General features: G+C 40.3%; 1 protein-coding gene across 1 annotated transcript; it reads left to right on the top strand.

Moving 5' to 3' along the window:
- The first annotated feature begins 8,946 nt into the window (after nucleotides 1-8,946).
- On the top strand, nucleotides 8,947-69,312 carry SLC38A1 (solute carrier family 38 member 1). Its single transcript, XM_057701578.1, has 17 exons — nucleotides 8,947-10,387; nucleotides 21,267-21,376; nucleotides 24,905-25,122; nucleotides 33,336-33,411; nucleotides 33,695-33,810; nucleotides 53,928-54,001; nucleotides 55,463-55,555; nucleotides 56,395-56,476; nucleotides 57,460-57,542; nucleotides 58,932-58,990; nucleotides 59,112-59,243; nucleotides 60,493-60,572; nucleotides 63,996-64,096; nucleotides 66,245-66,363; nucleotides 66,912-67,053; nucleotides 67,154-67,251; nucleotides 69,067-69,312. The coding sequence occupies exons 3-17, from the start codon at nucleotides 25,001-25,003 to the stop codon at nucleotides 69,166-69,168; spliced, it is 1,479 nt and encodes a 492-aa protein (XP_057557561.1). The 5' UTR covers nucleotides 8,947-10,387; nucleotides 21,267-21,376; nucleotides 24,905-25,000; the 3' UTR covers nucleotides 69,169-69,312.
- Nucleotides 69,313-144,179: the final 74,867 nt, after the last annotated feature.

A 144,179-nucleotide genomic window follows, 5' to 3' on the forward strand; every position in this document is an offset into this window, starting at 1 on the left:
GACATAAAAATGTCAATGAACTTAACATTAAAAAAATAAAAGGCAGACAAAAATGGAAAATATGTAGCTACAATTATGACTTTTAAAATATAAAAAGCTTACACAAATGGATTTAAAAACACTAAAATATTAGGAGAAAATGAGTGAAGCACATGATATGCAATTCAGAGAAGAAATAAAAGATCTAATAAGCACATTTTAAAAGTTCAATAAGATTGGTAACAAAAGAAATGCAAATTAAACCCAGAAATTCTTTTTCACCTACTAAATTAATAAAAATGAGTAAAATTATAATACCCAAGAATGCTGAAACTGCAATGCCATGAGCACCCTCACATATTATTAATGTTTTAATGCATACTTTCTTTCTGGAAAGTAATTTTAAATTTGTAGCAAGTATTTTAAAACATTGCTACATTTTAACCCTGAAATTCCCTTCTAGAAATTTATCTATAATTTATTTATTATAATTTATTTGTAAATTATCTATATTTTATCTATAATTTATTTATCTAAATAAAAAGAGATGGGAGAGTATTATACACATATAAAAAAGTAAAAATCTGAAATCAATGAGAATGATTGTGAAACTGTATGATGGACTACTTTGTACTCTTAAAATTTTATGTTTTTGAAGAATTTTTAATAATCTGGTAAAATGATCAAAATTTAATGTCACAAAAATACAAAACTGGACATGATTCTGATTATAACAATGGTTTGCACATATACAAAATGAACTAAATGTCAACAGTGGCTAGCTAGAGTCTATACACTTACGAATGATTTTGGTTTTTTTCTTTACATTTGACTGCGTTTTCCAACTTTTCCACAGTGAGAATAAGTTTTACAATTGTGTGTGTGTGTGTGTGTGTGTGTGTGTGTGTATTTAAAAAGTGAATGGGAGGTACAGAATTGGAAAACCTATTGTTAACTGTTCTTTGGAGAAGCTTAGCCCTTAAATGGAAGAAAGACAAGAGCTATAGCCAGAGAGAAATGTAAAATCAAGGGAAATTTCCCCCCCTTTTTTCCCCTTCCCTGTCTGCTCCATCCTCTCTTTCTTTATTTTTATTGATGGGAGAGTATTGAATACTTTACAGTCAGTAGAGCAGAGGATGAAAATACAGTAGTAAAAAAATAAATGCAGCAAAAAGACAATTTTCTTTCATTCTATTCCTTTTTAAAATTGAAAAGGAAAGATCAGTGCATTTCTTTTTTGATCAGTTACAATATTGAATATAGAGAAAGAACTCTTGAATTCATTATTAAATTGATATTACTAAGTGCTTTGTATCTGAACTATAGGATGATGTCTAAATACTAATTATTATAAGAAGAGCAAAGAGGAACAGCAGAACAAATTAACATAACTTTTTTTTTAATTACAAAATTTAATTAGACTCCATTAACAAATGTTAATTTCATACAGCAAATGTGACTTAGAGAATGCTGGCACTTATCCAGATAAGTCTGGAAGTAGAAACCACACTTGCTATTAAGGGATGGTAATTTTTAAGTGGTTGGGGCTCTGAATTTTCCAGATATTTCCTAGAAACTAGAGCCCTGTAAAACTAAATACATACTTAATTTTTTTTAATTTCTAAAATTTTTATTTCTTACTGAAGTATACTTGATTTACAATGTTTCAGGTGTACAGCAAAGTGATTCAGATATATATATACATATCTATATATATAATCCTTTTCAGATTCTTTTCCATTATAGGTTAATACATTACTTTTTTTTAACAAGTGCTCTAATAAAACTATTTATGGAGTCTGATACTTGAATTTCATGTAATTTTCCCGTCATTCTTCTTTTGATTTTTTTTGACCATTTATTTTTATTTCCCCTCTTTTTGGATTTCCTTCTCATTTAGGTAACCACAGAGCTTTGAGTAGAGTTCTCTGTGCTATTCAGTACGTTCTCATTAGTCATCTATTTTAATACACAGTATCAATAGTAATACATTACTTTTTAAACATAGGTTGATGTTCCTTTTTTCCTTTTAAAAGTGTCATTCAACAGGCACTTACTCTTGATGTTTTAAAATGGTAATTTATTCATCACAAGATTCCAAAAATGGTATTCATTTGATTTGTGTATATAGGCTCTCAGACTCTAAAAACTTAGCTAAATGTACATTTGATAAATATTTTATATATATATTTTAATATTCCTTGTTATTTTAAGGACCTGAAATTTAAATTCAATAGAAAAGCTACTTAACTGTAAAGATATTCTACTTATTCATTCATACATTCATTAATTGAACAAATATTTATTTAGCTTCTATTATGCCCAAGGTGCTTGGAAACAGTTAAAAACATGCCATCTACCTTTATGAAGCTTGTAGACTGATGGGGAAGATAGTCTGTGAATAAATAATTTCAATGGGTTTCAGAAACTGCCAACTCAGGTCAGCGACTTCTAAACTGTTGTGAAGAGATTAGGTGGCCAAGAGTGGCTGGAGGGAGATCAGCTCTCATGGAAGGCTAAAGCGGGGTAACAAAGTGGGCTGCAGGGAGAAAATAGTGTACCTCCTATTTAGATGAATAGATTGATGGTGGCTCTCCCTCAGCCCACACATTGGATGGCCCCCTGCAGCATCCCAGGTACCTTGAGGAAGGAGCACAGATGGTGACAGTGCTGCCTTGGTTAATTTGTCCCCTTTCAGTATATTGCAATGTATTGTGTCTCTGTATGCTTGGTTCGTGAATTTACAAATTATATTTTCTGTTTTATCTAGTTTAACTTGTCCTCCAAAAATGGACAAAGTAGATTTAAAAGATTCTCTAAAGAAACTTCAGATGGAAAATAATAATAATACAAGCATAAGGAAACAAGAAAAAGTAGAGCTGACACTTTCACTCCTAGAGAGAGCTCTTTGGTCAGCCACATTGCAAGGTAAAGCAATGACCGTCTAATCAAATGTGATAAGACGTCCATTAAAACAAATTCAGAATTATCAAATAGGGTCCATGGCTCACTTCCACAACCATGAGTGATACCTTTATCTAATGTACCTTTGTAGAGTAACAATGAAAAAGTAAATCTTTGTCAATTAGTGGATAGGATTAAGAACTGAATAGCTTGATTTGATAAGTACAGCCAGCAGTACACTGCCTCCATTGGGTCCCCATGTCTCTGCGAGGTCCCTCTTCCAGCTATGACAGCCATTAAATTCAAGAGTCACAATTAATCAGATTTGGAACCTGACTTGTGAACTGCTGTAACACAGAGTGTGAAAATAAGATTTTAAAAATATAGTGAATCAAATTTATCTCACTAAACTGTTAATACTTGAATAATAATTAGAAACACATTTTAGTAATAGAAAAAAATATTAACAAATAAGTGTAAACTCCTGCTATGTAATTTTAAGCTTTGTGAATGTTTTTAATGTACATAATAAGTAGGAGAGGAATACAGATGTATTACTGACAAGTATATATGAGTACATATTATGTCACAGAAGTAAAATCAAGATGTTTTTAAGGATGAGGTACATGAGCAGTGCCTTTTGAACAGGACTTTCCCCAGAAGCGTGTTATTGGAGGCTCATACTAGCTATGGTTGTAAGGAGGAAGGAAAAGGAACAAATGATAGAAGTATTTAGGAGGTGGAGTGATAGGACTGGTAATTATTCCTTTGAAAATGCTCGCTGGATCATGTCCATCACCCCCTCCTTATTAAAACTCTCAGCATAAAGAGGATAGAACTCAAACAAAACTCATGTCTTCAGGGAAGACTCCCCCGATTCCCAGCCCAGTGCGTGTGCCTCTGGTACCCTAGAGAGTCATGCTGAGTCCTTTTCTCTCCATCTATAAATTATACATCCACTGGCGAGATCATTTGCAGAATGTTGGTCTCTCTAAGCTCCGTGAAAGACTAGCAGAATGCCTGGCACTTGGTAAATGTTAGTTCAAAGAATGCATCAGTTGGATGCGAAAGGTGAAGGAGACACTAAGATGCTCCGTTACCTCTCGCCTGAGCAGCTGTACCACAATGGTACATTTTCCCAAGATGGGGTCGATGGGGAAAAGGAGGGTTTGGGTTGGGGGAAAAATGATGAGTTCAATTTTGGACATGTTACATCTGAATCAAAAACTGTGAGTATTTTATTTGAGAAGTACATATATGTGTGCGTATAGTTAACTATAAACATATCAATAAATCTCATTAAAATTACCCCACTTGTGATTATGAAATAGCACTGGATGTCTAAAATATAACTGAATAAATAGTCCTTCAAAATCAAGCACACTGAAACTTACTGGGTATTTCCTATTTTAAGCACAATTACTTAGAACAGAAACTTATTTAATAGTAAAGCATGTTACTCTACTCAAGTAATGAACAGGGTTCTTCCCATTTTATTGCTTCCCAGAAGGAATAGAAAAAACAAAGACAAAACCAACTCTTCTTCCCCAAAGCTACCTTTACAGCAGAGAAGACAAAAACTACATTTCCGCCCAGCAAGATTTTACCATCAAGGAGTCCCCCTCCAGCTTCCTGAGATGACCTGGCCTGAATTAGCTCATGCTATGCATCTGTGGCTTGTTTCCTGCCTTTGGATCTTGTCATTCACTTTCTCATTTTCTTATCTATATAGCCTCACTTCCCTTGATGCCTTTCATCACTTCCCTGCTATCACTTTCTTTCTCTCAGTCTGGGATGAAGATCCTTTCTCTGGCTATATTGCCTTTGGACACCCAAACTAATAAGAAAATAAGAGTAATCACGCTGGATCAGGACTAAGGGACAGTCAGCCCTGTATTCTGTTTCCCAAAGTGTCTCTCAGGGTTTTTGGAGGGTTTATAGGTCTCCTCTAGCCTAGCCACCTGAGTATTTAATTTGAATCTGTCTTTTATGAATTTATGTTATCCCTGCTTTGAATGAATACTTTCAAACATGCTTTTTACCTTTACTTTCCTGATTCCAAAGCCTGTGCCCTTACCTTCTGTGCTATTTGTGAACATCTCTGTGCATTATTTTTAGGAAGCAGATTTCCAGAAGTGACACCAGTGGGATCTAAGTTCTTCCTACGTACTGCCAAATTATTTCCTGGCAATTATTATTATTATTTATTAAATTTCTAAGATATGTTGTGACTTATTTTAAGTGTTTACACATATTAGCAAACATATTTCATATAACCATATAAGGTAGGTATATTTTAAAGATGAGGAAACTGAGGCACAGAGAAGTTACGCAACTCAACGAAGATCACAGAGCTAGTGCACTGAGTACACTATGGAGCCAGAATTAGAACTCAGAAAATTTGGCTTCAGAGCCCACATTCTTAATCACTAAATTGCTACCTCACAAAAAGTTGTACCAACTTATACTGGCACCATTAATAAATGTAGATGTTATACTCGATTTCAGAACACTTCTACTTTTTAATTAGCACATTCTTATGCAGCATCTAAACTTCACTTTCTCACTTTAATGGTAAAGTTTGGAGTTAACACGGAGGACTATTTTCTAATAAATACCTTGTCTTTTTACTCCTGTATTGGGAGGAATGGGAGTAGAGGTGTGGGCTTGACAGCTGTTTCAGTGTGGAGTGAGCACTGCAGAATACTTTGTGCCTATAAACTTGGGCTTTGAAAATTCATTGCCTTGTGCTTATTTTTGCAAAGTGTGCAACATAGTAACAGATACCATTTATTGTGCACTTATTATGTGCCAAGCATTGTGGTGAATACTCTGGAGACATGGAGTCATTTGACTATGAGATGGGTCTCATTACCTCATTTGGAAACATGCTAGGGAGATCCGTGTGAGTTGACTCAACACATACACGTCATGTAAATTAGACATTTAACTTCTGGGGCTGATCACTGGCCCTGGGTCTTTAGTTGAGCTTAAATGAATGAGACTGTATTGCCATACAGTCACAATACCTAACGAACCTTCATTCCTCTTCTCTTAACAGTGACCCTATAAAGCTGACCTGGGCCAAAATCAGAAACAATAGACACTTTTTAAGAGCTCTGCTCTGGGATTTTAATTTAAATTCAGTTTAGAGTCAGTGGGAGCTGTTGACCTCCTGCCAGAGCCAATTACAAATCAGATGAGGTATAATGTGCATCGCAGTGCTGGAAGAGGTGACAGCAGGCCTGGTCACAGTGCTACCAAGGCGGGTAGGAAACCTGGCACCACATATCTGCAGGATAGCCCAGATGACTGGGGACTCTTTTAGTTGCAAATTTACTTTTTGCTGCTGTTGCTTTAATTAACTCCTATTGTCAAAATATTGTCATCTATGGATGAGATCCAAGGAACATCAAAGTTGGTAAAAAGGGTTAATCGGGCAAAGAAATGTGATTACATCAGTCAAAAGAAACATTAATAATTTTAAAGACCATCTGTTGTTGTAGGGCAGACCCTATAAATAGGAATGAAAGACTGATTTCAAAATAAATTACTTATTTTATAATGTGGTAATATTTTTTTCATAGCTGGCCGTACTACTTCTGTTAGAAACAGGAAATCTTCAGGACACTTATTCTGCAAAAGCCGTCCGTACCAATTGGCATTTCTATTTTTCATTATTGTCAAAATTCAGACTTTCCTATTAAAAAGGAAAAAACTATACATATTCAGAAGATAGTTTTGATCCTATTTCAAAATTCATACACAAGAAGTCTGCTGGTATCAGACCAGATATATCTGGACAGCTTTGAAAACCCATTGAGGAAAGCACACAGCTGTCCTATTGGGCAACCCAGACGGAGAAGAAGTGCAACCCGGGTGAGTACAGGGTGACGCTGGGATGAGAGCAGGTGCGGCTCAAGTTCAGGCTGAATCCTTTTTTGGGAAGTGACTGATCTTTCTTCACAAAGCCGCCCCTCCTTCCTGGAACCATCCGGAAAGGGCCTATGAAGCTACTAGAAAACTCCCAGGTGACCTGAGGTGATTCAATTCTCCTTTCACACTACAACTTCCTGCTTCAACCTCACTTTCAGAGACAGAATTTTTCTTTTCTCCGTTCCAAAGAGCAGTCCACAGTATAACCTATTAATGGGTCCTGACTACCTGAGTATCTTTTGAGGAAATCTACTCAATCGCGAAAGTCCACAGTAACATTAGATAGGACTGACTATGCTCTTGGGGCTTAGAAACCTATTACAGAGCAAACTGACTCCTGGCTCTCTGGAAATAGGGCAGTGGTCCTCATGTGAGGGTGGAGGGGCCTGGGACTCATCCTACCTCATGGCCCTCAAAGGAGGTTGTTTCAGCATCGGGGAACATTACAGAGCCAGGCATAGAAAACTGGTTTTGGAGTCAGCTCTGGATGTAAGATCTAGATATGCCAATTAGAACTGGGTGGACTTGGAATAAATTCCTTAAGCTCTGAATGAGGGGTTAGGATGGTCCGCGCCTCTTAGGAATGACATGAGGATTAAACGAGAGACCACCTGTAAGGTGCTTATCCTGCTGCTTGTCTCTTGGGAAGCACACAGTGAATAGCAGTCATCATCACGACACCTCTTTCCCCCATTTGAGACCACAGCAATTGGGTTTAATTGCTGAGCTACTGAAAGGACCTCTGAAAGGAAGTTTCACCTACAAGCAGTTTTGGAGGAAAGGCCACACTGAAGTGACCGGGCAGCCATCCTGAACACCACTCCCACCCGTCTTCCCCACAATCCTTCCCACAGCAGCTTCTTCACTTCAGCCTCCATGTCGATGTCTACACTTCAGTTCCAGGCTGTCAACTAAAATCCAGATGAGGGGTGAAGATCTCTTTCCACACTCAAAGCCCAAGACTGTCCAGTTGCAAATGGTTGGGGCATCACGGTTTTGCCTGAGAGTGGACTTTGAATTCAGGCCTGAACAGGAACCACTTCCCTCACGTCCTCTTTCACCACTTATTGTCTCAAGTGAATGTGGCCAACTTAGCCTCTTCAAAACTGCTTTCTTGTTTATACAAACAGGATAATACCGAATTGAGTAGTTGAAAGGATGACATGTAATAATATTTACATGTAAAGTCTTTAGCACGGTAGCTGGCAAGGAGTGAAGCCCAACGCATTACTATTGAATCCAATTTTAAAAACGCTACCTAACTGCTGTCTTTGGTACACAGAAACTAACAAATAAGTTCAAACCATAATCAAAAGATAAGCTCGTGATCAGATGTTCTTCAAACACTGGTGAATAAGGTAAACATTTCAACCCGCTTACGGACCTACGTTCACAGTCTACCTACTTTGTGCAGATTTCCTACCTTATTCACAAGAATCATCTCTGCCAGGCTCACAGTGCCCACTACTTAAAATTTCCTTCCAAATTAGCTTCCTCTAGAAAGGACGGGGGAGAAGAAGCAATTTTTTGGTGACCTGTAGAATATTATTATGATGTGGGTACTACTAACCCTCTTTTTTTTTTTTTTTTTTTTTACAAATTTGGAAACAGAACTAAGGACAAAAGTGAAGCAGGCGAGGGAAGCAGTGTCAGAGGCAGAAGGTGATCGCAGGCCTGTGTGAGGCTGCCCATCCACCATCTTCCCTCTTCTGTTTGCACTGCCTTTCAGGTTCTCAGGTTGATTCAAGAGCCGGCCTTCTGAATAGGGTTCTCTGACAGACACCGCTGAACTAACGAAGACCAATGTCTGCCATTCGACGGAATGAGGATTTTAGTCGGTGATGAGGCGTCTGGTTGTCCTCTCGCTTTCCCAGCGGTGACTAAAAAGTGAAAGCCACTCCATGACAGAGGCTCCTCGGTCTGCCGGCTTGAAATGCTCCAGGTAGATTAATTTTTGAAAGATGATTCACCTTCCCTTTCCTGTTTTGATGGAACGCGGAGACGGAACCATTCCTGTCAATAAAAGGCTCGAGTTTCCACCCCACACATTCGCGCTGTGCTGACAAGTCTAACTGGCTGACGCGCAGGTGGGATTTCCTGTCGCCATTTTCAGGAAACACTTCCCTGCAAGGAAGTACCCCGTCCGTCCAGAGGGGCCGTGCCCGGAACAAAGAGCGAGCGAAAGAAAGGGAACCGGGCCCCGCGCCCTGCGCCCTCGCTCCCCGCTGACGCCCCGATTGGGGGCGCCGCGCTCCTCGCCCCCCGCCGCTCGGAGCCGGGGGCGGAACCACGTGGGGTCTCCCCGCGGGGCCAGAGCGCGCCCCCAGCTCCGCGAAACCACCCAGTTCCCCCAAACAGAGCCCCTCCAGCACGTATCTCGGGGAGGGCTGGCGAGGTCTGCGGGCGCTGGATCCGGAAGAAAGGCGGCGCCTCCCACTGCGGGCTGCGGACAAAGGGTTTCCAGAGGTGCCCGCGCTCCGCGCTGTCCCGGCCGCTTCGGCCCCTCCCCCCGGCGACCCCCGGGGGACGCTGTCCCGGGGGAGCCGACACGCCGCTCCCTCGCGGCCCGCAGCGGCTCGCGGGGCTGCGCGCGGACCCGCCACGCAGGCGGCCGTCCTCGCGCGGCGCCCTTCCCACAATGCAACTCCCCTCGCTCGCGCGCCCCGGCCCGGACCCCAAATGCGCCCCCCGGCCCCCTGGCGCAGGCCTCCTCGCCGGCTTCCGCGCCCTCCAAGCCGCCCCCCCCCCCCCCTTCATCCCCGAGGGCTCCCAGTCTCCAGCCGCCGCCGTCGCCGCAGCTGGGCTCTTGGCTCGCTGCCGGGTCCCAGGGGGGGCGCGGGGCAGGTGTCCAGGCTGCGCACAGCCTCCGCTCCCGGTGCCACCGCGGGCGCGCCCGGCACACGCGCGCCCCGCAACCCCTCCCTCCCTCTTTCCCCGATGCTCAGGATCCGCCGGCCGCGGTCGCGGCATCCTCGGCGGGCGCGCGGCGACAAGGAGGCAGCAAGGGGCGGCCGCCGGCAGAGACACCATGTGACGGGCACCGCTCAGGGACACGCAGCTTCGCTTAAAGAGCGGGCGTGCAGGAGGGGAGGCGACGGCACGCTGGACGCGGGACGAACAGCCTGAGTTTCCCCGCTAAACCATCACGAGCCATGGATGCGCAAGGGCGATGCGGCCCCCAGTAGGAGAATGACTGCGATTCGAGACCCTCAGCAGCCGAGGGTGTGGATGTAAGTGCTAGGCTGGCGAGTACCGTGTGGGTGGGGGTTGGTGGTGGGGGGAGATTCTGATGCAATCGGCCCGGAAAGGAGGAGGAGAGCCAGGAGAGTGTGAGCTAGGGCGGCCACGCCGCTCCGCCTGAAGGTCGCCGCCCTTCACCTTCGTCGGAAATCCGCGACACCACGCTCAGCCCCACCACCCCTCCTCCAGTCCTCGCTGACGGAGGCCACCTTTCCTCCGCCGAGGCAGCCAGACCTTGACACAAAGGACATCGCACGGCCGGGGGAAAATCCCGGAAGGGCGGATACCTTGACGTCTCCTTTTGCCACTTTTCCCTTTATTGCCCGAGGTAAGGTGATTTCTCTTTCCCGGGGAGAGCTGAAGGCCGGCGGCGGGGAGGAAAGCGAGGTTTTAGATGTTGGGAGGAGGCGTTAACGCAGAAGTCGTCCATGCGGCATGCGAGGAAAGAGTGCCCGGCTGTGTCGGATGCGTTCGGGTTTTGCTTTTAGGAAAAGAAAACTCCAGATCCCCGGTTCTCCTGACCGCCCGCGGCAGTGTAAGGAGGTGCCGGAGCCCCTGATTTCACCTTTGCGTGGGCCGTGGCTTACTTTTAGGGTCTGTTTTCTTAGTGGCAGATTGTGCCACCAGATCTAGTTAAATCATGCGAGGGTTAGGGACCATGCGGGTCTGGAGAGCGCAGCCGAGGTGAGGATGCGACTGCATATTCGAGGAGTGTTTGAATGCCGGGCATTTGCCAGGAATTTACTGTGACCGCAAGACCGGGAGGAGGGCATGTGATGTCCCCGGGGCTGTGTGTGCGGCCGGCTGGGTCTCGGGGACCGGCCGCGGGGCCGGGGAGCGGAGGCGCGGAGCCCGAGTAAATAGGAGCACGCTTGCCGGCCCTTCTGGAGCTCTGCCGGGCTCTCAGTACGAACAGGAGTGGGAGGATGCGGGCAGTGTGTGTGTTTGTTGGGGGGGGGGGGGGGTGGGGGGGTGGGGAGTGATTAATAAAGGATGCTGGCAGTGACTCACTGCCCTTTGCCGCCCCAAAGAGGTTCTTTCCCAAATCAAGAAAGAGAGAAGTGCGGCTCTGAGAGCTGGAATCGGCTGGAGCTGGCGAACAAAAGGCCACCGCTTGCGCGGGGCCGGGCGCGGACGGTCCTCGCCTGCACTCGCACCTTCTCCCCCCACGCCCCGCATCTCGCTCGCGTCCCTAAATGTTGCCACAAAAGGCCTTTAACCTCGCCGCGGCCGTGCCCGGAAGAAAAGTGCTTCTTCGCCCCGGTGCTCGCGCCCGCACCGCCGTAATCCGCCTCCCGGAGCATCGGGCTCCTCGGCACCCACTGCGATCCTCAGGTTACAGGGCTGCCTGGGCGCCGCTTCCCTGCGGAATCGCCCGGCCCTCGGTTTGGACTGAACTGTAATCAGAGAAGGTACAAGCGCATATGGCGGCAAAAGGAATTTCGCGGTAACCGCGTCAGGGCGTTTCGGGTGCCTTTCACAGGCTGTCTTCGGCTTGAGAAGGTGGTGCTACAATTGAGAGTCCTTTGTGTCTCACTCTGCGGCGCGGACCGGGTTTTTATCGCGCTGGTTCTCCGATGAAAACCTGACTGCCACATACTTTCGCAGCCGAATCCCTGGTGGTGTATTTCATGAGTGAAAATGACCCGAGCGCTAGGAAACAGTATTTATTTGCATTTGGAAAGGGATCTGACATCTCTGCTGTGGACTTAAAAATTTTTAATATAAGAGGGAGGAGAGGATAAATCTGTGGTTTGCAGACTGCAGGGCCCAGCAAGACTGTAATTTGTCACCTTGATAGCAGCAACTCGTGCTTTTTCTGACGTCAGAAGGACAACGAAAATAAAACCTGAGCTAGGTGGCTGGCTGGCCTCATTGTTAAATATCTCTCTCAGGGTGGGTATTCCTGAAATCTATGCAAAACAGCTAAGTCAGGGCTCTGATCCATGGTGGGCCCCCTGAATTTCGGTTTGAGCCCCAATCTCAAAATGACTTTTCTCTTCAAAGGTACTTCAGTTCTCAGTATGCCGCCTTAGGCATCAAAAAATCACCTAGTTTGGCTTGATGTCTTAACCTTGATGAGTTTTATTCACTTTTTTCCCCCCAGCACATCCAATGAGTGTTTCCTATTGAGGCTTTATGTGGCAGTTAGCAACTAACAAGATAAAGTTCCTGCTTCTGTGAGACTTCCATTCTCCTGCGGGAAACAAACAGCAGATGAACCTATAAATGAATTTTGGAGATATGTTCCTGCAGTGAAGAAATAAAACAGGATCATGTGATGGGGGAGGGTGCTTGAGATTGATGAGCCTCTAGGAGGGCCTGTGTGAGAGGGGACATTTGTCCTGAGATGAAGAGGCCAGGCACCTGCTTATTGCTAGGCTGTCTTTTCCTCCCTCTGGGTGATACTTGAGGGCAAAAGCCAGTCTTATTCATTACTGTTTCCCTAATGCCCAGCACAGGGTAGCTGCTTAATAAATGCCTATTGGATTGAGACCTTGGCCAAAACATCTCATTCAGCACTTTATGCTGCTGTTGACCATTACTTTCTTTCCGTTTCTCATTATTTGTTCCCCTGCTAAGTTGAAACGTCAGAGTCTTTTTCTGCTCTGCTTCTCCTTCTCTCTTACCTTCCCTCCACTTCTTAGCAGTTACCAGGCGCCTGCAGATGCCCCACAAACCTGTCTTTTCATCCCCGTGCCCAATGCCCGGGTTCTTAGGTCTCTGTCACCTGACCTAGACAGGGCCATTGCAGCAGTCGGTTGGGATACAAGAACCGTGAAACAGACATGGAGGTGCCCTGAAGAAACCCGCGCTCAGGGGAGCAGACGCAGGCACAGTGCATAGTGAAGAGTGAAGCAGCCGGCAAAGGAAGTGTAATGGGCTTCTAGTTGGTGGCTTCCTTACCAAGCTCTGCTCCCCTAATTCAATTTCGACACTTCCATGTGATCTATATTTTTAGAACTCATTTTTAAATGACCTTGCTTCTGAAAACCTTCAGTGGGTTCCAGTCACCTACAATTAAAGTCTAAATTCCTTAGCTGGGCACTCAGGACCCTCCACAATCTGCTGCTCACTTCTTTCCATCTCTTTCTTCCAGTTCACCCTGTACCCTTTCTGTCACTTTTCTGCCTCAATATTGATGTTGAGTCCAAACTGGAATGCCTACTGAAATGCTATATATTTGTGAAGGCTTAGCCCAAATGCCACTTTTTTACCTCCTCAAATAAGTGTTCACTGATCACCTCTTAGCCTTTTCATAAAAATTTATCTTTCGCTTTTTGCATTATCATCAGTCCAGGTGATGGAAGGTGGGGTATAAGGACATACACTTTGAATCTATGCCAGGTCTCAACTTACCTGCCCCAGGGACCTTGGGCGAGATTTTTTTTTTAGCATTTTTGAGCTTCAGGTTTCTTTTCCCCCTATTTGTTAAACATGATGTAGTGGTATGGTGAGTTATGTTGAGGGTTTCATGAGGATAATGGATGTGCAGTGCTTGGCACAGTGTTAGTCGTCCATATATGTTGAATTAAAAGGGACTTCAGGTTTCTCATCTATCAGAGGAAGTGGGGGAAGTTGATCAGGAAAGTTCCCCTTGCCTCTAATAGTCAATGAATATTTAATCATTTGAAAATACTTTCCTGAAAATAATACCTTAATGGAAACTACCTGAATGTTTTCAGTCCCTGGGAGAATGTGCATCTGTGAAAAGTGGTGTGGCGTGGAGGAAAGCAGGTTGGTGGAAGGAAGTACATTCCAAATAGCATCATAGACTTCAGAGAAAGACAGCTTAGAACACTTACCCTGAATTGAGTCTTTTAAAAACATTGTTTCACTTATTTCTGGAAGTTGATTGAATTTTATTGGTTGGTTTTCTACATACCACCTGTGTGTTAGGGTTACTTACTGTGCTTAAAGGAATTCAGTCATAGGGAAGCACCATGGTTTGGGGAGACTTTGAAAGCACCAATGTTGCAATCAAGGAACTCTGCCTCAGGTGAAGCTACAATGTGTCTTTGACAATAACTAGCTGGGTCCACTTGGGCAACTCAGTTAACATTTTAAATGCCTCCTTATCTCATCTGTCCAATGCTAATGATAGTGTCCCAGCCGCCTAACTCTAGTTGTGAAGGTTCAATGAGAACAGAGCTAAGAGCATCCTTGAACAAGTTAAAAGAACTCTTCAAGATGATAACCATCTGGAGTTAAACATGCTGCTAAGCTGCAGTTTTAGGAGATGGATCAAGATTAATGATCCTGAACGTGGGCTTCACATTAGACGCACCTAGGGTTTTTTAAAATCTACTGATGCCCAGACTCCATTTCCAGAGATTCAGATTTAGTCAGCCTACGGTGGAGCCGAGACATGGGAATTTAAAACAAACAAACAAACAAGCAAAAAAATCACCAGGGATAATTCTCATAGGCAGTGGTTTAGATTTAAAAGCAAGCAAAACAAAAGCAGAAATTAAATGAAGACTTCCATATACTGTTTGATAAAGTCTTGGTAATGCAAAATTATGAGCTTGACTGGCTTTTCCCCTGACTTGACAAAGCCAGCCAGTTGTTGATATCATAGAGTCACAGCCCCAGGTTACAATTTATAACCTGAATTTTCCCCGGCATGGAAGCCCATCCAGTGATACAGCCAGAGCCAAATAAAGATTTAATGTGTGGGTCTCAGTTTCCATCTCTTAGGAGTGATGAAGATGATTGGAAAAGAAAGAGACAATGGAAAGGAAAAGGAAAGGGAGAGGTTATGACCCAAGGTCTGGGAGGAGGAGGCTGTGAGAGGAAGAGCAGCAGGACAGAGCACAAAAGAAAAGCTGCGCTTGATTTACTGAACGGGTTTTGTTCACGTTGCAACCTGCTGGCTGTAGAATCAAGTGCAACCTGTGGGTATATTTGGTGGGACCTCCATGTTCTCTTAAAATTGTTTGGAATTAGTTGTCCACAGTATCAGAACTTAACTTGAAACCTGGATTTCTGTTATTTCTTGAAACAAAATCAAAATATATGTCTTATTTTTACTGAAACAGATGAGACACATATTCTCCAGTTTCTTGTGCCCAATCTGCTTTGCTCATTTATCTTACCTACTTGGGCGCTGGCTGCATTTGCTGTTAACCCTTAGTATTGATATAATCTGTAGATCTTAATGTCAGCAGCACATTAGAAGCCCCCACAGAGCATTTAAAATATCCATGCTGAGATCCCATCCTAGACCAGTCGAATCAGGAACTGGTGTGTGTTAGGGGAGCGGATTATCACTGTTATTTTTCTAAAGCTCCCGAGGTGATTCCTGTGTGTAGTCAGAACTGAGTACTACTAGTCTAAGTCACCTATTCAGAACACTTGTCCACAAGCCCATCTTCTTATCTCTGAAAGTGATTCATTAAGAAAGTCTACAGAATCATAAATTCAGAGAATTTTAGAACTGGGAGAGCTCTTAACTGATTAACTGGGAGTATATTCTATCTAAGACAGAGGTCCAAAGCGAAGAAAAAACTTGTTCAAGGACTATAACGTCATTTGGTATTTAGTTATAGTGTGTTTTATTATATTTTCTCTTTTCAAATAAAGGCATATTTTTAAATGTTTATGTGTATAAATGATCTACCATTTTGTGGTGCTTTCAAATTGTCATTATTTCTGTTTTTCCTAGAGTATTTTGTTGGGAGTTAGTTGTCATAACTTAGCTAGGACTTAAAAAAAAAACTCTCATTCATTGTTTTTAGTTCAATAATAATCCTGATCAGAGATATTACTATAGCAAAAACATACATGTGCAAAGAAAAATAATTTCTCAAAGACTATACTATTCCAGGCTGTTTTTAAACTCTGTACGTAATTATTTGAATCTATGAATTTTCAGTTGATGAGAAAGATTTTTACTTTTGTGGTATTCACACTGCTCAAAGGCACTCACTGTTTTAATTAAATTAAACTTCAATTTTTTTAAATGTAATACATGGTCCGTCATCCTATATCCAGAGTTACAGGTTAACTTCATTAACTTCTAGAGTTTATTAATATTTTCTGTCTTTGAGAAAACAGAATAATTTCAAAACATCTGAATATGGATAGGTTAACTCCCCAACATAGGCTGGGCATGTTGATAACAGACGTTTAAAAGATCATCTGGGTGAATCAAAGATTTTAATGTAAAAAATAAAACTAAAATTTATAGAAAGAAATATGGGAGGGAACTTCTTGGGGGAATAAGGAGTGAAAGAGGCTTTTTTCACTGTAGACTCTTTTGTACTTTATGAATGTTGTACTATGTACATGTATTACCTAGTCAGATATTTTCCAATAAAATGAAATAGTGAAATAAAAAAATAAAAATTAAAAAAATAAAAGATCAACTGGGAACCTGAACAGAGGAGTTGTGGAGTGGTAGGAGCAGGTGTTGGGATACTGTGAACAAGATAGGATGCAGGGGGCAATCTGTCAACGGGAGTGAGCAGCTCCTCTCTGCCCCATGCAGAAATGGTCCGTCCTTATCCCTCTGTGAGCATCCTTTAATGGGGGCTTCTCACCCTCGGCACTCCCGGCATTTTGGGCCAGGTAAGGCTTTGCTTAACTCCATAAAGAGATCGTGAAAATATATAAGAACCCTTGCTATAAGCCAATGAATAATCTATACAAAAGCACTGGAAGAATTCATCACCGGTAGATAATCAATCATGAGTTGGTCATTGGTGGAAGACCTCACAGAGAAGGTTGGCTTGAAATTAAAAATAATAATAATTAAAAAAATCAAAGCACACACGCCAGCAAGCTGGGCTTGGAAAGAAATGTTGTACTTAAGTGGGCATGAGGTTGGTGGGAGAGGGGTTGGGTGGGAAGTATGTTAGGACCAAGATGGTGCGAGCAAAGCAGGAAACTGCTTATAAGTAGATCCGTCACAGCAATGGAAGTTTCTGAAGGAACATTGTGGGAGAGAAATTTAAAGAGAGAGCTAAGAGCAGCCTGGGCTTTGAATTTGAGGTTCCAGGGATTCGACTGTTAGGAACAGTTATGATTGGCAAGGGGGGAAGAGGAATGTGCAAGGCATGGATTTTCAGGAAGAATCTGCGTCTGTAGATGGAGAGGGTAGGGCTCAGTAGGCAGCATGGGGGGGAGGCGACCGGCCAGGCTGGGATTGTGGAGCTGGGAGGAATGAGAGGAAGGAAGGGATGGTGTGAAAGAATGTTGATAGGAGCTGAGGACTGATTAGATACCCAGGTTCCGTGTCTGAGCGAGGAGGGGAACGAACATTATCTCGAACAGAAATAGAAAAGCTGTTGCGTGAGGTCGGGTGATGTGTTCAGTGAGGCACCTGGAGTTGGAGGTCACGGTGAACATCCACGTGGAGAGGTCCCACAGGCAGCTGGTGTGTCCGAAAAGAATTTGTGGAAATTTTTCTGAGCTGGAGGGAACCCGAGAGACCTCTTCCCTCCAGCCTTCTCAGTTTACAGGTGAAGAAACACATGCCATGTTAAGTGCTGTGATCATTAGCAAGTAGAATTTATGAGGCGATCCTATTTCAAAATGCAGAGGAATTCCAAAATGCAGAGGAGTTTTGTAAGATGAAGAGGCCTGGGGGAACAATATCTGAAAGATGCCCTTGTGGGATGAAGCCTGACACTTCAGGCTTGAAACTTGAAAGAGTTTGAAGAGTGCGGAGGGAAGAGTGGAGGGAGAAGGGCTGCCCCCACACCGAGGGTGCGAGAAGGCCGGGAGCTAGCAAAGGAGGGGGCAGCAGCATGTCGGAGGATGCTGTGAGGAGCAAGGAGATGGAGGCCGGGAAACAGTGACCCTCCTGTGCGGGCAGGTGAAGGGATGAGGACTGAGAACAGACCACTTGCCTTCGTTAGGAAGAGGTAGCAATAATAGCAGTGACTTGCTTACCAGAATCAGGCCCAGCTTGGACCCAGTCATGAAATCTTTATAAGGACTCTGTGAAGTGGGTACTACTTTATGTCCATTTTACAGATGAGGACACTGAGGTAAAGAGAAGTTAACCTACTTGCACAGGGTCAACACAGCTCCTGAAGGGTGGAGCCCGGGTTTGCCATGGAGCCTGGATTCAGGGGAGTGATGAGGACTGGCGAGTTGTTCAGACTGTTGGCCGTAAAGACTTCAAGGTTACTTTCCAAATATGGAGCTGAGCACGATTGACAGAAGTTGGGGAAGCCAGTAGAGAGAAAGAGGGAGGCCAAGTCCTAGCAGAGCTGAGACATGAGCACTGGATAAGTCATGAGTTTTGAGTTAGAAGAGAGAAGACACCTCTTCTTCTGAGATCGCTTACTGGATCCCAGCCTTTCACTACTGAAGGCCATTCCCCACATCCCAAGGACTGCAGGTTTTCAAAGACTATCAATTTTAAGCTTTTATTTGAGTTGAAGTATAATTTACATGCAGTGCAACATCTGGATCTTAAGTGTACTGTTTAGTGAGTTTTGACTACAGCTTGAATGTATTAATCCACTTCCTGCTTTTGTTACTCAAAGATATATAACATTGCCAGTCAGAATCTAGGATTATCACGTCAAGTTAAGGCAATCTTGCCAAAAGCAAGGACTCTTGATGTTTTAGTTAACCTGTTTAGCCTGTTTGAGGCCTTTTGAAATATAGAGAAGCAGCTCATAGATCATATTATTACTGTATGAGAATCCAGTGAGCCAAGGACCTCATGTGTAAATAGACTCAGTTGGTTATGGGAAGAGATGGCAGGAAGACCAGGACCATCATTGGCCTTACACCTAATACGTTCTCAAAACCACTGTCCTAGCTGTCATAATTGATTTTCAGGAGCTGAGCTGGGAGAAGTGTGATCTTATTCTTTAGAATAAAAAAACCAATAGTGATTCATAACAATTTTGAAATTAAGTGTAAGTATATTTAGTGTCGTTAAGGAAGTCTTGTTGCATTTTAGGTGTGACTGTGATATGGTAGTATTGTTTTAAAAACAGACTTGCTTAGGACACCACAGCACATCAGATCTGAAAAAAATTAAAAGGTATTGCTATCTTCAAAAAAAAAATTGACCCGACCTTTTTAAGATATGTGCTGAAATATTTATAGATGATGAGATATCTGGGATCTTTTGTAAAATAATTCTGTGTGATGGTGGGGGTAAAACTTCAACAAGACCAACAAGACTGGCCTGAAATGATCATTGCTGAAGTTGCTACATGGGGGTTCATTATTCTGTTCTGTCCACTTTTATATATGCTTAAAATTTCTCTTAATAAAAAATTTTAGAGGGAGGAAAAAATAAAATTAAGAATACTAGTCAGGGTTTAGCTGCATATTAACAGAGATCTTTCTATGTATGTTAAGCAAAAAGGATTGAATACAGGGAATTAAGGTCTATAAAATTGCTAGGAAAGATGGGAGACCAGGCTTTAGGCTGGGTCTCTAGGAATAATCACCAGAACGCCACCACTCAGCTGGCCTAAGGGCTCTTGTGCCTGCATCAGGAAGCCGTCTCTCGTTGTTTGAACACATGCTCCAGGAGCACATCACTTAGGCCAGAGGATCAGGAGTTTATAGCCACAGCTGTTGGCTCCAGTGCTGCCTGCGGCACCTGCTAGAATTGTACAAGTAAAATGGATGCCTGGCCCCCATCACTTTGCTCTCTAATTGGTGGAATCTAAATTCTCGCTAGACCCTAGCTGCAAAGGAACGTGGGAAGTGTAGTTTTCACCTTTCTATCTTCTGCAGAACTGCACTAGAAAGAAGGGGGGAAATTGAGTGAGCCAATCCATCACAACATGTCTTAACAATTGAAATTGTATTCTTGCTTCTTTATCCCCAGAAGTACTTTTGGACAATGTTTAAGTTATAATATATTTTTTGGTTTGGTTTTCTCTCTACAATTTTTCAGTCAGCTTTTACCAAACCAGTATAACCTCTTATTACTCAAGAACACGTGCCTAGCTCCCTCTGCTCTAGCTAGATTTATCTGTGCACATTTGGCCTCTTTGTCTTTGTCTTTGCCTGTGCTGTTTCCAGTGCAAGGAATGCCTTCGCTACCGCAGTCTAAGTCCTACCTTTTTTTAGACATAGTTCAAGTCCTAACTCTTTGTAAAACCTTACCTGATTTCTCCAGGCTCCAGTTTCCTTCCTTCCTTCCTTCCTTCCTTCCTTCCTTCTCTCCCTCCCTCCCTCCTTCCTTCCTGTATGCACATAGGTATGTATGTATATCTGTGAAATCTTTCTGGACTCATTCTTTGTTCTACTGTAGAGTTTGGTCTCTATCATGCAAATGTTTATGATATACTGTCACTTTATATGGGAAGGTCTTGCTTGTTTCAGTAGGCTGTAAACAATGTAAGACCAGACAAGTTTCTCTGTATATCCTCTCATTTGATACATATCACCATGAAGTGTAGAGAAGTTTATGTATTTTACATTGGTACTGTCAGTAAAATGTACCAATAAGCATACTAAGATAATAATGCTTCTTAAGAATACCTCACAAGATTGCAATAAAGGATCAGAAATATTCTGCACTGAGTAACCTGTCATTTGTAACCTATTAAAAACATTGGGAGATAGTAATTGTGGTTGGGTTACATCAAGATCTTCACATGATGACCCCATTTGATCTTTTTTCTTCTCTTTTTCTCTTCTCTCCTCTCCTCTTCTCTCTCTTTTTTTAAGGCAAAGTTGTATCCATGTTTATTCAAACCGTCTGAAAACATCACCCCATAGTTTGCTCAATAATAAAAAGGGGAAAAGATAGCTTTACAGTGGATAGGGGCTGTTGACCACAAGCTTAAGGCCCATTTGGTCTTTTAATTAATTGTATGGTCTAATAATTGCTTCTATCTTTCAGTGAAGCTATAATCCTTTTGTTTCTTAAACTCAACCTGCACTTCCTGCCTCTGTCAGGAAGAACATGTTAGCCGTGTTCTCCTTCATTGAGAAGTCTCAGCTCAGGGCGCATCTCCACTTGTCAGTCTCCTGTCCACCAGGCGATGGGACTGTCTAGCAGTAGCAGGTTGGTTGTCAATTGATGGCACAGTCAGGCAGTTAAGGAGCATTTGCAGTAATGGTGTAGACCAGTGTTTACGGGCGTAACTCAGGATAGGAGACTGTATCTTGTTAAGTGGGAAAACAGGTCTTAAAAACTCTATGGTATGATGTCCATATTTGTAAATGTATACACATTTTAAAAAAAATTTGTACTCATGCTTTTCATTTAACAGATATTTATCGAGTGCCTACTCTGTGCCAGGCAGTATATCTATGCGCATAGGAAAACCCTCCAAGGTCATACTCCAGTATATGTACAGTGATCGTCTCCACTTGCTAACAGGTGACTTTTTTCTTATTGTTTTTTCCTTCCTTTGCAAGCTTGTATTTTCTAATTTTTCTACAACAACCTATGTTATTTATTAATAAGGAACTAATATTTTTAAAAAACACTTTTGTTCTTCAGAATGCTTAATATGTAATATTAACGTGAAAAACAATAGACTAAAAACAGTCCAAAATTCTAATGTTAAATAAAAAAGAGGAGAGAGAGCTAGAGAGGAAGAAAGAAAGGAAAAGAAAAAAGAAGAAAAGAAAGGAGGAAGCAAACCAGACTCCTTAACAGTGGCCCATTTTGAGTGGTGGGGTTTCTTGTACAGTGTTTGTTCTAAAGATTCTACAGTGGGCATGTATTAGCTCTAGAACCAGAAATTTTTTTTTTTTTCTTTTTCAAGAGCCGGTTCAAATGTGATTTTTCTGTGAAGCTGCCTCAGATCCCTGAATTTGACTTTTTCAAACTTCTAAAATCCTCTCATCACCTAGCACTCAGTAAATATATAATAAATTGAAAGGATAGTATTTTCTAAGTGTCGCCTCAACCTTAGTGACAAAAGTCACTAACTTTCTTAACTTTCCCTATTTTTCAATTTTTTATTTTCATGAATAAGTTAAATTTCAGATAAGCTATTTCACAACAACAATAAAAATTTATCCTAAATTGGAAAAGAAAAAGAAAAAAGAAGAAGAAGAGGTTACAACACAGACAACACACAGACAGACAAAAGACCACATGAAGAGAGAGCAAGAAGACAGCTATCTATAAGCCAGGGAGAGAGGCCTCAGAAGAATTACAGCTCGCCAATACCTTGATCTTGGACTTCTGGAACTGTGAAAAATAAACTTCTCTTTAAGCCAAAGGCAAAAATGTATCCTGTGTGATTAAATTAGTACTGGCTTTTGCCTAATACTGACTTAATTTTAGTGGCCAGAACTTCCTCTATTCTTTTTATTCTTTTCCTTTTTTGTCCATTGTGTGTGTGGGTGTGTGTAGTACATATTTGTATACACACACATATATTGATATGAAAGTTTACATTCAAACAGTAGACTCCAGATCTGTTGTTAGTCAACTTTTCCTCTCAGAAATTTTTTTTGTCTAGTGCCCTGTTTCCTACAAGTTTATGGAGAGAAAAGGACTCCTTAATCCAGATTGGAAACACCGTCCACTGAGTGCACTAGAATTTCTAGCAGCCCTGCTGTATCACTTCAGTAGCCTCTGAAGGAGTCATCCAGGACAGAGCCAGTGTGGCAAGACTTCTAGGGGTTACCCAGTCCAGTCCATTTGTGCAGCTTTCTTCAGAGGGGGCCAAGGGGTTTAACCTTTCGAATACACTTCAGCGTTTGCAAAGTAAAGACAGGCTGTAAGTACTGCTGCTTCGTGAAGGCACTGAAAGCAATTCGTCATGGCCCAGGCTCCAGCACTACCACCCTGGCTGGAAGAATCAGCCCCAAGCTGCCAGGTTGGCCTTAGACCCGGGGTTCAAGGAGCTTCAATCTCCTGTCCTAGCTTCCTGCTTTCCAGGAGAGGCCCTGCCCTGCGGGAAGGGTGAGGCTCCTGGAACCTGAGGTATTAGACAATATTTATCTTGTGGAAGCTGTAAAGGATCCTGGAACCAGGGAAGACTCGTTTCAGTTAGGAGACTGCGTGAATGAAAAGGAGTAAGGTGGGGCCTAGCTGTGGGGAAGAGAAGAAGGAAATTCTTGAAGTATCATTCTAGGGTACTTTCTAGGGGTCCTAAGAATATTATCAGTTAGCAAAATGCTTCTTGGGATATACTAGAATGCTTAGATGGGCACGTTGGAGTTTTGACTCTTAACTAGGTTACAGTTATCTTGTGGAATTCAGGACCAGACAAAATAGCCAGACATCATCCAAGAGGGTTTACCATTGGAGGTAAAAAAAAATCTCAGTGACATTCTGCTTCGTTCCATGATCCCCATCACCTCACCGATGTTATCTTAGTGAGGCTCCTTCCTGGACCCAGTTCCAACGTGTGTGTGTGTGTGTAGGCTTCCCCACACCAACTGTTGTCGACTCAATTCTGACACTATCCATTGGGAGATAGAATAAGATTCCACAGGTCAAGAGCTTTGTCCCAACAAGACTGCCCTTCACTTCAGATGCCAGTCACAAGCCCAGGTGGTTGCCTGTGCTCTTGAGCAACTGGCCATAAATCAGAGGTTTCCATGACCCCCCTTCTTGGGTTCCATTAATTTGCCAGAACAGCTCACGGAACTCCGGAAAACCCATTTACTCACTAGGTTACCGATTTATTACAGAAGATTTCAAAGGATACAAATCAACAGCCAGATGTAGAGATACAAAGAGCGAGGTCCTCAACAAAGGCACTTCTGTCCCGGTGGAGCTTGGGGCCCAGTACGTGGTAGAGTTCTGGGTCCCTAGTATGGATACTCTTTGAACCTCCTCCTTTTTTTGGTTTTTATGAAGGCTTCATAACACAGGCATGATTGATGAACACATTGGCCATTATTGATTGATTCAAGCTCTGGCCCCTCCCCTCTCCCCAGAAATCAGGGGGTGGGACTGAAAATTCCAACCCTCTCATCACATGTTTGACTCCACCGCTGGGCAACCAGGCCCCATCCTTAGGTGCTTTCCCAAAGTCGCCTCATTAACATAACAAAAGACATTTGTTACTCTCAACACAGGAAATTCTAAGGGTTTGAGGAACTGTGAGCCAGAAACAGGAATGAAGACCATATATGTTTTCTTTGTAATAAGTCATAACACCACACCTCCGTTGCCACCTGCTTTTTGATTTGTGATGTTGTGTGTCTGAAACTCTTCACCTGCCTTCTATATTATTGGTGACAGCTCAGAAATCTAAATCATGGTCATCCATGTGAACTCGGCAAGTCTTTCATTTCTATGAGAAAATATAGTTTCAGGTGGATTAACCTAAATCCCTGAGTATGAGTTTTTAATTCCCTAATTCCCTGACATAGAGTGATTTCATTGAAGAGATTGATTTAATCTCTTGCAGTTGATGGATAAACCGTTTGCGAAATTTCAAAACACAGATTTGTCCTTTGCTGCTTGACCTCCAGGGTGGGTGGTTATTCCTGCATGATGCCATTTATTGAGGATTTGCATTTTTATTAAACTCAGGTTGCTAAATCAAAGGTGCTTTTGTGTCTGTTCAGTCTGTACCCAGCAATACGTGTGCTCTGTGGTCTGACGCATTAAAATAACTGAATCGCCTTCCTTTTAAACACACTGCTTCATGAAAGGGCATCTCTATTGCCTACAGATGACATGGTATTCCTATAAATGTGAACATAAAGATTATGGGACATGACTCATTTTATAGTTAAAAATGGAGGGAGATTTATGAAAGACATAAAATTTACAGCCTCTGTAACTTGATGTACCAAGATGGCTTTAATGCGTTGAATAGCAAAATGTCAAAGTTATGTTATCGGTAAATTCATTATTTGTGTGTAATAGTTTATTTGTAATCAGTGGTGACGTTTGTATGTTTAATTATTTTTCCTTGTGTTGTATTTTTAGGGGTGTCAACCTTATATTTTTGCTGCTATCCATTTGTAAATACACTCAGAGAAGGAGGACTTGGACTCATTTTTTGACCACAGGTACTTTCTAAACATGATGCATTTCAAAAGTGGACTCGAATTAACGGAGTTGCAAAACATGACGGTGCCTGAAGATGATAACATTAGCAATGATTCCAATGATTTCACCGAAGTAGAAAATGGTCAGATAAATAGGTGAGTATTTTTCCACTAACAGTTTATCTCCAATGAAAGAAATGTCTCTAAAATATAATTCTGGTTTTCAGTTATTCTCTTGAATTATTCATTACTAAAGCTATGCTCCATTTGAAGATGTAATTTGAATTTCATATGTGACATCTGTTGGGCATAGTCTGCAATAGCAGATGAAGCAGATAGGAAAGTAATTTATTCATGCTTTCAAATCTTTCAATTGAGCCTAATAAAAATGTATAAATACATTGGACCCCAACCAGCCCTAACTCTTTAAAAGCTCTGTGCTTATGAATTAGACCAACTGTTGGAATTTCGCTGCATGCCATATCTCAATGTGTACTACAGTCATCTGGCCTCCCCCACATTTTAATCAAGGAATGGTCAGAGTCGCACTTGCCGATGTTCCCATGTTAAAACGGCAGATACGTCATTACAAGCATCATTTATAACATGAATTTTAAGTAATGATAACATAGAGCCAAATAGCTCTATGAGAAATAGTAGGGGAAACAGTACATGAAACAGAGAAATAGTACATGAAACAGAAAGAAAAGAAGAGATGACGGTGAGTGAGGGGAGGTAGGGGATGGGCAGGAAGAACGCTGGCCTGGCAGCTCTTGCCCTCAGCAGGTCCTTCCAACTGTTGGGTCGTGTGTTTCTTAAGTTAACACGAGTAGGACCAAATATCCTTTTTTTTTTTTTTAAATGATTTGGGGCATTCTCTGACCTTGTGATTTTATTTTTTTAATTATTTTTTAAGATCCATTTTATTGACGTATAGTTGATTTACAATGCTGTGTTAGTTTCTGGTGTACACCGAAGTGACTCCGTTATACATACATATGTTCTTTTTCATATTCTCTTGCATTATGGTTTATCACAGGATATTGAATATAGTGCCTTGTGCTATACAGTAGGACCTTGTTGTTTATCCATTCTTTTTTATTTTCTATTTGCTATTGGCATATAGCCGATTATCTATTCTATGTATAGTAGTTTGCATCTGCTCATCCCAAATTCCCAGTCCATCTCTCTCCCACCCACTTGCCACTGGCAACCACAAGTCTGTTGTCTGTCTCCGTGAATCTGTTTCTGTTTCTGTGTCGTGGTTTAGATTCCACACAGAAGCCGTATCGTGTGCTGTTTCTCTTCTCTTTCTGACTTACTTAGTATGATAATCTCTGGGTCCAGCCATGTTGCTGCAGATTCTGACCTTCTGATTTTATAGCCACTTTATACGGATCCCTTAGCGGGAAGCTCTCCAGCTTGGGAGTTAGTGGTGTGGCTCGTTCGAAGCCCTGAAGCCTTCTAAAAGGCTGGGAGGAGAGAGTAGAATACGTGGGGACGGCTTACCTAGAACACCAACCATGCTGCTCTTTGAGGGGGGGCGGGGTCAAAAGGAAATTGGGAGGGAGGAGGATGAAAACACTGTCAGCGAACCAGGCATCTTCGCAGGAATCATTTCTGATAATGTGCTCTGCGTGCTGATACAATGTGTAATTGGCTGGGCTGTCATCATTTACATACACTCAGAAGTTGCAGCCCTTGCCCCTCCTCCTCGTTCTCTTCCTTAAGTGTTCTCAGAGGTTAAGTCTCCAACCCAAATACTTCCTCATTACCATCCAAGTATCATCTACTGTGTTGTGATATTTTTTTGTTGGACTCAAGTTTGCTTCTTTCACCATCTCTGAGTGATTGTTAAGAATAACTACCATGTCTTAAGTGCCAGGGGTGGTTATATATATTACCACGTATCCTTATAACATCATGCAACGAATTCTTTTGCAAATAAAGAGAATTTAAAAATTCAGTTTACAAAAAAGAAGAGGGAGGCTCAGAGAAAAAAAATAATTGCCCAAGGGCACACACAGGTCCGTCTGAAGTCCCTGTCTTTCCACTCTATCCTGCCACCTCTGATTGAAATGCTCGGGCGTGAGTGAAAAAGATAGTCTCTACTATCCATTAAACTCTGCTAAACTCTGCCAGTGCTGTTTGCTGCTCTGGGCTCCTCGGGTGTTCCGTAGTCACTGCTGACCTCCACTTAATGGTGGGTGGATTCCAAGGAGTACATTTTTGAGTTTATAACAAAGCTTCATTCCCAAAGCAATAGAGATCTTGAGGACCTTAAAATGAGAATCTTTTATAATATTCAGCTTAGGATCTGAACTTGATCTTTAAAAGTTTTACTAACAGAAAGTATTGTTTTGGAGGTGATAACCTCTTCCAGTAGGAGTAGGCGCCGCTCCTCGCATCTTTGGGTGCCTGCCAGGGGAGCTTACTTCCCCATAAACCATGACTAAGGCGTGGGCTGTACAACCTCTTGTTTTCTGGAATTTGGTTCCACTGTTGCAAATGCAGTGTGATGCATTCACTTCTTCATATTATCTCCCCTCTTCCATTGACATGGTTTATGAATCATGCTTCATTTCTGACTCTAGAACAATCAGAATTAAAAACAATATATTACAGCATGAAGCCAAAGAGATAAATAAACATTTTTAAAAAACCACCTCCCCCCTGTGACTTCTGCAAAGCTACACCTAATACCTCTGACTCTTCTGGTAGCTTTGTCACATTGGTGGGAGGGAGGTAGGCCCAATTAAATGAATCTAAGAGAACCATCTCCCACAACGGTGAACTTCTAGGTAATAGTGCCTTTTTTTAGGAAGCTAGAGAAAATGTTGAAAACAAATGTTAACCTCTGATTACCTGGCATCTAGCTGATGGCTTTGCCTGGAAACTCCCTACTAGGGTACTGTTGTATAAGAATCATTTTGTTAAGTTTAATTAAAAATAGAGTAGAGCCATTTGGGCATTAGGACACCTGCCCTTATTCCAGTTCAGTTGTTTTCTTTCATGCCCTAATTTTTGGGTTGTAGTCAGAAATCTATACCTGGAACAGCAAAACCTGTTGAAATGTCCGCTAGACCAGTACTGCTGACATTTTAATGTGCATGTGAAACACCTGGAAACCTTGTTAATATGCAGATTTTAATTCAGTAGGTCTGGGACTGGGCCTGAGATTGTAATTTCCAGCAAGCTCCCAGGTGATGCCCATGCAGCTGGTCCATGGACCACATTTTGAGTAGCAAGCTCTAGACCTTCCTCTAGACGTGAGCTTCTTGAGAGAAAGCACCATCTTAATTCTCTTTATATCTCTTGTACCTTGTAATGATATGATAATGGTGCCTGGTATAGGACAGACATTACAAAGTATTTGTTAAATGAAAGAGAGAGACAGAGACAGACAGAGAGAGCAGTTAAGTGCATGCTTTGGATTTCGACTTGTATTGAATCCTGGCTTTGTCCATAGGTCTCATGTGACCTTGTGCTTTAGGCCTTAGTTCCATCCCTGTAACACAAGGATAAAAATAATACCTGACCTCCTGGGATTGTTGGGGAACATTAAACGCAATGCTGTTTGTATGTTAAGGACTCAGGTTGTACCATCAGCCAGCTTAGGTTCAAGTCCTGGCTCAACAGTTTAGTTATTAGTAATGTAACTTTGGTCAAGTTACTTAATTTCTCTAAAATGGAACTATTAATAGTACCAACCACATTGTGAAAACAGATGAGAAAATTCATGTAAAGTACTTGGCACAGTGTCTGGCAAGAGTAGGTCTTTTAATATGAGGAAAGTCTCTCACAGTAAAAGTACAACCCTTTTTCTTTGGCAAGCACTTCTTTCTTCTCCCCCCAAGGACTAATAATACTGTTTTAGGTTTGAGATGTTTGTTGGTTAGGGTTATCTTAAAGTTGTTGAAATATTAATAGATTCTCTTATCTGTATCCAGGCAAATATTCATATATTTTAATATTTATCTACTGTTGCTCTTATCTCCATGTATACTTACTGTTGTTATGACCCAGGAAGCTTCTAACAAAATTTGAGAGTCTCTCATTAAGATTTTTCTTAATGCATAACTCTTGTCACTACACCCTGCATCAGTCTTTTTTTTCCTTGGTCCCTGTATGTCTTTTGGAGTTCATGAACTACATTTGTATTATTGGAATGGCCTTTAAAAAGTTATCCCTTCTCTTCTTCTTAGGCCTTTTCTATACCTTAGGAAAGAAGACTCCATAACTTCTTCCTATATTCAGTTTTCATGTCAGAAAATTCTTCCCTGGATTTAATTGTTCCTGCTACAACGAAAGTCTGGTTTCACCTATTTTTGATAGCGTTTATCCACCAGATAAGGCTTTGCTCACCTCTCAGTCTTCTCTTTAAATGCCTGCTGTTTCTTTAATTCTTTCATGAGTTCCAATCTCTTTGTTACAGGCTTCTTTCCTCCTTTTCTCTTTTCCTTAGACTTTCAGGGAAAGAGCTACAAAAGGTCATTTACGTTTAACCACTCATCTCTTTTGTGTTATAAATCCTCCAAATGAAACGCTATAATCTAGTAAGAACCTGATTGGTAGAGATTAAAATAGGAAGATTATTTTCCCATTGTACAGCCCATCCTTAATTGGATTGCTGTTGTTGTTGATTTATTTTTGGTTTTAAATAACTGCTCTATATTGCTTACCTCCCCTTCACACTACCTCAGGGTAACGCCTACATCCTTTTTAAGGCTTTGTCTATTGAAGGTCATCACGACAACCGCTGTAGATCTTTGTTTTGTTTCGTTCACAGAACAATGGCTACCTAAGATTAAATTCTGCTTTATGGGTACAGACCAACCCAGTGAAAACTCTTTTTTAATAATACTTTTATCATTCTGAGACCACATGTCAAAGGCGCCTTCTCCAATAGCCCATTTTTAAGTCAATAAAGATGTCTTTGCCAGAGGTCTGTGCTTTTAACACGCAGTTGCATTTCTTAAATAGTGAGAAAACAGAAACTTGTGATAAGCTGCTTGACCTAGTTATTGTAAATGGACTTCTCCATTACAAAAAAAAGTTTTGTCTTATTTTGTTTAAAAAAAATGGCTTGCAAAACTACGAAGCATAGATTGAAAGACAAAAGAGAAGAAAAAGTTGAAACACCATAAAGAGAATACAGAGGCTTTCTTGGAGTACATCGTTCTTACTGAGCGCAATTTCCCTGCAGCCTGAGCTGCTGCCTAGTTCCTCAGTGGAAGAGACACATGCGATTTATGGAGGATTCCTTTGAGTTTCTAATGCAGGGGCAGGTATGCAGAAGAAGGAGCTCAGGGTGAGAACATGACACCACCACTCTGGATGCAAGATGAACTGAATGCCACAGCCTGTGCCACAAAAGAACCCTAAGTAGGTCAGAGTCAGAAAACTCCATTCACACCAGAGCATCAGCAGACTCATGGAAAATGAGGCTTGTGAACGGCAGGAAGGCATTGACTGAGAGGAGGATGGAGAGTGGTACTTGTTTTTCAGTCTCTATTAACAGAACGCCCCGGTCTTATCTTGATCCACACTGCCTCTTGGGAAGACCATTTGGAAGAACAAGAGGAACTAAGATCGAACAGTGAGGCAAGATCAAATTCAGCATTACCTGGAATTTGCAGGGCAAGCAGTTTGTACTTGAAACTTTTTTCAGTGGAAGTGCCAGTGAAGATTTTTGGGAAAACCTGGTAAGCTTTGCTGCAGAAAGTAGACGTAAAGAGGCAGAATCGGCAGAATTGGGAAGCGCTCGACGCACAATGAGTTTTAATGTGCTTTTTCATGGTTACTCATCACAGCAGCCCTGCAAATCACCTGCATTATTCTGCTCCTGCAGAAGTGCTGCAGCAGAGAACTGGCAAGCATGCACGGGCCGCCTCTTCCTCCCCTTCTGTTGCGGTATTTGACCCTGCTGAATGCCCCTGTGTCCCAGGGCTTGGATCACGTTCTTCTCTATCAGTTTGTGGAGCACTGGCAGGCCAGGAACTTAGATCTGCCATAACAGGAGGTGTATTGGTGTTTGGTTTAGTTTATTTGAAAATGTTCAGACTTTTCCCTTGATTTAAAAATAATGGAAATTCTCTTTGGAAAGCAAGTCCCTCTGCAAGAAAGGTAAACAGGGGACGGACCTTCTGGGTAATGATTTGGTAGACTTGAGTTGATTGTTAAAATTAGCCTGATTACATACAGTCTTTATTTAACAGGAACACCAAATAGGAGTCAGTTTCATTTTGGAAAGCCCAGCGCCCCCATTTCCTTGGGCTGCATGGGCAAAAGGAAGGCTGCTCTCCCTGTCCCTCTCCAGCCAGATCTGTAAACCTCAGTTCTGTGAAATGATTTAAAATGTTTAGAGCCAAGGCTAGAGAACCACCAGATGGGTCTCCAAAGACGTGGCTTTCATTATGTCATTCTCTTGCTAAGACCCTGCAATACTATTTCTCAGGCCTTTAAGTTTCCTCTGGCTAATCCCACCGATTAATGGTTTTTCCTTCTCTGGTTTCCTTGTTTCATCTCAATTTTGCACGGCCTGACATTCCTATTCTGGTGTTAGCTGGTCTGGTCTCTCCTCAGCTGGAATGTCAGCTCCTGCATTTCAAGAGACCAAGGTTTTCTTCGCTTCCTTTTCTTCTCTGGTGGTCACTGGGCAGGTGCTAGGTAAAGGCAGATGCTGAAGGAAATAAACCGCAGCCCGTGCTGTGCATACCAGGTGGTGCCCTCAGGGGAAGTGCATGGTATGTATGTTGCCTGCCTTTGGATTATTGAGGCGAAGTAATGCAAACCTGAAGAATGTGGATTAAAGATGAAAAAGGTAGATAAGTAAAACCAACATTGATGATATATATCTTTCATTAAAAAATGGTTTATCGTGAAACACAGCTTCGTTCAAAAAAGCATCTGAAAATGTAACGTATGGTTTAAAGATGTATGCTACTTTAAAATAGTCCAGATCAAGTGACTTTATATTTATTAGTGAAAAATTCGCTGATTAGTTCTTACTAAGACCAGATACTTAAATTCCCAGAAGAAGAGCCAAAAAGCATTCCTAACATGTCTTACTAATACATGTAATTGTTTGCTTATGAATGGACTTTTGACAATGCACTTATTTTTTTAATGGGAATTTTTTTTTAATTAGAAATTTAGGTCATGAAGTTCTTTTTAATATTTATTCATTTGGCTGAGCTGGGTTTTAGTTGCAGCATTCAGGATCTAGTTCCCTGACCAGGGATTGAACCTGTGCCCTCCCTATTGGGAGCGGAGTCTTAACCAGTGGATCACCAGGGAAGTCCCTATAAAATTCTGATATTAATCCTGATAATATATTTGCTCGTTCTTGGACCATCCTGAATGCCTCCTTCTATATGTTTGTATATACTTGACTCTACTCAGCCTGTCTGCATCTTTCCCATGTGTTGCTCTTACTCTGTGCCTGGAGCTGTACTGATGTTTTACATGTGTTCTCATTTAATTCTCCCAGTAACACTATGAGGTAATGCAACAGTGTTATTCCCAGATGAGGAAACTGGGGTAGCATACTCAGGGCCTCAGAGCGAGTGAGGGTTGGAACTTAAGTTCTGAATCCCATGCTTGCTTTAAGCTGTAGCTCTGCCCCTAACCATGGACCGTATGCCCTGTCTCCTCCTCTGTAATTAATCGGAGCTGCTATGGGCTACTGTCAGCATCACTCATTACACAGCCCTACATCTCCCCCGTTTCCTGGTCTAGTGACTTGCATATAAGCAGGTGCTGGAGGAATGTTTGATGGAGAAAGAGTTGTTTTCTTTTTTGCAGGGGGGAGGGAATTCCTATGTAGTAACTTTGTTTTCCAGGAATGTGAGCTCAGAAGGAATCCTGCCTCCAGTGTTCTTTTTAAATGCCAGCTTTATAGTATTCTTGACATTACCTAATTTTCCATTAGAGAAAAACCTATATAAAAGTTAATTTGCATTGTATATAGTGTTTTAATTTATTAGTATTAAAATGATTCAAAATCTATAGCTCTTTTTGACATGGTTGTCTTTCATTTCCTCTCAAGATGAGCACCTACTGTTTTCATTGTTTTGTGCTGAGTGAGGAATATTAAAAGAAATGAGGCAAAGTATCTACCCTTGGAGCACTTTTAGTTTATTTGGTAAGACAAGAATGTGGACAGCTAATACTAGCAAAAAAAAAAAAAAAAAACCCAAAACAAAACAAAAATGAGGTAGGGAGAGGGGTTGAATAGGACTATAAACTCTTAAGTAACTGCTTGGTAACTTTTCATGTGATGCTTTGGTAAGTAATAAATCATTTAGTCGTGATGTTACGCTTTAAATCATTATCATGAAATTAAATCGTTATACGTCTCTTTACAGCAAGTTTATTTCTGATCGCGAAAGTAGAAGGAGTCTCACGAACAGTCATTTGGAAAAAAAGAAATGTGATGACTACGTAAGTGTCATTGTAATAAAGTTTGCTTATTTTTTTAATTACATAAATTGTGACAGATGTTTTTAATTCATTTAGCATGGTACCAAAAGCAGAGCTATTTATTCACCAGGATATTCCTCAGAGCCTATGTATTTTCTTCTGAAACCCATTAAAAAAAAATAGACCACTAAGAAAGGATTCTTTGAATTTCATTTCCCTGTTGATTCCTGATAGTGCTTCAAAGGCTTTGGAGTGATGATCTGTCTTGAGGACTGTTTTGCTTAGTGTGACTGTCTCTGTTCAGATTCCAGGAACGACCTCCTTGGGCATGTCTGTTTTTAACCTAAGCAACGCCATTATGGGCAGTGGGATTTTGGGACTCGCCTTCGCCCTGGCAAACACCGGCATCCTACTTTTTCTGTGAGTGTTGACCCTGACATACTTTCCATTTAAAAACTGTATTTTCTGTATGTTTTCTGTTCATACACGGAAGACATTGGAAATATTTCTAAATAATTCTTATTTCTTTTTCTGTTTTTCTAACTTGGCTAAGTTATAGTACATCCTTTTATATTGTTTGTTCGAAGGCTTTTCCAACAAGCACCTAATGTTTATAAGAAAGTTGAAGGAGAAAATCTTTCTTTTAATTGAAAATACCAAAATAAGCACTGTGAAAAGGATAAAAAAAATTTGAAAATAGCACTTTTTGTATTTTTGGACTCTTGACTTGCCACTTTAAATCTCAGGTAAATGGTGAAAATATTAAGAGGTGTTTAATCCATCCAGTCACCACTTTGGTATTTGTATTGCTGTGGAACATGTACTGTATCCAAAGGTAACTGCTAATTTGTTTGTAGGAAATATTCAAGAAGCGTAGAAGTTTTCAGAGTTTTAAAGATGAGAAATTAGTACGTTCTTTCCCCCTGAGATTCAGTGAAAAGAAAATGGGAAACTTTCTTTTGAAATAAGTTCATCTCAAACTGTTGAATGAGACTTTCTGCAAATGTACAGAAGGCTTGATTTCAGTTGGAATGAATTGCACACAGATTGTAGAATTTATACCAGGAAAATGCCCATCCAGCCTGATTCCCCTCTCAGACCTCAAAGGAGTATCAGTGGTACTTTGCCCGATGAGGCTAGGAGGAAATTCTCTTCTCCTTTTTGCCCCTGACGACACTCCCACTCTTCATTGGGCTTGCCCAGTAGTCCTCATTGCCGGATCCATCGTTTCCTTGGAAGCAGCGACCAAAATGGCTACTAATCCTGCAAATTGTGTTTATTCCTTTAGAAAGACCTAGAAAATTGTGATGGAAATGCATTGCTACCCATTCCACTACTCAGGCATCAGAAATGCCCGTCCAGGCTGTGCCATATTGGTCCACAGTGCTAGGGATTAATATTCTTACTTTTGTGTGTAAACCCACTAGAAGTGTTCTTCCAAAAACAACGCTGTGCAGGGCAGTGAATCTAATACATTGTCTTCCTGTTGTCAACCTAATTCAGTAAACCCAACTGTAGCCTCCTTTCTTTATTGCCCTGGCTGGATCTTTCTAGGTGGTCTTTCTGTTTATGTATATCTTGAGCCAAGTGCCAGGTTTTAAGGTAAAATGATGGGAGCTGGACAATATATTTCCATGGTGATATTTTTTATGTGTGTGAAACTCTGACCCTGCGAGGATACCATAGACGGAGTTTGAGTAGCTGCTCTTGTGATTTTCAGTGCATTAACATGAAACACCTGACTGCTAGTCTCCACTCCTTCTAAATGGTTGTCTAGTCCAGCAAGTTACTTAGCTACTCTGAGCTTCAGTTCCCTACCCTTTGAAATAAGGAACTAGAAAAAGCTCACAACCCTATTAACCTCCAAAACCCTATGGTTCTGCGACAACTTTCAATCATTCCAAAGCTAGAAATACATTTGGTTCAGGCATGTGTTTTACATTTCTTTCTTTCTTTTTAGTTATTATAATATATCAAGTAGTTTTATGTTAACATAGCATAAAGAGTCAATTCTTTGATGATGAGAACAGCTCTTGTGGCTCTTACCCTATGCCAGAAATCCCCTCCACCTCTCTCTCTGCTAGATCCCTTGTTCCCTGTTTCTTCCTCTTTCTGCATTTACTTGCTTGCTTTTGCTGCTGAGAAAGGGTAAATAGAAATACAGTTTCTGAGGTCTTTGTGTCTGAAAAATGTTTTTATTCTATTTGTATTTATCTATTTGTTTTTTATTCTATTTGTTTTTATTCTAAATGTATTTATCACCACTTGATTGGTAGTTTGGCTGGATATAGAACTTTGCATTGGCAATCATTTTCCTTCAGAATTTTGAAGGCATTGCTTCATTGCTGTCTAGTTTTTTCTGTTGTGAAGTCCCAAATGTTTCTGATTCCTGATCTTTTATATATAGCCAGGGCTTTTGTCTTTTCTGGAAACTTGCCAAATCTCTTTGTTCCCAATGTTCTGCAGTTTCACAGTGATGTGTCTTGCTGTGTGCCTCTTCTCACCCATTGTGTCAGGCAACTGGTACATCTTTTCTTTTAGAGATTCATGGTCTTCAGTTCTGGGACATTTTCTTACATTGCTGTATTGATAAATTCCTTCCTTCTCTTTCTCTTTTCTCTCTTCCTGGAACTGTTACCAAGATTTTGGACCTTTTGGACTAGCCCTCTAACTTTTTATTCTTTTCATTATTTTCATTTCTATAGTTTTTCACTATACTTTCTGGGATATGCCATCAATTTTTTCCCCCAACTCTTTACTGAGTGTTTTATTTCTTATTTTTTTTTTTTATTTACAAGAGCTTTTAAACATTCTTTGAATGTTCCCTTTTTGTATAATTTTATTTCTGTTTTATGATTTCATTGTTTTCTCTGAGGATTCTAATGATAGTTTTTCTCTGTTATAGAAAATTTCAGACATCAAGTAGAGAGTCTAAAAGATTCCTGCTCCCGTCATCTCATGACTGTGCTTGTTTAGTCAGCCCCTCACCCAGATTGTCTTGAAGCAAATCCCAGCCATCATATCATTTCATCCATAAATGTTTCAGTATATTTCTCTAATATATAAGGACTGTAAAAACATAACCATAGTATGTCATACACAAAAAATTAACCACAGTTCCTTAATATCATCAAATACCCAAACAATATTTAAATTGCTCTGATTACCTTATTTTTTAAAAAAACAATTGGATTGTTCAAATCAATTCTCATATAAGGTCCATATAGTTCATATGGGTTGATATGTGGCTTAAGTCTCTTTTACTCTATAGGTTCCCCCATTTTCTTCTGTTCTTTTTTGTGCAATTTATTGGTTGAAGAACCAGGGCCATTGTCCTATAGAGTTTCTCATAATCTGAGTTATGCTGATTGTATCCCTGTGATGCAAGTTGATTTTTCTGTTTGTTTTGGACTCTTTCATTTTAGAATCTTGCCTTAGATGTCAGGTTAACCTCTGTCTGCTATATTCAAGAATTGCCGGGGGTGGACCAGAACAAGGCTAATTGGAGCCTGGTACACATGAGTGGGGTTTCTTGGAAATAGCTTCACTAGAGGTGCTGTCAATAGCCCTTTCCTTGGGGAATCAGCCATGTCAGTTTCTTTTCGGCTGTTCAGATCACCCAGAGAAGATCTTTCAGTCACCTTCCTGTAGGTCTGGGCATTGCTGCCATCTTTCTGGGGACCAAGTAGGAGAAAAGGGCTTGGGTGGATATCTCTGTGCATATGTCCACCCAATCCTAGTTTTCATTGCAGTACCCCTCCTCCACAAGTTGTGCTGAGTCCCTCACTCAGCAACTTATATTTTATCCTTTACAGAGAACATATTTTCTGTATATTTATGTATCTTTTGCCAAGATGGAAGAGGAGCCGTCACCCCGCTTTACAGAGTAAGTGCCTGGTCTTGGGATTCTAGCTATTTCTTGAAAGAAGTTCAACAGATCCTCTTTATTTCAGCTAATCCTGTCCATTGTTCCCTACTTCCAGTAATGCCACCAGGGCCTTTTGGGAATTCTTTGGTGTGAGTTGGATTGGTCTTGGCTTTCTCCACTGCCAATTTAAGATTCAGCTCTGTCTGCTTTCCAGCTTCTGAAGTTTTGTTATTGTTGTCTCTTCTCTCCTGCTCTTACTATCCTAGCAATTTTATGCTTTAGAAAATCCCTTTACTGGATTATTAGGGCAAGGGGACCTGGAGTAAATTCTTGTATTCAATCTACCATTCCTGGAATTTGGTTCATTTTTAGTTATACTGGTTCAGTGTTTAATTGATCTCTTATCTCATGACTCTTCAGTTTTTGATTGAGGCAAAGATTTTGTTAACGGTGACTTTTACAGTTGCGGGAAGATTTCCCCTGGAGAAAACTATCGTAGGTTGTTTGGTTCTTTGCAAGACGCAGGAATAGCACAACACACCAAATCTTCAGGTTAAAGCTCATGAAGGTAGTTGTATAGAGACCCAAACTTACAAGTTTTTCACAGAATGCAGAGCTCTCCTACCTCAGAACAAGGACTCATTCTGTGTTGTCAAACCAGCTGCTCCCACAGCTGCTCAAAGCCAAGAAGCAGTTGGCAGGAGGAAGATAATTCATCTGGTACAGGGCCCTGTTCCAGACTCATATTGGCCAACTCGGAGAAAGAGTCCGAGCCTATCCAGGCTTCTTTAGAAAAGCAGCTGGGAAGGCTCCTCTGTGTCTCACTGAGACTGGGTGCCGGGCTCTTCACTGGGGTCATCTGGAAACTTGCTGGGGTGATTTCTTTTTGTTGGATGAGTTTGGGGCTCATTTTTTGGACCTGACTATAATGGCTGTCATTCCTGTTTAACAGACATTCAGTTAGATTCAGTGGATTCTGCCCTATTGTAAGAACGCTGTGAGGTTTTGTGTTATCCTAAATCCTGAGGCCTTGTAATTGCATCTGTGGAAGAGGAAATATGGTCGTGGGGAATCTCAGTTTACAGTTTTTCAGAAGGTATATGTTCTGTGTTGGAAATAAAATGGGGCTGTTCCCTGAGGCAGCAGTTTGGGCGTGTGCTGAGGCACAGGTGAGGGTAAAATGCACCTATTGAGTTTTCCTGAGTGGGATCCAAGGGAAAAGCAGTGGGTGCTGAAGAAATCTCTTTCCCCTGTATCCTCTTCTTTTTTCTTTTCCTTTCGATCTTTACTGGAGTATAAAAGCTTTACACTGTTGTGCCAGTTTCCACTGTACAGCAAAGCGTATCAGCTGTATTGATACACATATTCCCCATATCCCCTCCCTTCTGAGCCTCCCTAGCATACAGTATTTGTTTTTCTCTTTCTGACTCTTCTCTTGCTAGTCTTTTTCCACAGCTTCCATCATAGCAAAAGTAGGCATTGAAAGTAAATCTTAGCATGGAAGAATGATGGCTTTTGTTTTGTTTGTTATTTCACATTACCATCTCCCCAAACAGCAAAGTTACATTTTCTAAAGATTTCTATTAAAGGCATACATGTTATAGAAAATTAATCGCTGAAGAGCATGTCATCACCTCACTGTGCTAGGTAAATGAGAGGTTTATTACACTATGTAGAACCTGATAATGTAATAAATGCTTTATTATTTTCCCATAATTTCTTAGCATGTATTACTATTATTTATTATTATTTTAATCATGTAACCTTTAAGTTTAAAACCGTGGAAAAGGAGTATGTAATTCATAACATTTTGGGTAGCTCAAAGAGATGTCATAACTTATCTTAAACACTGAATTTGTAAACAATCTGTTTGAAATGATAATTGTAAAACAACGTTACAATCTGTATGAAACAATAGTTTAAATTTTATTTTGGTTGATTATAATTCCTGCCCTTTTTTTGGTGTTTTCCATTTTCTATCTAATTGGGGTAGTGGTTGTAAGAATAAAAAAGATAATGGATCTAAAAGCACACTTTGAAAAGTGACATTCAAGAAATCAGTTATTAGTTAGTACCAACCCTATACGGCTGCTATAAGAAATGTGTGTGTGTGTGCGTGTGTGTGTGTGTAAGAGAGTGAGAGAGAACGATTTGGAGAGAGTACCAGTAGTGCCTGATACACAGTAACACCATGTACTAAGTGTCTGTTAAAGTATTAATTAGGTAGTTACTAAATAATAGTCGACATTTATTGAATGGTAACTGTATATATCATATTATCTCATCTTATCCCCACCAGCAACACTATGAAGTAAATATTAGCCCCATTTTACAGATGAAGTAACTGAGGCTTAATAACAACTTAGAAAGTAGGGAAGACAGGATTCCATCGAGAAGAACCTGAGTGATCTAAAATTCTATACTGCCCTTTAGTGATGCCTTCAGAAGCCAAAATTGCATTATTAGTGTATTTCTTGAGACAAATTTTATTCTTATCAATGAATACTGGCAAGTTAATCCTTTAGCTCTTTAAAATCACTTTGTAAAATCAGTCAGTATCATATATACCCTACCAAATGTAAAATAGACAGCTAGTGGGAAGTTCCTGCATAACATAAGGAAATAAACTTGATGATGGGTGATGACTTAGAGGGCCAGGATAGGGAGTGCAGGAGGGAGTCGCAGGAGGGAGGGTATGTGGGGATATATGTATAAAAATACAGCTGATTCACTTTGGTGTACCTCAGAAACTTGCACAACAGTGTAAAGCAATTATACTCCAATAAAGAGCTAAAAAAAAAAAAGAGAGAGAGCTCCCAATATATTTAAAGGTAGGTCTATACTCATTGTATATGAAAATAATCACTATTTTAATAAAAGATATTTTGGTCTTAGTATATATATAGTTAAAAACATGTAGTATAAAAGAATATTTTCCCCAAATTTTGTATTTTGTTCTCATATAATTATAATCAGGCCCAATTAGGAAGTGTTGGGCACTCAATATACATTAAAGTTAGAATAACTGGATTAATTTAAAAAAATCAGTCAGTATTCTTGAACTATTTTACTACTGTCCCGCCAAGAACCATCACCTTTATTGTAATGAAAATAATTCAGCAATACCAAGGGTACCAAATTTTGTATCAGGGTGGTCAAGTTCCTGGTCACAGCTAGTATTTGGTAAAACCAGTAAACTTTCTGAAAGGCTTCATAATTGTCATATCTGTGTCTGACTTTGCCTCATGTTGTATTTAAGATTTCCCGCTGCCTTTGAACTTAATTCCTTCCAGGGCTTTAATCAAACTTTTTGTAATTAAGAATTGAAAAGTAAGTCATAGCAAAGTCAGATTATACCAAGTCCATTATTAGGGAATTGGTTAAATAAGCATAGTAGTTCCACAAAATGGAATATTAGACTACTATTTAAAAGAGTAAAATAGACTCCTATATATTGGTATGAAAAAAATTCCTGGGAATGTTATTATGTACAAACAAACTGAACATTGGGTGGAAGTGAGCATTGTGTATACGTGCGTACATTACATGGATTGCTTGGGGAGGGTACCCAAGAAAACTTGACAGTGGCTACTTCTGGAGGGTGACGTAGGGTCTTGGGGTGGAGTGGGAGTGGAAAGTTATACTCTTTAAGGTAGCTTTTTTACCATGTGCTTTAGGGGAAGAAACTAGTTGAGAAAACTATTTTTTAGAGAACTTAAAACGATGGCAATAAGACTTTTTCCTTTTTCTCTTACCTACAGAAAACTTGATAAAAAATATTTTCAGTGTCGCTATTTAGGCCACAAGAGCTAGAATGAGCAATCAGTACAGTGCCACGTGCTCCAAACTGCATTTTCACCTCATCTCCCTGCAGACTGCTTCTGCGTCAGCTACACCAGCCTCCCTCTTTTCCGTAGGGGCCGCCAGCACCATGCCCATCACATCGGCCTTTCCACCACCCCACTCCCAGGTCATCCTTGTGCTTCTGAATCCTGATGGTCCTGAAGACCCAGGTCAGATGCCATCTCCAGAAGTGTTTCTGTGATCCTCCCAGGTGGAAGGAAGGAGCTCTCTTCCTTCTCTTTTTGGTGTAGCCTTTATCTTTTGAATAGCAAGTATTACTTTCATTATTTAGGCATCTGTATTTTGTTCCCTATTGAACACTGGCCCCTACAAGGGCAAGATTAAGTCTTCCTTGTCTGTCCTCCCACAGCAAGATCTAGAACAGTGCTTGCCTATAGCTGATTCTCAATAAAGTTGCCCTGAAATGAATGAGTGAGTATGTAAGAATTAGCATGGTCTTACATAGCCTTACAAGGCTTTAGGGCAAACAATGGCTCTCATAATTTTGCAAACTTATCAGAAGGAAAAAAATCAACTATGAGGTTTAGTTCACCCTCAAATTTTAAGTAGACTCTGGAGGTGTAAAGAAAATTGTAGAAGATTAGTAAGGGATTCACCCCCCCATTGGTTACTTTCCTGGGAATGCCTCCTTCATTTGAAAATTCAAAATAGTTAGAGGCTGTTAAGAAATACTGTAAGAGGTTAGCACTGCATTGCTAAAAGGGCATTTGTTGCTAAATTGCTGTTTGCAAAAAGGACAGTAATTGTCACTGTCTGTTTATAGCAATTACCTTCACTTTGTGGTGGATTGTTTGTTCCAGTTGCAGGTGAATTCTTCTCTCTCTTAATATTTACCTTTGTGGACCATTATCATTTATCATTATCCTACCACCAAAAAGATACAACATTGTACTGTCTATAATCACAGTGTTTACAAACAAGTCAGTAAATAGCCATGCCGGTAAAGATAAATCTAAAAAATGAGGAACTCTGTAAACAAAGGTCAGACTACCAGGTGCCTTCTTTCTTTAAACGTGGTGTTTTACAGTCCAGCCTACATAAGGGGTAGGCAGAAATGGAATTAGAATAACAGACCCATCAACACATTGCCCTAAGTCCTGTTCATATATTATAGTTATTTGATCATTACTGTCGTATCACAAAAAATGGGCTTCATGTTCTTTCAGGAGGTTTGCAGTCTTAAATAACTGCCTCAGCATGGCTCTCTGGAGTCTCTAAGTCATTTTCAGCAAATTCTACCAAACTGGAGTGAGATTGCAGTGTACCTTTGCAAATACTCTGCATGTTCTTGAACTGTCATTGCTTTATTACTTTATATATATTCCCAAAAGTTTGAATCACACCCACCAAGATGATAATTTTGCTCTTAGCGGTGACAAAGATGGTCTGTGTGATATGTATCAAGTCATTCCTCGTAATTGTTAAGCTGTCTTCTCCGTGGGCTCCTAAACAGGCAATTCTTTGCTTCCTAAGGAAAGACCAAATTGGATTTCGTGATATCAAAACAGGGCGATGATGAGGAAGTCAACAGGAAACGCTGCTCTTCCGATGATCCTAGGAGGTCCCTGGGTACAGGCAGACTCATCTTCCGTCTTGTCAGTCCCTTACTTGTTTTCAAAATTCTTTGAGTTATAGTCTCCGTTCCTTAGAAATGATTTGAAGAGAAAATTGTTGTCTTTCAGCTGGCAGCAAAACTCGCTGGCATCGGAGTCTCTTGTTGGGGAATAATAGCACTGGAAGGGGAGCAAGGGCACGTTCAGGCTTGCCAGCATTAGAGCTACATGTAGAAAGGACAGCGGCAGTGCCGCCGAACTCTATTGAAATTCACTGGACGGAGAACTTCTCAGAAATTGGGAAATAGGAAAGGGGGGAAGGGGTGTTGTGCTAAAAATGAGTGCCTATTTTGTAAACAGAAAGAGTTGGCAAGTGTAGGAGATGGGTCCCACCCACTGTTTTTAAAAATTGAGCACTTATGCTTAATTGATGAGTCATCTGAGATGTGTCTGATAAGGGGTTCCAAGAAGTTGATTCTCTTGGCCCCAGAGACATAGGAGTGTGGTGAGTGTGTGTGTGTGTGCGTGCATGCCGGAACTTGCAAGAGTGTGTACAGAGAGCTCACTCAGCCCTGTCTGTGCTGAGTTGCATCGGGTGCCCCGGCGCAACCCAAGGACAGCAGCGTGGCCCCCGGTTTGGAGCCCTGTGTTTTTCTTAGTCTGCAAGAGGCAGTGTAACTAAACTGTCTAAGGTGTTAACAGTACTGTTCACGGCTGTGATGCAGAGAATGCCTTTAACACTTACTCTTTGCTGTCACAGTAGGACAGATGTGTATCTGCACAGTAGGTCCAAATAGTCCAAACATTTGGATTTTCAAGATTCGCTTGAACTTTTCTTACTTACAGCGTGGTAGCTGGTTTCATAGATGGGAAAACTGCCCTGGTGTGGGCCAGTTAGTTTTGCTTTGTTCCATGGCCACATGCTTCACCTTTGATCAGGCACATGGTATCAATGATCGACAGGGTCGGCAAACTATAGCCTACAGACCAAAGCCACCTGCAGCCTCTGTTTGTATGGTTTGCTAGTGGAGAATGGCTTTTACTTTTTTAAAGGGTTGAAAAAAGAAGATTGTTATAAAGTATACATTGTTTCATGGAATCTTGATAACAACCCTATTTATTATCCCCATCTTACAGATAAAAAAGCCAAGATTCACAGAGGCTGAGTAACTTGCCCAGGATGACACTGGTTGGGGATGGGATGGGGGAAGGGAGAGCAACAAAGGTGTATTCCTCTTAACTCTCCCATGTCTCCTTAAATGTGCGTTGTTACCGTGGAAACGGAGTTGGAGAGTGTGAATAGAGCCCGTAACCCATCATTCCTACTGGAATGGAAGTCCAAAATGCCCACCAAGTACAGCATGTTCCTTTGCCTAATGGTTATATGGAATTCTTTTGTCTCTCAGGAGTTACATCTTTAGAGTATGATAAAGGGGGCATCGTTTTGAAAGGTAAGAATCTAGATTTGAGGAGAAGGGAAACCAGTGATCCCTGTGGAGTGGAAGAAGAGGGAAGGAAGCCATATCTAGAGTTATAAATGGAGCACCCACAAAACCCACAGCCTTCTACCAACGACTGTAGGCAAAAACAGGAAGTGGTGGTGGCACATGGCTTTCTTTCCTGCTGGTACAACTTCCTCATTTAAACTCAGACCTCCTCCTAACTTTCTTAACTTCTCAAAGCATCAACTAAACTGATAAATTCTATTTCTATCTACAAATCTCTCTTAAACACTTCTGACTCTTTAAGATTATATTGGGTATTGTTTGATTTGGTCACCAGTGATGCATATTCCTTTCCTTAGATAAGACAAAACACTTAATCAGTAGTAAGGCTAGTTTAAGAGAACCTTTGCGCCACAGAAGTTACATTTGCCTACAAGGAAAGAAATGGAGCTGTACAAATAATTGATCCTAACCTGTTCCCTGCCCAGCCTTTAAAAACCATCCCTTTCATCCGCTAGTTCAATTTTTAAATATTACAAATAATCACATGCTACCAGATCCTAGTGTGCTGGTCCTCTAACCCTCAGAATGTTGAAATTTAATCCGGATGTGACTAAGTGACTACGAAGTCCACTTTGGGACTGAATAATTAGATGTTTCTGCTCCTTTCCATAAGCATTTCATGAGCTCCTTAAATGAAACAGGGACTCTGTTATGAGCTTGGGGCTTAAACAAATGCACACCCCTGAAAAGGGTTTGGAATAATAATACTTTCATTTGAAAGGTTCCTTATATTTTTCATTTTAAGTATATTATTTTGAAAGTAAGATAATCATTAAAGACCATTTTGAAAATACATAAAATAAATAAAGTAGAAAGAAATCACCCAAAGTCTTACTGTTAAAACAAGCTCGGTTAACATTTTGATATGTTTGACTCTAAGTTTTTTGTCTTCTACTTGGGTCTTGCTTTTTACACTGGCATTCTTCTATGGACATTTCACTTTGGCAGACAGTAGAGCATGGTGGGTAAGGACTCTGGAGTCAGACTGCCAGGGTTTGAGGGCTCTGATGCTGGCTTTGTGACCTTGGACAAAATACTCAACCTCTCTGAACATTAGGTTCCTTTTCTGTAAAAATAGGTAGTAATAGTGCTCCTCATAAGTAGACTATTGTAAAAAGTGCTTAGTGTGGGCCTGACATTGTGAATACCATTAAATTTATTATTAGTGGTGATCAATAAAGTGTTTTATTAATTTTACTGAATTCTGATTGAAGTAAATGAAAGCTCTAGGAAGTGCATTTATATGTAAAAGATAATTTTGAATTTGTCAAAATATTTAAAATCTTCCCATGAATTAGAGGCTTAGAACAGCTTGTCCCTCTCTCCTAATTTTTAGGCGTGCCATATTCCATCCAAGTTCTTGTTAAACAGACTTCCCCTGTGAGTCCTTTGCTCTCCACGTCCGCCTCTCCCACACGCACCCCACAGGAACAGGGCTGCACCACCCACATGCCCGTACCCTCCAGACACCCTGCTTCTGACCTCAACCTCGTCTGCTTCCCTCCGGGGGCTCTCCCTTGGATACTCCCACTGTGCCTGGCCTTAAATGTCACGAGAACCTCTGTGCTTCCTTCCCTGTCCATCTTAGATGTCACGGTCCTTCACTGAAATCCCTCTCTTCCCCACACCTGAAATTCCCTTCCTCCACTGGCGCTCTCTCACACTCCCCAGAAGACGCCCTGAATCTGAGCTCTCTCACCACACAGATGGATGACACTTCACATCCATCCTCAGTGAGCTCTCTAGCCCTTCTTTCATCCCCAGCTGGCATTTTCTTCAGCAGCGCTTTACATCTTTATTCACGTCATAGAGCTATTTCTCATAGGAAGAGTTGGGAGTGGAATGGAAGAGCAGGGAGAGTCAGTTGGAGACAGGAGGTGAATGAGAAAGGTAGGAGGTAGAAGAGAGCTTGGGAGAGGCCCGCACCACAGGGAAGGACTGGAGAAAGATGATTGGCCAGAAAATAGAATATTTCCTACCTTTTGTCTAATTCCCTTGTCCTGGGGTTTTACATTTTCTTGCAAATATGCTGCCTCGATGAGCATCTGTGTCTATGAGTTTGGGAGTCGGGGGCTGTGGTTTGGTGGGAGATGATGTTGATGAAAGTAGGACGACTAAGACAGACCACTTTTCCTCCAGCGAGGGAGTTTTTATGTGCGCCATTCTAATCCTAAGGATGGTAAAAGTTTTATATTTTTAATCAAGTAATTCATTTATTCATCAGATATTTATTGGTACATTTTATGCACCACTCTCCCAGGCACTGGGGATATGAAAGAATATAGAAACAAAAGATACCTGCATGATAAAATAACATTAGAATGTTCGCATACTTTTCAATTCAAGAAAGCCCAGGGGGCGGAGCATGGGTGCTCTGGCTCTGCCTTAGGTGCCAGCGCAGGCGCAGAGCCGGAGGGCCCAGAGACACACGTGCGAGTAGGCGGAGCAGGGAGAGGGTTGCGGCCACGTGAAGCCTCAGCGTTGAGATGCTGTTGAGACCATCCTTTCCTAAATGACTTGGCCTGTCTTGTTCTGAGAGAAAAACACCAGCTTGTCAGTCAGTTCTTGGGCAGGGGATCTCCAGAATTCAAGGGAAGCTTGTGCTCTTTTCTGGTGAGAAAAGAAAGAGGAGCTACAGTAATGATTCACGTAGCAATTGCTTCCTTTGATGGAGCGCCTCCCATGTGATAAGAAAGAGCTGCTCATCCCTCCCTTCTAGCTCTTTCTTCTTTGATCTTGACCTCCCAGTTTATGCCTTCTCAGATGAGCAGCCTCTACTAGCTTGGAAAGTTGTTAATAAATTCTTGCCCCGGATCTTCTCCCAGGAGGCGGCAGTGGCCCTGTGTTCTTAGAAGAGCACCGCTCACCAGCATAGGCCTGACTCAGCCCGGCTCTGGGTCCGCTGCCACAGTGCCTGTGCCCACCCTTGGGTGCCTGTGTTCCCTTTTCTTCTCAAAGCAGAACTAAAAAGAGACAAGAGATTACCAGAAGCCTAGCTTTTTCCTAAGAACCTGCAGGAGGGGCTGTGCCCTAAGCTTGGGACTGTAGGTGGAGGACAGGTCAGCTAAAAGTAGGCCCCAGATCCACTTTGCAAGGCTCAGCTCAGCTCCTTGTTGGGGCTAAACTGACCACGAAAAGGAAGATAACAGCTGTGCCCTTCGGATTTGGAATGGAGGGCTTGGCCCAGGGATTCACAGGGTTTCAGCCTATCTCGACCAGGTGTCAGGGTCTCCCAAACAATCTCAGGCCTCGCCTTGGGCTCCACTCACAGCATCCTGTCAACCAAGGCCATTTATTTGGAAAACCCAGCCCCTCCCAGTTAGATGTTGACCCCATTGCTCCTTGCTGAGTTGTATTGGGTTTTTTTTTAAGAACTTTTATTGAGATATAATTGACATACAACAAACTGCGTGTATTTAAAGTGTACAATTTGATATTTTTTTCTTATTAGTAATGTATATATGGCAATCCCAGTCTCCCAATTCATCCCACATCAACCCCCCCCCCCCCCCCCCCGCTTTCCCCACTTGGTGTCCATATGTTAGTTCTCTACACCTGTGTCTCTATTTCTGCCTTGCAAACCGGTTGAGTTGTATTGTTTATTTGTAGTTCAGAAGTACAAAATTAGTTGGTAATTAGACTGTTACTTGATGTCAGCAGCCTGGAATGCAATCATCTGGTAAGAAATAAGCATCTCTGGACATTATTTTTAAAAAAAAGTTTTATACTTTCAACCAGGTTTAGAAGACAAAGGATTATATAGTGTGGTGAGCCTCAGGTCCCTTTTAGAAGGAAAGACATGGCGGTGTGGGGAGGGGTGTGGAGTTGAAAATAATTTAAAAATATATGTCCTGCCCTGATACCCTTAGGAAGTCGATCAAAGGAAGCAGACAGGATGTGCTTTCACGCCAAGAGCTGATCAGGGTCCCACAGGAATGGTAATGCTTTAGCTGTAAATGCTTACCTTCAGTGCAGTCTCACCTGGTTGGCGGTGGGGTCCACGTCCCAGGTAATCACACCAAATACCTGCAGATGGTGTGGCAGGTGATGTGGTGGCGCTGGTTCAGAGGTTGTGAGAAACAGAAACACTGAGATGGATGTACCCGGGGACCAGAGCTCACAGCTTTACATCCTGGCTACTCCAGGTGTGGTCCATGGACCAGCAGCAGCACTACCTGGGAGCTTGGGAGAAATACAGAATCTCAGGTCCCATCCCACACCTACTGAATGAGAATCTTCATTTTAACAAAATCCTAAGGAGATTCATGTATACACATTGAGGTTTGAGAATAGCTGCTTTAAACTCAGGCAAGGGAGAGGACAGGAAGAGTCATGCTGGGAGGGTTGGTAAGGGTTCTCTCTTTTTTGAGAGGAGTGGGTCCTGGAAGAGTTGAAAGCCCTCACCTGCGTGGCAGCTTTGAACACCCCCATCTGAGCTATTTCTGGCTCTGCAGCGGTGACGGCTGCTTCATCTTCACCTCTTTCAAGGTCTCTGACACTTGGTTGGAGGATGTCATATGTTTTCTTGTTATATAGCTGGGCTGTTAAAAGATAGTCTCATCTCCCTTAAAGAGCTGTGAGGTTGGGTTTTTTACCTTTTTTTTTTTTTTTTTGAGGTATAATTTATAAAATCCCTCAGTTTAAAGGATAGGATTTGATGAGCTTACCCAAACAGAGTTGTGAAATCACCACCACAACCATGGTATAGAACAGTTCAGTCGCTTTAAGTGTTGGTTCCATTTATTGTCATGGTTTTCCATTTCATTAGCATGAAATACTTTAAAAAATGAAATTTTTTATAACATTATCCATATAATCTTTGGGTAAAGTATAGAAGACCAAGAATCATAGTCCTATCAATATGATTCAAAATAATGACAGATAAATGTTTTTAAAATAGATGTTTAGATGTTCATTGTTTAAGATGTGAGGCAAAATTTTCTTACAGCAAATAGAGTAAAAAAATCTAGGAATATTTAAGAAATCGTGGAGTGTTGCCAGAGGACTGGAAATGGGCAAATTTCATCCCAGCTTTCAAAAGTGGTAAAAAGTAGATCCCAAGCATTATTCTAGAGCAGTTTAATAAATAACTTATTTATGTGCAATTACTGCAGAAAATACTGCTCCGTGGGGGCAAATATGGTTTTTCTAAATAGTCATGCTAGACTAACTTCATCTTTTGAGATAAGAGTGAACTGGTAGGTCACAAAACTGGCTTAAGCAGCGTGTACCTTGATTTTAGCAAGATATTTGGCAGAGTCTCACGTGGCTTACAAATGAGATGCTCATCTCTGTAAGCTCACTTATACTTAGCTAAGAGTCTGCTATGTGCTGTGTTTGGTATTGTAAGTAAATAGGCAAATAGGACAGGCTGTGACTGTGAATTAAACCATCATGGCCTGTCCTACAGTCTAGTGGGGGAGAAACATAATAAAGCAATAGAACAAAAAGATTCCTCTGGCTGCTGGATGGAGGATGGATCCGAGGGCCAAGAAGAGGGAAGCAGGTTATCACAGTTGCCCAGAAATTAAAGATGGTAGTGGTTTGAATTAGAGCAGTGGCTGTGGAGATGGAAAAAAAAAAAAAGAAGAAGAAGCGTATGGATTTGGGATATATTTTGGAGGCAGCAGTGATAGGACACTTGTCAATGAATTACGAGATGAGGGATGAGTGAGTAGATGAGAAGTTAGGGATGACTTCAGGGGTCTGGCTGGCGCAGTTGGCTGGATGATGGGCCACCTTCCAGACGGTCTTATTCCATTCAAATTCAGAACCAGTGACTTGGATGAAGGCAAATTCAAGATAGGAAGCTGGATGAGGTAGTTAATACATAAGTAAAAAGGATCAACAATTTAAAAAATATCACAAGACTGGAAAGATAAAAGGTAAGGAAAATAAGTTCAGAGCCTTATATTTGGCTTAAAAAAAAACTGCACAGGATGGAACCAGGAAGATTGGCCCAACAGCAGTTCTTGCGAGAAACTCAGTAAGAATGAAAAGTGTGACATGCTTTCATAAAAATGAAAACCAAAATAGGTTGCCTTAAAAGAAGTAGGATGTCCAACTCTAATAATCTTACTGTGCGTTGCACTGTTTGGACCAAAACTCATGTGAGAGCATCATGGTTTTCCTGACACGCAGCTGTTAAAAAGGGTGGTTGAGAAACTGAACCACGACTGAGCTGTAAACAGCCTGAACACTCAATCACAGGATGAACAGCTGAAAGTACTGGAGATGTTTAAGTCAAAGAGCATCGTCTTAAAATGAGCACCATCAGATGGACTTTTAGGTGAAAGAGGGGTTAGATTTCAAGTAGATTCAAGTAGGTCCAGAGGGTAAAATAAGGACCCAGCTTAGAAATAGCAGCAGTAGTTTCAGCTCAGCCTCAGCTCCAGTGCACAGCACTTTCCAGAAGCAGGATGGGTTGCATATGTGTCCCCTGACAGAAGACTTTGCAGACCTGGATGCCTCCGTGTTGGCATAGAGCATAGAGGTTTCCCATCCCAGCTGGAAAGCTGGCCAGGGCAGTCTCTGAACGTCTCTCCCCAGTCTGGGAGTCTAGAATTCTGTTTCCTAACCAGCCTCTTTCTTCTCAGGGGACACAAAACCTACTGGGATGTCCGTGTACCACATTTTTGAAAGTATCACTGACACATGAGGGGTCTCAAAATCCCTGACCACGTTCTTCACAAGACTCACTGTCCCGCCACTGCTTCCCCGGGACCCGCGTCCAGTCGTATGTTCTAGGCACCCTTCTCTTCAAGGCTGGACATAAGTCTGAACTATCAATACCTCGACAACTCACTTGCCTGTTGCTGATGTTTGGTTCCAACTGAAACATGTCTTTTTCAGTAAGCAGCTTTTGCCCCAGCCATAGGAAATGGTCAGTGGTTAGCAGTGTGAAAGCTCACATGACATCCAGATGAAATGAAAAAATGAATCACTTCTCTTCCTCTTAGCACAGGAATATCAGCTTATGTTTCTCCTCCAGGAAACCAACCTGTATGTACAAATATCTAATTGGACAAGTAGGGGTACAGCCATGCTCAAAACAGAAGAAGTGTTCAAATATATCGTTACATTCTCTCAAGTCATTCCCCCTGCTCTTCCTTTAGATGTCAGCTCCAACTGGATCCTCTTAAACTATTCTAGGATCTGTGATAACCAATTTGATAATTTATTGCTTCTTTCTAAGAACCTAAATAGGGAGAGGTACTTTTCTAAATTTTAATCCCATTAATGCTAGATTCTGTTATAGGCGAAAGCGGTCTTATAATTTTACATACAGAAGTTGCCTCTTAGTGACCTGATAGAAAAAGCGTTTTGCTTTATATTAGTTTTCAGTCTTGGAAGGGAAGGTCTGTATGTTGGGAGGGATGGAGAGAAGGGTCTTCAGGGATTGGCTGTCAGACTTCCTAGGGGTCATCCGGTCGGGGGCGCAGTAGGATGTCTCTCAGACACGGGAGCAAGGGGCTTGTTGTCATCATTGTGGAGGGACCTCATTCTGCTGTCGTTCAGTGTGGGGCAGAAGATAGCTGAGCTCCCTGCTAAAATCTTCCCTGATCAACACTTTTCTCCCACTTGGAAAAGAAAAAAAGGTGATACGCATTTATGAAGACATCCTTTACCTTTGGCCAAGGGCCACAGGCCAGCTGAGCATCACCTACAAAGAAATCCAGCCCCTAAAAATGGCTAAGAGGCAGCTCCTTGGGAAAACATGTGACCCTGGGGCTACTAGCTGGGGGAACACACGTTTCCTTAGAATGTTGCTTTTGCTACTGAGGACCTGGTTCTCCCGGGCTGAGGGCCTTTGGTTAACCATTAGGTAGATGTTAGTAATTATGCCTCCTACAAGGTACATATTTCAGAAGGTCATAGTCTTTACTCCTTAGCCTGGGGCCCAGTGGTAATATGCCCTCTCCTCCCCACGTCAGTCCCACTAGAGCCGATTCACCAGAGGAGAGGGTCACTCCAGAAGAGCACATGGCTAATCCTCAACTCACGTCCATTCTGTCCGCAGTTGGGAAGCCCAGGCTCTCGGTGCCACACAGAAATCCCCTGTGGCCTGTCACAGGCACATGTAGAATGTGCCACGTAGGGTTCAGTGTCAACATGAGTGAACTCTGCGTGAAACTCAAGGCTTGCTTCTTCAACACAAATATTATCTTGTAAGATGAAAGAAAAAAATCATGCCACAGTGTGTGTCCTGTGTCCTACTCTCAGCACATCAAATCCTGTCCCATTACATATCTCAAAGCTGCTGGATTGCTTAAGAAATGCCGGCTCTCAGTTTTTCATGTCCCTTAACCAGATTTAGATAATAAGAGACTTACCCTCTTATTCACCCTCTTACTCAAGGATCTGAGTCAATATATATGCGAATGTACTTCCTCACAAGCATATCTTAACCTGAATTTCCCTTTATTAGCTGGTCAGTTGGACCTTCACCCCAAGTGTTAGGTTTTCTATTCTTTGTCCCGCTGTTGGTTTTACCTCTGCCGAGCCCTGTGGCCCTTTTACTTTTTCTGGCCAGTCTCTGGCAGTCCATCTGCTCTGCCCTTGACTATCTGTGCTCCCCCATTGTTTCTCTCTCCATGGTTGAAACATAGAAACAAAATGCCTCAAGAAAGGAAGCAGTCTTTCTGCCTCGGGCAAGGGAAGGCACCTGAGGTGGTGACCTTTGAGCCGCGGTTCAGCAGGTGTGCAGGGTGGGGGAAGGGCTGGGAAGAAGCCCATGCGCAGAGTATTGTACAAGGTGCCAAGCAGCGCTCCACAGTACTTGCTAGAAAAATAATTGCCTTAATTACTCAAACATGGAATCCATTGCAGTAATGCATTGTTCCCGGGACATATTTCCCTACATCAGGAAGTGAGTGGTTTCATCTAGGGGACTGGAATTTTGTTCTCTTTAACAAATAGGCTTTGTTTGCAATTCTTATGTCTGTTTTAACCAAATGATTCAGAAATAATCTGTGTCATCTCCCACATCATTTTAACTGTGCTTTTTCTGGAGGAAGGTTTGATAATGAGCCAGATGTACTAAAACAAAAACACGAGCTTGTCATGCAGCAAAGTCATTTCGTTACTCTTGACTGTCAAAATTTTTCCCATCCGTTAAAAGAGATGCTTATTCTTTTAAGAGGAACCAGGTGCAAAAAAAGTGAATTATCTCAGTGGTCTAATGTATAGATTCAAAAATAGCTATAGAGTAATTAGATGGAAAGAACACTAGACACCACCTGGCTTTATATTATAGATGAGGAATCTAGGGATGGGAGACATGAGAAGGTGCCCAAAGTCACGTGGTCACTGACCTGTGGGTCACAAGCCTTTCCCTCAGCACCCGCACCCTCCCCGCCCCCACCCCACCCCACACCCCTTTTTCACACTTCCTCACTCAGGCATCACAGAAAGTGTACCATAGACCACAAAAGCTTTCTTCCCTAATGTTGTTTTAAAGTCACCTCAACTGAAGTGATCCCAGAGAGCTATTTATATTTAAGCTTAGAATTACGTAAAGGGTTCAAATTCTCGGAGTTACATCCTAATGAGCAGGTCTTTACTTGGTAGAACATTTTTATTGAGGATGTTAAGGGGGGTGTGACTAATAGGCTCCAGTATTTGCATCTTATCCATGAATAGTGTTAACCGTATAACATATAAATCAGCCTTGGCCTTTCTACAATGTAAGGTCAGAGCCTGTGTTCTTCACAGTTATCACAAGACTTATTTCCTTCGCTTTAGGGTCCTTCTGACTTCAGTGACACTGCTGTCTATATATTCAATCAACCTTCTGTTGATCTGTTCAAAGGAAACAGGTAAGCTGATAGCACGTCTAGTTTTGTAAAGCCAGGGTGATTGGTTTTCATGGTGATATTGTGAACAAATGATACGCTCCCTGTTCAGCAACTTGATTAAGGAAAGAAAAACAGTACTTTGACCTGTCGTGGCTGGAAGACCTGTAGTGGTATTTACCTAAGGAAGCAGATACAGCAACATATAAATGAACTTGTCATGAGTAGTGAGCAAATAACGTTGCCATTTAAAGGGAACCCTCAATTACACCTGCTTTTCTAGTTTAAGATGAGCTCATTTTAAAGCCCTCACTTTTTCCTTAAGTATTTATAAATTCAGACCAAGGATCCCATGTTTTTATATTATAGACTCCGAGGTTTTAAAAGTAAGGAGAGCTTTCATTCTCTTTTGTGCATATTTCAAGGAGAAAGTGTGACTCCCAAGGCAGTGTGGGAGTGAGCGTGCTATGAAAAGACTTCAGGTTCTCTGGACAGTGTAATACCTGAACTGTTTATTTTCTGTTCCTGGGACACTGGATTATGTTTGTAATACTTTGACTTGTACCTTAGCTAAAACGACATTGGCCAACTATTACTGTATATAAATGACTCCGTTTAACTGGAACATTTTGTAATAAACTGCGGATCTAACCATTGTCTAGTTTAAACACCAGCCTTATGAGAGAATAAACAAAAGTTTAATTATAGTCTGACCCATATTGCTTTCTGTGAACCTTTTGAAAAACGTGAGCTGAACTGTTACAAAGAAATATAAACCCATTTTTTAAAACAAATGGTTTAACATTTTAGTATTTATTGAGATGAGCCAGCTGAACACTTTAGAATTTTGCTGTGGCCAAATCAGTCTCTTGACAGAGTTATCTGCTGCCCTCTTTTGTGAGTTGCAAATCTCTGAACTAAATTTTACTAAAGATCAGAATTCTGATATCACAGTTATTACGTGTTTCTAAGCTTGTTATTAAGTTTGGGAGCCATGAGGCATTGTTGGAATGTTATTAAGACAATTCCTTGTTAGCCTAATCAGTTCAGGTAATTCATTCAAAAGGAACTTTTCTTCCCAACCGTGAGGACTTTTATTTTTTAATCAAATTTTTATTTTAATGGTACACACCAGACCTGAGAAGAAGATCAGAGTGGGAATTTCCCCCCAGAGAAGTAGGGAGACTTTTGAGGTAGTAAAAAAAAAAAAATAATAAGGCTTATGACCTAATCATTTACTTGTAATGCTTTTGTAGCCAACCTGAAAAAGAAGAAATGGTGGTCATGTCTGACATTTAAAAATGTCAGGAGGTTGTTTTGTAATGAGAATGCCTTAACCCTTGCAAAGCCAAGAAGACTATTTGTGTGATTTTTGATAAAGACACAATAACTTGAAGAACAGTCAATAGAAGGATGAAATGTTGGCTATTTTTAGCGTAAGGAACTCTGTCATTTCTTTTGTTCTCAACTGTGGATTTTAAACAGGCTGCATGGTTTATGAAAAGCTGGGAGAACAGGTCTTTGGCACCACAGGGAAATTCGTCATCTTTGGAGCTACCTGCTTACAGAACACTGGAGGTAAAAAGATCGTGTTTTTCTATACATTTAAGCTGTGAGCACCTATTAAGATGGTCCAAATCCAGAACACTGACATCAACAAACGCTGGAGAGAATGTGAAGCAGCAGGAACACTTATTCATTATTATTTAGCATTATTTAGCATACTTCACCAGCTAATAATACATTTTCAGAAATATCATACATCAGGCCATGCTTTGCATTGCCAAAGGTTAGCAGCAACTGAATACAAATGGTAAAATGATTTAAAATGTGCACTTTTCTCTATCCATAAGCTATTGTCTATAAAGGGAGAAAAATCATTAATCTTCCGAAAAGTTAAAGGTGACTTCTAAGTATTTAAAGTCATCAGTAATACATTTAAAGATCTATTATAGCATTGTGAACTAAAACAAGGTTTAACACACATGACAGCGATAAATTACCACTTTATAAACAAGGAAATAATGATTATATTCTTGAGGAAAAATTTTAAAGCACATTTCATATGCTAATATATTTTCAATTATATAGTTTAATTATCAGTGGGGTTTCAAAATAATAAAGAAGCTTGCAGTTTGAAAAGAAAAACTTGTGAGCATTATTATTTTTTTCTGATCCTGGTGGTTGGGTGGCCACACGTGTTTGAACATAGTTCAAGAAGTATCATTCTCATTGCTAAAATGGCACTGGGAAAGTCAAGCAGAGATACTAGTCACTTACAACCAAGGGTACTGAGACAGTGTCTACAGCTTTGTGTCTTATTGAAGGTTAGTCTAGGAACAGGCTGGTGACCTTTTATGTAATTTGCAACGTGAACCTCAGTGTCTTCTTTCTAAAAATGTTCTCATTTCCTCTAGCAATGCTGAGCTACCTCTTCATAGTGAAAAACGAACTACCCTCTGCCATAAAGTTTCTAATGGGAGAGGAAGAGACATTTTCGTAAGTTATAGACCGTTGTTTGTGAGATACCTAAAATGCCTTTAATTAAAATGTGGGCTAACCAAAGTTTTTGTTTTATGAAGACTGCAGAAACAAAGTTTTCCCTAGGCTGCTTTTTCTTGGTTGGTTGTTTCTGGGGGCATATAAGTGAAGGAAGCAGGCGGAGCCATTTGAATCCGAACATTTAGAAGGTAGATTCTTTGGTCATGCTGTAAATTCTAGACGCTGCAATTTCCCAAGAGCCTGAAATCCACATCCAGTTTCTGTGAAACAGAATAGATATGGAGTATTTTTAACACAGAAGTGGAACATACAAAATTAAGACCTGCGTCTCTTCCTTAAAGAAGGGACAGAGCATTTGGGGGGCAGAATTGACATGAGCCTACTTCATGAAAAATGCAGCTCCCCTTGGAAAATGTTGCAGCTGCATTTGGCACTTCCCTTATGTTCTGACTACCTCTTGTTTAATGGTTCTTGTCAGTCCTAGTGCTTCTGTTTTCTTTCAAGGGAGACTCATAGAAGCCAGAGTTCCTAGTGTTCTTTCGTCAGGATTCAAGGTCAAATGCAAGGGAGTAAGGAGAAAGCAATGCCTACCTGTGGTGACTTGTTTTTCGATGATATTAGCCAAGCAAAACAAAAAGGAACTTTCTCTTTAAATAATTGATACGACAGGTTGTAATCTGACAGAATGTAATGTGTGCATTCAGCTTTGAAATCATGTAAATAATTCAGAGGAATGGCATGCTTAGCCGGAGGGGGAGGGGGGAGAAGCAGCTCCTCTTCCTTCACGTGGGGAGAGAAATGATAGTAAATGACTAGTGGTTGGGTTAAAGTGTTTGAATAAAACCTGAATAATGATAAAAAAATTCATGGTAAACATTAATAACAGTAAAAAAAATTTAAATATTGTGAAATTTTACATGTGAGAAAAAAAACAGTCACTTTCTAAGAAAATATGACCTAACTGCTTAAATGCCTTTCAGACCCTGGTACGTGGATGGCCGCCTTCTGGTGGTGGTAGTTACCTTTGGCATAATTCTCCCTCTGTGTCTCTTGAAGAACTTAGGTAAGATTTTGCATTTGTCACAATCTCTACAGCACCCAGATGAATCAGAAAACCTAATAGCAGCGAACAGCTTTGCCCTCTGCTTTCACTTGCAGGGTAAAGATTAAGTGAGTGATAAATTACAAGTATTAATCAGGCACAACTGTAATATGGGATAAAAACACTGGTTGGTATGTCGCTTCCTAAGCAATCCCTCTACTAATCTGCGGAGGGGAGAAGGGAGGTCCTGGGGCCAGCAACAGACAGTGCTCTGTCCGAAAGCACGAAGTCCAGAAAATCGAATTCTCATACAAGGTCTTACATACTCTGATTACTTAGATGAGCAGGATTTCACATCTGATACCAAGACAGAAAGTTGCTTTTATTTTTACTTCTAAGTATTATGAATCATTCTTAAATGATCAGAGTCTAACCGGTCTCGATTATTTGCCTCATTGAAGGAAAAGAGAGACGTGAAAAGTCAAAAGTGGTAGATAATCACTAAGCTGTATCCATTTGGTTTTGACATTTCTGTGTGTGTGCTTATTATATTTGGAGACAAGGGTCCCTGATGTTATGGAAATTTCGTGTGTGGAATGATGTGACCAGTCTGCCATCCAGGCCAAAACCTCTGAAATGCGTTTTCTTTAATTCTGGGCTCATTCAAGGCTGACGTTTAAAGTTCTTCCCAAAATGATGGCTAACCATAGTTTTTTTGGTTTGATTTGTATGAAAAATACCAAGCCCCTGTAGCTGTTCTGTAAGACCTATAAGTAGATTTTTTAAAGCTACTTAATTTTCTGGTTTCTGAGTCTATGTTTAGGCTTTCCTGTATATATGCAAATAGCTCTTCCCAGTGGAAAAGGACTCTTCTACCCCAGGGGTGAGAACAGTACAGCCCCCAGAGACCATTTAACTCTGCCTTTCCGGTGGTTGCGGTGCTCAGGGATCTCCCAGGCATTCTAAGGGGAGCGAGGTAGAGACCCTCACTTGCTCAGTTTATCCCTAGAAATCCCTTCATCTCCTCTGCATGTATTCAGCAGGCACACAATACACGCATAATCAAGAACTATTGAATGGATCAAGGAGTAAATGGATTTGGCCAGAGGAATCCATCTGAGTACAGCAACAGAGAGCTATGGCCAAATTTGGGAGGCTCTTTTTCCCTGGATTCTGGGAATCTGTATTCTCTAGTGCGTCAGAAAGAACGGGAATCAAAACACATACTACTATAATGTTTTAATTTAGAGTCAGCACTTTTGCCAAATAAGGTAGCACTGTCAGATGGTAAATCTAGTATTCATATTAGAGTGTATGAATATTACTGGAACCCCAGACTATGCTTGAAATAGTGCATTGAAAGAGGTGATGGATGGAAATAATAATAATAATTCTTTAAACGTTTTTTAGGCTATCTTGGCTATACTAGTGGATTTTCCTTGAGCTGTATGGTTTTTTTCCTAATTGTGGTAAGTGCTGATTCCAGTAGTTGGCTTGGTTTTGCCATAGCACAATGCTATGTAATCATTATGCATTATTTGGCTTTATTTAATAAAGTCTGATTGTTGCTCCTTTATTTTTTAATATCAGGTTATCTACAAGAAATTTCAAATTTCCTGCCCTGCTACGGAGCCAAATTCAACAAGCATTAATTCAACAATAAGTATTAATTCAACAAATGCTGACATGTGTACACCAAAATATGTTACCTTCAATTCAAAGGTAAGGTATACATAAGGTATATTTATCCTTTAAATATAAAAGGAGAGTTTTTACTAAAGGTATTATATTTCTCAAACTTGTTTTAATTAAACTGTCTTTGATTTGTTTGTTCACAAGAGAACATGGTACCACTGGTTCCAAATGCCACAATCCATTTAAGGACCTTGGAGAAATATACAAATTTTATATTTCATGCTCCCTTTTACCCCATTTAGTGTAGAATAACCTTAAGTATTCTCTGTGAAAACCTCCTTCTGGATAATTGTCTCAGCTCTGCTAGTCCTTATAGATCTTTAAAAGCAGATTAATAACATCCTTAGCCCACTGCTTCTTATCTCGTGGTGACAGAAAGGAATACCTTAAACCTCCCCAGCCTGTACAGTTGAAATACAGACACCACCACAGATTGGCACCTACGGAGTGTTCATACGACATATTGGGGAATGGTGGACTGTGGAACCAGTCAGGCTTGGATTTGAATCCTCAGGCAAATTATCAACCCATTTGTAAAATGATGATTCCATTCTGTATCTTACAGCATTTTTTAGAATCTGCCTGGTACAGTGCTTGGGCAAAAGTACAGCATGAGAAGTGTTACTTTTCCCTCCTTCTCTGCCAACTTCTTTTTGTGTGAGAAGTTACTGTATTGAATTTGGGAGTTTTCAAAAACCTTATCTGAGAAAACTTATTTAGATCAGTCTCTCTCTCACCCTCTTTTAACTCATAAAGATACAGCCAAAGTAGTGAAGTAATTTTCTTTTCAGAAAGTGATTTGCTTTTCAGATGTCATATTTAAGTCCAGTTGATGCACCCTATATAGAGCAGAGAGCAGTAAGACAGAGGTGGACGTTCTGGGCATGTTGCCTAGCCTTTCACGGAGGGAGTCAGGAGAACAGCGCTGGTCTGTTTCAGGGTTGTTGTGGGGACTCAGTGAAATAATATAGGAAAGTGCTATGTCACCAGCTAGTGCTACATAAATATGGAGTGACGCAGTGCCTGGAGGATGTAAAATACACTGTAGGTGAGCCCAGGTGGAGAACCCCTCTCTGCCAAGTGCCTAGTGTCTCAAGCTAGATAAGCTCTCTTAGAAAAGCTGCTCCTATTTTAGATATCAAAGCTCTCCTAATAACCAAATAATCCAGGGATTCTGAAGGGCTGTCGGATAAAAAGACAGCTCGGAAATACTGGAGCTGTACAATTTTTATGGTAAAAATGCCTTTCTGTAACATTTTTTTTTTCTTTCAAATAGACCGTGTATGCTTTACCGACAATTGCATTCGCATTTGTCTGCCACCCGTCAGTCCTGCCAATTTACAGCGAGCTTAAAGAGTAAGAGATTTGCTTAATTTTTTTGCAAACTGAATCATTTTACAGCCCCTCATTAATAGGCAAGCACTGTATTAAAATAAACGGACTTGTATAATGAACCCCCCGCTGACGCATCACCCAGCTTCAGCATTTACTTTCTACCATTCTTGAGCAACAAAAATCACAAACCTGCAGTATATTTTGGTCATAACTGTATAAAGTGGCTTACTATTTGGGCTTTTTTTTTTTAATTTTGGTTTTTCAAATACTATATTACTCAAGAGAGGTCAAGTGTTTATGTTGCTTTATGTTACTCATGATTATTTTGCCAGTGGATAATAATAATCTTCAAATTCATCTGTGAACCACTAAATACATTGTATGTGATTTAGTTGGAAAAGGCTGGTAAATCAGGCAGGAAGAAATTGATGTTAAGACCACAAACTGGACAAAAGAATATTGTTGTTCATTTCAAACTATTACAGTGATTATATGGATTTGTTTTTGATTGCTGTTCCAGGGAAAACGAAAGGCCTGCTTATAAATTCCCTCATGGGTTCTCTTTTTATGCTACTGTTATGAGAGTTTCTACCTACAAATAGTCATCGTGCCATAGTCTCTTTTTTTTTTAAGGTTTACAACTTATATAGGTTTCATGTGTACAACCTAATTTTTCTACTTCTGTGTACATTATATCCTGCTCACCACCAAAAATTTAGTTTCCATCTGTCACCCCACAGCTGAGCCCCTTTACCCATTTTGTCCTCCTCCCACCCCTTCCCCTCTGGTAACTACTACTCTATCCTCTGTAGTACCTCTTTGGGTAGATTTATTCCTAGGTATTTTATTCTTTTTGTTGCAATTGTAAGTGGATTGTTTTCTTAATTTCTCTTTCTGTTAACTCATTGTTAAGTGTATAATAAAAACATGGCAGATTTTTGTATGTTGATTTTGTACCCTGCAACTTTACTTTATTATTTCTAATAGTTTTTTGGTGGAGTCTTCAGGGTTTTCAATACATAAAGTCATGTCACCTGCAAATAGTGACAGCTTTACTTATCCTTTCCAATTTGGATGCCTTTTATTTCTTTTCCTTTCCTAATCACTCTGGCTAGGACTTCAGCTACGAGGTTGAATAAGAGTTGTAAGAGTGGGCATCCTTGTCCTCTTCCTCATTTTAGAGGGAGAACTTCCAGTTTTTCATCATTGAGAATGATGTTAGCTGTGGGTTTGTCATATATGGCCTTTATTATGTTGAGGTGTGTTCCTTCCATACCCACTTCATTGAGTCTTTATCATAAGTGGGTACTTTGTTAATGTGGTGTATCACATCAATTGATTTGTGAATGTTGAACTACCCTTGCATCCCTGGAATAAATCCCACTTGATCGTGGTGTATGATCCTTTTGATGTATTGTTGTATTCAGTTTGTTAGTATTTTGTTGAGGATTTTTGCATCTATGTTCATCAGAGACACTGGCCAGCAATTTTCTTTTTTGGTGTTGTCTTTGGTTTGGGGATATTGTCCTCATAAAATGTTAAGAAGCAGTCCCTCCTCTTCAAAATTTTGGAAGAGTTTGAGATGGATAGGTATTAAATCTTCTTTGAAAGTTTGGTAGTGAAGCCCTCTGGTCCTGGACTTTTGTTTCTTGAGAGGTTTTTGATTACTGTTTCAATCTCTGTGCTAGTGATCGGTCTATTCAGATTTTCTCTTTCTTCATGATTCAATCTTGGAAGGTTATATGATTCCAAGCATTTGTCTGTTTCTTCTAGGTTGCCCAATTTGTTGGTGTATAGCTTTCATAATACTCTCTTGTAGTCCTTTGTATTTCTGTGGTATCCACTGTTAATTATCCTCTTTTGTTTCTGATTTTATTTATCAGGGCCTTCTGTCTTTTTGTCGTGATAGTGAGCCTAGCTAAAGGCTTGTCAATTTTGTTTATCTTTTCAAAGACTCAGCTCTTAGTTTCATCGATCCTTTCTATTGACTATTTATTTTAATTTTATTTATTTATTTGGCTACATTGGGTTTTCGTTGCTACGTGAGGGCTTTCTCTAGTTGTGGCGAACGGGGGCTACTCTGTTGCGGTGCGCATGCTTCTCAATGCAGTGGCTTTTCTTGTTGCAGAGCATAGGCTCTAGGCACAGAAGCTTCAGTAAGTTGTGGCTCTCAGGCTCTAGAGCGCAGGCTCAGTAGTTGTGGCACATGGGCTTAGTTGCTCCATGGTATGCGGGATCTTCCCAGACCAGGGATCAAACCCATGTCCCCTGCATTGGCAGGCGGATTCTTAACCACTGCGCCACTAGGGAAGTCCCTTCTATTGTCTTTTTGGTTTCTATTTCATTTGTTTCCACTCTGATCTTTATTTCCTTCCTTATACTGACTTTGGACTTTTCTTTTTCTAGTTCCTTTGGGTGTCAGGTTAGATTGTTTGAGATTTTTCTTGTTTCTTAAAGTAGGCATCATGGCATCGTCTTAAGCTCAGAAAAGATATACAATATAGCTATCTGTTTCCATTTTGAAACAAAAATAAAGATGGTGTTATTTAGCATTGAATTCACTCATATTTCTTCCTCTTTCATATTTAATTGATATATGAACAAATTTTGAAGTATCAATATTTACACCTGCCTATCTATGCATACATCAGTCCTACTTTATGATCCTATACTTAGGGTATTTAAATATGTCTTTGGCTTCTTTTAAATGTAATAGTTCAGCTTTCAGTTTGTAATTCTCTCATGTGGGTACTTCTCAATTTTTCTTGTTTTCCATACTCCCTGTTATGACACAGTCAAATGTTGTGGCAATCAGTGGTCTACTGTTGAGTAAAGTTTTGTATATTAATTGTTTGGGCACTTAGAGGAACTTAGAGGTTCATGCAAACTCCCAGGGTAAACTTGACCTAAGAGAGAAAGGGCCTTTCATTGTCCCAGCTGTGAGCTCTTGGGCACTCACTGCTCTGGAGACATAGAGGCTTCCCTGGAGCTATTCAATGGGAAAACCAGAACTTAAATAGCAGCTTTAACAACAGAACACCCGAGGTCAAGTTCTAGCTCTGCCCCGATCTCTGGAGCTGAGAGAACAGCACTGGAATTTATTCTGCTTTTTTCCTGTGCATGCTGAGTGTGGCGATAGTATCAAACAAATATTAAAAAATACTCTCTGCCCCTCAGATGAGAACTCGATATTCTTTCAGAAGAATGGGGAAGGACATTCAAGGGGTTGTTCATTCCCTGGCTCTCTCTCTCACAATACCCAGTTGGTGTAAAAGAAGTTATTGTAAACTGGCATATTTGCTGGGGGTTATTTCGGCTGATAGATGGCTCATGGCCCCAGCCCGATAGGACGTCATTTAATTTCCACTCTTCAGTGTTAACACTGGTGCGCACAGTCAGTAATGTGGTTTTTAATTTTTCAAATTCCTTTATCTTTGTTTTTAGTCGATCACAGAAAAGGATGCAGATGGTTTCAAATATCTCCTTTTTTGCCATGTTCGTTATGTATTTCTTGACTGCCATTTTTGGCTACTTGACATTCTATGGTAAGTACCTTCTGTCAGTACATAAATATAGGTATTAGTTAAGTAAATTAGTAAAAATCAATATCAAAATAACTTTTAATGTGATAGCCCCCAAAAGCAACAAATCTGTCCATTGATTTGGTGCATCTTTTCTTCTACTTCAAGCAAAAGGCAGTGCTTCCTTTACGTAGTCATACAGATTGCACAATAGAATGATTACTGAAACAATATACTGTAATTTTTCCTCCTGATCCTGTCCTTAAAAGAAATGGCAGTTTATAAGCATGCCACCTTCACGGAGGAAAGTTTAAAACTATATCAGAGAAGGCTTTCCTAATTGCCGTTGCGAACTGGGTCAGATGCCATTAATAGAAAAGAGAGACAGAGACAGATTTTGCCAGGGAGAAGGAGCAGCGTGCTGCACTCATGACAGTCTGTGTTAATTAAAAATAAAGCACCTGATTGTTCAGCGGCAGGTGAAGCCTTGCAGCGATTTGAAGCAGTGGCTTAGAAAGTTAAAAGAAATGAAATCTGAAAAAAAACAAGGTTTCATTTGTAGCTTTTGTTGGTCCTGTATGAATAGTTTACCTTTGTTCACTGCTTCTTCATCCTCTTCTATTCCAACCATCCTGCAGCTTTATTTAACATCTTTCATTACCGTTATAATTTGGGACCTAATTTAAATTTAAATACATTAATTTCACAGTCTCTATTAAATAATATTTCTTGGGGGCATTTTTTCATAAACACAAATGCCTAAAAGTTTAAACTCATTTAGAGATGATTAATTCATCCTGGAGAGAAAGGCTACCCTGATTATACAGTTATATTATTACTTTTATTTTTTTCTTTTTTTTCCGCGTGGCGCAGCTTGTGGGATCTTAGTTCCCCAACCAGGGACTGAACCTAGGCCCTTGGTAGTGAAAGTGCCGAGTCCTCACCACTGGACCGCCAGGGACCCTTATTTCCATTTTCACAAGCGATGGAGAAGAGCATTGTCTAATGAATCCATAAATACCACACTTAATTTCTGCATGAAGATGGTGTTCTTGAGTTTCCTGCAGAGTTTCAGGGCTTGGGGTGGGTAAAGGGAGGCAGAGAGAGCCTAACATTAGTTGAATGGTCTTACTGTTACCTTGTTGAAGCTGTAATTTTTCGTGGCAAATCCATTTTTTTTCCACATAGAATAAAATACCAAACGCTTTCATACTCTTAGGTCAAAGAAAAAAAGCTCAGCTATTTTTAGATGGTTATGAATGTTGAATCAAGGAAATTAGAGCTAAGGAGACTTTTATTATAACCTAGGGTCTTTTTTCTAAAACTGAGACCAATCTCTGGCCCAGACTAGAGTTGGAATTCCACACCCTGAACCTTGAGACAGAAGGAAAACTATCTCTTGTCAAAGGAGTGAGCATTTTCAAGTTGGAGACAAGATGGCAGAGTAGACCTTGAGCTCACCTGCTCTCCCAAGCACATCCAAATCGCAACTAACTGCTGAACAGTCATCAATTAAAAACCACAGGAGTGAGCATTTTCTTGCTCTCAGTGGTTGCCATTCTAGCTTTGGTTGTCTTTGAAATGACACTTTCTGAAGTTCAAAGTTGAGAAAAAGTTCAAAGTGGTATATAAGCTAAATACATTTTTTTTTACGAGGAAAACACCTGGAAGAGAAGAATGATTTCACCACTGCACTTCCTTGCAGTGGTGAAGTCCCATGGGCACTTCTGCTGCTTGGACGTTGAGTTCTAAGAAGAGAGTTTGAAAGTGGCTCCTTAGCGAGACTGAGGCTATTCGGTGTTGTCTGATGACTGCCACCAAGTGGGGGAGGATCTAGACGAAGAAGGGCTTTGTGTTTCAACCATATAGTATTCTTCACCCCAAATTATTCCTAGGTTTAGTGTAGTGTGAATTAAGCTCCCCACTCTGTGTAACTTCTAGGGATTACTGTGTATTCCTTTTCGCTACAGCTACATGTGGACAGGTGGGGCCCATCTCACACAAGGGATTTTTGTTTTCAACTTATAAATTGTTGAACAGACACTTCAACACCCAGAACACTGCTTTTTCCTTGCCTCTTAGTTTACCAATTCTTTGTGGTTCAGAAAACCCGTCATTCTGTGATGTGCCTTTGTCTCGTTTTAATACCCTCTTACGTTGCCCTCATCTTAGAAACTGTGCAGTCGGACCTCCTCCACAAGTATCAGAGTAAAGACGACATCCTCATCTTGACGGTGCGGCTGGCTGTCATTGTCGCTGTCATCCTCACGGTGCCAGTCTTATTTTTCACAGTGAGTAAAAGGCCTCCGTGCAACCTGAGAAAGGCGGAGGTCTCGCCTTTCCTGCTGTCTGCGGGAGCCCCTTGCAGAGCAAGTCTGCTGTAGGGAACTCTCCTGCATCATTGAAACTGCATCGGGGAAGGATCCCAAGGCTCTTCAGAAAGAAAGTGGGATCAGTGAGTTAGGGTGGTCTTCTGATGGAATGAATCTTAGTTCTAATTAATCTGTCCCTCTTCTTTACAGAGAAACGTAGATACACTGTTTGAATCCCAGGCATCCATGACAAGAGAATATAGAAGGGCCAGAAGAGAACACTCAGTCATAGATAAAACAGAAATTATCCCCCCGCAAAAGGAAACTACTTGTTTATAAAGAAGAAGACTTTCCATCTTAAGTCAGGGCCCCCTGCTTCCCAAACTGCTAAGCTATCCACAGACTCGCTCGGTGTGACAAAACATGTCCCAAATGCCTCCACACCAGTCTGTCAGCTACTCTGCTGAGAAATGTGAAGGGCAGCGTGCTATAGGCATTACAGAGTTTTTTCTTTTCTTTTCCTGTAGGTTCGTTCTTCTTTATTTGAACTGGCTAAGAAGACGAAGTTTAATTTATGTCGTCATGTCTTGGTGACCTTTGTACTCCTGGTCATTACCAACTTACTGGTGATCTTCATACCCGCCATGAAGGATATCTTTGGAGTCGTAGGTATGGCTTTCTGAGTTTCCGCTTGTTCTGTGTATGATAGCTGTTCAGAAAGCTGAAGTTTCATAATAACAACCCCAAACATTTTTTTCGTATTTTCCAGGAGTTACGTCCGCTAATATGCTTATTTTCATTCTTCCTTCATCTCTTTATTTAAAAATCACAAGCCAGGATGGAGATAAAGGAACTCAACGAATTTGGGTATGTCTCATGCCAACAACTCTCATTTTTCTGATTAGTTTTTCACTGAAATATATCAAATAAATAGTCCATCTCTACCAACTAATACTACTTTTAGTGATCTCAAAAGTAGGCAGCAGTCCTAGTTTTTGCCCATTTGGGAGATTTAAAATATCTCGGAATCTTCTCCATCCCCTCAAAATATTTTCAGGTTTTGCTCTTATTGTGCCTTAGCGTTTGCTCTGAGAAAGGGCAGGGCCAGCTGAGAAATTAGACATTTATCGTCCTGTGTCTCTATAGGGGGATGCCTTGTCATTAGCAAGATCTAAAGTGGAAAGGGGCTCAACGATTTTATGCAGGCTGCCATGTCTGTCCAATCCCTAGTCCTGTAACTCCATCCTACAGCTCAGGGAAGCTGCGATGCCCGAATTAAAATGGCTGAGTTAGCATAGAGTCTTTTTATGATTTGACAGAAATGCTTTGGAGCAACAGACCTGGATTCAGAAACTACCTTTCTATATTGGGATTCTTGTTTCCAGGTCTGGTGAAGTTCAAGGGCATCTTGAAGGTGGTGCACTTGGAGACAGTGAGGGAAGCAGGGGTGAAGTGGCTGCTACCTGAGTACCTTCTGGAGCACCATTATGTTTGGCCTCGGAGAAGGCTTCTCAGCCGTCCTCCCAGATAGTGTAAGCACTCCAATCACACCCGTTACCTGAGTCAACAGACCCGGATGAGAGATGCAGGCATGGGGGATCCTCCCTGTGCATTTAGGAGAAGCAGCGTTGATGCTGGTAGAGCATCTGCTGCCCAGACAGGATTATCCCTGAAGCCATAAATCCCAAATCCTTTTAAGTCTGAGCCGTGGGGGCTTCATGAGGACAGAGAAGAAGGAGCAGTCACTCTGGCAAAGCAGTAAAGATTAAACCCGATAATGGTGGAGACCTATTGCCCATGAATGCTCTGGGCCTCTCCAACCCTGCTCCCATTTTAAAACTGCTAGGAGGATCTACCAAGCAGCATTAGACAAGGGATCCAGTCCGTGGGGGGACCGACTGGGAGCTAGACCAGATCGATGATGGTGAGCCTGGGGGCAATCTTCTCATCCCCACCCTTCGCCTTCTCCCCTTCCCTTAGCTCTGTCTCCCCCTCCAGACTCCAGCCCAGCCCCCCCGGCTCTCATGATGCTTCATCCTTCTCCCTGAATTTTAGCTCTCGTTGGCGACTCTCAAGGCCAAGCACTTTACAGTCTTGTGTATAATCTTATAACTTCTATAAGTTATAATCTTATAACTCCAGATTCTAGAGTTAGTAACCTTTCCCTCGTGGCCTTCATCAATCCTTGAAATAACTTCGTTTTGGACACCCATTTCCTGTTTCACTCAATCAAACCTACTTTACTTTTAGATATCCTTCTAACACTTTTTCAAACAGAAATGTTTGCCTGCTAGCAATAACCTAGGTTCATTGGTACAGAGTAATGAAATGATCCGTATGTTTTCTATGGCCATTCTTTTTTTTTTTTTTTTTTGGTTTTCATCTTAGTTTGAATGAAGCTGTGGGGATACACAGTCAGTTGTAGAACAGGTTCACTGTGAGATGGCTATGAAGTCAAAGAACAGAATGCAGAGGATGGTTCTGCATCGCTTTTCTTAGTTTCCCATCCTTGGAGAATCAGATGCACACAATTTTAGAAAGAGTCTCACAGTTCAGCAATAGTTGTAACAAACCAAATACAGGGGACACAAAAAGAGAGGAGAAACATATCTGTTTTTTCCCAGGTGTGTGTGGGAAATGTTTGCCTCCCTGAAAATAACCCTTGCCTTTCTGTTGCTCCAGGCTGCCCTTTTCTTGGGTCTGGGGGTGTTGTTTTCCCTGGTCAGCATTCCCTTGGTCATCTACGACTGGGTCTGCTCATCAAGTGGTGATGAAAGCCACTGAGGCCAGCTGGAAAAGGAAACCGTCAAGTTACCATGCATCAGCAACCCCTCATCACGTCCTTTGCAAGTTTACAGAAGCAAACAGAAATTTACAAGATACACAGTGGAATAACACTTTGGTAGCAAAACAGAGACCTGTTTCTATCATGGTTCATGTCCCTCCAAGATGGGAGATCAATTTTCAGTATTGTGGATTTTTTGGTTCCAAATTTCATGTAATCATATTTTCTAGTACTTTTCACAATCGGTTATTTTTCACTCTCCTAACTCTATTTTTGTGGTTTCATCATCTCTTAGAACTTTGAAGATATGCTTATCCATCATATTTATTTATTATACATCCAGATTCTGAGATAATTTTCCTACTGATGTTCAGCTTATAATATCTATACCTTTTTAGAAGAGAAAAGAATCTTGAATTGTATATATTTATTTTGCTTTACAGAAAAAAAATGGTTTCGTAAATAATTTGCCTATTTTGGTTAACATAGCACATAGGGATAATGATATGAGAGTCACAGGGCGCACACCTTTGCTGGATCAGAGGATGCCCAATATTTGAGGCAGCTCTGATCACCTGGCAGCCGAGCTTCAGCAGCCCATGGCCTCGCTGGCACTACATCCCACTCTGTGCAGAGACATTCTCTGGCAAGTGTTCTCAGCTGGGAAAGGGATGGAAATGGTTCTTACCTTGGTAAACGTACTAATCCACACATCTGGGTAATCTAGCAAATGAAGTTTTGTTTCCCCCCAGGCAATTTGTGTCAGAGTTACTCTAACCTGCATCAACTTCTATTGGGCAAGACCCATGATACCTTTGTAACAAATTGAGAAGCAAGAATCCTGCAAACAGGTTGTCCAAAATGCCTAAGGAAATATTCCTCAGATACAGATAGCCTTCAGCCCTACATCCGTAGTATTCGAGGGGGAAAAGCATTTTCTTAAATTACAAACCCAGCAGCTTTTACTCATGTCCACCAGCTTTTTGCACAGAGAATCATGCGTATCTAACTAAGGATGATCTAGGATAAGCAATCCCTGTTTTATATTGGGTATTTTAGGGGGGTCTTTAAAAGACTTGTTTTATATCTATACATTTAGGTTATTACAAATATAAGACTTTTGTACCTTAAATAAGCCTCACTCCTATTTCTTCTCCATTAACCATCCATCCAGTCTCAAAAAAAGGAAAAGAGCCCTCGGAGATGGTCTTTGAGAAGCACATGTGGTGAAATCATGTGTCCCTTTCTTCCCCCAGGTGGGGACTTTGGTATCTGTGCTGTCCCTCTTCTCGTCCCTGGTCAGGGGTGGACTGTTACTGTCAGCCTGATGTGACCCACACGGGAGGACGGAGTTGCCTCCCACTCTTGCCCCAGCCCCTGTCCTAAAGCGAGTGAAGGAAACTACAGAGAGACTGACAGAGAGGAGAGCTTGGGACAGGGTAGCTTGGAAAGGCACGGGGGACAGTAGAGAAACGCAGCGCCGCGCTCCACCTGAGCTGGGGCATCGCCTGTGATTGGATGGTCCATATCGCACAGTGAGACGTGTGTGTGCCCTGAGCTGGTCGCTTGAAACAGGGCTTGTGTTTTATCTACATCCTGGTTGAATTCCACAAACACGTAAGTTCACCGAGCACAGATTTCTTATCCAGAGATAAGGGGCCTCTAACCGCAGACTCTTGGCAGCGATTCCAGGCACTTAGCTCTGGGCTCTGTTCCTCCCCCACTGAGCTCCCCAGAGGCTCCCACACTGACCGGGAGTAACACGGAACTGTCCCCTCCCCTTTACAGGCTAATGTCCCATAGAGAAAGCAGGCACCAGAGCACTTTCTCGTGATTCTCTCGGGGCAAAAGGAAAAGTTATTTCCTGCAGTTCATAGTAGGATCATCGTGCTTTTAACATAGTGCCCCAGAATTACACCCACATTAGGTGAGTTCAGGTGTTTCGATATGAGTAGCTACCTATATATGCGTTCCTAACCTAGTAGAATCCACAGCTATCTCTGTCCTTCTCAGCAATGTCGTCCAAGGTAGATGAGCAGGAGAGAAACTCAACAAAACAAGTTGGCTGGCTCTTTGAGCTGCCCAGGGCACCAAATAAAGAAATAGCCAGATAGTGGATGACCCTCCATGAAAAAAAAAAAACAAATTTAGTTTGCAAGCTATGTGATGCTACTTTCTATTTTCTGCACTAATTTATAACAATTCATTTTATGCCCACAGAGTCCATTTAGAAGATTATCATTAGCTCTTGGGGTGTGTGGTGATATTTTTGGATCTCTGGATTTCATGTGTCAGGACAAGAAATTCTTCTTATTATTTAAAATTTACTTATTTAGAGAAAGCACATTGTTGTGGGTGTCTGTGATACTACAGGTTTTTAAAATCTTCTGTGTCTGTTTCTCTAAGTTTATTGTTGACTGAATATGAGGCCCTACTGTAATTTGTCAGATATCACTGATGAATTACATCGTGTGTGGGATTAGCTGTAAAGTGTACTGCTCTTCTTCTTGTTCAGAATAGTGAACCGGTAGCCAAAAATACATGTACCACAGGTGTTAGGTAGAATTCAAATAACACAGTCAAGTGCTGTAGAATTTTTTCTGCTAAATGAGTAGACTAACGAATATTATACCTTAGGAAGCGGCACGTCTTCCTTTGGGAACTAGGATTTCAGCCCTAGTGAACAGTGCCAACCTCGTACTTTGCATTAGGAACTGGTCTCTAGTTATAATAACACAGCACACTGTAAATCCCTAAGTTCCTTCATGGTACTTATTGGAAGTGGGGGTAGCAAAGTATGTACAGGAAAGAAATCCAGTCTTGTTAAGCTCGGGCAGTGCCCCATTTATAAGCAGGTCATGTTGCAAAACTCTGTCAGTTGCTTGTTTGCAACCTGGAATGTATTTTCCTTTAGAAACCAGGTTGTACATGGTGGGTAGGCCCCCCAGACCAGCTTGAAAAAATGACCTAAACCCATAATTTAGCTGAAATAGGATAATAGAACAAGATTGCTAAAGAACCTAAGCTCTAACTGTAATATTGTTTCTAGGGGGTGTTCGTTCAGAGTTGCCAAGAATCCCTCACTCGTTGTTAGTGGAATCTGAAGTGCCCACCCCAGTCACGCACCACCAGTTAGAGGTGCCCAAAGTGACCTGAAGCTGGGTCTCCAGCAAGTCCAGGGCCACCAGAGACCTTGCGGTAGGAGGAGGGCCAAGGAGGAAGAGGGGTCCCCTTGTGGGCCGTAAACTGCCAGGGACGTTCTCCGCTGCTAATGCTTCTTTCCTCTGGAGTCTCAGGCCTGGCCTGCCTGCTTCTGTCTGTAGGACCTTTTGCTCCTGGAGTTCATCTCCTTCTCTCCCACTACCAACAAGGATGTTGCTGCATAGCTCGTCCTACATGCCAGTCATGGAAGCCAGCACACAGCACTTTTAATGGGTTTAGTGCTCTGCTCAACCATGGTTTAACTGCCCAGTAATCAAATGGAGGTAAAAAAGCTCCCTACCCACTTTTCCTTTTTCACAGTTGCAGACCCTGCTGAGAAAGGCGTATGTGAGTGATGGCCATGGGGCTTGGGGTGGACAGAGGGCTGTGGTAAGGTGTCACAGTATTTCAGAGGACACCTCAGACAGTCACCCCAGAATTGGCTTCTTTCTGGAGCTGGATTCAAGCCTCCAAGCCGGTGGTCCTCAAAGTGGGAATCGCTGGACCAGAAGCATCAGTATCACCTGGGAACTTATTGGAATGCACATTCTCAGGCCCCACCCCAGACCAAGTGAAACAGAAACTTGGGGTGAAGGCCCAGCAAACCGTGTTTTAACAAGCCCTCCCGGTGATCTCGGTGCAGGTCAAGCTTGAGAACCACTCTGAGCCAACATGTCTCTCCTTTTTCTTTTCATTAGTCCTGCCCATAATTCTCAGAGGGTGTTTCCTAGGACATGAAGAGAGAATCAGGACTTAGGGAGGGGAGGAAGGGGCCTCGTCTCAGCCCCCTTCCCACTGGAAAGGCTGGTTCGAGTGCATCCTTGTAAACAGGACTCAGGCGGGCTGAGACACCATAAGATTACAGTTATGGCAGCTGTGAAGAAATAAAAGTGAGGTCTTTTTGGTTTGGGTTTTTTTGTTGTTGTTGTTGTTGTTTTTCTTTTTTGAAAGGAATTAAAAGATACACTCTCTGTAAATGCAACCTCAGAGGAAATACTGACTTCATGTCAGGAGTAAGTTCTCCAGAATGTTTGGGTTCATTGTGTGGTGATCAATCCTGTCCTCCCTTTAAAATGAATTCTCTGCTGAAAGTGCTGCACTGCATAAGGAGCTACAAACTGCTCCGAAAAGGTCAGTGCTCAGCTAGGTTTCAGTGGATCAGAGTGCTGGTCGGCACGTTTCCGTGGGGTGGGGGTGGGGCAGAGGTCGGTGAAATGATCTGACATTTAATTTTATGCCTTAGTGCAAAAGCCATCAGTTTAAGTGGCTTGAGACTTAAAAAGGGTGTAAACTTTAAGATGTAATTCCTCCATCCCAGTTCACAGTAAACTTCTAGCCACTTTCAAAATAAAGACAATGGAGACTGTATCATTTAACGATGTTAGTGTTTCCTTAGGGATGGGAGAGCTGAGAATCTTTTAGCAACAGAACACACTTCCTCTAAAATGCACACAGTGAATTATTTATAACGATCTAAGGCTTTCAGGTACAAATTGAGGGTGGGGTGGCTGACAACGGAAAAGTATCACTAAATCTTAAAGGGAATGTTCCTGAAAAACGTGTAATATTCACAAGGCTCAGACCATCTGATTCTTTAGGGTTTTCTCGGAGGAAGGACTGTGCAACTGGGCCCATGGGCAGACAGGCTTGAGTTTGTGTTTTTAAAAGGAATAATCTATGCAGTTGAGGCTTATTGTAGGAAATAACTTCATTTGGATGTAAATATATTGTAAATAAATAGGAGGCTGTATATTTTTGCAGTTGTTGATCCACATTGAAATAGAAGTCGCTAGTATCTGCATATCAAGAATAAATGTTTGCATAGATATTAGTGGTTTTGTTTGGGAATTAGAAACATTTACATTCTCTCCCAGGTAACATAGTTCTCTCAATGTAAACTTGGAGGCTACAAATCTTACTTAATTGTTTAGAGAGAGAAATGTCTGAGACATAGTTTCGTTGATTTCTTATACTGGTGTTAAGATCAACTATTTCAAAGCTCATCCTCTGAGCTACAAATAAGGGACATTTTAGACCCCAAATTATTTCCGTATAGAAATAGATATACCCCAAATAACGAGTAGTTTCTTCAGAATGCTGTTTCACTGTTCACACTGTTAACCACTACACAGTATTTATGAAAACAGAAGTTGGGGAGGAGAATGGTTTGTTTCTTTCCAAAACTGAATTGCTGCATTTCCCAAATTTTGGGGATCTTTGAAAGGGGGGAAAGACCTGAATGTTAACTATGAGCACAAATTTGAAAGAAAGGGGAAAAAAAGGAACCATTGTTTTATCAAGCTTTTGGAAGTCTTGCATGTTTGCCTTTTCTTTTCAGTGTCAGCGCCAGCATAGACTGTCTTAAGTAATTTTTTCCCAAAACACTTGAATCTTGATGGTTGGTACATAATCTGCTCGCTAGAGTTCAGTGTATCTAGACTTCATCTAAGTCCAGTATGTGTAACACACCACTATTTTATTAATGTAAAAACTTTGTAAATGAATTTCAGATGGATGATTTGAGTCACAAGTCACAAAACTTTGCCATTCATGGTTGATCAAACATATAGTCCCGTCCCTGCGCTCCCCCCCGCCAGGATGTGATGTAAATAAAGACATGTAAGAAGTTCTGTTCTATAACTGCTCTGTTAACATAGTTTTTAAACATTAAAAATGTGGAATAAAAGTATTTATGAATTTTTGTGTTCATTTTTCTGGGGTGCGGTACTAAAAAGAGAGGTATTTAGGTACTTACACACTATTTGGGACTGTTGAAGACAGATTTGACACATTTGTCAGTGTTCTGGGACACCAAGAGTTCATGGAAGATTATATGCAAGTGCCCAAACTTTAAAAAATACTTCCGACAGAAATCTGTCTGATCTGAGCGTATTACAGTTTTTCCTCCTTCACAATCAGAGTAGGCTGAACATAATATTTTCTTCTTAAACTCAGATGCATCTTTATGAATATCCATTTCTGTGCCATCTTATAAGAGGGACTCTAGTCTTCCTCTCCCCACATTGGAACCACCCATAATATAGGAAATCCTATCAACACTTCCATTTCTTCAGGAACCACTGAGGGGAACGCTCCTGCAGCCTCATTTTTGCCTGGTCCATCACTGGCTCCTCCCCATGATCTTAGGAAAGTTTTGTCAGACCAAGATGGCAAGATGGCCATAGTCTGATGTCCAGATTCCTCTGTGGACAGGGTTAGTGCATGAACCACCTGGGCCTTCATGATGTGATTGGGCGTGAGGCTGCCCTTGACCCTCCCTGGGCTGCCCAGGAGACAGTCCATTCTGCCCATGTGGGGAATTCAGCACCTTGGTGCCCATGTGGATCTCCAGGTGGAAATTTGGGGCGCAGGAGTCGACGCTGTGGACTCCAACCTAACTTCATGAGCAGTGAGGCTGATACGTTTATCCTTACGTGCCTCCTGTTTCTGTTTCTTAATTAATCAAAACCCAGGGACAAAGGGTGCGAGTCATCACTTTCCAACCTAAGCCGTTGTAAAAGTGCACACATCCCAAAGGCTTGAGAATATGAGCAGGTTCTGTGATCAATCAAAAGGTCTGGTCCTGCTGGGATTTTGATGGTTCTGACTTCCTCCGCTACAGTTCCACGAGTCTGCTAATACTGTCCTATTCTGCCCTACTTTACGCATAATTGTCTGGGTGTGGGTTATCCCCCACGCCCCGCCTCCAAAATGGAATAAACTGTGGACTTACTGATTACTTTGCAACTCAGAAAACCTGCGTGCTTACCTTCTGGATTTATACTGAGGATCTGTCTGGTTAGCACAGTCTGGAAGGGGTTGATGAGGCCTGAATAACTGAGCCAAGTTTTTGTATACCAGTGTTTTATCTTTCATTAGTTTAAATTTTAAGACCAATCCAAATTGACAGGACCGTCTGTTCTTTGGTAGGGTTAGTGCAACATCATAACTTGCCGCATTATCAAAATGTATTACAAAGCGATAGCACTGAAAACATTTTTATGCTGAAATAAATAGATCATAACAGAGAACACAAGTAACATCAGAAAAGTGGGTTCAAATTAATGGGGAAAATGAGGGTTACTCAATAAACGGTGAAAAAATGACTAGTTTTTTGAAGAGAGACTATATCCTTATATTGCCCCTTATATTTAAAAAAAAAGCTCATATATATTAAAGACTAAAACACACAGGTAAATATGTCTACTTTTTTACAAACATAGACATATGACTCATATAAAGTGGTCATGTGTCAGAATGTTTATCTAGCTTATGATTAATAAAGGAACAAATAAGATGTTTTAAAATGTTTCAAAGGCGACTTCAAAGAACAGACACATATATGGGCAATTAGGGATTCTGAAATGAATTTGGTAATAGATGCAAAACTGGCCTTCTCCACGGGGATAAATCAATTACATCTCCATCAGACAGAATTCATTTGCTTCTCTGGGTAATAATCATTTCTGTCTCTATCAGTTTTCTACAATTTACAGGGTTATCAAATAGCTCAAAGGCAAAAAAAAAAAAAGAAAAGCAAGCAAGCAATATTCATTTAGAATCAGATAACTCAGAAGGGACATCTAATATTACATAGTAAACCAGTAATATGTTTTTTGCTCCTTTCAAATTTTCAAATTCTTTCCAGTTTTCCTAATAACATTCCCTTTGGGACCATAAAAATCTCAACAATTATTCTTGGCCATTAACAAGAGGCTGGCCTCATTAGGTTTGGCCCGATAATTTGCATAGGTGCAGCAAGTGTTGATTAACCAGTTAGGCTTTCTTGGGTTTGCTTTGCAAACCCAGAGCCATGCAGTATTGTACAGCTATTGGAACACAGAATTGCCCTTTTAAAAGTCTCTATTATTTGCCAGCTCAAGCCTAGGAAAGCAAGCCCAAGCAAATCCACCATATCTCACTTGTCTATAAATTGGATGAATTCTTCTCTATTTGAGTTCCCCCCAGATTTGCTAAGGATCCTGGCTTTCCAGGAAGTGCCCCTTCTTTCCATGTCTAAGGATGGTACTAGGCCAGCTTTCCTGGGACGGTTTTGTAGGCGTTGGCTTTATAAGTAAAATCAACCTTTGTTCTTTAGAGGTGTTTGATTAAATGCACATCATTCACAAATATGACATTCCAAGTAACTGATACATAATTTTTCCAATTATATACTGGTAGAAAGGAAACTATGCAAATAACTCTATTGCTGTGAAAAAGTTCCTGTGAAAAGTTCCTTAACTCGGAGCTTTTTAATTTGGGGCAGAGGGAAGTTGAATGGGTTTAACTTCACTTTATAAAAGCAGAGTCTACTGAGTTGTAGATTAAAGATAGCTTAAGAAGAAAGAGAAAGGGCCTCCTTATTTATCCAGCAAATAGAGTATTTAAACAGTCTGAATGCAATCACAGTAAAATTTCCCTCATCATCTCCTTCCATCCCTTGTAATTTTGCTCTACTGGATCTTGGGTTAATGTTCTGCTTTCATAAAGTTGTCTGCTTCTGGACTAAAAAGTCATGTAAATCCACACTCACTCCACACGTACAGCTTGAAAGTTGTCTAAGTAATATCAGTTCAGAAACTTGTACCCAAGAGTCTATTCTTTGAAGTGTTAATAATCTAATGCACTTGACACAGTCTTTCCCATGAGATGCTGGGCCTGTGTGTCTTTGCTAAAGAACCAGATTTTGGCCTGGAGCTTATAGCAGGGCCTCAGGCAAGTTTCAAGAAGCAGAGAACCTATTTGATAATGAGACTGAAAGACTGTGGTTAATTTACTAGGTAACTAATGGTTTCCATTCTAACATAGGTATCCTTCTAGATAATCTTGAAGAGCTGTGTAGTATTCCACTGAAAGGACACCCAGTAATCTTTTTTGCCTATTTCAAAGCCTTTCACACTTTCCCTATTACTATCTGTTTATCTGTATCTCATATATGTAATCTCTTGGAGAGGGGAAAGCCTTTCTTTGTACAAAAATACAGAAGCCACAAAGGAAGCAATTGATCTATAAATATTTTTAAACTCTCTATGACTTAACAGAAGTGCCAAAATGCAAAACACCCAAGAATCCAAATAAGAGACGAAACTAACCTTTGCTGCACATTGGTTGCAGCAGGTATGACCTGACTCTCAAATTTGAGGTCAAAATTATTCAAAGTATTCCCTTGGTCATATTACCAGGATGCCCCATGTCTCTTTCTTGATACCCTCCCCCCCACCCCCGCCAATTGTCCAAGAACCCTTGAGACATTTGACTTCAGAAATACCTGCTTCCAAACTCCAGGCAAAAGAGAACTTGGTGGTGAATTTAATCAGTTCCCAGCAGGCTTCCTTCCTACTGCAGTGCAGCTTCTGTTGCTACCACACGGTGTCACTGTTGAACACTGGCTCTGCGCAGCTTGTTAATCTGTGTCCACTGTTACAATGGTGCCCTCCCAGGTCCACAGCCCCACCAGGGCTGAAGCCATGGAGGAAGGATGACTAATCCACACAGTGCTGTGGCGACTGCCACCTTAGGAACCCAAGTAAGGAAGAGCAGTCTGCCACGAGCTTGGTCCCAGCTCATGCCCTCCAGGCTGTCTGGCTTAGGCAGGGCTCTAATTGTAGTTGCACACTGTATCTGAGCCAATCCTCTCCCTTTCTCACACCCATGAGCATTTAAACCTGATATTGATGCCAGCTCTCCACTCCAATGTCCCTTATGGTGAGTTTCCCTTTGGGGAACATACAGGAGAGGTTCTAAAAGTCGTAAAATTCAAAAGGGAAGGTGTCGGGCAGGAGAATTAATATTATCTTTGTGGTGCCTCTGCACATTTGCCTGACTCCAACAGTCATTGTTTCAATACCCCCAAGGGATGTTTGGCTTTGTACAGTCATATTAAACTACAAAAATGTTTCTGGTACAGTCTTCCCTTGAGGTGATGCCTGTCTGGCTGGCTACTATTTAGAACTTTAGACAGGCCAGTCCATTGACTTTCCTGTTTGAAAGTTACTAAACTGTATTCACAAAGAAGCATCTAGAAGCATCTTAAAGTTCTACCCACCCAGTCCTTGGCTACATAGCATAGAGCTAGTCTCCTAAATTAATCAAAAGCTTTTTCACTAAGAAAAAAATTTAAATCCTAATAGAAAAATTGGCTACAAGAATATAAAATGGAGCTACCAGAAAAAGAAATAAAATAAACACTTGAAACAATGTTCAATCTAATAATCTAATTCATAAGTAAATAAATGTAATTTAGAACATTTGTATACCTTTTAAAATTTTACTTTCAATGCAGATGTAGAGAATGGACTTGAGGACATGGGGGGAGGGGAAGCTGGGACGAAGTGAGAGAGTAGCATTGATATATATACACTACCAAATGTAAAATAGATAGCTAGTGGGCAGCTGCTGCATAACACAGGGAGATCAACTTAATGATTGGTGATGACCTAGAGGGATAGGATAAGGAGGGTGGGAGGGAGGCTCAAGAGGGAGGGCATATGGGGATATATGTATAAATACAGCTGATTCACTTTGTTGTACAGCAGAAACTGGCACAACAGTGTAAAGCAATTATACTCCAATAAAGACCTGGAAAATAAATAAATAAATAAATAAATAAATAAAGGAGGTGGACAATCAAAAAAATTCTACTTTCATATCAGCAAGAAAGATTAGAACAGTTGCTATTATAATTCTGGTAAGGATGTAAGGTTCAGCCATTTTCATATGCAGCTGATGAGAGTGTAAAGTGTTGCGATTTTCTTGGAGAGAAATTTGGCAATATCTATTAATATTATAAATGCTCTTAACTTTTGCCCATCAGTTCCATGTCTGTGGATTTTCCTAACCCACAAGAAGGTTAAAAAAGAAATGAACAACATACTGCCAGATTCTCATCTTGTTTCCTCATCTCAATTCACATCACTGTCTCTCTTTTTTACAGTTTCTTCTATCCTTCATTTCTTCTCTTTTCTTAATAAACTCTTGAACGGTCCTTATGTTAACACTCCCCCTCAAGTAAACCCAGCCCCAACCCTTATTTTCCATATTCTGGCTCCCAGTTAGCCTAGCTCCACATCACAGATAGAAATTACAGATATTTTTGATCTCATGCATCAGAAAATTTTAATTGGTAGATTCTTGTTCAACCACAGCTTGGTTCTTCATAGCTAGTTCCAAAACGGTGATGGGTACGTTTTATATAGTTTATGAATTTATGACAGCTTTAAAAAAATAATTACGCCAGAATCTTTCTTCAGGCCAATTTAATCATAATCTCTGGAGGCATAACCAAGGATATTTTAAAAATTATCCAAAACTTAGAAATAAGACCTCGTCATTATCAATTACTGCAACTCCTCCACAATCTCAATGTCATTCACCCCACTTTTTGACCACCACCTCCTACATTTACCTCCTGTCTTCACTCCTTCTGCTACCTGAGTGACAACTATCTTTCACCCTCACCAGATGCCAATTCCTCTGTATTCTCACTGTCCCTCATGCCCTTCACATCCTCTCTTCCTTCTTTACCCATTTGAGTCCCACAGGCAACCATTATAATGACTCCCTGGCATGTTGGCTTGACTCACTTGCCCTTCTCACTTCAGTGTACTCATCTGGCAAAAGCACAGCTCTGGTGTGGCTGCATATCCTTCTCTGTTTGCTCCTGCAGATCCACTCTCCATCCTTCTTCACTCTGCTCTGTGCACTAGGAGCTGCCCTTTATAGATGCTTCAACATGACTTCCTTACCCTTTAGCTACCGTTTACGTTTAGCCAGTGAGCGGCACTGGCAAGACAGTGGAGAGCAAGAGAAAGAGAGGTAGGGGTTCTAATTCCTTGCTCCCTTCCTGTCAGTCTGCAGCTCAGCCGTGGCTGAGATTCTCTAAGCCCGTAGCTCCAGATCGACAGGCCCTTTTCCTGTAGCCGTACTGCTCACAGGGTTCTGGTGACTTGCCCTTTTAGCCTGGAGATAGTAATGGCTCCCTGTGGTTGCTAACCCTAAGATGCCTCATCATCCTTGTTGGTTCTCTTAACACTATGCATACTTTTGAAGACTGTCCCTCCATGAAATTGTCTTCAATCATCTCCTCTTGCGAGTCACTTCACATTTCTCCCTAGGTTAAATCCTGTTGAAAACCGGCTCTCTGCCTGCACCTGTGTATGTAGCTCAATGTGACTGGAAAAAAACCACAAACTCTTGACAAGTCCGGCATTTACAAAACAAACCACTTGATTTCCCCTTATTCCCTAAACTTGCTCCATCCACAGCCCTCCCTCCCTCAGTTGATGTCAATTTCAATCTCCTAGTAGATCAGACCAAAAAGTTGAAGTTATTCCTTACTTCCCTCATTATTATCTCTTATTTTATCTCCTTCTGTTATACTTCTTATTCAATCTGTTCCAGCTACACCGGCTTCCTGACTGTTCTTTGAACGTGCAAGTCACATCTCTATCATAGGGTCTTTGCTCTTTGTAGCTCTTCCCACAAATATCCTCTGGCTAACTCCCTCCCATCCTTTCAATCCTTGCACAAGTCTCACTTTCTTAATAAGGCTTACCCTCACCACTCTATGTAAAACCGCAACTTACACACAGACACACACACACACACACACACACACACATTCCTTGCTCTACTTTTTCATTTTCTCATAGCAATTACTGCCTTAATAATGTTTATTGTTTGTTGACTGTCTCCCCTGCTGGAATATAAGCTTTGCAAGGTCAGGGATCTTTCTATTGTGTTCACTGATGTATCCCAAATGCTTAGAAAAATACCTGGCACATCGTAGGCACTCCAATATTGAGTAGCACTCAAGTGCTGTTGAATAAATAGAAGGTGATTTAAGTACTAAATTCTACTGGTTTGAGGTAGGAATCTAAATCTGTCCACATCCTGCTAATCTCAAAAAAAATGGGGTCAAGAACTGAGCCAGGTCAGACCTTATAGACAGATTCTACCTCAAAGGACCTGGATAGGGGAGTCTTGTCAAAGCAGAGGTAAGTGTAGGGAAAGGAAATAAAGACCAGCAGCTTCTCTCAATCTTGCAGCAGTGTAAGACTCAACTGATAGTCCTTTGACAGTGCTGGTTGGAGTCTGGCAAGTTCTACACAATCTGGATGTGAAGAAAGTAAGAAAGGTCAAAGGTTTATTCCTGGGTATGACTAAAGAAAGCCTTTAGTAACGATGAAATAAGCACCTCAGAATTTTCCTGAATGTGGTTTTTATAATCCAGAAGAAATGAAACCATGTGCAAGCTCCAGCCCCAAAATGCATTCCAAAGTTTCTCTGTTCAGGCTTGTCTGCCCAACCTCTTTGAAGTTTCACTACCTTAAGAAATGCTATATTAGAATCTGCCAACATTTATCCCTTCTTGTATGGCTTCATTGTCTTTCAAAGTATGACCTCTGAACTACCTGAATGAGAATAGTTGGATGTCTCTTAAAAATGTAAATTTCTAAGTCCTCTCAAGCTCTATTAAGCCATGTGGTAGGGTCAGGAATCTGCATACTCACTAAGTTCCCTAGAGAATTCTGATGCATAGTAAAGTTTGAAAACCACTACCATAGGTGAAAGGACTTACTTTGCCCTAGTTTCATTTGTCTATACAATTTCATCTTTTATTCTGTGTCTCATCCTTTAAATTTCACTCTTTAAAAACATAAAAAAAAGGGGACTTCTCTGGTGGCACAATGGTTAAGAATCCACCTGCCAATGCAGGGGACACAGGTTTGAGCCCTGGCCCTAGAAGATCCCACATGCAGTGGAGCAACTAAGCCTGTGCACCACAACTACTGAGCCTGTGCTCTAGAGCCTGTGAGCCGCAACCACTGAGCCTACGCACTGCAACTCCTGAAGCCTACCTGCCTAGAGCCCATGCTCCGCAGCAAGGGAAGCCACCTCACTGAGAAGCCCACGCACCACAATGAAGAGTAGCCCCCACTCGCTATAACTAGAATAAGACCACAGGCAGCAACAAAGACCCAATGCAGCCAAAATAAATAAATGAACAAAAATATAAAAAGAAGACTATTTCTGAAAATAATCCATATTCAGGACTGATTAAGAAGTCATAGACGAAATTTACTTGGTTCAACAATTTCTGTGACCCATTTTATTCTACTTCACTTACTTTTACATGTGGGATAAGAATCGCCAATCCATATCCTAACCAGGCATACAAATTGCTCTTTTCTCCTGGTTAAGCCTTTGCTGAACTTTTAAGCTGTCTGCTTCCAACTCCAGACCAATAATTCCTTCAAATTTAAGGATTGCCTCTGAGAAAATGGATAGTTTCACAGCAATATAGGAGTAAAATAGAGCTTAAAGCTAAAATATGACTCTAAATATCAATTAACTCAAGACAAAATCATGTTAGGCAGACTATCATCTACAACATCATCCATTATTTAATGGAACAATGCATTCATCAACTGCAGTCCTTGGCTCTGCTTCCCTCTGTCGACCAACAAACACAGAAGGCTACAAATAAGAAAAGAGTTTATTTGGGGTCTTAAGAATTGCAGTTTGGGAGATACAGATCTGGATAAAACCTAAAGAGTATTTTAAGGAAGAGTAAGAATGAGGGGCTTATAAAGGCAAGAGCCATGAAGCTGTACTCTGACACAAGAAAGGAGATATTTCTCCTTAAGGAATAGGCTGTCATGAGTTATTTAGGGTAAGAGTCTGATAAGTATCTTGAGTCTCCGGAACATTGTTTTGGATGCCTATGTTAAGACAGTAAGCGTTCAAAAGATCAGGCTCCATCCAGGCTAAGATGTGCGTAAGTCATACGTCCTCAGTGGCCTCACAGCTGCATTTTAGAGGGCTCTTTTAGCAATACTGACTCCATTTTTATTTTCCTTTCACATTTCCCCCTTTTGATTAAGATCTTTCCTTAGAAAGCATTGATGATTAACCCTCTGGTTATTTGGCATCGGCATCTACTTCCCAGCACTGAGAAGTCTCATTCCCAGAGAGTCATATCCCATGGAGGAGAAAAAGAGATGGTTGTGTGAGAGGTATGCTGTTACAGAGTTTATGGCCACATTGGAACAACAAGGAGCTTTCTAAGAAGTGAGTCTTAGACAGGATTCAAAATAGGAGAAATTCATGGATCTTCATTAGAAGGAATCTTATAGGAGTGGTTAATCATCTCCAGACTTGAGCCATCATTATTCCTGTGGAGCGCATTGTATACACAGCAAGAGATAAAAAGTATCAACATTTTAAAAACAACAAAGAGACAACAAGTTAGAATTATAATCAGTATAATTAGTTGCAATCCAGATCTTAATAAAGGCACCAAGTCCAGAGGGAAGCTAACTGAAAAGGATCTCCAAATGTCAGGTTCAAAGCATGTTTTGCAATTTGAAATGCCTCTGATGATGTCATTAGGTGTTTAAGTAAATTTTCTGAATGTTTCATACAGCAACAGTCATGAGGATTGTCTATAAAAGAGCAGTTACAGTGATTTCTCTGAGGTTTATATCAAGCTGTCCAATTTTAGTTTGCATGGCTTCAGAAAAAGGGCAATTTTAGTTCTCAATGATTCTAAGGAGAAAAACTGGAAACATTAGTTTAAGGAGCCATAGCCACATACTGGAGGAAACTAGAAGAATTTAGAACCTAGTACATTTTACGGGTAAATACCAAAACCTCAAACACAATTAACATCACTAAAATCTACTATCCACAAAAGTATATTACTGAAACATAATTTTTCTCTCAAAAATAACCCTAATTTCTACCAAATGTAGCCAAATTAAGACTAATTTGTTTATAAAATAATTTTGTTTTCAATAAACTTGGCCTGATTATTTACATAAGTGTAATGAGAACAGTGATTGATCATATAGGCTCTTTTAAATCTGCTTGGATGGAACTTTTATTAAAGTATCTTAGCTTGAAATTTTAATAGTCTCTTAACACCAGGAAAACCAATCCAAGTACTTTCCATCAGACTTTGTCTGCAATACCTATAGATTTGGGTGAATTACTCACTTTTTGAGGTACCCAAAATATCTTGAGGTTCCTGCACCTGCCAGGAAGTGACCTTCTTTATTCACCTGGTTAGGACGCCAGGAATGTTGCAAGCAAGGTACCAGGCTGCTTTTCCAAGGGGCTTCATTGGCTCCATGAAGTCAGTCTTAGTTCCTTCAAGCTGCATGATCATATCTGAGTTTATGTATACTCTTAAAGTCAAAGCTTTCATAACATAGGCAATGTTTCTAATCATGTCCTGTTATAAGGAGAATGGATTCTTATTGAACTTATGCAAATAACTATGTTGCCATGAAAATAAGAATACTTACTAAGAGTTTCTGAATTCTGGAGGGATCAGGTAGGGAGAAAGAGATAAATGTTTCATCTTCATTTACAAAGGTATACTTTACCAAATTGCTGCAAATCATAGATAGTTTGAGAGAAAATGTTTCCTTAAATCTGGAAAAGCAAAACATAAAAGAACCAGCAATGTTTAAAACAAAAGGTCATTATAATTAATTCCTGACATTGACCTTTTGTTAGCAGTTTTATGAAGCCATCATTTTCTCCATTAGGCATCTGTAATTTTTTACCCAATTCAGTGGTATGATCTGAAAGTTATCAGAAACCTTTATTTGTCAACAAGTCCTTTCTATGAATTTTCTCGAAGAAGAACCATTTTTGCAAAAGCATCAGAGTAAGACAATAACTGCCTATAAATGCTTAAAATGGCAGTGTTAAAGATCTGGGTACAATGCAATTGACAATAAAACTTGATTATTTCTGTGGCATACAATATTTAAAAATAATAACTAGAATTATGACTGACAATGCTATACCAGGACATATAAGATTTTCAGGAATTTCACATATACTTTAAACACTTTTAACATATACCTTTACAGATGCAACACAAAGAAGGCTTAGTATTGGGACTTCCCTGGTGGTGCAGTTGTTAAGAATCCACCTGCCAACTCAGGGAACCTGGGTTCGAGCCCTGGTCTGGGAAGATCCCACATGCTGTGCAGGAAATAAGTCCTTGTGCCGCAACTACTGAGCCTGCACTCTAGAGCCCATGAGCCACAACTACTGAGCCCATGTGCCACAACTACTGAAGCCCATGTGTCTAGAGCCCGTGCTCTGCAACAAGAGAAACCACCACAATGAGAAGCCCGCACACCACAACAAAGAGTAGCCCCTGCTTATCACAACTAGAGAAAGCCTGTGCACAGCAGTGAAGACCCAATGCAGCCAATAAATAAATAAATAAATAAATTAATTAATTATTTTAAAAAAGAAGGCTTAGTATTACTTCTTTTTTGACAATGCTTCCCAGGTAATTTAACATATCAAATAAGCCTGAGTAGTTTAAATTCTCTCTTTTCATAAAGAGAGAGCAATCTTTGAGATACTTCAGGAGCCCTCTGAAACATCTCATATCTCAGAGTTAGTTGTAAGTCAAAAGACTTCATTTAGAATTTGATTTGGGGATGTTTGTCAAAAATATCAAAAGTTTTTAAAACACTTGGTCAAATAGGATCATAGATCACTGTGAAATAATGCTTAGTTATTCATTTAACCAAAATAACAATTAAAGACCTCATAGACAAATACAGAAGGTTCAAAATACAGTTTTGAGGAAATCTTAGCTCTTTTAACATCCAGAGGACAGGTTTACTTAAGTTTTCGAAGACCTGATAAAGAACATATAAGAGATTAAGTGGACAAGACATAAAATCTTTGTTGTTTCTTTTTTTTTTCTTTGCTTTGCTTTCTTTTTTCTTTCTTTTTTTTTTTGAAGGGGGATAACTTGAAGGCAGAAAAAACAAAAACCCAAAAACCCTTTCATAATCTCTTACTATCAAAAGCAGACCAATAGAAAGGAAAACCAAATTTAAATTTTGTACCAGCTTACTTTTGATATTAAAATTCATTTGCTTAATTAAATTTATTCCAATTTTAGCAAGTTCTGACCACACATAACATTTCTTTCTAAAGATCCCCCCCCCCCTTTTTTTTTTTGAACAAATCTTTTACAGCTTTCTTTGGCCATTTTATTTGTCCTTAGTTTTCTTTCCCATTTAGAAATTACCAGTTTGGGCACAAATTCACTTTCTTTTCCTTTAACAAGGCGCATTTCCATTCCTTATACCTTTAAAAAAAAGTTTTCTTGCATGGAAGGTTTTTCTTATTAATTCTAGTAGTTTTTTTTTTTTAAGAACTTTTATTGAGGTACAGTTAACAGACAATAAACAGCCTATATTTAGAGTGTACAATGTGGTATCCCAATCTCCCAATTCATTCCCCCACCAACCCTCCCCGCTTTCCCCACTTGGTGTCCATGTGTTTGTTCTCTACATCTGTGTCTCTATTTCTGCCTTACATTTCCTCTTTCATAGTTGTTAGCATTTGCCTTATGGATTGAGGTGCTCCTATATTGGGTGCATATATATTTATAATTGTTATCTCCTCTTCTTGGATGGATCCCTTGATCTTTATGTAATGTCCTTTCTTGTCTCTTGTAACATTTTTTATTTTAAAGTCTATTTTCTCTGATGTGACTCTTGCTACTCCAGCTTTCTTTTGATTTTCATTTGCATGGAATATCTTTTTCCATCCCCTCACTTTCAGTCTGTACGAGTCCCTAGGTCTGAAGTGGGTCTCTTGTAGACAGCATATATACGGATCTTGTTTTTGTATCCATTCAGCTAGCCTGTGTCTTTCGGTTGGTGCATTTAGTCCATTTACATTCAAGGTAATTATCCATATGTATGTTCCTATTACCATTTTCTTAATTGTTTTGTTTGTGTTTTTGTAGGTCCTTTTCTTCTCTTATGTTTCCCACTTAGAGAAGTTCCTTTAGCATTTGTTGTAGGGCTGGTTTGGTGGTGCTGAATTCTCTTAGCTGTTGCTTGTCTGTAAAGCTTTTGATTTCTCCATCGAATCTGAATGAGATCCTTGCTAGGTAGAGTATCCTTGGTTGTAGGTTCTTCCCTTTCATCACTTGAAATATATCATGCCACTCCCTTCTGACTTGCAGAGTTTCTGCTGAGAAATCAGCTGTTAACCTTTTGGGAGTTCCCTTGTATGTTATTTGTTGTTTTTCCCTTGTTGCTTTTAATAACATTTCTCTGTCTTTACTGTTTGTCAGTTTGACTTCTGTATGTCTTGGCGTGTTTCTCCTTGGATTTATCCTGCCTGGGACTCTCTGCGCTTCCTGGACTTGGGTAGCTGTTTCCTTTCCCATGTTAGGGAAGTTTTCAACTGGAATCTCTTCCAGTATTTTCTCGGGTCCTTTCTCTCTCTCTTCTCCTTCTGGGACCCCTACAATGAGAATGTTGGTGCGTTTAACATTGTCCCAGAGGTATCTTAGGCTGTCTTCAGCTCTTTTCATTCCTTTTTCCTTATTCTTTTCCGCAACAGTGATTTTTACCATTCTGTCTTCCAGGTCACTTATTTGCCGTTCTGCCTCAGTTAATCTGCTGTTGGTTCCTTCTAGTGTATTTTTCATTTCAGTTATTGTGTTGCATATGTTTGTTTGTTTGTTCTTTAATTCTTCTAGGTCTTTGGTAAACTTTTCGATCTTTGCATCCAGTTTTTTTTCCAAGTCCTGAATCATCTTCACCATCATTATTCTGAATCTTTTTCTGTAAGGGCGCCTATCTCCTCTTCATTTAGTTGTTTTCCTGGGTTTTTATCCTGTCCCTTCATCTGGTACAAAGTCCTCTGCTTTTTCATTTTCTCTCTCTTTCTGTGGCTGTGGTTTTCAGTTCCACAAGACAAAATACTGCTGATACTGCTTGATACTGCTGTCTGCCCTCTTGTCTAGTAGTTTTAATTACATATATTAATTAGGATTCTTAATCCTTTGAAATTTAATTTTTTAGTGAAAGTAAGTAAGTAAACAATTGTGAACTGTATTAACATTTTGTGGCTTGGCAAACTTATAAATGCATTTTATAATTTTTAGAAACATATGCTACTTTATAATACAATCTTTCAATAACACATGATATACATATTTACTAACAGACCCAAACACATTTAGTCTCTCTGTAATAAGTGGTCAAAAGTAGGTAACCTTAGATGTGTTTGGAAATTAATATTTCAGTATATTGTCTTATTTGGAAGTGACCTAGACAATCAGTTCCTATCATTAAACTTAACTTAGCAAAACTCTGAAGTTTCAAGTTACCAAAAAGATTTGGGGAAACTATTTTTAAGTAAACATCCAATAAAACATAATTATTGTTAAAGAGTTCACCTAAAAGCTTTTATCCTGTTTACATTTAATTTGCCTATGATAATTCATTGTATCAAGTTATTTTCCTTGCAGACAACTTCTGTTACAGATAATGTAAACTTATTTGAATTTTAGTAAATCTAGGTACAATAAAAGTATTATACTTAATGTTCATGATTCTAAAGATGTCTATATTAATTAAACCAACAAACTTAAAGTAGCTATAACATGAAATACTTTCCCAGATCACATGAACCTGAAATTCATTTGGGTTAGTTTCTATTATATTTCTGGGAGTTTTATATAAGCATTTGTTTTTTAAGCCAATTAAATAGAGCTCTTTCACAAATTAATTTTGGAAATACCATCCAGAGGTTAAAAACACCATGTCTATAGCGTATATACATAGACATATATGCATACAGGTATACACAAAGATCTCATAGTTTTCATTTTTAGTCATGAATCAGGTATAATATAAAACTTATTAGCTTATAATAACAATTGGAAAAAATTAAGTCTACTTGCTCAGGTAGCTAAAGTCTTTATTATTTGTGGAGGAGACTTCTAAGATCTGTATTGGCCCTTGACAAGAAATTTAAGGAAACTCTTTGGGCAAGAGAGTCCCTTTAGCAGTTTGTGTTAAAAAGTCCTTTTCCTCCTTTTTTTTTTTTTAATTCTTTTCAGTCTTAGGAATTGAAGATGATCTAGATAAAAGGTCCCAGAGAGGTTACAATTGTTTTGAGATAAATAAGGGATGAAAAGGAATGGGTGGAATTTGAGCTACCTGTAGGGCTGGAGTTCTAGTTTTGCAAAGATTTGTAAGATATAACTTAAATGACAGGCTAATCCACCTATCCAACTACATCACACCTGTTTTTTTTTTAATAAATTTATTTACTTATTTATTGGCTGCATTGGCTCTTCATTGCTGCATGTGGGCTTTCTCTAGTTGTGGTGAGCAGTGGCTACTCTTCATTGTGGTGCATTGTGGAGGCTGTCATTGCGGGGGCGGGGGCAGTATGGCTAACCTTCTGCAGATCAATCACCATTTTTTAAAAAGGTGGTTCAGAAAGAGATGGATAGCAAGAAGGAGAGCATTACTGTGGACATTCAGAGGAGCAGGAAAGAGCAGAGGGAGCTGGAGAGAGAGAGTGAGAGCGAGAGGCGGAGAGAGAGAACGAGAGCGAGTGGCAGAGAGAGAGAGAGAGCTCTCAGAAGCCTCGGAGGATTTTTCCAGCTTGGAAATCCTTTGAGATAATTGTGAGTTAGTTTCTCTAAGGAAGTAATAGTGGATTAATTATTATGTTTGGAGGCCTCAAAATACCAATTGACATATGCTTCCCATTCTTGTTTTCCTACAACCTTTTGTTAATTGACTACACAAATAGACTAACTTTGGAATTTCAAAGGAGCCCCAAGTTGGCCAATTTAACTGTAAATCATTCCAGGTAATCATAGTCCAGAGAGACAAATATTTACAGGAGGAGGGCCCATAGTTCTTGTACATAAAACCATCAGAAGTTCCAGTAGGAGGCTGCTCTGTAACCTTACCCTTAAAGAGTAAAACTCCCATTATTCTTAATTACGCACCAACAGAGGACACTCAAATAAACTAGAACCTCTATGAAGACAGGAGGTTTGGATATAGCAGGACTCATCACCACCGTCTGGGACCACCCAGGAGGCAATAAATGATGATGGACTCTTGTAGGTACCTTACTTGAATCTGTGATGGTGCTGGAGGAGGTGGAGTAGGTCACTCTGCATCCCATTTGTCTGACACCATGTAATGTTGACCAAGAAACATAAAGGCTGCAAATATGAAAAGAGTTTATGTGGGGTCTTAATAGTTGCAACTTGGGAGGCCCAGATTCAGGTAAAACTGAAAGAGTATTCTGAAGAAGGGAAAGAGTCAGGGGCTTATAAAGGAAAGAGCCACGAGGGTGTTTTCTGTCACAAAAAAAGGAAATATTTGTCCTTAAGGGATAGACTGTCATGAATTATTTTAAGGTAAGGGTCTGATGAGTATCTTGAGTTTCTGGAACATTGGACAGATGTTCTGGGTGCCTGCATTAAGACAATAAGTGCTCAAAAGGTCAGATCCCATTTGTGCTGAGACATGCATAAGGCACACTTCCTCAATGGCCTCGGGGCTCCATTTAGAGGGCTCTCTTAGCAATACTGACTCCATTTTGATTTTCCATTCACACCTTGCAGACCAGCCCACTGACTAAGCAGCAAACAGGTGTAAGGTCATATATCTAAGGAAGTTCCTCCAAAAGTTATAACTAAATTTGATTTTAACAAATAATTGGATAATCTTAATATCTTCCAGAATATATCTTAAAGAGAGGTTCAGTAGAGGAAATTTAGATAATAGAATTCCCATCATTCCAGCTTCTCTCTAAAATAAAGTGATTGTGCTTTCATGAAAGGGGTCTGCAAAGGAAGCTCTTTTTGCCCAGTTCATCTCTCTTATCATTGAAGCTAAAGAGAATTCAGCAGACACTGAGCTAATTCTAAACAGACACTTTTTTAGTGTTGGATTATCTCACTTTCTACATAATATCCCAACTAACAATCAAGCAGAATTCCAAAACCCTTTCAGAGAACAGGAACATTTCAACACATGCTATCTCTTCAGAACTCACTTGCTTTCAGAAGCAAGAGCTCTCTTTAACAACATTTTAGAAAGGCATGTGGAAATGTTTGTCATTTTGGAATTTCTATTTATTCCATATTAGAGTTTTAGTTTTGAGTTCTCAAAATAGTATTGTAAAAATGTCTACTCGTCCAATTTTCCTGACTTTGGGTGGACGAGTGACTGCTTTGAAAATTTATTAAATCTAGACTAGAACCTCACAACACCATGTACTACAAAGAGGAATTTGGTAATGAGGGTCCATCTTATATGTCAAGTGTGTGAAGGGAAGCACTTACTGACAAAGAAGACTGTCTTCTTAAGGAAGTATCACCTACACACCAGTGCTACAGCACCGCCTGTAGCAAAACCTTAGATCAAACCTCCACAGGAAAGAAGAGCACGTTGGGAAATATGTCTTCCACCCTGTCCAAAGAGGCATCCAGCATGCCCTGCCTTTTAGGGAACTGCCTTGGCCTCCCTTTTGGAGAGTGGTCCTTCGGTGGTTGGGGTACAGGCAAAGTTCCTTTCTTGTGGTGCAGAATTGGCCTGAACAAAACTGCTCGTTAGTGCCACCCACCACCAGGTGAGGCATCAAGAAAAAGCTGTCTCTTGGAGAGACTTGGTGCCCTAAGCAGAGCAAAGATGCCCCTCAGTCGGGTCTACAAGCACTAATCCCATGTCTGATTGGGGGGAGGGGGTGCAGGTGCACCCACGCGCACGCACATAGCGCCTGGTCTTCTCTTGCAGGATTCCCCGCAGGACCTAAGGACAAATGGCTTGTCTAGGAGAAAGTATAAGGAGGCAGGACTCAGACTAACCTTGGTTGGAATCCTGCCTCTGCCACATACAAGCTAAATAACTTTGAGGAGGTTTCCTTAATCTTTCTCGGTCTCCGTTTTCTTGACCATAAAATGGGAATAATGATTCCATAGAGTGGGTGTGGAGGAATAAACGGGACCCCACATTATAAATCGCTTAGCCCAGTAAGCCCAGAATACAGGTTACCATTTATCACCATGATGATCTTACTCATGGGCCCATATTCCATGTTTCCTCCGGGTTGACAACAGAAACAGACAAGAAAACTCCACTCAGCAAGTACAAAATCACTGTTTATACCAGGTGAGAGGCCAGTATAAAAGCCAAAAGAATGTTGTAGTTAAAGAGAGTCCAAATGCAACCCTAGCTCTTCTGAATTCCCGAAGGGGATACTCAAGGTGGAGCTGTCACAGAGAGTTTGTGACTAAACCATTGTATAAAAGGCAAACAAACTGCCTGCTTTAAAAGGGAGTTCTTTTCACGAGGGTAATGGGCAGAGACTGAAGCAGTCATGAGGCGAAGCTGGGTAGATCCTCATCAGGAAAGTGTGCCCGCAGCAGAGACTCCTGGCAGGGGGCAGGGAGTGTTATGCTGTGACATCAGATTTGTGGGCTGCTGGGCCACAGGGCAAAAGCTCACCAGGAAAAATTAATGGCAGCGGAAGTGCAAGAACACTTCATGCTCCCAAGAAGCATGAAAAGTCACATGTGCTGCGAGACAGCTTGTTCCTTCAGTGTCTGAGATCACTGTCAGATTCCATCTTTTTCTGTAATAATATATCACCTCCATGAACTTGCAGGTTCCAGGGTGAGATGGTGTGGAAAGTACTAGATGCTGCGCAAATGGCCCCTTATATAGAACTAGAAGTTATACGTATGGTAATTAGTTTGCTGTAACTGAAACTGTGAGCTGCTTCAGCATCGCGTCAATCTTGTACCTTGTGGCATTAGACGCTTGAGCTGTTTTATCTTATTAGCTGTCTTTGGCAGCTGCCCTATACGACCTAGAATGAAGCAATCCTGTGCCTCCCCCGCCCCTGCCCTGCTCCCAGGTAGCCTGTTAAACAAGCTTGTTGAGCAATAATGGTGGCAGCGGGGAAAACTTCCTCACCTTCAGTCAACCTTTCCTTAATTGGGCAATCCATTTGCGTATTTCCAGTCCTGGCAAAAAAGTGCCGTGTTGGCTTTTCCGGAGCATGCCCTAAGCCTGCAAGTCATTTATGTGAGTCCTTGCTTCTTAGTTACACATACATAACAACAAAGACACGGCCTCACCTACGTGTACGTACTCTTCTTCGTACTTCATCTTTCTTGGCTTTTCAGCAAGCAGAGGTTTAAAATCATCAGTTTAAGTAAGAAAACACTGGATGTTGAAATGTTACCCTTTTGCACACCTCAGGGTCACTCAGACTTATGATTGAAACAATAGCTAATAATGGCTTTGTGAGTGATTATATCTGCACAAAGACATCCTTTATTTAAAAGAATATTATTTAGCCATAAAAAGAATGAAATAATGCTATTTGCAGCAACATGGATGGGCCTAGAGATTATCATTTTAAGTGAAGTAAGTCAGACACAGAAAGACAAATAGCGTATGATATCACTTATATGTGGAACCTAAAAAAAGATATAAATGAACTTATTTACAAAACAGAAATAGACTCACAGAAATAGAAAACAAACTTATGGTTACCCAAGGGGAAAGAGGAGGGATAAATTAAGAGTTTAGGATTAACAAATCACACAACTATATATAAAATAGATAAACAACAAAGGTTTACTGTAGAGCACAGAGAACTATATTCACTGTCTTTTGATAACCTATAATGGAAAAGAATCTGAAATTGTGTGTGTGTGTGTGTGTGTGTGTGTGTATAACTGAATCACTTTCCCGTACACATGAAACTAACACAACACTGTAAATCAACTATACTTCAATAAGAAATTGAAAAATTAAAAAATAAAAATAATAGTGAATTCAAGTAAGACAATATTGGTGAAGTGATCTGAATAGCTAATTACACAAATTTGTTTACAATGGAGAGCTTTTGTTCACCTTTTGTTCCCATACGGTCCGTTCTTTAAAGATTTGAAGTGGATTTGCAGGTTGAAAAGTTACAGAATACTCCATGGACTACGGGCGGTGGTTCTCAAACATCTATGTATGTGTTGACACGGGATCTGATTTTCATTGGCCAGGGGGCAAAAATGAGAAACTTAAGGATGGTATAGTGAGTTTTTCATATATTTAAAATTATTCCATTTAAAGGACTGACCTTTATTCTGAGATTTTTGGCCTTCTTTGTAGTTCCGTACTTCTTTTATTTTTAATTGTACTCATCCATGAAATGCACATTCTGGGAACCACTGCTGGAATGTCCAGCAATATGAGAGGCTGCAGCTGAGAACTGGCGGAGCTCACTGTAGTCATATCGTGCAGGCCACAGGAAAGCTGCCAGGTTTGGGTCAATAACAATCTGGCTGCTCTAGCTGGAAATAGCCCCAGCTGGTGTCCAGTCTCTCCTGGTCTGCTAAATCTGCTCCCTTCCCAAATCCTGACCATGGCCCAAACTCATCCTTTATTTGAACCCAAGAAGAGTGAGTGAGTGCTGGGTAAACCATGCTGAATCCTGTATGAATGAATAACCCCTGAAGAATAAAAATGGAGGGAAATACACATTCTCTCCCCTCTAAAAAACAACAATGATCACCCACATAAGAAATGCATGGGCAGGCGGCACCGTTTTGATTCAGCTAGATGATTTCACACTAGTGAAGAAAACATTCTGGCAAAGAATTACTCTAAGCAAGAAGTAAGACACAGAATTCCAATCTTAGCTAAGGCCATCTGTCATAACCTACAGGAAAGTGCACTGGGAGGAAATCTCTCTATCCATTGCATTATAGTATTTTCAATACTCATTGGACCTCTTAACCTTAAGCCTCAAAGTGAGCACCTGTAACTGCATCACATCTTGAGCTGAACCAGCTGGGGAAATGTATTCCCGAAAGAAAGAAAGAACATGAGAATCTTCGGAGGAGAAAGATCCTTGTGGGGACTCTGACTGGGATTCCAGCTCACATGAATTTTAGATCCTTTGAAGTGTTTACAGTTCTACCCTGTTTTGCAACACTGAGGGAAAAAAAACCCTACAAAGTTCTCTCTCTATAGAAGATATTTTCAGATTGAGCTTTTAGGCAACTCGAAGTTCTTTTACACAGAGGACAAGATACATGTAAAAATGTCACTTTGATAAAGTCCTAGGGAAAAGTTAATATAATTTTATAATCTTATCTAAGTATCAAAAGCCATCCCTTATCTCCTCTCCCCCATAACCAGTTATCTGCTCTAGTTAAATGGGAAACTTTGCAGTGATTCTTTTGGCTAGGTTTTACACCATAAGGAAAGCAATATTTCTGCAATTGTCACACAGAAAATCTTGGTGCTAAGAATTCTAAAGAATTGAAGGCAGTGGTTATAAAACAGAAGTCCAGGGCAAGAGCTTGTATCAGTCTCCACTTCTCCCATCTTATGTTCTCCTGTTTCCTACTACCCTCCTGCATACACACCTAAGATCTGAGGAGGCATCATTTAACGTGATGAATGATGGCTTTTGAGTAGTTGTTTGATGTTCACAAAGTATGTTCACGTTCCTGGTGTGTTTCATCATCACAGAACATACACTGTGTGTTATGTTCTTACCATCCTCAACTTACTGATGAAGAAACTGAGGTTCAGAAATGGATTGCAACACCAAGAAATGTGGCAGAAGTGGAACTCAAATATCAGTTTTCTTAATTTCATATCATGTTTTAAGAAGCACTTGAGGCTAAAGAAGTTAACTATACATAGTTGGAGGAAGGAATCTCAACTTTTTGGTTAAACACGCTTTCTTTTATTCCCTCAAGATTTGTAATTCCCTGAGTTTCTAAAACATGGTTAAAAACAAAACAAAACAAAACAGGGAACAAAGAATACAACCTGAGAATAGCAGAGACCTACCCATCCAATTCTCCTCTTCTCTCAGGAAATTACAACAAAGAGCAGGATGGAGACAGTGGGCAAGCCAGTAAGACTCTGAAAGATACAGGGAGACATAGGAAAGCAGTAGTATTAACCCACAAGCTAAATTAGTGAAGCTGTGCCCTGGGCCTGGAGAAGCATGGCAAGAAACCAAAAAGAGTGCCGCCTAAGGGATAAACTACATGGGGGAAAACCCAACGACCAGTACCAACCTGCAACCCTGAACGTGCTGCCTCTCCCACCACACACAGTGTTTGAACAGAACTGACAAACTCACTGATTCTCAAAAGCTGAAATAACTAAGACTCTGCAAACATTTGGGGAAAATTAATGTCTTGAAACAAAGACCAAATTCAACAAATAAAATATCCTGAACAGAATTAAAAGAGCTCACAAGGTTTTAGAATAAGTATAAAAGTATCTCTGGGAAGATGTAGGATATTATAACTAAAGCATTAACTGAATATTGTAGAAATTAAAAATTTGATCATCAATTAAAAGGTCAGCTTGGGAGCTAAGTAGTAGACTGGAGACATATGGACAGCATTTTGAAATACCTAGCTGAGGAATTCTCTCAAAACAAAGTTAAGAAACAAGAAGGACTGACTTAGAGCCATTTAATAGGGGTTTGGGAAAGAGAGAACAGAGAGAATGTAAAAGAGGAGATAATTGAGGAATCAGCAGAACAAAATTTCTCAGAGAAGGAAGATATTCATGTTGGTATCCACCAGGTTCCAAGCAGGAAAAATGAAAAAAAGAATTTACATCTAAATCCATCCTTGTGAAATTTCAGAAGGAAAAGAATAAAGAGGGCAATCTGAAGGCTTCTAGAGAGTAAAAAACAAATGATCTAGAGAAGAACAATGATCATATTAACATCACACCTCATCAATCATGCTGAAATCCAGAAGAAAATGAAACATCTTCAAAGTTCTGAGGAAAAAAATTGATCCTTAAATTTTAACCTAGCCAAACTATAACTCAAGTGTGAAAGCAGAGACATTTTTGTAAATGCCAGGACTCAAAAAGTTTATCAAATATGACTCATCTTGGGAAGAATTAGTGAAAAATGTACTTTCAAATAATGAAAAATAAAGACAACAGTCAGAATGGCCATAATTAAAAAGTCTACAACTAATAAATGCTAGAGAGGGTGTGGAGAAAAGGAAACCCTTCTACACTGTTGATGGTAATGTAAATTGGTGCAGTTGCTGTGGAAAACAGCGTGGAGGTTCCTTAAAAACTAAAAATAGAGTTGCCATACCATCTTGCAATCCCACTCCTAAGCATATATTTGGAGAAAACTCTAATTCGAAAAGATACGTGCACCCCAATGTTCATAGCAACACTATTTACAATAGCCAAAACATGGAAGCAACCTAAATGTCCATTGACAGATGAATGGGTAAAGATGTGGTATATATACACAATGGAATATTACTTGGCCATAAAAAAGAATGAAATAATGCCATTTGCAGCAACATGGATGGACCTAGAGATTATCATATAAGGTGAAGTAAGTCAGACAGAGAAAGACAAATATCGTATGATATCACTTATATGTGGAATCTAAAAAAAAATGATACAGATGAACTTATTTACAAAACAGAAATAGACTCACACATACAGAAAACAAACTTACGGTTACCAAAGTAGATAGCAGGAGTGGTGTGGGGAGTGGAGAGATGAATTAGGACTTTAGGATTAACAAATACAGACTGCTATATATAAAACAGGCAAACAACAAGGACCTACTGTATAGCACAGGGAACAATGAGGGTAAGTCAAAAATTATCCACACTCCTGTTTTACTAAAACTTCTATAAATTCTACAGCCAGCATGCGGATAATTTTTGACTCACCCTCATATATTCAGGATCTTGTAATAACCTATAATGGAAAAAAGTCTGGAAAAGAATATATATATTCTTTGCTGTACACCTGAAACTAACACAATTGTAAATTAACTATATTTCAATTAAAAATGGTTAAAAAAAAAGAAAATGTGCCTTAGAAGGAAGTTTTATTTCACAACAAGTTACCCTAGATGGAGGGATTCCTTGATCTTATAAATTTTGTTTCAGGAAAGGATAATATTGAACCCAGGCCTGTCCAGAGCATTTCAAAACTAGGAAAGCCAAACTGCTGTTTTGTGTGCTTATATGTTCCCTCGGTACACATGTGAAAGCTCTGAGATCACGCTGCATGCTGCAGTACCGAAGGACCATCACAGGAACTCCATGCTACTTTAGAGCTCACAGACATAGATGTGTTTATATGTGTACACGTTGTATACATATATAACATTTATGTATATTTGAATGTGTATATACACACGTACACATTATGCATACCTACATGTTTTTAAAAACAACTTTATTAAACTGTAATTTATATACCACAAAATTCACCTGTTTGTTGAGCGCATAATTCAATGGCTTTAGTATATTTCCAGAGTTGTGCAATTATCACGATAATCTAATTTTAAAACATTTTTTCACCTCAGATAGAAACATTTTATCCATTAGTAGTCAGTTCCTACCTCTACTCTCTGCTATATGTTTGGTAACCACTAATATACTTTCTGTCTCTACATTTGCCTATTCTGTACATTTCATATAAATGGTATGCAATATGTGCTTTTTGTGACTGGCTTCTGCTACATAGCATGAATGAAGGTTTATGTTTTCCAGGTTCATCTGTCTTATAGGATATATCAAATACTTCAGTCCTTTTATGGCCAAATAACATTCCACCATATAGACATTTGGATTGTCTCCACTTTGGGCTGTTATGAATGATGTTGCCATGAACATTCATGTACAAGTGTTTGTGTGGAGACGTGTTTTCATTTCTCTTGGGTAGATACCTAGGAGTGGAATTGCCCGGGTCTTATGGTAACTCTCTGTTCAATCATTTGAGGAACTTGTAAACTGTTTTCCAGAGTGACTGCATCATTTACATTCCCATCAGCAATGTATGAGGGTTCCATTTTCTCTGCCGATACCTGCTATTGTCTGTCTTTTTAATTATAGACATTCTAGTGGATTTTAAGTGAAAACATTCTGATTTTGATTTGTATTTCTCTAATGACTAATGATGGGATCTTTTCATGTGCTTCTTAGCCATTCATATATCTTCTTTGGGGAAATGTCTATTCAAGTCCTTTGTACATTTTAAAGTTATTTATTTATTTATTGAGTTGTAACTGTTCTTTATTCTAGGTACAGGTGTTGTATCAGACATATGAGTTGCAAATATTTTCTCCCCTGTTGTTGTTGTCCTTTTGTTTTGATGGTGTCCTTTGAAACACAAACATTTTTAATTTTGGTGATGTCCAGTTTATCAATTTTCTCTTTTATCATTTGTGCTTTTGGTATTGTATCTAAGAAATTGTCACCTAGCCCAAAGTCATGAAGATTTACTCCTGTTTCCTGTTAAGGGTTTTATAGTTTTAGCTTTTACATTTGGATCTATGATCCACTAGGGTTCACATTCTAAGTGTTGTCACACAAATACCTTGGGAGTTGAAGATGCGGCCAGTTAGGTTTTGGTAGGGTCATGTGATGTCGTTCAGCCATGGAACATTTACTTTCTTCCAGCTCTGGTTTGAAAAGCCTTGGAAGCTGTGAAAGAAAGTTATGTAGTGACCTATGGACTTAACTTTATTGTAATGATTCTTTAATACAGTGTCTCATTACAAAAGTCATAGTAATTTTGGATTTGGGGGACAAGCTCAGTTATAATTCCATAACCCAAGTTTTATTGATGCTTTGCAATAGACCAGTAAGTTTTCTAATTGATTAAAATTTCCTCTCTAATGTATTGCTCTTCAAGGAAAATTAGTTTTCCTTCTGTGTACATATGGAATGAATAAATCATTCTATATTCCAAAGCAAAACTTTACTTGGACTCTGAGAGGTTAGTGTGGTGTTTATTCTCTTCTCTCCCTTTAGACCTCTGTTGCTAACCAGGAGTCTGTTCCTTTGTAGACTCTTTTTTCTGCTAGATCCTTGGCCTTGATGTTCCCACACAGGACCAGTTTGACACCCTTCTATAAAACTTGAGATGGGACACTCCTGGGGAGCGTTTCACATTGTCAGAGTTCTACCTTATTTTTGACATGTCTCAGATGCTGAATTTTTTTCTCTGAACTCTTGAAAGCTGTTTTTCCCAAGCCTCGTGTGTATTTTATCTATGCCCTACAACCCCTTATTGGACAATCAAAACTTTGAGTTGATGTAACTGCTTTTTCACCAGGTTCCTGCTGTATCACTTTAACAAAGAGGTTCCTTTTTGCTGGTCAGCATTCAGGCCAGGATAGCCTTTGGAAGCCTCCCAAGAGACAAAACTGGTGAGCAAGGGAAGTAAAAAGTACACCCTATTCTCTTCAATTCCATAATGCCATGCTTTCTTTTTAGTTTTGTAATCTACAGTAAGAAAACATTATCTAGCCTTTCCATCTGGTTGTTAATTCCTTGGTCTTCTGCCACAATGGTTTTCTACTCCTGTTTCTTTTGATGTGATGCTTACCAAATGTTTTTCATTGTGCGCTACCCTAAAATTCAATGTTATTCAACAAATATTTACTGAGAGTCTACTGTATGCAAAGTACTACTTCCTGGATTAAAAAAAATCTATATAGATATATTACTTCTCAACATACCTCTAAGTTTTCACCACTTCAACTAGGTCCTTTCCATTTGAGTAAGGTATGTGTCACAACCTGCTCAAAGAAGAAAATTGAATATACTTTATTCTTTTCTTGCTACTCAGTTTTCTTCTCTTATGAAGCTCAGAAATTCTGACCTAAAAGGGATAGAATATATACCATCAACATGGGCACAATTCATGAGCAACTGCTTTATTTTCTTAAAAGAAAAAATTTGGGGTACAAAATTATGTTAAAACTTTAAGGATTGTCTACAATCAAGACCTTCTCTAAATGTATGTACATGTAATAAATGTAATATATTACATGTATATTTATAAGATAAATATATACATTTAATGTAGACTATAAATAATACAGATTCTTATAGCATCATTTCTGTGACACTTCTGCCAAAAATGCTTTACCTGAATCATGAGAAAACATCAGACAAACCCAAATTGAGAAATACTCTACAAAATAATTGGCCCATAATCTTCAAAAGTATCAAGGTCATGACAGCCAAGGAGGAATACTGTTCTGGACTGAAGGCTACAACACAATGCAACACACAGTCTTGAACTAGATCCTACAGCTATAATGTTACTGGCTCTGTATGACAGACTGTAGGTCCATCTACCTCACAACAAATAACTCAATTTCATTCCTTTTTGTGGCTGAGTGATATTCCATTGTATATATGTGCCACATCTTCTTTATCCATTCTTCTGTTGATGGGCATTTAGGTTGCTTCCATGTCCTGGCTATTGTAAATAGTGCTGCAATGAACATTGTGGTACATGTTTCTTTCGGGATTATGGTTTTCTCAGGGTATATGCCCAGGAGTGGGATTGCTGGGTCATATGGTAGTTCCATTTTCAGTTTTTTAAGGAAACTCCATACTGTTTTCCATAGTGGCTGTACCAATTTACATCGCCACAAACAGTGCAGGAGGGTTCCCTTTTCTCCACACCCTCTCCAGCATTTATTGTTTTTAGATTTTTTGATGATGGCCATTCTGACTGCTGCGAGGTGATACCTCATGGTGGCTTTGACTTGCATTTCTCTAATGATTAGTGATGTCGAGCATCTTTTGATGTGTTTGTTAGCTATTTTCTTCATGTCTTCTTTGGAGAAATGTCTATTTAGGTCTTCCGCCCATTTGTGGATTGGGTTATTTGCTTTTTTGATACTGAGCTGCATGAGCTGCTTGTATGTTTTGGAGATTAATCCTTTGTCAGTTTCTTCGTTGGCAAATATTTTCTCCCATTCTGAGGGTTGTCTTCTGCCCTGTTTATAGTTTCTTTTGCTGTGCAAAAGCTTTTAAGTTTCATTAGGTCCCATTTGTTTATTTTTGTTTTTATTTCCATTATTCTAGGAGATGAGTCAAAAAGGATCTTGCTTTGATGTATGTCATAGAGTGTTCTGCCTATGTTTTCCTCTAAAGTTTTATAGTGTCTGGCCTTACACTTATTATTTTTCTAATAAATTTATTTATTTACTTATTTATTTAATTTATTTATTTATTGGCTGCTTTGGGTCTTCGTTGCTGCACACGGGCTTTCTCTAGTTGCGGCGAGTGGGGACTGCTATTCATTGTTGTGCGCGGGCTCTTCATTGCTGTCTATTCTTTTGTTGTGGAGCATGGGCTCTGGGCATGTGGGCTTCAGTAGTTGTGACACATGGGCTCAATAGTTGTGGCTCACAGGCTCTAAAGCGCAGGCTCAATAGTTGTGGCACATGGGCTTAGCTGGTCTATGGCATGTGGGATCTTCCCAGACCAGGGATGGAACCCATGTCCCCTGCATTGGCAGGTGGATTCTTAAGCACTGTGCCACCTAGGAAGTCCCTCTGGCCTTACATTTAGCTCTTTAATCCATTTTGAGTTTATTTTTGTGTATGGTGTTAGAAAGTGTTCTAATTTCATTCTTTTACATGTAGCTGTCCAGTTTTCCCAGCACCACTTATTGAAGAGGCTTTTCTCCATTAGAGAAAAACAAATACCGTATGCTAAATCATATATATGGAATCTAAAAAAACGGTACTGACGAAGCCAGTAACAGGGCAAGAATAAAGATGCAGATGTAGAGAATAAACTTGAGGGCACACGTTGGGGGGTGAAGGGGAAGCTGGGACGGAGTGAGAGAGTAGCATTGACATATATACACTACCAAATGTAAAATAGAGAGCTAATAGGAAGCTGCTACATAACACAGGGAGATCAGCTTGATGATGGGTGATGACTTAGAGGGGTGGGGTAGAGATAGTGGGAAGGAGGCACAGTGGGAAGGGGATATGGGGGTATATGTATAAATACAGCTGATTCACTTTGTTGTACAGCAGAAACGGTCACAACAGTGTAAAGCAATTATACTCCAATAAAGAGCTTAAAAAAAAAAAAGAATGTTACTGGGACAATAGCTAAACTTAGTCCTAAGTTTTAGAAACAAAAGTCTCTGAGAATTAGGTGAAAATAATGTACCAGTGTTAATTTCTTGATTTTAATGGAGGTACTATAGTTCTGTAGAAGAATATCCATGTTTGTAGAAATTATACTCTAAAGTATTTGTGAGTACTGGAGCACCATGTTGGCAATTTAAGCCTAAATTAGGGGGGCAGGGGTGGGGGAATGGAGTTGTTTGTATTATTCTTGCCAAAAAAAAGTAACGTCTGGTGTTGAATAAGTGATTCATGACAGTCGCACCATTATTGATTAATGACATCTATTATGGGTACAGGATATTGGTACCCAGGCAATATACTTTTGATTCTAGCCTATGGGCGTGGTGACAGCAAACAATCTCTAGTTAGCAGCGTGGCTGGCCCTATTGGTAGCCTACCTGTCATTCCTTCCTCCCATTCTTTCCTGCTAGTAGAACCCCAATTTCATTGAGATATGGATCCTTTCTACCTCTAGGAGGTATATTTTTATTGATTTAAGCAAGTCAAGGTTTAGGCACGATCATGTGATGTATAATTCTGGCTAACAATGCATGATACATGAAAGCAGGTCTGCTGGGGTGGGGGTAGTGGTGTTTCAAGGAAAGGTTTTCCTTACAAAAACAACAGACACACAGAATGAAATGGCTTTTCTTCTTCTATTCGATGAGGTCATGTCTATATGTAACACCTAGAATTACAGCATCCTGCAACCATGAGGAGACAAGCCTAAGGACAAAGCCAAGACAGTAAAGATGACAGAACAGAAAGAGGAAAAAAATCTACATCCTTGGTAATGCCACTGACTGCTAAATTAAGCAACCTGTAATCACCCTATCCCCTTGCCTGTTATGTGCGACAGCAGATTTTTGTTTACTGATATATATATATATGCTATAAAATTATTTATATTCATATTAACATACAATGTATATAATATATATTTACATCTTTATTAGTGTCTTTGATTTAAAATCATAGTCATAGATTTGGAAGTGGCCTTAGAGGTCATCTGTATTCTAGTCCAGCCCTTTCATCTATTTATAAGGAACAGCTTAGACAAGTGAGGCATCTTGCCCAAGGTCAAAGTTAGTAGTTGACGAGATTCTAGAATCCAAGTCTTTGGATTCCTTTCTGAGTACATCATGCTGTCTACTCCTCTAAAACAGGAAGATAGTTCAAAAACTTTCAGGACATTTTGACTGAAGAGAGGGACATTGGGTATCAAATTTCCTGGCAGGGAGTGACTAATTTTCATACAGTGAAAGATTAATTCAATAATTATATTATGGACTTCTGCCAGGGACAATTTCCGCACCAGAAACAATCCTCTGCCCAGATTCACAGAAGTGCTGCAGACTTTTTGCAAGAAAAAACTGGCTTTTATATAATTTAAGTGAATATGTGGTGATATTTTTCCCTTAAGTATCCACTGGTATTCAGAGAGACGCATACAGATATTTAGGCATTATTTCATATAGAAAACTTTATAGAAAGAAAGAACTTTTCGTCTCTCGGGAAGCGACTTTTAAAAATAAAAATATGTGAGCATTTACTTTTCTCTCTTCATGAGTTTCACACCAAGGAGGCCAAACTGAGAAAAACAACAAACAACAAACAAGCATCATCTAAAGTAAAAGCAGTGCTGTTAGGAGTTACATATTGTGTAGCTTTAACAGTCTGCTCCCTTGTTTGAATTTGAATAGTGTTGCCATTTTAACCACCTTAAATCTTGCACCTTTTCTACAGGTTTTCATATCTTCATAAATACAGCACTGTGGTTTGCAAAGATAAGGGCATTCTCTGGACATTTTGCTTTTCAAATACAAAGAATGATGGTGCACATTTTTACATTACAATGCACCATAAATAAATATACCACTATCTTTTTGCTAAGCACATTGCTGATTAATCACTATAGATTAAAATAATCCCAAATTGAAAACAGTAGTTTTTTAAAGGTTAATAAAAATTGTGTTCGTATGGTATCGTTGCTTTAGCATCTCAATTTGCAAATAAAAGAGCAATTATAATAATTTACCTCTAAAAATAAAACAGATTTATAGAATGCTTTCTTTCATGAAAACAGCACCACCAGCTGGAATCCTACAGTTTGTGCAATGAAAGAATTAAATTTACAAGGTTTCTTTTTGTTTTCTTTTAGCTGACAGAGAAGTAATTTGGCTCTTCCTGAGAGGTTTTACATGTAAAAATAATGCAGAAATAGCATTTTGTTATCAAGTTAGAAATCGCTCTGTTCCTCTTTACCACTGCAAGGGATCCATGTCCTTTGTCAACGGATTTTAATGGTATCAGACTCTCACATGACTTCTTTTATAGCTAATGTTATTATCAAATTAATGTTTCAACAGGGGCTAATTTTATACGCCCTCCTGACTATGCATTTTCTCTACAATAGAAAAATACTTTTTTTTCCCGCCTTAACCTAATGTTAAAGAAGTTTGATATTTCAATTTCTTACCTTTTTTTTCAAGAGTAGAGTTTAATCGGGGCACATGATGGGAAAAAAAAATGGAACGAGTCCTCAAAAATTGAAAAATTTGTAAAATATTTTTAAACCTCATACAAGTGTACAGAATTATTGTTATCATTATTATATAAATTGAATGGACCATTAATAGCATGGCATCTATGGGTATACACATACAGATCAATATATCTGTTTAACAGTTTTATTCAACAGCATATAAAATTATGCAAACTTTAAGTTCTTCAAGAACGAAAACCATGTAATGTTTGTTAAAATTCATGCTCTTCTCATGAATGGAACAAAGCGATTGATTCAAGAGTCAAAAATCACGTCCAACACTCTAAACAATCATTTTCTTGTATTGTTGTATGAGGATGTTTTAATCAATGGCTTAATTTACATTTTTTTTTCATAAATCAGCCTTAAAACTGAACACTCTAGTGTTCCATTCAGTTGCCAAAGTCAGTCTCATCCTGCACTGAGCCATGTGCATCCTCTAAAGTGAAGCCAAGAACAATTGTGTTTCCTGGGAAACAAAGGCAAAGATTCTCCAGCTATGTCAAGTGAACACCATAGATAAACATGCTTTTATATCTATTCCCAATCTCACTCTTGCATTTCAGTTTTCTAGTCTGTGGGTACATAACCAGTCAGCTCATTTGACACTCTTTGCTCCTTTACCACTATTATTCTAAGGACATTTAACCTAGTGCCTAACAGTTACTGAGCACTTACAGAGGACCAACTTTGCTCTAAGCGTTTCATATGTACTTATTCATTCTCATTACAATCTTATGAAGTAGGCACTCTTAGTTCTCCCATTTTTGAAGATGAGGAGGCCGAGGCCCAGAGAAGTTAAGTAAATTTGCCCAAAGTCACAAGGCTAAGAAGAGGCGTACCATGGATTCCAACCCAGGAAGTCTGGTTTCCAGTGCCCGGATTTTAACTACCTGAATGCTGCTTCTCAACCGGTGTGTGATTGCATCAGTGGTCTTTGACTTTGGCTATCGCTTTACATTTTATCAATTTTAATCCAAGTTTATCTTTTCAGAGTAAATATCAAATCAATTTGTAAGCCTGTTTCTATAGTTATTGGTATTTTTTTGTCTACACATGTTTAAATTGCTCTCTCTTCAAAGGTTATTCAGTATTCAATAACACTTTAAACTCAATTATGTAATTTCTAAAATATTACCTAACTTTTAAAAATCTGTGGTTCAATTAGCATTATGTATCAAAATTTATGACGCATATACACTTTGAACAATTCCTCTGCTGTAATTTTATCTTACGTATATTCTCCCATAAGTGCTTAAAGACAAATGTACAAGTATGTTTTTCATCATTGTAAAAGCAAAAGGTTGGAAACAATTGCAATGCTCATTCATAGGGGACTGGTTAATTAAATCATAGCCCATCCTTGCAACGGAATACTATAAAGTCATTAAAAAGAATGAGCTAGATCTATGTGTATTCATATGAAACTAGGTTCAAGATACATGAATATTTAAAAAGGTACAAAAGAGATACTTAGGATATTCCTATTTATATATATATACACCTACATATAAATAGAAAATTTCCAGTAAATGCCTCTGGAAGGAGGTTGTAGGAACAGACATATCTCAGTGGTCACTCTAGTGCTATATAAATACTTACAATGTTCATATATTATTTTTAAATTAAAACAGAAACTAATGATAGAGAAAGCAAGACTCGATGCTTCTATGAGCAAAGCACTGCATCTGGAGCAAACATTCTTAATTCCCTGTCCCTGCCACCAAGGAAATTGGCATCCGTTATGGAAGAGGGCCATGTACACACACAGTCTTCCTGCCAAGCAGGAATTTTAGTACCGTGAGTACACAGGTTTCAAGTAAAAGGAAGGAAAGCACGTCTCACTGGGGTGAACAGAGAAGGTGTAGGGGGTAAGAAGCGTTAGAAATGGAACTTGAGGTGTTTCGCTGAGGCAGGACAGGGCTTAGGAGAGTGGATTCTGGACCCAAACGTCCTGGATTCCAATCTGGCTGCAGTGATTTGCCACATGATCTTGGGCAAGTTACTCAGCTTCTCAGTCTTCAGTTTCCTTATTAATAAATTGGGGGTGATAATAGTACCTGTTTCATAGTGTGGTGATAAAGTTTAAATGAGTTCATATACATAAAGCAAGTGGAAAAGTACGTGGCATACAAATCACTGTTCAAGTATTTGCTGTTCCTACTTAAACAGAGGAAAGGTAAATTATTTTTAAAAGGAAGTATGGTAATCAATTAAAAATAGGGAGAAATTAAGCTAGAAGTCCATTTCATACCTTATGCAGAAATAATCGGCAGGCTGATTAAAGATTTAAACATTAAAAAACAAAATGATACAAGCATAATAGAAAAGATAGGTGCATTAATTTATTATCTTGTCATGAAAGACTTTTCTAAAACGATCCCAAAAGCTACTACAGTACCTCAAAACAATCACAGATTGAACACGTTAAAAATTAAAAACTTCTTTAACACACACGCATACGCACAAACTGCTATATTCAAAGTTCAAAGAAGATCAATGAGGAAATATTTGACCTCATTAATGATCAAAGAAATGTAAGTTAACAACGATCAATGCTCATCGATGCTGCAGATACGTGTACCAAAACAGGCACGTCTGCAGTATCAACTAGAGTAGAAATTGGAAAATGTTTTCTGGAAAAAGTTTGGCACTATGTTTCCAAAACTTTAAAATGCATATATACCTTTTGGCATAGAAATTCCACAACTAGGAATTTATCCTAGGAAAATAATCAGACATGCAGAATCCAAGGTAGCAATCCCAAGACATGTTTTTATACCAGTGAAAAATAAGAAGCAACTTAAAATGTCCATCAATAGGAAATTGGATCAATAACTCGTGCTACATCCAGATAAGAAATACCATAAAATTAAATATTTATTAATATGGAATATGACCAGGTTTATTTTAGGTGAAAAAGTCAGGTGCAAAGTAGTATGATTGATATTTTTTTTTGTAAAAAATATTTTTGGGCATGGGCACAGTAAAAAGGCTGAAAAAAAAATATACATTGTTAAAATGCTAACTGTATTAAATACTAGATAATGTTTCCAGGTGATTTTCACTTTCTTCTTTATAAATCTCTTCATTGGATGTATTTATTTTTACATTGACTACGTATTACTTTTATAGCATTAAAAAAATACTTCCCATTGAGGAAATCAAAACAGAAGTAGACATTGAAAGGTGAGTATGACATACCTCTTCCCTACTGCTGCCTTTGGGTCTGTCAGCAATGTTTGTGTGTATTTGGTGGGCAGAAGAGTGAATGCAGACTAGGGGGAAAACAATCTATTTTTATTGCAAAGGGAAATACTTGATATGAGGACTTAACCTCTCAAGGCTAATTTAAATATAACCATCCTAGGGGGGTTTTTTTCCCAGCTAAAGTTCCACATGAGAGGGTTTATAATTTCCTTAATCATCAGGTTTTTTAAAGGTCGCTGACTGGAACAATGATATTTTTGAACAGCACCTTAAATAGGCTCATGAACTACACCAGACAAGGTACGTTTTGCCTTCAAAGCCAGCCTCTCCGCTCAACAAGCAGTTATTAAGCCCTGACTCTGTGCCAGCACAGAGGATGCTAAGTAAGTATATGAAACATAGTCTCTCTCCTTATAAGGTTTACTTTCTAGCAGAAAGCCTACAGACAAGTAAGCATATAACACAATTAACTCTGATAGATGCTAAAGTAAGAGTAACAAACATAGGGGTACAAAGAAAGGCTACCTGGGGAGTGAGTGAAAAAGAGCGAAAAAAAAAATCTCCATATTGGGGTAAGTCTTGAGCTGGGCCTGGGAGAGAGAAAAATATCTGCCTTCAGTGGGGAGGGGGCTCTTGAAATTAAAGGTCTGGATTTAGATCAAATTCCACCACCTTTGTGATCTCGGGCAAGGTACTTCAATATTTTCATCTATAGGGACTTCCCTGGTGGCACAGTGGTTAAGAATCCACCTGCCAATGCAGGGCACAAGGGTTGGATCCCTGGTTCGGGAGGATCCCACATGCCGCGGAGCAACTTAGCCCATATGCCACAACTATTGAGCCTGCGCTCTAGAGCCCGTGAGCCACAACTATTGAGCCCACGTGCCACAACTACTGAAGCCTGCGCACCTAGAACCTGTGCTCCGCAACAAGAGAAGCCACTGCAATGAGGAGCCCGCGCACCACAATGAAGAGTAACTCCCACTCGCCGCAACTAGAGAAAGCCCGTACGCAGCAACGAAGACCCAATGCGGCCAATAAATAAATAAATTTTTTAAAAATATATATTTTCATCTATAAAAGGGGGTAATAATGTTCCTAACTCATGGGGTTGTTATAAGGATTAAATGGCTAACACATGTATAGAGTATAGAGTAATGCCTAGCACAAGGTAAGTGGTCAATAAGTATTAGCTGTGATTATTATAACGACTGGTAAGGCAGTCACTGATGGGGTTCAGGACACACTACCCCAAAATATGACACGTTGGTACATTGACTATTTCAAGCTGAAGAAGTCTGAGAAAACAGCAGAAACAAGAATGTCACTCTAAACTTTCCCCACCCTCTCCTTCTCCCCTGAAACAATCATAAAACCCTCATGTGAGAGATGCCCTCTCTACACCTGGAAGAAAGGAGCATCCTTTATCTCTGAAACAAGACAAAAGGACCCTAAGAAGAATCCTAACACACAGGCCTGGCTAAGTTTCCCCTGTTTACTATAGGTACCTCATACTCCTTGACCTATTCTATTTCTCCACGACTGTCCACTCTTCATTGAACACAATATTAAAATACTCAGGTCGAACTGTTTTTTTCTGGTCTTCATTTCTTTATGAAGGCTCCTATGTTACATGACACTTGTATTAAGTAATTTGTATGCTTTTCTCTTGTTAATCTGCCTGCATCAATTTAATTTTCAGATCCAGCCAAAGACCTTACAGGGTTGAGGAAAATTTTTTCCTCCCCTACATCATCTTTCACTATTCTCATACACAGTTTTCTTGCTTCTCTGGTTTTTGTTTTTTCAAATGAAACTAAAATAATTCTGTCCAAAAAATTCTTAGTATTCCTATTCATATATGTGTAGAGTATGTATCTGGAAAAGATTACAACACACTTGTAACCATAGTGTCTTCTATAGAATAAAGTAATTTGGAACATCATACAACAGAATTTTTAACATGTGCATATATTACTTACAAAAAATAAAAATCTCTTCTGAATTTTTTAAATAACATTTTAGTATTCTAACTTGAATTGCATTCACATATATTGTAGACTGGTTTTGTGTTTTTATTATAAGAATCTGGGTGCTATTGAGCTATTGAAATGTGGCTAGTGCGACTGAGAAGTGGAAAACTTCACTAGGGAAGAACATCTGGTCTAGACCTTGAAGGATGAATGGGTGTTTTTCTGACAAAGGGGAATTGTGAGGACATTCCAGAATTTGGGAATGGCCTTGCCTGAAGACAAAGACATATGAACAAGCAGCGCATGTGAGCAACAGAGTCCCAGGTACTGGGAAAGGGGTTAGAAGGGAGAGTACTGACTGTGGGCAGAAGCCAGAGCTGAGTCCCGGGATGCAAGACAGAATGTGATGGGATGAAGAAATATGCTTTTTCTCCCACCCAGGGAATTTCAGGATGGACAAAGGGAAAGGCAGAACCAGGACAGCCAAAACAACACTAAACTGTGAGAACAAGGACCGTTCCCGTCCCGTTCAGCCCTCTATCCCCAGTTCCTAGGACGTGCACGCAGGGGCCCCAACAAGTATCTGCTGAGGATGAATAAGTGGATGAATGAATGAATGGAAAGCATACCCAAAACAACAGTAAATATTTTGAGTAAGAAATAAAAGCAAATGATGATTTTGAGTATATTAAAAAGAAATTAATAATAGCATGATAAATAGGGAAAAAAAATCACAGAGTAGTCTGTTGCGATACTAATGAGAAATATGTGATTAATTCTTAACTGAATCAAAGAATGCATTTAATGTGGGTCCGAGCGATAGGAAAACTTCTTTTCTGAGGGACACACGCCCCCTATCAAGTTCGTACTTGAAAATGAGTTATTAAAATGGTGTAACCACACTAATCGAGATGGGGTGGGAAAGCAAACTGGAGGGGCTTTAACAACGGTCAAAGATGCAAAACTGGCTAGAGAGAGATCTATGGGGCAGCTATGTACGGTATCCTGTCACCACTGCCAGGATGGAGATCATGGGTAAATCAGTGACACGAAGAGGCTGTTTAGTTTGGTGGAAGCAGCTCTGGCGTGGAGTCAGGACACTTGGGCCCAGGCCCAGCTCTCACACCCACTCCGCATCCCAGCTCCTCCATCTGTAAATGATCCTTAAGTTCCCAGCCAGCTCTGATATTCTGTGATTCTAAATCACAAAGAGAAAGGAAAGAAGCTCCCCAGGCTGGCAATTTAAGGCGAGAACGTCATCCATTTGCTGTTGCAGTCATTTTAGGAAAGAACTATCCATTGAATCAACAAATATTTATGTCTCGTAAGGCAGCACGCACTGTTCAACGATAGAAAACTAATGCGGCATAACTCCTGCTCTTGAGAAGCTTACAATTTACTAGAAGGGAGGAAAAAGAAATAAAAAAATCAAGGCAGAGTGTGGCCAGCACTGTGGAAGAAATACAAACAAAATGTTACTGGGCATCTAAGAATGGTCGGGTTGAGGCTCCCCAGGCAATGCAGAGCTCAGTATTGGAGGTGAGAGCACTGCAGAAAAAAGGGCCAGCTCCACAATGGAGAATTCAAAATGATGCCATGGGTCTAGAAAGTAACAAAAGAGTCTCAATTATTCAAATAACTGTCAAAAATCTGTCTTCAATAATTATAATCATTTAAGAATTCCTTAATAAAATGACAATGTATCTTAATAAACATGAATATGCAACAAAAGATGACACTACCAGCTGGAGCTCCAAACACAACCTCACCAAGATGTAGGGTTTCAATAGTCTGTTCATCTGTGTGTCATCAGTGAAATGTCACTGTTTTATACATATAATCAGAGCCCTTCCTGCAAATTTATTTTTAATTTGAAGTGAAGAAGACAGAGAAACTAAGGAAGATTACGTTTTTAAAGAGAGGTGTTCAAGGTCTCTGGAGAGAAGGAACATTAGAGTGTGAAGAGGCATCTGTGATTTTTTACTGTAAATGAACCATGTTCAACTTTAATGCAAGTTATAGGCAAACCAGAGTCTACTATTCCCAGTAAACAGCCTATATTCCCAGTAAGCAGAAATTCTTTTCTACAACAGGACTGTTTTCACAAAATAACAACAACAGTAACATTAATCTCTGCCAAAATTATAACCAATAAGATACTTTTTCAGTGGGATTAGGGGAATGAGACAGTCCCTAAAATGAAGTCCATCAAACAAACCAAAAACAAAATGCATTGATTTTCCTAAGTAATGGGTGGGCTTGAGTTTGTGAACAGGACAGGCAGTTCACACCAGAGCCGAGGTGCCCTGGTACTGTTCATTTGGGGCCATATGTGCCGGACAACAAGCCTCCTTACAATGGTGTGCCAGTGTTTCCTCACCCGGGCACAGAGAGAGAAAGTAGCGATGACTGCCCTGTCCCTGGCCTTCTGCTGGCCTTGTCAACAATGGTGCCACTTGGTACCAGCTCTGAGGCCCCACGGAGCTGAGAAGGGACCACCTCATCTCCTATGGGTGAGAAAATAGTCTGCAGATGTCCACAAGCAAGTCACCACCAACCTAGATTGGCTTTTGACATGAGCTGGAGATCCCCAAGGTCAGCCTTTCAAAGAGTGCATGCTGCTTTCTTTGAAGGACATGTTCGTTAGACAAGTCCAATATAAAGACCTTCCATTTGGTATTTGACCTGATTGGACCCGAAGGAAAAGCTAGGAGACACACAAAAGCCTAAAATTATCTTAGGCCCCCCCCAAAATATACAATACTCCATAAAGGGATAATGTATCATACGTACAATTATTTCAAAGTATTTGGATTGTGCAGTCTTTTAAACATTTCCACATGAAACTGGAAATATAGACAAAATTTCATTATGCTGTGAGTTGACAAGAGAAAGAGAGGCTGTCTACTCTACAAGGCAGCTGGATTAACAGTCCGGACCTGCCTGATGTCAATTCTTTTAAGCCAGCTAGTCAATTCAGCAAAACAATAAGTCATTGAAGTAAATGCTTGCTCTGTTTCTCTCCTTTTCGATGAATTAGCTGGTTGCTTGATGAAAATGCTCAAAGGGGGTTGATATTTTACCATTAGTAGATGTGTCAGACTCTTTGCTAACAAGTTTTTAAAAAGGAGAGAGAGAAATCAAAACTGACTAGCATAGGGACTTCCCTGGTGGTGCAGTCATTAAGAATCCTCCAGCCAGTGCAGGGGACACAAGTTCAAGCCCTGGTCCAGGAAGATCCCATATGCCGTGGAGCAACTAAGCCTGTGCACCACAACTACTGAGCCTGTGCTCTAGAGCCCGTGAGCCACAGCTACTGAGCCCATGTGCCGCAAATACTGAAGCCTGTGCTCCTAGAGCCCGAGCTCCACAGCAAGAGAAGCCACTGCAATGAGAAGCCCATGCACTGCAACGAAGAGTAGCCCCCACTTGCCGCAGCTAGAAAAGACCATGCACAGCAACATATGACCCAATGCAGCCAATTAAATCATTAATTATTTTTGTAAAAACTGACTGGCATATATTTTAGGTGCCTCTGTCGGTAAAATATACCACCGCAACCACCACCACTTTCCCTAAAAAGGTTTGAAAACTTCCCCGTGCTTTCGCTTCAACTGTTGAATTCAGCAGCATTACAGAAAAAAAATGTCTGGTGCCTATGACCAAGGTCTCATTTTAGGGCTTCAAATAAAACACACTGTCGGGCAAACCATTCTCTTCCACAACCAGGTTCTTACCTTGGCCCATAGGAGCTTCCTCCCTCTCTCCCTTTGCCATCCTCCCTGCCCAAGGGAAGAGAAGTGACCTACCTAATTAGTGTGATTGGGACGCCCAGGAAGAAGGAACTGAGTGCAGGGTGCAGCCTCTGTCTCTTTGCCTTTTTCTCTCAGTCTTTCTGTCACTCAGAACGGACTGACCTTAAGACAAGCACATTCTCTGCTCCAACATGCAGGAAGTGCTCTGCCTCTTGCAGAAAGATTCACAGCTTGTGATGGCCCAGCCCTGGCCCAGCAACGGGGTGGGTGAACTCAGTTCAGGGGCATGGAATTAGGAAGCCCACTTGGCCACAGAGCTATGCTGTGATCTCTAATCAAGTTTGTTAGTACTTCAGCTGAGACAGCGATCTTTTATCTTACCCTTGATTTCAAACTCAGGAGGGGAAGACAGGGATGTTATTTATTACCCCTCCTAGAAAATTCAATACATTCAAATTCTAATTGTCTATTATAATTAACATGTTGATTCTTCATTTGACTTTCTAATTCTGGCATCAGATTGATGCTGAGTACAGGAATGGGAAAGCCTGGAATGCCTACCTACAAATATTGATATGCTGGGAAACATTCACCAACCATCTTTCTGGGAAGAAAAAGTCCTGGTTTGTATTATTCGATCGTTTCTGTGGTGTGAATCCTGCTATCATGGCCTATTTGAAGCCACCAATATTGGTGACATCACTGCCTCAATTTGGAGAAGAGGGGCTCACAATTGCCTCTCACCAGCTGGAAGTAACCAGCGATAGCACACCACTATCTATAAAGTATGTTGAACTTCTGTTATTTCCCGAAAATTAAATTCCAAGGATTATTGTGCCACTTTTATAAACAAACTACCACTTTATCATCTATTGGAGCTAATAAGTGACTACAATACTTATTATCAAGCTGTGTATTAAAGAAGAATCACCCACATCAACATGCAGTTCAAATAAAATGTCATTAGTTGAATCATCCTTCTTTTCTTTCCCATATTGTTTCTTTTTGCCTTTTCTCCTTTTTCCTCTACAAACCAGACTGTTTGGCTCTCAGTAGTAGCAGCAGAAACAACCCTGTGAAGGACGATTCACAGTAGTTTGAGAGATGTTGATGACAATATTCACTAAAATTAAAAGTCAAGACGTATTAAGAGGCATTCATACTTGTGGAATTCTCCAGCTAGGACCTCCTGACGCTTGGAGACAATATGGTGTCTTGGAAAGAATGGGCTTGCAAGTGAGACAAAGTTGGATGTGAAAGCTAGGAGTGACATTCACTGTCTCTGCCACCCTGGAAAGGTGAGTAGCAGCAGGCCTGTAATATTCTCTCCCTTTATTGAGGTAATGCCCCTGGGAAAGAGAGAAGGAAGATAATCTGGTCAATTTCCTTGCAAGGATGTAATGACAGACCTCTAGGCAAACACACTAATAGTGTTTGCAGTGGGAGAATCTTTGTCTATGGAATGCTTTGGGCAGAGAGAACCAGATCTGTCTAGGATTGATTACTGTAGTAATCAAATCTGCAATTTGTGGATTTATGGAATTTTGTTCCCTAAAAATATCATGTAAATTATGTAACTATTAGAGTATAAATGGAGATATTTCATGAAAGAAACAGCTCTCTTCTGCATAAGTGATGTGACTACACACATTACTTAGAGATCCTTTTTGTTAATCAGGGAGAGAACTAGTTCCAAGTTAGCAAGAAATGACCTGGGAGCTGTGTTGGTTGGTCCCAGACTTCTCTCTGCTTCATCTGTGGCTTGAAGCTACCCATATCTATTGACCTAAAACAGACTACCAGTTATTTCTCCAGCAAAGATGGGTTTATTTAGGATCAGCAGAGAACTGAAATTCAGGGTCTGCACCCATGGTGAGCTGCATGCAATCCCCCACATGGAAGAGGAAGGAGACTGCTTTTATAGAAGGGAAAGGGAAGTTGGGATAGCTATAGTCAACAAAGAGTCATGGGTTTTCATTGGCTGAGTCTTTGCCAGGAAAGAAAAGGAGTCTTTCTTGTTCCTGTTGGGCTCTGCTATCATCATAGGGCATGAACGCTCCCCTTCTGGTCTCCCAACTCTATTTAATTGAGGTTTCTGTTTATTAATTTTTCACATTTCCCCCTTTGATCAAGCTCTTTCTCAGAAAGGACCACTGATCAAGAGTCAGTTTTACCAGTTTCAATAGATTTTTGTACCTCAGTGCCAGGAAGGACCTTTTTTGGGTGTAGTATCTCATGTTGAAGGGAAAATACAGATTGGCAACCTGTTGAGATCACCTGTGAGTAACAAGGAGGGTAGGAAGGAGAACTCTCAGTCACTTTCAATCTAAAGTTAATATGTCGTAAAGATCATAGACATTGGTGATCATCTGATGATAACATAGCCTTCATTAATGATGACATCATGGCATCATCAAAGCTTTATCAACAAACTTCCAACAGGCCTGGTCTGGATATCTTGGGAAAGCTGTCTCATCAGATGTCATCTTCTTCAATTCTGAGAAATCTTTATTTTCACGTCACCAAATCATGTGCAAGTTTCAATAAGGTTTTGTTTTGTTTTGTTTTGTTTTACTTTTTTGCTTTCTTTAGGTATGTCACGTGAATCCAAAAGTCTGTTCCCTGGAGTTTGGTGGCACTAGGGTTGGTTAGCAGTAACTGATAAGGGACTTTTCAGCAAGATTGAAGAGAGTCTTTCTGGAGATGTCTTTCCTAATAGACAAAGTTTTCAGGTTTCAAGGTGTGATGCATAAGGTCTTTGTCTCCCAGGAGTGCACTATGAAAATATTGCTCTATCAAAATATGTTTATTTCCAATAGAAGCAATTTGGCCTCTGTAACATTGGATTATCTCTCTCTTTATCACCTATGGATCAAAAGAGGCAGGAGCCAACTGCATTGCATCTTCTGTGACTATCTCAAAGGGTGAGAGTTTATGAGTTACAAAAGGGGTGGATCTGAGATTTAGAAGGACCAATAGCAATGCTTTTGGCCATGATATTTGGAGGGCCTCTACAAATTTTGCCAGTTGAGTCTTAATAATATTGTTAGTGTGTTCACTAAACCAGAGGTCTGAGAGTAATAAGTGCAGTGAAAGTGTTGTAATACCAGCCAAACAGATCAGACTTGTCAAAGTATTTGACCAGTAAGATAGGTTTCTTGATCACCATGAAGTTCAAGGGGAGTTCCCCAGGTAGGGATAATCTTTCCAAAAAGACTTTTGCCACAGAAGAGGCCTATCTGTAAGGGAAGGCTTCAGTCCAGTATGAAAACATACAGACCATGACTAAAACATATTTATATCCCTTAGATGGAGGAAGTTGTATGAAATCTACTTGCCAGACTTTGAATAGTCCAGTGGATAGTTTAAAATGTCTGGGAGTGGTACAAACAGGCTTCCCTGGATTGTACTTCAGACAATTTGGACAAGTGAGGTAGGCACTTTTTGCAAACTTTTCATGTTTCCCCATCAATATTGATTCATGAAGGCCATTGTTTTGTCAGTAGACCAGTGATTTAATGCATGTACAGTGGTGAGGAGTGGGGAATTTCAGAGTTTCCAGTAGAACTGGGTTTCGATTTGGTCCAAACCAGAGCTTCCACTTTTAATCAAACCAACAATTGTTAAATTTCCAATCTTGTTTTTCCTTTTATGAAGCCAACTATTAGGGTTCTCTAGATATTTTCTCTAAGTTATCCTTTGAGGAAATACCCCTTTGGGCTGACAGAGGTCTGCCTGCTCTTGGTTCCTTTAAGGGCAGCATTGCTTGTGGGCATGTCAGCAAAATGATTTCCCTTAGGTTCCAGAGACTCAAGTTTAGAAGCCCCAGAATATTAATTTTTTATTGACATATAGTTGATTTACAATTTTGCATTAGTTTATAATGTACAGCAAAGTGATTCAGAATATATATATACACATACATATATTCTTTTTCAGGTTCTTTTCCATTATAGTTTATTACAAGATATTGAATGGATTTCTCTGTGAAGCCGCAGAACCTTAATAATAGCTAAAGCAGGTAAAAAAGTATTGCGTCCAATAATTCCTGAACATTGGGGCTATTTTTAATTGTATTTCTGCTGGAAATAAGAAAGCCATGCTGCTTCCAAAATATTTCAAAATCATGAGCAACTCCGAAAGCATATCTACTATCAGTATAAATATTGGTAGTTTTGCCCTTGGCTAAATATGAGCCTGTGTAAGAGCATATACTTCAGCTTGTTGGGCCAAAGTAGCCATAGATAAAGATGCTGTCTCAACAACATCAGAAGGAATTGCAATAGCACACCCAGCACAATATTTGCCATTATCATCTTTAAAAAAAAATTATTGGAGTATAGTTCCTTTTAAACGTTGTGTTAGTTTCTACTATATAGCAAATTGAATCAGCTATGTGTATATATATATATATATCTCCTCTTTTTTGGATTTCCTTCCATTTAGGTCACCACAGAACACTGAGTAGAGTTCCCTGACCTATACAGTAGGTTCTCATTAGTTATGTATTTTATACATAGTATCAATCGTGTATATATGTCAATCCCAGTCTCCCAATTCATTCCATCCCTCCCTTCCCCACTTGGTGTCCATAAATTTGTTCTCTACATCTATGTCTCTATTTCTGTTTTGTAAATAAGATCATCTATACCATTTTTCTAGATTCCACGTATGTACATTAATATACGATATTTGCTTTTCCCTTTCTGACTTACTTCACTCTGTATGACAGTCTCTAGGCCCATCCATGTCTCTACAAATGACCCAATTTCATTCCTTTTTATGGCTGAGTAATATTGCATTGTATATATATACCACATCTTCTGCATCCATTCCTCTGTTGATGGACATGTAGGTTGCTTCCATGTCCTGGCTGTTGTAAATGTGTTGCAGTGAACATGGGGGTGTATGTGTCTTTTTAAATTGTTGTTTTCTCTGTGTATATGCCCACTAGTGGAATTGCTGGGTCATACGGTAGTTCTAATTTTAGTATTTTAAGGAACCTCCATACTGTTCTCCATAGTGGCTGTATCAATTTACCTTTTAAATAAGAACAGTCAGGGACTTCCTAGATGGCACAATGGTTAAGAATCCACCTGCCAATTCAGGGGACGTGGGTTCGATCCCATATGTCATGGAGCAACTAAGTCCATGAGCCACAACTATTGAGCCCGTGTCCCACAACTACTGAAGCCCATGCACCTAGAGCCCCTACTCTGCAACAAGAGAAGCCACCGCAACAAGGAGCCCATGCACCACAATGAAGAGTAGCCCCCACTCGCTGCAAGTAGAGAAAGCCCGTGTGCAGTAATGAAGACCCAATGCAGCCAATAAATAAATTTAATTAATTAACTTATTTAAAAAAACTAAATAAGAACAGTCAGCCTTAAGCAGTTGTAAGGAACTTCATCAATGATGGAGAGGAGAAGAGTAGCTGAGTTAAGGTTATTACAACATAAAAGAGTTATGCGAGGAGAAGTTAACAAAAGGATTTCATAGGAGGTGGGGGAGGCTGGCTGAGAAATGTTGAGTGTGGTGAGAATTCAGGATGGCTTCTTCTGCATGAGGTACAGAAATGGTTAAAGGCGATGGCACAATAATTTTCTCAGTGACCGTAACCAAAAGGGCAGTGGCCATAACGGCTCTAAGGTGAGGGGGTATCCCCGTGGCATGGGGTCCAGTTGCTGAATGTAATACCCTATAGGTCAACGCTCCCTGTGTTCAAGGGCATTCCCTTCCTTCTTATATACAAAAAGGGAATCTGATCATTGGGATGTCCAAAGGCAAGTGGGTTCATCAAGCTCTCCTTTAAGACCTTCAAGGCTATGTCATCTGGTTCTTCCCATAAAACTGGGCCAGGCTCGTTATTATTTAGTAAAACACATAGATCTCGCCATGTGCCAGGAATTTGGAATCCAATTTTAGAAATAACCAACTAGTCGGAGAAAACCTTGCAATTGGCACTTAGTTTTGACTTGGGGGAACTTAGGACTCCATGAAGCCTATCTGGATCTGGGTGTAGCTCTTGCTCTAATATCAGATGCCCAAATATCAAACCTGGGTTTAGGAAAACCGCAATTTTTCTTTAGTGACTTTGTGTCCCCTTAAGACTGAACGCTTTAGCTGTGGATGCTGTCTGCTGTGAGGAGGCCTGAGGAGGAGAGCAAAGAAGCAAATCATCCATATATTGCAACAAAGTAGAACCCTAGGGAACTTTGTATCACCCCGTTCAGCATCAGAATTTGTGACACGTAAGAAGGACCTTCAGTAAGACCTGAGGTATTACTGTTCAGGTGAATGGTTTTCCTTCCTACGTGAAGACAAAAAGGTATTGGCTAGCCTCATCCACTGGAATCCTGAAGAATGCACAGAATAAATCAATCAGCGTAAAGAACTTACTTCCATTGGGAGCGAATGTTAGTAGGATCTGAGGGTTAGGAACAACAGGGTGTCGTGGGATAACGATGCTCTTTACTGCTCGTAGGTCCCAGACAAACCTCCACTCTTGGCTCTGAGGTTTTCTCACTGCTGAAATGGGAGTGTTACAGAGGCTAGAACAAGGGACAATGAGCCTGGAGGCTTATCGTCTTCTCTTATGGGTATTATGCCTTGAAAGGCTTCTTTACTTATAGGATACTGATTAATTCTGGGAAGAAGTTTTGAAGGACCTATTTGAACCTTGATGGGAGTTGCTTTGTGAATGTAGCCACTCTCAGTTGGAGATTTGGCCCATAAGGAGGATGGCAGCTGATTGAATAGGGACAAATGATCATTGTTTCTAGAATCAGCTCCAGTATCATCAGAGATGGAACAAATAAAAGATGTCAACAGCCATTTAATGCACTTAGATGACTGCTTTGGTGGCTACTGTCAATGTCTAGAACTATTTACCTCTTTTGGGAGAAAGAAATTCTGGCCTGATATCTCTTCTTAAAAAATCTCAGCCTAATAAATGGATGGGGCAAAAGAACTAAGGAGAAAAGGGTGTGTATTTCTCAAAGGGCTTAAACAAAAGGGAACAGGTTCAAAGACAGGAACCTCTTGAGGTCTATGAGAAATCCTCACTATTTGAACTGTTTTAATTTCCTGAGACAGGGGCTACTTTATGGTAGTGGGTTTGAGCACCAAGAATGTGGCTCTGGTGTCCATTAGGACTGGAAGATATTCATCCCCAATCTAGAGAAATATTCCTCCAAGCCAATTAAGAAGGAGGATTGGGAAGAGCCCCTGGAGTTCCTTGGAGCTTCATCATTGAGTATTGGGAAAATGTTGGAAAGACTGCTTAGAGGACAGAGGGTACCTGAAGCACCTCAGTTTGTAACGAACTTTTTTTTCAGTGTCCTGGCTCTTTGCAATAATAGCAGAAACTTAGGAGAATCTTGGTTTTATTTAGAAGACTTCATTTGCTGGAGTTGATGACTAAGTATTTTAGTGGTCTTCCTTCTATGTGACTCATCTAGAGTGCGAGGAAGCTGGTTTGCTAGATTAACTAAATCTGGAGTGGACATAGTTTCCTATTCCATCCTGGTCCTTTTTACTACAGGCGAAAGATCCCAGTTCAGCTCAATAATAAACACAGAGCTAAAAGCTACCTGGGTGGAATCAACATTTGAAGGAAGACCAGAATTTTCTTTAAAAATAATCTGAGGTCAGCTGTAATAGTCATGAATAGATTAATCAGATTTTTGTGTGCAAGCCCAAGTTTTGTTCCAATCAACAGGGTTTAGAAAAGCCCTTAGGAATTGCTGGGCTAAGTTGCCTAGCAATTCCCCAAGGCTGATCATATAATAAGTTAGCCAACTTGTTTCCCAGTTGTAATTCTATAGCCCTTTCAGGATTTTCCTATTTAGTGGCTTCCATCCAATGCTGTGCCTGGTTTTCACCAGCAAGTGTGTGAACTGGATGATATAAGTCAGAGAAACCAGGTTGATAAGTTTGAATGACTATGTTAAGTTCCTCAGCAAATCTGTGAGAATCTTCACTTACTTTGCAAAAAATCTTTGACTGTGGATCACAGTTCAGCTTTTGTCCAGGGAATACAAGAAATTAAGGGTTTCGCCTTTGGATCCTCAAAAGGCTTAATTTTAAACGGACAGGTTCTGACAAGTTTAGCAAAAAGAGAGTGGGAAGACTTTCAGAGAAAAGGGAAAGTTTGGTGATAGAATTAGTATGGGGGAGCTGAGGGTAGGGTGGAAGCATAAAAGGAAAGGAGGAAGATGGTGCTAGAGGCAGAGTCTGGCCACAAGGAGCCAAGGAACAGAGACACGATGACCCAGGAGATGGAGGCTGAGACAAAGAAGCCAAGGAAGAAGAGCCTGTGGTCCAGGAGCCATTTCATCTTTGTTTAAATGTTTGTTTGCCTCAGTTAATCTTAAAATCTTATTTTGCAAAGAGGCAATTTTAGACTCCTGACAACATTGGGAAGCCTAAAAATACCAATCAAAAAAAGCCCTCCACTTAGTTCTGGATATTTTTGAGCTATTGTAGTTCCATTTAGCTTTAAGGCAATTAAGTATGGGGTTTCATAATGGCCACTGATATCCTAAATTGCCTTTGGTCAGGTTAGGCCATTTAATTAGAAACGTGCATGAGGGAGGACTTTGGTTTTTAAATGTAAAATCAGCTGGAGTGCCTATTGAGGGGGGCACCCTCAAATATTTAGATAACTGGGATCCCATTTCTCTGAGGTTTTTCTTGTGGCGGGAAAACCCATACACACATTTTGTGTCAGAAGTGTTTAGACAGTATTGTGTGTATGTAAATGAAAATAATAGAGTTTTTCTTTATACCTAACCTTATTAATAAACTATTCGCTGAAAGAGAGAAAGGTGTGCCAATGATGCAAATAAGTGGAACATAACGCTTTTCTGCGTATTCTCTACCCCCCCAATTATGCACAAACTCAATGGCGTGCCAACTGTAAACATACTTTTTTTCTTCTCTACAAAAATCCCTGTTCTTTCGCCACCACAGGAGATGCCTCCAAGTCCACGTGTCTGCAATAGATGGTCGTGGGGAACCACTTCAGTTTTCTAATGGAGAAGAATAGCAATGTACAGCACAGAACCTAATAATCTGAAGACCTTAACTCCTTTCGCTATAACAGGCTGATGCACCACCAGCTGACAGCTGAAGGCAAAGGTGGTGGTGGTGGTCATACCGCTGAGATCCAGCAGTGAAAGCTGGCCACCTCCTCCAGGGAGCCCACCATCAACAAGAACACGCCAGCCATCCTCAGCAGCATCTGGCACATGAACCGCAAGAACAAATGAGACAGGAAGACAAGAATGTAGCCATTTTGGAAAACGACCAGGGAACAGCCTTGGGCAAGACAGGCCTTGCGAGCTAAAGAACAAAAGGCCCTGGGAGCCTGAGTCCCAGAGGGTGGGGGGAAAAAAAAACAGGCTCACAGGAATAAAAGATTAACTTTATTTTTGTTACACGAACAAGTATACCTAGTTGTCACCAGACAAGAAACTCAACTGTAGATTTTTAACCTTATCTGTTCCTGTGTTTCTCGCAGAAAATTCGCGTTTCTTTCGCCCCACAGAAGCACTGCCTACTTCTTAACCACTGTGCCAACTAGGAAGTCCTTGAAGCACTGCCTACTTCTGACAGCCACTCTAGAGCCTCCTGCCGCTGATCAAAGAAGGTTGACAATTTCTGGAAATCATCAGTGATCAGGAGAGAAACTCTCCCTTTTGTTATAAAAGCAACTTGTCCCTTCTACTTGGAGAGCGGGCACTTTTTTCCTGACTTCTCCCTTGTGCACAAGCGCTCTCTTTTAATAAAAAGCTTTACTTGTCTAAGAATCTAATGGAAGTGATCTTCATTTCTATGGTACAGCAGTCCAAGTATCTGGAAAGGGCCTGGTAACACAAGTACTGCTCTCCTTCTGCCATGGCCACCATCTGCAGAATGGGTACCATCTTTGCAGCCAGAAGCCAGTGATGGGGAAGAGGAGTAGATTTGCCCCACCAAGAGCTCCTCAGACCACTTCCCACCCCCAAAGCAATAAAGATGTCAGCCAATTTTTCTCAAAAAGAAAGAAAGAATCCTGAAACATATCAGACAGTTTAAAAACTTTTAAATTATTAAAGCAGAAGATTTCTGGATTAAAATTCTTTCTAGCATCACTAAAATTTTGTGATATTATAGATGGCCTGGTAAAAGTCAAATAAAATTGTTTTCCTAAGCATTAACTCAACGAGTATTTATTAAGCACCTCCTACATGCCTGATACCTGCAAGGCCCTGAGAACAGAGAGGTGAACAAAGTAACGTGGTCCCTGCTCCTTCATAGAGAGGATACATTCTGGGTGAGAAACTGACTTTAGACAAATATCACACAAATAAATTTATTATCACATATCCTATTTAGTGCTGAGAAGAGAAAGTATAGATAGTATGAGAGAGTAGACAGGAGGACAATTTTTATATTGGGGTTCAGACTTTAAGTTGAACTCTAAGGACTAAGAGTGTTAGCCAGGAGGTAGGTGAGGGGGATGTGAGGAGGCAGAGGAAAGAGCTTTCAAAGAGAAGGAACAGGCACCAGTATCTTTTTAAGCTCCCCAGTTAACTGTAATGTTCAGGCAGGCTGAGAACCACTACATAGATAATTTCCTCCTTCTTGATTTCCTCTTCTCTTGGCTTCTGTGCCACCATTCTGTCTTCCTTCTACTTCACTGGATTCTTCTTTTCACAGTTTCTTTTGCTGGTTCTACCTTCTCTATTGATCTCTACACGATAGAGCCCTACAGGATTAGTCCGTGTTTCCTCCTCTTTCTCTCAGTCTCTCGCTCGCTCGCTCTCTCTCTCCTCTCCTCTCCATCAACAATTTCACCCACCCGTGGCCTTATATACAATTTATATACTGTTAAAAAACCAAATTCAAGTGAGTAAACTTTAAAGATCTTATTGGCTTTACTCAATGATTCACAAATTGGACAGCATCCAATCTAGCAGATAGAAAGGCATTCTGAGGAGCTGTACAAAATGAAAGACTTTTATAGGCAGGAGAGAGCAGGAACAAGACAATCCTACTCAGCAAAATGTGGGCTGGTTACTGCCAGGTTGCTTTCCTTCAGGGGAAGGCAGGGCTCTATCTGGCAGTTACCTAACTAGTGCTCATCAGGCAATTCCGGATTGACTGGTTTAGATCCCATTTCTGGGAGAGCCAAAACTGTAATTAAGTTAAACCTCAGCTTGGTGACGTGGGGCTTAGCACAAGCAACTCCATTTGGGGCTTGATGTCATGTTTTTAACAATGCTGACAACTTCTGATTCCCTTCTGAGCTCCAGATACAAATATTCAATCATGTTTCAATCTCTACTTGTGTATAGATGGGCACAAATGCACCTGACTTAACATGGCAACGCCAAGCTCTCCATCTCCATCTGCCGTTCTCTCCTATCTGCTCCCTCCCCAGAGTTCTGCATCCCAGTAAATGGTCCCACCAACCACTCAGTCACTCATGCCAGAAACCTGTGAATCATCCTTGACACCTGCTTCTCTCTCCCCTGCGCTCCCCCTCTATCCAATCAATCGCTGGATCCTTGAATTCATCCTCAAATGCGCCTGTTTCTCTCCATCTTCAGTGCTATAATCCTCGTTCAAGTCACCAGAATCAAACTATGTAACTATCCTACTTAAAGCCCCTGAGTACTGCTCATTATGCTAATGATGAAGTCCCACAATCTCTGGGGACTGAGCCCATGCCTCGATATTTTTTTTAAATGCTTCCTGGGTGATTCTAATATGTAGCCATCATTGGAAGCATTGGCTACCTTGCTGAAAGCTGTTGAAAGTTCAAGTAAAATTCCCATCATCAGTGGAAGGTCCTTGGTGGCCCAGGCACCAGCATTTTCATTGGTTGGTGGGGATAAAGTCCAATGGAAGTGAGTTGACGAATGAATGAAAGTCAGGAAGCGGTGACCAAATATGGAGGTAATTCTTTCCAGAAATGTAGCTGCAAAGGAGGTGGATTTGGTTTTTTACCTTTGCCTGTTTATAAAATGTGTAGGATTTGCACAAATTCACCCATGAGATAAAATTTTTCATTAAATATAAGATTCTGGCACACACAAACTGCCCAAGAGAAGATGGGGTAGTGCAGGGGGAAAGCCCTGGATTGGTGTTCAGCAGAGGCTCTCCAATCACATCCTGGCTCTGCCACCCTCTGACTATGTGCTCTCGGATAAATTACCTAAATTATCTGAGCCTCAGCTTTTTCTCTATTTTCACTATTTTAATAGGGATAACAGGGCTTCCCTGGTAGCACAGTGGTTAAGAATCCACCTGTCAATTCAGGGGACACAGGTTTGATCCCTGGCTTGAGAAGACCCCACATGCTGTGGAGCAACTAAGCCCATGAGCCACAACTACTGAACCTGCACTCTAGAGCCCACGTGCCACAACTACTGAGCCTGTGTGCCACAACTCCTGAGCCCGCACACCACAACTACTAAACCCCATGTGCCTAGAGCCTATGCTCTGCAACAAGACAAGCCACTGCAATAAGCCTGCACACTGCAGCAACAAAGAGTAAGCCCCCACTCACAGCAACTACAGAAAGCCAGCATGCAGCAATGAAGATACAACACAGCCAATAAATAAAAATAAATTTTTAAAAATAATAAAATAAAATAGTGATAACAACACAGTTTACAGGAGGTTGTTGCAAGAGTCAATAAAATAACATATGCAAAGAATGTGTAAAACTGTACAAATCAACTCTCAAGTTCTCCCCTATCCTCTAGTGCCCTCAAGTGGCTTCCTAGATGGCCTAGAACCACACTAGCGCACCCTATCATACTGTCCTCAAGGGTAGCTCAACATATTTCAGTCATTTCCTGAGCTTCACCTCTACCTCCAAACTTTATCTTCTTTTATCCATCCCTTTACTCCCCAGTCTTAAAGCTAGACGTACCTGAGCTAGACAAACTGATGTCAAAAACAAGATACACCAGCATCTCGGATAACATAAGTGCATTGCAAATGGGATATTCCAAACCTTAATATGTGTTGAATAGCATGCAAATTTCAAACACCAAGGCCAGAAGGGGATGGTTATTAAAACAACTGTCAGCATCCTCAAAATTACACCATGAGGTGGAATCCCAAGCTGCTAGTTTATCTCACATTTCTTGACTTGATATCTTCTCTGTTTAACTCAGTTCTACCAGGGCTGTTCTTTCTGAGACATGGTTCCAAACACATTGCATCACTCCTTGGCTCAAAGTCACTTAGAGGCTCTTTTCCCACTCCCATCCCACCCTCCTTCAGCTGGCAGAACTCCCCTTGCCAATGACCCCCTCCACACCCTTGGGGTGGGGATTAGCTAGGGCCCAAGAAAATAATATATTCTATCCTTTCTTCCACTTCTATATAGAGATTATAGAAGAATTCTCTGCCCGAGAAACTTGAAATTCCCAATGTAGAGAACTATATTTACTTTTTCTGTGTGTGCAGGAAGGGCAGGGAGAGATTGGGGCAATCTTTCTTCATCTTATTTTTTAATTGAAATTTTTATTGAGAAAATTATAGTTTCACATGCAGTTGTAAGAAATAATACAGAGAGAGCCTTGGTTGTATAGTTTCCACCAATGGTAACACCTTTTAAAACTATAAAATAGTATCCCAACCAGTATATTGACATTGATGCCATCCAGCTCTCTTATTCAGATTAGATTTCCCTGGTTTTATTCATACTAATTTGTGTGTGTGTGTGTGTGTGTGTGTGTGAGTTCTACACAGTCACCTATATAGGTTTGTATCTCCATCATCACAGTCAAGATAGTGAATAATTCCAACACAAGGATCCCTCAGGTTGTCCTTTTAGAATCACATCTACCCTCTCTCCCCTCAGACCGCAGTCACTAGGACCTAGCAGTCACTGATCTGTTCTCCATTTGTAAATGTTTACTTTTCATGAATGTTACATAAGTGGATGGTACAGCACATAACCTTTTGGGTTTGGCTTTTTTGGCTCAGCATAATTCCTTAGCGATTCATCCGAGTTGTTGCACGTATCAAAAGTTCAACTCTTTTTATTGCTTAGTAGTATCCCATGATGTGTATGTACCGCAATTTGTTTAACCATGCTCCTGTTAAAGAACATCTGGGTTGATTCCAATTTTTAGCTATTACAAATAAAATTGCTATGAATATTTGTGTACAGGTTCTTGTGTGAACATACGTTTTCATTTTTCTGGGGTAAATGCCCAAGCGTGCAATTGCCAGGTTGAATGGTAATTGCATGTCTCATTTTTAAAGAAACTTCCAAACTGCTTTCCAGAGTGACTGTATAATTTGCATTCCCATGGTCAACGTATGTGTGATCCACATTTTTACTTTCAGATTTCCTTTTAGTCCTTGTGTAGCAAGATGTGCTTTCAGAAGGTAGATAGCTCTTTAATGGCTCTCACTTATAACGGTTCCTCATCAGACTCCAAACGCGAGAGGATGAACAAAAGGAAACTGCTCTTCTTCTGGATAATAATAATAGCTGTCATTTACGGAGTGCTTACTGTATGCCAGGCACTGTGCTAAAGGTTTCCTATGTACAAATCCATTTATTACTCACAACAGCTCTAGAACAGTAGGTTCTATTGTCATCCCCAATTTGGAAGCTGAGGCTTAGAAATAGAACTACTTGGTTCATGGTTACACAGCCAGTTAAGTGGCAGAGCAAGGATTTGAACCTAGGGGGCTGTGTTCTCAACTACCACATTACGCTGCCTCCGGTATAATAGTGAAATAAACATCTTCGGGTTCCCAGAAGCAGCTGTGCAAGTTACAGTGTCGTTCAGAAAATGTTCTTCTTTTTAAATATAAATGTAGATTTTACCATCTCTGGGAATTAAAGTATATCCTCGGGGTGTGTGTGTGTGTGTGTGTGTGAGCAAGAGAGAGAGATTCAATAGATATGCATTGATTTTCCCTCAGAGGCTTCACACAGGCCCAGCTGATATCTAATCTCATCCTTTCCCGGCTTCATAGACCTCAGGCAACAGGAGAATTAATAAATATAGCAGCCTGGTCCTCATCTGCAAAACTTAGAGGGGACAATTTAGGTCATACGGGAAGGTAGTCAAGAAGAATTTACCCATAATATATCAAAGTCAGTAGAAGATCCTGGCCAATGTTTTCCCTACTAAGCATGAGCAGGGAAATATGTAGTAAAATGATCATGCAAATATACTATAGCAAAAAAAAAAAAAAAAATTTAAGAGGGCAGATAAAAACAAGCATATCAAAGACAGATGAAGGACCCAGCCTAAAAGAATATATGACTTAAAAATTAGAAAAATATCCCTGCCAGTGTTTACACTATAGAAAACATAATAAGATCTTAAAGACAAAACAATAAAACAACAGAGGTGAAAAGGAAAACAGCTGAGATTATAACATGAGGACAAAAACAACACCATGAGAAAAACCAAATAGACCAAAAATGAATTACAATACTGACAGAGAGGGGAGGTTTAGTATAGTCATTGCACATTCAGAAAAAAGGATAAAGGATTTGACAATTAGAGAGAGACAGTGATGATCTTATACAAGGATAAATGGTGTCTCTGGAGTAGAGAAGCAGAAAATGAAACAAAAGATATTTTAAAAAGAAAATATCCCTGCAATTAACGAAGATGTCATTTTGGATATGAAATAGGCAGTTTGTGTTCCAGGAAAACTGATATAGAAAAATTAAAACAGATACATAGCCTGGCTAAGTTAATTACCTTTGGGAATTAAAAGGAATTGTCAGAGGCATCGAGGTAGAAGAAAACAAGTCATCTACATGAGAGAACAAAGTTGGATTGGCTTAGACTCCTGCACAGCATCAATGCCAGATGAGAATGGAGCTTTGTCTACAAAGTTCTGAGGGGAAAAAAGTGTGACTTAAGAATATCCAGGCAGGACTTCTCTGGTGGCGCAGTGGTTAAGAATCCGCCTGCCAATGCAGGGGACACAGGTTCAATCCCTGGTCCGGGAAGATCCCACATTCTGCAGAGCAACTAAGCCTGTGCACCACAACTACTGAGCCTGCCCCCTAGAGCCCACGAGCCACAACTACGGAAGCCCATGCCCCTAGAGCCTGTGCTCTGCAACAAGAGAAGCCACCACAATGAGGAGCCCGCGCACCACAGCAAAGTAGCCCCCACTCTCCACAACTAAAGAAAGCCCACGTGCAGCAATGAAGACCCAATGCAGCCAAAAATAAATAAGAAAAATAAAAGTAAAAAAGAATATCCAGACAGTTTTGTTGTTTGAGAATAAAGGCAAATGTATATATTCTCAAACATGAAACACTTTAGCAGATGTAACCCTTCTTGGGAAAAACTACCAGAGATGAAATCCAGCTATACAATGAGTGGACATGCTAGGGGAAAGCACTGACATTATATCTGGTATTTAAAGGAGGTGGTGTATGTTGTGGGTAGTTCAGGAGTCAGACCACTTGAATTTGCATCTTGGCTCTGTCAATTCTCATTTTTGTCCTCAGGCAAATTATTTAACCTGTCTCAGTTCTCTTACCTGTAAGATGAGGATGATAATGTTGTGGTCAGTATCAAATGAAATAATCCATGTAGTGTTCTCCATGCAGTACTCAGCGTTAGATACTATTACAAAAAAATTAAAGCATATCATTATAAAAACATAATAGCTCCAAAATTTTAAGGTTTTTTTAATAGTTTTATCATTTTTTTGTTTCTTAAGCTTAAGAACTAATATCTCTGTGATAAAGAAATTTTTTTAAACACTGAACTCTCTAGAAAGGCGGACCAGAAATTGATAACACAATTACCTCTGGGGAGGGACACTGAGTAGATAAGAGATGCTGGGGGAGGAAGAGAGTTTTCAAAAACATGTGGCCTTTGAAATTTGTACCATGTGAATATATCACCAATTTTTTTAAAAAGCAACTAAAATTAAACATTTACCTAAGATTCCATAATTCCTTCAGTTTTAATCACAATTTATTTTTCTTCTTTTTAACTTCAAGCAGAACTAAATTTAGTACTTCAGTGTAAAATTAGCATGCACCGTATGGTCCCATTTTTGCAAAATTATTCCAAGCCAGCCACACCTCCATCTGTATATACGCAAAGAAAGAGGTCTGAAGTGATACCTAATGTTAACAATGATTATTTTCTAGGTGATGAAATTTGGGGTACTTTTTCCTCATTGATATTTTTTTCAGAAATGAATTTTGAATTACATATGTATCATCTTTAAAAAGCCATAGTTCTAAATAAATAAGGAAAAATTAACGAGGAAGAACAAGGGGTTGGTCCACATCCCACAAGGTGCTAGGCTCTAAATGCGAAGACCACCCTGGAGTGTTCTGCTAATGCTCTAGCTGTATGAGTCTATACCCTAACTCTCTATTTAGCAAACGCACTGCCAGTGGGTCATGATGTCCCACTGTGCGCCTTGCTGGTTGTTTAAGTGGAAGGCTGATGTCTGAACTACCCTCCAGCCAAATTGGACCACCCGTAATTTCCCAAAGTGCCTTTGCTCCTGGTGCTCCAATCACCTACACTGCCACCTCCCTGACCCCCCAGTCTCATCTTTTCTCCAAAGCCACAGCACACCGTGCCTTCCATGTACATTTCCCTAACCTGTAGACCCGATTTCTCCCTTTGAAGCCCCAAAGCATATTTTAACAACTATTTATGACAATTCATTCATTCAGTGAATGCTTATTGTATACACCCATGTGCCTTACAGTATTGGGTTGGCCAAAAATTTCATTCGGGTTTTGCATGTTACGGAACCCAATATATTTGTTTATATACATATTATCCTCTGTCTTACAACAGTTACCTTGGGGCAAGAAATGTATCACACTCATTTGGTATTTCTACAGCATCCAGCATAACACCCTTAAAAGGTCAAAAACTTTTGTTTGTTGGATAATTAGATATCGAGGAGCACTGTGAGATCATAGAAAATATATAATATATATTGGTCTCCGCCCCCCGTTCTTGGCACAGAGCTCCTCAAATTCCTGAGTGATAAGAGCGCTAGAAGCATGTTTTGTTTGAATGAGGTTACTCTGGGTGGCTCTGGATGGGGGCTGGTCACCAGAAAGACCAAGCCACGATTAGAAGCTTGGAATTTTCAGCCCCAACCCTCATTTCCCAGAGATGGAAGAGGGGCTGGAAATAAAGTTAATAATTGATCATGCTTATGTGAGGAAGCCTCCATAATATCCCAATAGTATGGGGTTCAGAGAGCTTCCAGGTTGGCAAATATATCCACACAGGAGGGTGACACACCCCAGCTCCATGGAGACAGAGCTCAGGACCCTCACAGACTTCACCCTATGTATCTCTCCATCTGGAACTGGTAAATGGAAGTGTTTCCCTGAGTTCTGTGAGCTGCTCTAGCAAATTAATTGAACACGAGTAGGGGGTGGTGGGAACCCCTGGTTTGTAGTCAAATCAGACAGAAGTTATGGGTAACCAACCTGGGTACCTACTACTTACTACTGGCATTTGAAGTAGGGTGGGAGCGGTCTTGTTGGACAGAGCCCTTAACCTGTGAGATCTGACACTATCTCCAGGTAGATAGTGTTAGAATTGAGGTAAATTGCAGGACACCCAGCTGATGTCACATAAATTGTTTGTTGTGGGAAACACACACACACACACACACACACATTTGGTGACCAGAAGTGTCAGACGTGAACTGTGTTCTGTGTAAGTAGTAAAGGAGACAAAACTGAGTCTTTCCTCACACAAACACTTTGAATTGAACTGATTACTTTGTCCTTACACATTTTTGGAAGCCTTAATGACTATTAGGCTTTAGAAGCCACGTGGTTTACATGCCTTCAAAATTATTTTGAGTCTTCCTAAAGAGCAAATATTCCCCCTTCCTTTAAAAATACTGGCATGCTTTTGCACAGCAAAGAAACCATAAGCAAAATTAAAAGACAAACCTCAGAATGGGAGAAAATATTTGCAAACAAAGCAACTGAAAAGAGATCAATTTCCAAAATATGCAAACAGCTCGTGCAGCTCAATATCAAAAAACAAACAACCCAATCAAAAAATGGGCAGAAGATCTAAATAGACATTTCTTCAAAGAAGACATACAGATGGCCAAAAAACACATGAAAAATGCTCAACATCACTAATTATTAGAGAAATGCAAGTCAAAACTACAATGACTTCACACCAATGGCCATCGTCAAAAAATCTACAAACAATACATGCTGCAGAGGGTGTGGGGAAGAGGGAACACACCCTCTTGCACTGTTGGTGGGAATGTGAATTGGCATAGTCACTGTGAAGAACAACATGGCGCTTTCTTAAAAAACTACAAATAGAGCTACTATATGACCCAGCAATCCCACTCCTGGGCATATACTCAACAAAAACCATAATCTGTAAGCATGCATGCACCCTGATGTTCATTGCAACACAGTTTACAACAGCCAGGACATGGAAGCAACCTAAATGTCCACCGACAGAGGAATGGATAAAGAAGACGTGGTACATATATACAATGGAATATTACTCAGCCATGAAAGGGAATGAAATAATGCCATTTGCAGTGCCATATATGGACCTAGAGATTGTCATACAGAGTGAAGCCAGAAAGAGAAAGACAAATATCATATAATATTGCTTATATGTGGAATCTAGAAAAATGGTGAACAGATGAACCTATTTGCAAAGCAGAAATAGAGTCACATATGTAAAAAACAAACTTATGGTTACCAAGGGGGGAAGGGGGAGGTGGGATGAGTTGGGAGTTTGGGATTGACATAGATACAGTGCTATATATAAAATAGATAACTAATGAGAACCTACTGTATAGCACAGGAAACTCTACTCAGTGCTCTGTGGTGATCTAAATGGGAAGAGGATCTAAAAAAGAGTGGATATATGTATATGTATAACTGCTGTACAGCACAAAGTAACACATTATAAATCATCTATAATCCAATAAAAATTAATTTTAAAAAATACTGGCATGGATCAAAGTCCTTGGAAAGGGATAAGGTCCAAATAGCTAAATAATAGACTGGTGATTTTTATTCCCATCTGTTTCACACTGAGGAGATGCAACAACAATCTTAAAAACTGACATAGGAAAAACAACTTCATTTTAGTCCCCCAATCCCTAATGCCCAGTATTGCTCAGAGAAAATGAGTTCACATTACTCAGGGTTTTCACTTCTTCACTGGGCTCTTTAATAACAAAAAGCTACTTTTCTCAAAAGCTAAATAAAGCTAACTTGGCACATATAACTGTGTGTCAGCGATGATGTGAATACAGTTTAAAATAAAGGCATCACAAATACAAAATAATATATAGAATTGAGGGAATGATTTTATGAAATAATAAGGATTATACATGGAAATTACTTGCCTTTGTTCTAGTCAGGGCTATCTTTCCAAAACGGGGTTTGTTGCAAACCCTATGTCTCCTCTTTTTCTCCATCAACGGTGAGCAAAAACTAATGTGCTGCCACCTACTGACAATGGGGTGAAAGTGTAGCTCAGAACACATTAAAAGTGCTTAATCTTTTTAACTGTTGACCCCAAACTGCAGAATAGGTGTTTCTATTATCTTATTTTAAACATAGTAATGAACACCTTCAAGATTCTTAGCTTTTTTTTTTTTAAGATTCTTAGCTTTAAGGGGAATAATAATCTGTGGGTTTGTGTAATTGAGAAAGAAAAGCAATGGATGAGTGTGAGTGACACAGGCTAGAAAGCTTAGTTGAGTGCTTCAGTGGCGGACCAAGGTGATAGCTGATTCGTTCCCTTAACAAGAAAAAGGGACAAGGAAACATAAGGAGTGCTATACTAAGACACACTGGTGGTCCAGTCAGTCCAGCGCTATGGCACCAAGGAATTTTGTGCGGGAGGGACATGGTCAGTTGTGAAGACAGGGTGAGCCACCCCTCACAGGGAGAGGGATCTATCCTCAGACAGCACCATTTCCCCCTCAACATCCCTTACATATCTATAGAATGAACCCAAACCCTCCTTGAAAGCAGGTTCCATCTGGCCCAATCTTTGGGTGAGCAAAACTTCCCGATCAGTACACAATGAGTAATACAAGCAGAGGGGAGAAGGGACCTGCACTTTTATATTCCTCAATAGATTTCTGGCTCTAGGTGCAGTCCCCACCACACAGTAGGTACTTTATCAATATTAGTTGAATGAATAAATAAGTAGAGCCTCTTTCTGTTTCTCTTTAGTTTTTTTTTTTTTAAAGAATCTTGCACCTTTTTTTATAAATTTATTTATTTATTTATTGGCTGTGTTGGGTCTTTGTTGCTGCGTGCAGGCTTTCTGTAATTGTGGTGAGCAGCGGCTACCCTTTTCTGTGGTGCGTGGGCTTCTCACTAAGGTGGCTTCTCTTGTAGTGAAGCACGGGCTCTAGGCGCATGGGTTTCGGTAGTTGCAGTGCGTGGGCTCAGTAGTTGTGGCTCACAGGCTCTAGAGCACAGGCTCAGTAGTGTGGTGCACGGGCTTAGCTGATCTGCAGCATGTAGGATCTTCCTGGACCAGGGCTCGAACCCGTGCTGCCTGCATTGGCAGGCGGATTCTTAACCACTGAGCCACCAGAGAAGCCCTCTCTTTAGTTTTCTGTGTTTGAACTCCAAGGAGTGCATCAGAAGCCACATGATACTGTTTATATTTTCTTTGATTATTTGGATATTTCTGGCAAAAATTAGCTTGGGCCTGAATCACTAAAATAGCTCCTCAATTTTCCACTTCAGTCAACATTATTTGTCAGCTAAGCTTTTAGTAAATTGTAAACTGAAATGTAAAACCTGCTTCTGTGCTGAAGGTTAACTCTCAGTGTGTCGTCCAGGGGCAGAATCCAGGAAGAAAGTTGAAAAAGAGCCTGTACCTAATTAGAAAGATTAGAAAGAACTTTGAAAATGGTTAGCCTAGTCTTTCTGATTAAAAGAAAATTATTTATTTTGGGGAGGCACCTTCCCTTTTTGAGGCCACTAAAATTAGAGTCATGTAGCTAAAGCCAGCGAGGGGCCAAGCAATGTTACATTAAATTCATGCCCCAGTCATCACCTGTTCACATTCGCCGGGAGCCCAACAGACTGTGGTCTGGATTTCACTCTTTTCGGGGGTCATCAGCTCTAGACTGTGCGTTGATTAAGGAGTTATGCATGGACACGGGCCACAGAGTCTGACACCTGGAACCTTCGCAATTTTCCCAGGATCTTTGTATCAAACCATTTAATGTAATGCACTTCACAACTTATGCCTAAGAAAAGAGCCCCTGCCTTAGACAAGAAGAGGATCTAACTGGCAGCAAATGGTAAAGTGAACAAATGATGAAAATCTGAAGCTTCATAAGAATCAAAGGAGGGGCGAGGGAAAAAGATGGCGGCGAAGTAGAGAGACGTGGAGTGCATCCCTCTCCACAGATGCATTGGGAATGCACGGAAGGACACAGTCATTCCCACAGAGAACCAGCTGAACACCAGCAGACGGCCTCGGACACCGGAAAGGGCTGCGGAGAACCTGACATAGCCGGTAGGGAGGCATCTACGAGGGCTCAAAGAGGGTGAAGCGGCGGAGCTGTGGCAGACGGGAGGGAGTGAGAAACATACGGAGGGTCCGCAGCGCAGCTCAGCGTTCCCGGACCGAGACATCGATCCGCGGCTGAACGGAGGGTCCAGGAGCGGGAGCGTGGGAACCGGAGAGCTGGTTCAGGGGGAGAAACATTGTTGCCGGTAGGGTGACAGACGGAGAGGACAGGAGGGAGGAGGTCCGCGGAGAGGAGTGCCGATCCCTGAGAGCTGCCCGGCCATGATGGCGGCTGGAGGCTGCAGGCTCCCGGGCGGGGGGGAGGAGCCGCGCGCATAGCCTCTCTCTCTCTTTCTGCCTCTGCAACAGGCAGCGGAGAGACGCCCTGCGGGGCCACATAAGGCGCTCAGGGATAACAAGCACCCTCAGGCGCTTGGGCAGGGCTAGATTAAAACTCCTTGCAAAGCCAGCAGCAGGGAGGCTGCCGAGAAAAAAAAAAAAAAAAAAAAAACCAGCATCAAAAAGAAAAAACCCCGAGAGAGGCTCAACTCTAAGACTTTCTGTGTACGCCTGAGCCACCAGCGCCCTCTGCAACAGGCACCTCCAAGCCTGAATGAAGCAACAGTGCGCCACTGCTCACTCCCTCCCAGGAGAAGGAGCCACTATTGCACCCTCTCCCTCCCCACACACCGAGGCTTACAGACGAACAATAAAGGAACCTCTGCTGGTCACAGAATAACGCAAAAAAAAAAACCCAAGGCAAGGAAAAGGACACTTACAGCTGAGACGCTAAGGAAACAGAAATAGTAGTATCAATACCTATTGAACTGGTCCATTCGGGGATCAGTTCTGGATTTTTTTTTTTTTTTTGATTTATTAAATACGATCTTAGCCCTAAGGGATTTACAAGTTTTACAACATAATTTTATAAGGATATTTTTTACTCTTTTTTTTTTTTTTTTTTTGCCTTTTAAAATACTTCTATATCTAGCTAAGTTTTTGGTAGTACGGACAAAATATCTTTCATACTTTCCTTTCATCCCTTTCTTTTATACACTTCTATTCCTTTCTTTTTCTTTGCATATTTCCAACCACATTACGTTCTTCTGTTCCCCTTTCTTCCAGCCATTTTAAGTGTATTTTATCTTAACATACTTATAAGCAACACTATCGGTCTGCTCAGACTCCTTGCTCTATTCTCCAGATGATGCACTGCCTTGGTATTAATATTAGGCTTTTGTCTTTATCTTAGTTCTTAGTACAGTTGTCTAATTACATTCTGAGAATCTCCATTCTCTCTGGTGGTACTCCAGCTCATTTCTATATTTGATCCTAGCTTACAAAATCTCCCTGGATTGATGTTTGTATGTGTAGGGTGTTATTTGTTGTTTGTTTGCTTTTGCTTTTGTCTCTGATTTGTTCTGTTTCAGTTGTCAATTTCTGCTGGGTTTCTCTCTGAATATCTGATAGCACAGTGGGGTTCTGTCAGGTCTTTCTAGAGCCTTATGTCCTAACGGATTCAATAATTGTGTGTCTTATACATGTATGTGTTTCCTAGACTGAATATTCGTCTAATCCAATACTTGGACATTAGTCTGAGGCTTGGACAGTCTTCTATAAACACCTCTATCACCAGGACAAGCAACCCCAAAAGCTTGGACAACCATGAGGAAACAAAGAAACACCATGCAGGCAAAGGAGCAGGAAAAAAACCCACAAGACCAAATAAATGAGGAGGAAATAGGAAAAATGCCTGAAAAAGAATTTAGAGTAATGATAGTAAAAATGATACAAAATCTCGATAACAAATTAGAGAAAGTACAAGAAACAGTTCATAAGAACTCAGAAAAACAAACAGCAATGGATAACAAAATAACTGAAATTAAAAATACTCTAGATGCTCTAACCAGCAGAATGACTGAGACAGAAGAACGAATAAGTGAGTTGGAAGATAGAATGGAAGAAATAAACGCCACAGAGCAGGAAAAAGATAAAAAAATAAAAAGACTAGAAGACAGCCTCAGAGACCTCAGTGATAACCTTAAACGTACCAACATTCGAATTATAGGCATCCCAGAAGAAGAAGAAAACAAGAAAGGGTCTGTGAAAATATTTGAAGAGGTTCTAGTGGAAAACTTCCCCAACATGGGAAAGGAAATAATGAACCAAGTCCAAGAAGCACAGAGAGTCCCATACAGAATAAACCCAAGGAGAAATACACCAAGACACATATTAATCAAACTAACGACAATTCAACACAAAGAAAAAATATTAAAAGCAGCAAGAGAAAAGCAACAAACAACATATAAGGGAAAACCCATCAGGATAACAGCTGACCTTTCTACAGAAACTCTGCAGGCCAGAAGGGAATGGCAGGATATACTGAAAGTCCTGAAAGAGAGAAACCTACAGCCAAGAATACTTTACCCAGCAAGAATCTCATTCAGATTTGAGGCAGAAATCAAAAGCTTTCCAGACAAGCAAAAGTTAAGAGAATTCAGCACCACCAAACCAGCCTTACAACAAGTGCTAAAGGAACTTCTCTAAGTAGGAAACACAAGAAAAGGAAAACACCTACAAATACAAACCCAAAACAATTAAGAAAATGGTAATTGGAACACACATGTCAATAATCACTTTAAATGTAAATGGATTAAATGCTCCAACCAAAAGACACAGACTGGCTGAATGGATACAAAAACAAGACCCTTCTATATGCTGCCTACAAGAAACCCACTTCAGACCAAGGGATACATATAGACTGAAAGTGAAGGGATGGAAAAAGATATTCCATGCAAATGGAAGTCAAAAGAAAGCTGGAGTAGCAATACTCATATCAGACAAATTAGACTTGAAAGTAAAGACTACTAAAAGAGACAAGGAAGGGCACTACATAATGATCAAGGGATCCATCCAAGAAGAACATATCACAATGGTAAATATCTATGCCCCCAATATAGGAGCACCTCAATACATAAGGCAAATGCTAACAGCTATAAAAGGGGACATCGACAGTAACACAATTATAGTGGGAGACTTGAACACCCCACTTACATCAATGGACAGATCATCCAAACAGAAAATAAATAAAGACACACAAGCTTTAAATGACACATTAGACCATCTCGACTTAATTGATATTTATAGGACATTCCATCCAAAAACGACAGACTACACGTTCTTCTCAAGTGCACACGGAACATTTTCCAGGATAGATCACATCTTGGGTCACAAATCAAACCTCAGCAAATTCAAGAAAATTGAAATCATATCAAGCATCTTCTCAGACCACAACGCCATGAGACTAGATATCAATTACAGGAAAAAAACTGCAAAAAATACAAACACATGGAGGCTAAACAATTCACTATTAAACAACCAAGGAATCACTACAGAAATCAAAGAGGAAATCAAAAAGTATCTAGAAACAAATGACAACGAAAACACAACAACCCAAAACCTATGGGACGCAGCAAAAGCAGTTCTAAGAGGGAAGTTTATAGCAATACAGTCCTACCTTAAGAAACAAGAAAATGATCGAATAAACAACCTAACCTTACACCTCAAACAACTAGAGAAAGAAGAACAAAGAAACCCCAAAATGAGCAGAAGGAAAGAAATCGTAAAGATCAGAGCAGAAATAAATGAAAAAGAAAGGAAAGAAACCATAAGAAAAATAAATAAAACTAAAAGCTGGTTCTTTGAGAAGATTAACAAAATGGATAAACCATTAGCCAGACTCATCAAGAAAAAAAGGGAGAAGATGCAAATCAACAGAATTAGAAATGAAAAAGGAGAAGTCACAACGGACACCTCAGAAATACAAAACATCATGAGAGACTACTACAAGCAACTATATGCCAATCAATTGGATAACCTGGAAGAAATGGATACATTCTTAGAAAAATACAATCTTCCAAGACTGAACCAGGAAGAAATAGAAACCATGAACAGACCAATCACAAGTACAGAAATTGAGGCAGTGATTAAAAATCTCCCAACACACAAAAGCCCAGGACCAGATGGATTCACAGGCGAATTCTATCAAACATTTCGAGAAGAGTTAACACCTATCCTTCTCAAACTCTTCCAAAATATTGCAGAAGGCGGAGCACTCCCAAACTCATTCTATGAGGCTACCATCACCCTGATACCAAAACCAGGCAAAGATGTCACAAAAAAAGAAAACTACAGACCAATATCACTGATGAATATAGATGCAAAAATCCTCAACAAAATACTAGCTAACAGACTGCAACAGCACATTAAAAAAATCATACACCACGATCAAGTGGGGTTTATCCCTGGGATGCAAGGATTCTTCAATATACGCAAATCAATCAACGTGATACATCATATCAACAAAGTGAAGGATAAAAACCATATGATCATTTCAATAGATGCAGAAAAAGCTTTTGACAAAGTTCAACATCCATTTATGATAAAAGCTCTCCAGAAAATGGGCATAGAAGGAAATTACCTCAACATCATAAAAGCCATATATGACAAACCAAAAGCCAACATTGTTCTCAATGGAGAAAAACTGGAAGAATTCCCTCTAAGAACAGGAACAAGACAAGGGTGTCCACTCTCACCACTGTTATTCAACATAGTTTTGGAAGTGTTAGCCACAGCAATCAGAGAAGAAAAAGAAATTAAAGGAATCCAAATTGGAAAAGAAGAAGTAAAATTATCACTCTTTGCAGATGACATGATACTACATATAGAAAACCCTAAAGACTCTACCAGAAAACTGCTAGCACTCATTGATGAGTTTAGTAAAGTAGCAGGATACAAAATTAATGCACAGAAATCTCTTGCATTCCTATACACTAACAACGGAAGAGCAGAAAGAGAAATGAAGGAAACTCTCCCATTCACCATTGCAACCAAAAGAATCAAATACCTAGGAATAAACCTGCCTAAGGAGGCAAAAGATCTGTATGCAGAAAACTTTAAGACATTGATGAAAGAAATCAAAGATGACATAAACAGATGGAGGGATATACCATGTTCCTGGATTGGAAGAATCAACATCGTGAAAATGACTGTACTACCCAAAGCAATTTACAGATTTAATGCAATCCCGATCAGATTACCAATGGCATTTTTCACAGAACTAGAGCAAGAAATCTTACGATTTGTATGGAAACGCAAAAGACCCCGAATAGCCAAAGCAATCTTGAGAAGGAAAAATGGAGTTGGTGGAATCAGGCTTCCTGACTTCAAACTATACTACAAGGCCATAGTGATCAAGACAGTATGGTACTGGCACAAAAATAGAAAGGAAGATCAATGGAACAGAATAGAGAACTCAGAAGTAAGCCCAAACACATATGGGCACCTTATCTTTGACAAAGGAGGCACGAGTATACAATGGAAAAAAGACAGCCTCTTCAATAAGTGGTGCTGGGAAAATTGGACAGCAACATGTAAAAGAATGAAATTAGAACACTTCCTCACACCATACACAAAAATAAACTCCAAATGGATTAAAGACCTACATATAAGGCCAGACACTATCAAACTCCTAGAGGAAAACATAGGCAGAACACTCTTTGACATACATCAAAGCAACATCCTTTTTGACCCACCTCCTAGAATCATGGAAATAAAATCAAGAATAAACGAATGGGACCTCATGAAACTTAAAAGCTTTTGCACAGCAAAAGAAACCATAAACAAGATTAAAAGGCAACCCTCAGAATGGGAAAAAATAATTGCCTATGAAACAACGGACAAAGGATTAACCTCCAAAATATACAAGCAGCTCATGCAGCTTCATACCAAAAAGGCAAATAACCCAATCCACAAATGGGCCGAAGACCTAAATAGACATTTCTCCAAAGAAGACATACAGATGGCCAACAAACACATGAAAAGATGCTCAACATCACTCATCATCAGAGAAATGCAAGTCAAAGCCACAATGAGGTATCACCTCACACCAATCAGAATGGCCATCATCACAAAGTCTGGAAACAACAAATG

The sequence above is a fragment of the Hippopotamus amphibius genome, chromosome 12 (assembly GCF_030028045.1).
Source record: "Hippopotamus amphibius kiboko isolate mHipAmp2 chromosome 12, mHipAmp2.hap2, whole genome shotgun sequence".
NCBI classification, from domain to species: domain Eukaryota; kingdom Metazoa; phylum Chordata; class Mammalia; order Artiodactyla; family Hippopotamidae; genus Hippopotamus; species Hippopotamus amphibius.

Coding starts and splice junctions, on each gene's coding strand:
- SLC38A1 (XM_057701578.1), top strand. CDS start 25,001: ATGATGCATTTCAAAAGTGGACTCGAATTAACGGAGTTGCAAAACATG. Junction 54,002..55,462: donor GATCTGTTCAAAGGAAACAG/GTAAGCTGATAG, acceptor GATTTTAAACAG/GCTGCATGGTTTATGAAAAG. Junction 67,252..69,066: donor AAGGAACTCAACGAATTTGG/GTATGTCTCATG, acceptor CTGTTGCTCCAG/GCTGCCCTTTTCTTGGGTCT.